Source organism: Akebia trifoliata, chromosome 1 (genome assembly GCF_017979445.1).
Source record: "Akebia trifoliata isolate Shusen 1 chromosome 1, ASM1797944v1, whole genome shotgun sequence".
Classification (NCBI taxonomy): Eukaryota; Viridiplantae; Streptophyta; class Magnoliopsida; order Ranunculales; family Lardizabalaceae; genus Akebia; species Akebia trifoliata.
Window position 1 is genome coordinate 23,343,524 of NC_141375.1, and position 108,226 is coordinate 23,451,749.

The 108,226-nt window shown below is 34.7% G+C and overlaps 4 protein-coding genes across 10 annotated transcripts; 3 read left to right on the forward strand and 1 right to left on the reverse strand.

Moving 5' to 3' along the window:
• Positions 1-10,041: 10,041 nt before the first annotated feature.
• Positions 10,042-11,046, forward strand: LOC147411059 (chlorophyll a-b binding protein 2, chloroplastic-like). The gene has a single exon (XM_086444118.1). It carries the CDS (start codon positions 10,146-10,148, stop codon positions 10,944-10,946), a length of 801 nt encoding a protein of 266 aa, XP_086300244.1. The 5' UTR covers positions 10,042-10,145; the 3' UTR covers positions 10,947-11,046.
• Positions 11,047-22,934: 11,888 nt separating this feature from the next.
• On the forward strand, positions 22,935-61,241 carry LOC147411060 (callose synthase 7-like). The gene is made up of 42 exons (XM_086444126.1): positions 22,935-23,568; positions 27,352-27,452; positions 29,748-29,860; positions 30,056-30,143; positions 30,260-30,370; positions 30,476-30,631; positions 30,939-31,028; positions 31,129-31,220; positions 31,358-31,484; positions 38,689-38,823; positions 38,911-38,987; positions 39,077-39,164; positions 41,264-41,386; positions 41,476-41,593; positions 41,772-42,103; positions 42,860-42,912; positions 42,995-43,055; positions 46,253-46,334; positions 46,415-46,464; positions 46,560-46,646; positions 46,742-46,846; positions 47,397-47,491; positions 47,586-47,667; positions 47,759-47,922; positions 48,135-48,258; positions 48,366-48,469; positions 48,560-48,671; positions 48,760-48,911; positions 54,375-54,484; positions 54,574-54,687; positions 54,785-54,853; positions 54,991-55,180; positions 55,276-55,387; positions 56,060-56,182; positions 56,255-56,373; positions 56,537-56,620; positions 57,799-57,911; positions 57,985-58,214; positions 59,164-59,961; positions 60,061-60,111; positions 60,349-60,534; positions 60,859-61,241. The coding sequence occupies exons 1-42, from the start codon at positions 23,361-23,363 to the stop codon at positions 61,099-61,101; spliced, it is 5,772 nt and encodes a 1,923-aa protein (XP_086300252.1). The 5' UTR covers positions 22,935-23,360; the 3' UTR covers positions 61,102-61,241.
• A 10,701-nt stretch (positions 61,242-71,942) lies between these two features.
• LOC147411061 (transcription factor bHLH144-like) lies at positions 71,943-77,118 on the forward strand. Of its 6 annotated transcripts, none has more exons than XR_015178905.1 (6): positions 71,943-72,102; positions 72,654-72,806; positions 73,301-73,483; positions 75,642-76,705; positions 76,789-76,877; positions 76,967-77,118. XR_015178905.1 is itself a non-coding variant. In XM_086444162.1 (5 exons), the coding sequence occupies exon 4, from the start codon at positions 75,947-75,949 to the stop codon at positions 76,679-76,681; it is 735 nt and encodes a 244-aa protein (XP_086300288.1). In that variant the 5' UTR covers positions 71,943-72,102; positions 72,654-72,806; positions 73,301-73,483; positions 75,642-75,946; the 3' UTR covers positions 76,682-76,705; positions 76,789-77,118. The 6 variants fall into 6 exon arrangements, 3 of the variants coding, with proteins under 3 accessions (XP_086300288.1, XP_086300296.1, XP_086300278.1); XR_015178906.1 differs by having other exon boundaries at positions 75,642-76,684; XR_015178903.1 differs by having other exon boundaries at positions 75,642-76,877.
• Positions 77,119-78,770: 1,652 nt separating this feature from the next.
• Positions 78,771-105,703, reverse strand: CAND3 (tobamovirus multiplication protein). 2 transcript variants are annotated; one of them, XM_086444138.1, is made up of 13 exons: positions 105,376-105,701; positions 104,698-104,748; positions 102,751-102,784; positions 100,298-100,384; positions 100,124-100,175; positions 98,757-98,937; positions 98,496-98,591; positions 98,159-98,219; positions 88,971-89,035; positions 88,718-88,792; positions 88,547-88,622; positions 82,238-82,404; positions 78,771-79,115 (listed from the first exon to the last, which is right to left on the reverse strand). In XM_086444138.1, the coding sequence occupies exons 1-13, from the start codon at positions 105,481-105,483 to the stop codon at positions 79,092-79,094; spliced, it is 1,077 nt and encodes a 358-aa protein (XP_086300264.1). In that variant the 5' UTR covers positions 105,484-105,701; the 3' UTR covers positions 78,771-79,091. The 2 variants fall into 2 exon arrangements, 1 of the variants encoding a protein (XP_086300264.1); XR_015178899.1 differs by lacking the exon at positions 78,771-79,115 and adding an exon at positions 87,760-88,152 and having other exon boundaries at positions 82,268-82,404; positions 105,376-105,703.
• Between the last annotated feature and the right edge of the window lie 2,523 nt (positions 105,704-108,226).

Genomic DNA, 108,226 nt, shown 5'->3' on the forward strand with positions numbered 1-108,226 from the left:
ATTAGAAGATGCTTAATCATATTTAGATAAAAAAAAATTAAATTATTAAAAAATAATTGTTTTTTATAAAAACTATAAAACCCGATTGACTCAAAAGAGTTTCTTTAAATCGGCTGATATTTTTAAAATCTAACTTGTCCATGAAATACACTGAGATGACGCACTACGACAGATAGGGGCGGAGCCAGGATTAAACTAGTTAATTGGAGGGGGAGGGGGCAAAAATTGGAGGAAGATGAGAGAGTAGGGGCAACAAGATCAAACGGGTATGTCAGTAATTCAAAATGTAAGGATATCTCAAATTCAAGCATAAATTCAAGGGTATCCAAAATGTCCTAAAAAGTTAAGTGGGGGCAATTGCCCCCAATGTCTCCTTACTAACTCCGCCCCCGACGACAAAGGTGGGACCAACGAGGTATCACAAGTGGACTTAGATTGTTTTCATCCAACGGTGGAGATTTTTCTTAATTTAAAAAAAAAATCAATTGTTTTTTAAGTAATTTATTTGAAAGAAGAGTTGAGGTTGCCCAATGCCAAGAATGAAAAATTTTCAGAATATTTTGTTGGTTTCTTTGTGTCCGTTTAATACTGTACTGAGATGCTCCTTTCTTGGATGCTTGCAGGGAGAGAATTCTTTCACTTTAACATATTTTATTAATTATTTAAATGTACCCCCACAACCAGCCCACTATCTAACCTTATGCTTCATAATTTAATAGTAACTATAATTATATTTTATTACTAAGTTAAATAATCTGAACTTTGAAGCCCTTTCACACTATTAAAAATGTTATGAAAGTCAAATTGGCCATTAAACCCACTGGTGGGTTGGACTGGATCAACCATAGGGTTGCAATTTGGGTGGGCTGACCCGAGTTCAACCCGGCTCAGTCCGATTGATGGGAGAGCTTGGACTATGGGTTAGAATAACTCAACCCGACCTTAATTCAGGTTGAAAGTTCGGACAACCCAACTCAATATGAACTCGAGACTATATATATTTGTATTAATTATATATATTTATATAGTATTTTTCAATTATTTCTTGTTTAGGATATAATTTTTTTATTGACATTAATTGTATTTTTTAAGATATATATATATATATATATTATTAATCATAGCTAATAATTTCGCAGTTATGATAGTTGAGAAAATAATGACGTTTTGAAACTAAATAGCTAGAAGGGCGATTTGCAACAGTAATCCACAATTTTTAACTAAAATGCCATTTTCTTATAATTTACCACTCTCTTTTAACATTCTTTTAAAAAACGAGTTGAGCTTGTCTCCTCTCCTCTCCCATATTTTAAAACCACGGATTACATATTTAGTGCTATCATGATTACAAACTTGTTTTTTTCATCTCATTCACGGAGTGAGATAATTTGATGAGACATCTCAATTATCTGAGACTAGACAAAAAAATTTTAATGATTTTTGAATTTATGAGTGCTACTATAGTTTTGCAGAAACATTGGTTCACAATGCTTAATGCATACTTTGAATGCTTATAAAATTATGATGTTCAAATCCATTATTGATAGACTTTAATGCATCTTTTGGGTCCGCTCAAACAGATGTGATTCACTAAGTACAAAATATGAACTTTGAAGTAAGAAAGGGCCAATGCTCTCATACCAAGGTATTGAGAAGGGACTCATTAAGCAATTACAAACCGAGGTAAGAGATTGAAGATATACAAATCAACACCTTGATATAGCCAAGGTGTAACAAGGAAGGAATTAAACCTAAAAATCACGTAAGTAGACTATAAGTTTAGTACAAACTGAGATCACCCAAAATAGAATATGGTAGGACCATAGGTTGATATGTGTAGGAAGACAAGTTATGAGCAGCTCAAAGGGAATCAGTAGCCTGTCAAAACCAACCTAGAGGAGATAAAATCTCTTTTAAACGTCGAGTCCCCTCAGTCATAGCAAGAGAAACATAACTTATCAAAATAAGAAAGTGTGACATCTTGACACATCCGCCCCAAAAACACAAAACTAACTTCATAAAAGTGCAGAACCTGAGTTCTTAGATTCATTTAAAACATTTGTTAAAGTAATTCACGTCTAAATGATAGTGCATATTTTACCCCAAACCTGAGTTTTTATTCGATCCTTAACCCATTCCTGATCTAAATCTGAAAATGGTGTTTTAACTTAGTCTGTTCTTAATCAAGCGTTTAACTCGTATCCAACCATACTCATAATTCACAAATGGCCCCAAACAAGTATCTAAGCCTTAACACATCCTCTCACATGGATAAAAATAAGTAAGATCTTATCACACTAATGGGACACCACACATTAAAGATCTTTTTACTTTGCATTGATGACTTGCAACACTTACACATTGTAGACACCTCAATTTGATTGAACATGTCTGAGTGGTCGTTTGAATCCATGCAACGAGGATCAAATTGAGAGAATTTTGATTTAAAAAATGAGATCCACTTGGACCAATTAAAGATGATCAATTTTGTTCATTAAAAATTAAATTTTAGTTGGCCATATGGCCTGCACCGCTAAACATAGCTTTGTCTGGCCAAACATAGCTTTAGTCAAGCCATTTCTTGTATTAATCTTACCTTTATGATGAGTGCGCAAGCTTAAAATGACACTGGCCTTACCTTAAGTATGGTCAGGCATAATTCTTTCTGACCGTACCTGAGGTACATCCAATTCAGTTAGGTAGTTAAAGAGCCCATGTGGGCATGAGATTTTCTACATGAAATGACCCTCTAAATCCATCTCTTAGGGACTTATTCTCCAAGAAAATCCTCCATAATTCTCTTTCTACCCATGTTTTAAATTTTCAAATCTCTCCCACCAAGGACCTTTTGGTAATCTTCTTATTCTCCTAAACTTGACCTCTTGCTTAGTCTCTATTCAAGCACAATTAGCTCTTCTAACCTTTGTTTCTTGAGATACATTAGGCTCAAAACCCTCTTCTACCCTTCTGATATTTTTCAAATATAAAAAAGATTCCATGGCATTCAAGGTAAATTGATCACTTTCAAAGTTTTATGACCATCTTATCCAACCTCAAGAAGTCTCTAGAATTTGTGTCCAAAGACCTTTATATCCTTAGTTCATTAGAAAGCTAATGTAAGGAAGTTATCAAAATGGACAAAATCTTTATCAACTTACATGTCATTTGGCTTAGATCTCTTACAATTGACCAAAATCATAAGGTCTAAGACCATTCTACTCCCACTAAGAATTCTTTAAAACTTTAGGTGCAAAGACTATCTGATCTCTTGATCATCAAGATTGACGTGACTTTACAAGAGGTTAAAGATCATTAAGGTCAAGGTTAGAATGTGAAATTGACGTTTTTCATGAAGATTTTTCTTAAAATATTTGGAAAATCAAGGTTTTAGGACAAGTTTACCCCTAAGAGTCTCCCAAAGTCCTATAAATAGGAGACCCTTTCAAGGTAAAAAGAGATGAAGAATTAGAGTTCCAAAATTCTATCAAAATCATTTCTCAAAGTTCTTAAGCCTTTCGAAAATTCTATCCAAATTATCTTAAAAAGAATAATCCAAAAAAGAGAAAAATGAAGAAGAAGGTGGGAGAAGTGCTACTACAACTCCCTTCTTTAATCTCTCATCCCTACATCTCCATTTTTTTACTTTAATTGTTTAATTTCAAGCTTTCATTTATGTTTATTTAATAATGTAGATCTATAGGCTTTAGTCTAAGGGCTTGCGGGTAGAGAGTAATCTCTCCTAAATGTGATATCTTTCAATAAGTCCTTAATAAACTCCTTAAGAGTATTATAATAGGTTGTCTTTAATTTCTTTACTTATGCAATTTAAATCCATAGTATAAATGTTTTAGTTTCTTTATTTTTCTTGCATTCTAAGTTTCCTAGAATAATGATTTATTTATTTGATGGCAATAGAGTTAGAGTAAATCTTCTTAGGAGGTAATCTTTTCTTATTAAGTCCATCACATGCATACACATTCCTGTACACACCACATTCTACTTTACAAAAGGGTTAAGAATCAAAGGTGATGATCTTTTTAGATCCTCACTTAACTTTCTAAACCAACAAAAAATAGTCTTAAAAAGAATACAAATCTTGCATGAATGTCTATAGTCTTTCCAATGGTGGTGTCCAACCCATGGATACATCCTAAAAATTAAATCAATAAAAAGTAGTTCTCAAGTGAGTACATAATCTTCATTTGAAGCCTAAAGACTCAAAATGGAGGAATTCAAGTGGATTCACACCAAAGTCTTTGGTTCACAAAAAAATCCAGCAAACACCTATTTCTAGTAGGGACTTTCTCATCATCTTAATTTATCAGTTTTCTAGAAATAAACTATAGTCAATTTTCCTTAATTCTCTCTCTAACTCCTTTTACTTTCAAAACTTAAAAAAAATAGTTTTAAAGCTTCATTTATGATCAACCATCTTAAGATGGGAGGGACAAGGTGCCTAATACCTTCCTTGTCCCTTAACTGAATTCTCTTACCTTGAACTCTAGGTAGACCTTTACCTATCCTATTGGATATGAGAATCACTACAAACTAAGAAAAATTAATTTTGAAAATAATTTTATGGTGTCCATTTACACCGTAATTGAATGATGGTGACTCCAAAACCCATGTAGATGAACTCAAACCTCCCCCAAAGGTTTCGAAGCCCACATCTCTACACTCATCAGACTGAAGTCCCACTAACAAGTGATGGATCCATCTCCAAAGCACTCAAGTGCATTCCAACTGAACAACTAAACTAAACACTTGGATCAGTCGTGTAATGACACCTATATTTCGATTCGTCTGTAGATGTGTAGATTTCACCATTACGACGGCCACATCTACTAAGGATTGGAGTTGCTACCATTCATGTTGTAAGTGGGTGTGAATGGTCACCCGATGTACATTTTTTGAAAAAATGACATTTTGACATTTTAGTAACTGCGATGGATAAAGTACTAATCAAACCTTGAGATTCAGGATAAGCAGTTCGGTTGGAGAAAATGGAAGGTGTTAGGCACCCTTTTCTCCCCGCCAAGTGATGGTTACCTCAACTCAACTCGGTCATTTCGATTAAAAAAATATAAAAACAAAGTGTCACGTGTTGATAATATGTACCCTAAGTAGGGATTTGCTATCGGCTCGATCATAGGATCATCTCATTGAAGGAGATGATCCTAATAGACATGCCTTGATCATAATTCACATTTAAAAAATGTAGGCTAAGATTATGGACCCATTCTCATGAGTTGAGAATGATCAATTTTCCAAATGCCTAAAAATGATTTAGGGATTAAAATCGATTTTGTTTTTAAAAGGGGTTACAATCATTATACTTTCAATCGGACCGAAGTCCAATCTACAGGCGATAAGAGAGGGGAGCATTACATCTTAAAGGAATTCTAAACAAAATAAAATAAAAGAGGAAGGGGGTATTAGAAGAGGAAGATGTAGAGGGTAGAGGAGAAGAAGGGGGGTGTACTTTGAACCCACCTTGAAGCTTCAATCTTTATTTTCTTCTTCTTCTTCAATGTCTTCTAAGGTCCTTCATGATTCATGAGAATGAAATTCTTTTTTTTTGTGTGAGAAAATAATGAATAGATGAGTAGAGAGTAGAGTGATGTTTGTGAGACTTAGTAAGAGATTTTTTGTGAGAGTTGGGAACCATTTTCGGGAAGAGAAAAGGGGTTTTTATATATGTTGGAAGGGTATTTTAGGGGTATAATGGGGTGAAATGTGGGAGAGTAGAGAATGGCATATGTTTTAAAGGTAGGGGGTATGAAATTAGGAATTGAGAGAGGGGTAATTATGTAATGGAAGTAAATGGGTTATGTTTTGATCCAAATGGTTTGGATCTTACCAAAATCATTTGGGTGGAATGTTTGGTGAGATGAAATGATGGGTGTTTAAGATGGTGATTAATTGATTGAGTGATGTTTGATTTAAGAGAATGGATGGTGTAAGAGGGTGGTTGGGAGAGTGAGGGAGATGGTGACATGTGACAAGATGTGTGGAGGTTAGGAATTTAGATTTAATTGATGGGAGAGAATGAGTATTTGATTTGAGAGGATGGGTGTAGGTTTAGGTTGTAGAGATGTGTTTATAGGAAATGATGATAGTAGATTACGGGGAGGTATAATGATGATAGGTTAGGGGGAGGTGTGGGTTGATGTGTTTGATTTGAAAGAATAGGGGTTAGGAAATTATGAGGGTAGGTTAGAGGAGGGTGTGGGTTGATGTGTTTGATTTGAGAGAATGAAGGTTTATAGGGAGTAATGAGGATGGGTTAGGAGAGGGTGGGGGTTGATGTGATTTTTTAGAGAAAAGGTGATGGGTAGATAAGGTTTAATGAAAATTAATGGGGGTAGGTAGTTGGATGAAAGAAGTGAGATGGGGTGATGACATGTGTCATATTTGATTATGAAGATGGTGATTGGTTGATGTGGATAGTGATTTGTGGGTTAAGATTATGGGTTAGATGTGAATTGGATATAGATAAGGGTTAGTGGGCTTTTTAGTGTATTGAACTTGGGTTATAGAATGATTTTGGGTTATTGGATTGGGTAGGGTTTGTTTTGGATTGAATTTTTGAGGGTGGGTATGTTTTAGGTTTTATGAGGTGAAGGATTGGATTTAGGTTAGGGGATGAGGTGAGGGATTGGATTTAGGTGAGAAATGTATTTTGTGAGTGTTGAGGGTTTATGGGTCTTAGGAAGTCTTAGAATTTCTTCGGATTCGGAATGGAGCGGTGAGGGGTAAGGAAGGTGGAGATGGTCCCAAGTCTCATTTTACATTTTTTATCTTTTTAGGAAATTTTGAAATTATTGGATTGATCGAAACGCCATGTGTTGACTTTTTAGGCCCGTCGGAGAATTTTGTTAAAAATCGGGTATTTCTGGGATACAAGGACGGAGCGGTAAAGTTGGAAAATTATAGGTAGGTCAAATTCCTTTGATGGGCCCACTAAACCATTAGGAGGTCTCAGGAGCCTCGATTCGATCAAAATACCATATTTCAATTGATTTGGGCCTTTGAGGCCCGTTGACAATTTTTATTGAAAAATCTGTATTTTTAGGCCCTTTCGACTAGGGGCCCGTTTAAATTGAGGTGTATACATCGTCTATAAAAACGAGCCTGTCAAACAGAGAAAATGGTTGGTTGGTCGATTGGACTAGAACCTTACAAAAAAATCATTTTGCAAGTTTATTATTCATCTTCTTCTTCATTTATTCTCTATTTTATTTGAGTATTAATAAAATCATCGGAGGGTCATTGGCAGACATCACCGGGCCTCCATCCTTCCCACCTTCTTGCCTTTTACCATTCTAGAAGTAACAATCGAATAAGGGAGTCACATCACCATCTTGAAGAGGAAGAGGCCGAAAGATCAAGGTCAAGCTCAACCTCATAAGAAGTCAACCAGATCAACACCAACAATGAAGCTCTTCAAAGCAACTTAAAGACAATTTTCATCTCGAGGAGTGGAAGGCCTAAAAAACATTCCATAGTTACAACACAAATCTTCAATTAATATTCTTGATAAATCCTGAGGAATATCCAGGACATTCTCAGTTACAAAGAAATTTTCTACATGAGTAGCCAACTTTGTTAAAAAATATATGATGCCATATTCATTTCACGCCGTTGAAGTTCAAATCTACAATATAAAAAATTTGCTTCAAAAATCTGAATTTCTTTCAAGAATATCAATAATTTTTTTTAAATCGATGGAATCCATTTTCTGATTGTATTCATATTTCCTTGAAATCAAAGTCCTTGCAATCATACAAATCCTTGATACTACCATCCATTTATCCTACTTGGTAAGACCTCAAATCAATATAAAACAAAAATTTGCATGCAAGTGAAGGGTTGTTGGTTTCCCCTTTGCAATCTTTACAAAATTTTGTGGGGTGCTTGTCTGTCCTCCATTGATCACAAATTGCCATAAAGTTTGTATGCCCCCACAATTTTTTTAAGAAATAATGCAAGAGAGTTTTATGTCTGTAAAACTTTGCTACTTAAAATTTTGCATCTCTAGACGTAAAGTACAAAATTTTGTAAATTTATGACATGCCAAGCATGGCCAATGTCACCTGGACCACCCTAATCCAAATGCCAAATGGGATCACCAAGGGTCTGTTTGGTTGCAAGGAATTCATTTCCAAGGGAATATGAATGCTTGTATTAATTCCAATTCCAATTGTTTTATAATTTCACATACATTTTACGCGGTGAATTTCAATTGATTTACATAGAGGAAATGCATGTGATTTCCCAACAAATATAAGAAAAAGGCTACGTGGAAGCCAAACAAAGGCCCTAGAGTGGAAACCGCCATTGAATCCTAGGGAAGAACTATCCAGAGATCCAAAAGAAAGATATTAGAGCGAAGTCCATCAGAGTGGACCATCGCAAATGTTGCTTGGACAGCATGTTTGTATGTTGCAATCCCATAGATTTGATAGCTTTATGCATAGTTAAACCTAGATGTTTGTGGTGTATTAGTTAGGTTAGTATCACTTGGCATCAAAGTTTGTACAACATCTCATGTTCAAACATTTGAACGTCGAATGAGATGACTTGAGGTGTGGAAAAGTGTATTCTAGAATGAAAGCTACCACAATGCCCAAAGAAAAAGGCTCTAGTGCCTCAAAAAAGGAAGATTATGTTCGGACCCGAAAACATAATGTCTCAACTTCCTTCTGCACTAACAACACCTCGGTGTTTTTGACGTAATGGTTTGGTTCATGTAAGACCCAAATTCTCTTATTTGCATTGCATTCTTAAAAACGTAGTAATTTCTCGAGCAGTTGGAGACTTGGGAGCAACATTTTATTGTATAAAAAACATGAATTGAAGTAGAAACCCAAGATAATCTACTACATGAATGTTTGGCTTTAAGAATGTTAAACTTTGGAGCCCATGGGACCTAAGGGTTCTTCCAGCAATATAATTGTTCTGTCCATTGCCCACCACTTAACAAGCTCACATTTTTAGGATTTCAAAATGAATTGTGATAATCTGACTACCCCACGCAGCACACTCAATCGACTCTCCTGACGTGACAATTTCGAGACTGTAGATCTGTATGCCTCGAGATACAGAACTGCACTTCCTCATAAAATGTGTATCCCAATGTGTACAGATCTACAGTTCTCGAAATTGTCATGTCAGGAGAGTCGATTGAGTGCGACTCTTTCAAAATACCATCACTCAATAGGTCTATTGAGGACAGTTGGGAGGATATTTTAGATACCCAAGTTTTCAAATTGATGATTTGCCCCTCTTGACCACCATTGTTTTGGGAGATTAACATAAAACGGTTAAAATTCTCATAACCTCTAGCCAAAACCCTTTAACATTCTCTAAATCCCATTATCTTCAACCTCTAGAGTGAATTCTATTTCTTTGCTCGACCTCGTTTTCAATTCATCGTCGCCAATGTAACTGATGTCTCTCGGAGAAGACTGCGGTCAAGATGAGTCATCAGTTTGAAAAAGAAGGGTTTAAAAGTCCAAAACCCTGTGAGGTAGGTCTAAATCACCCTATTTCAATGTAATAAAATCTATTAAAACTATACTTAATCAAAATCTTTAAAGGGAAAAAAAGAATTTATTTTACCAAAAAGTGTATGAGGTTTCATTAAAATCACATTTCTGTCCATTGCAGCCTATACCCCATTTGATTAAAAGATCTTATCTATGAAAATTGATATATACCCATTTTCATAATTATTTTGAAAACGTGCCCAGATTTGTAATTTCCAAAATTTACGACTCCTTTTCCGTAATTTATCTTTAAAAAAAAAAAAGAAGGAGAAATTGATAGGTGTAATCTGAAAGACACATGTGGAACACCCACATTGGTTAGAGCCCAAACTGTGAAATCTAAGCTTTGGATTTTATAGGTAAAGCTCATAAAAAAATATCTATAGAATTGGTGGATAAGAGAGTGCCAATTGGTCACAAAGCTTCAATCCAATTCTCTAATGAGAAGAGAGATATAGATATTCAAAGATAAGGATCATTTTACTCTCAACCCCTATTAATACAACCCAAAAACAATAGCCACAAACACACCTCTTTAGCATACCAAATACTGTTTGATTCATTTTCTCTACTTCTCACAATCCTTCCACAACCATGGCTGCTTCTACAATGTCTCTTTCTTCTTCTTCTCTACTAGGAAAGGCAGTGAACCTTTCCCCATCATCAGATCTTCTAGGTGAAGGCAGGATCACTATGAGAAAGTCTGTAGGCAGGCCCAAGCCCATCTCATCTGGTAGCCCGTGGTACGGTGCGGACCGTGTCAAGTACTTGGGCCCCTTCTCTGGTGAGCCACCATCCTACCTAACAGGTGAATTCCCGGGCGACTATGGGTGGGACACGGCCGGGTTATCTGCCGACCCGGAGACATTTGCCAAGAACCGCGAGCTCGAGGTCATCCATTGCAGATGGGCCATGCTAGGGGCACTTGGATGCGTCTTTCCCGAGCTGCTTTCGCGCAATGGGGTGAAGTTTGGTGAGGCAGTGTGGTTCAAGGCTGGTGCACAAATTTTTAGTGAGGGTGGGTTGGACTATTTGGGTAACCCAAGCTTGGTTCATGCTCAAAGCATTCTAGCCATTTGGGCTACACAAGTTATATTGATGGGGGCCGTTGAGGGCTACCGTATTGCTGGTGGGCCGCTTGGTGAGGTGATCGACCCGTTGTACCCCGGAGGCAGTTTTGATCCACTTGGGTTGGCTGATGACCCCGAGGCATTCGCCGAGTTGAAGGTGAAGGAGATCAAGAATGGGAGATTAGCTATGTTTTCAATGTTTGGTTTCTTTGTTCAAGCAATTGTGACAGGTAAGGGACCATTGGAGAATCTCGCCGACCACCTTGCGGACCCAGTTAACAACAATGCCTGGGCCTATGCCACCAATTTCGTTCCCGGAAAGTGAAGAGCCTTCATATAGTTTTAATCTTCAAGTCATGCTTGACATTGTTGTTGGTTATGTAAATTATGAAAATCAATGGAAAGGTGTGAATTTTCTTTACTAATTGGTGATCTGTTCTGGAGTTTATTTTGATCTCAAATCCCCAGAACATATACTTCCAGAAAAACTAAAACAATGAAAATTCGTCTAGAAAAATGATTCTCTGCTCCAAGTATTACTTAGCTTGTTTTAGAAAATAAGTGCATTTATATTTCTATCATTGTTAAAGTGGACATTATTGTCCAAGCTATCTTGCTAGTAAACATAATAGGTTTCCTTTTGGTTTAATTGTGCTTGATATCCATGCAACGAATCCAATCAACAATCCTTCCTCTTGTGATTCATTTGAGCCCATACCTAGTAATCAGGAATTTCAATAAGGTTTGTCTAAATTAGATTCATATTGTAAATCCTGATTTTAGATCTGTTCTGGTGTGTATTTTGATCTCAAAAAGCAAGGTTTTAGAAAAATTGAAACAATGAAAATGGCCAAATCCCTAAGGTTGGTGTGAGATGGCCGAAGCCATGCCTCATGAAGCGGTCTTGAGTTTGGATGCTCTCTCACGGGTAGGACTTGAAACAGACCGGGTTTGCACTGGATATCAGTATATCTACATCCATATCCAATTTTTTTATTCAGATCCTACTAGCTAAAAATCATATTTGAACCATTTTGTTTTCACTAAACATGTATCCGGATCTGATCCGACCGAATTAATTGATTCGGGTTGGTAAATTTTGAATCGTTTAAGGTTATCTCAATAAACACAACAAAAATCTTTAAAAGGTAAGGTGACTTGAACTCAAATCCGTTTTAAGAGGGAGGCCTTGGCCACTGCACCCAGTACTTGTTACATGAATAAATATATCTTAAAAAATATAAAAATATAACTTACAGAACAATTTATCATTCGGATCTAAGTGGATATAGGGATGGATCCAAATCTGACTCGGGTTAAGGACATCAACTCATATCCAAACCATTTTTTAATTCGGATATATTTGAAGAAAACAAATCCGCTAAAATCGGATTTGGATCACTCATTTAGATAAAATCCAACCCATTTTAAGTCCTACTTAGGGGTCACCCTCGAGGATTTATTCCAAAAATTACCGGGGGTGGGGGTGGGGACTACAAGTGTCCCAAGGATAAATAGGAGAGTCTAAGAGGCCCGGATACCTCAGTTCCAAAAAAATATTCTTATGTGAAAATGATTTTCCACTTGAGCCATTACACGAAGAAGCAAAATAAATTAGTTGAAATGGGATATATTGCAGTTGTTTTGGAATGCATCGGAAGAGCACTTTTAATGGTCGAAAGCACTTCTCATAATCAATTATCACTTGAAAAAGAATTGAGAAATGCTTTCTACTTCTGTGGTACGTCCACTCAAAACACACCAGAAGTAGAGAACAAATTAGAACCGCTTCTAACATTTGTCGGGAATGGAAATCTAACAACTTAGAAGTAACATTAATTTCAAATGATAATGCCAATATGAATTTATTTAATGACTAAAATAACTCTTAAAATGCTTCTAAGTTATTAAATTAATTTCCAATTACAAGATAAACTGAGAAGAAAAATTCCCCCCAACTCAATGGTGGGGTTTCTCAACCAAGCTGGGACTTAATTGAAATCAATTTTTCATGGAAACATGTTTTTGTACTTTCTCCGGAATAAATCCAAGGAAATACTTACATGTCCTAGATTGAATGATTTGTGAAAGAGATTCTCATGCAATACCATAGTTCAACCCATAAGCCTTGATTTTCACCACCAAGACCAACATCAAAAAAAAAAAAAAAAACCCATCTTCAACTTATGATGTCACCTTTGAAGGACTTAATTTGCTTTTAGGAGTTTTTTTTTTTTTTTTTTTCTTTTGCTTTGGCAGGCCGCACTTACCAACCACCTTGCACGTGTGCAACAATTAAATATAGTCACTTATTGTGGATAGTCATATAGAGATTCAAAGGTGTGACCTGAGGAGCAAACCTAGTCGCCCTTACCATCTTAACTAACCCTTGGTGGGTACTTCTAAGAGGCGTTTGTTTTACTACAAACACTCATATTTTTATTCCATTAATTTTCTGCTACAAATGGCAATGCATCAAGAATTAAATGCCTTATCCCAAAAAAATTGCATTGGACTGAAAACAGACTTTTAAGTGCATAGTGCTTTTGATGTAATGGTTAGTTTCATGTCAAATTATATTTGAGTCAACATCATGTCTTGGGTTCAAGTGCTAGGGGGTGTTGTTAACATGTGCCCTAAGGGCACATGTTAAGATGCATTAAATACACTTTCAAATTTTATTTTCCTACCTAAACTGCCCTCAGAAAAAAAAATCTATAAAAAATATTGTCAAGTGCTTATTTCCAAGGTTGTATTTAATACATCTTAATATGTGCCCTTAGGGCACATGTTAAGTGTTAGAAGGGATGATAAGTGATATGTGCTACATGAAAGCCCTGGAAAAGCACTAGAATCAAAATTGCTACATAATCCTAGGGATTAGTGAAGGGCTATTTAGGGTATTATTAAATATAAAAAAAACTTATTTTAAGAATGGGTGTAAATCCATTTTAGTAATTAATTTTGTGGAGGGATAAAATCGTCTCCCATCCGAATCGTTCATCTGCACTATCAACACGCACCCCGAGGTAGGCACGTGACATCATTTGAAGATGACTTTATCTTATTAAGGAAAAATCTCAATTTAAGTGGGTTATTTTTTTTAATATATAATTATTAATTTGGATATGGGATAATATGGTCTATTGTAACTTAACTAGGGTTAGGGCTCTTTTTAGGGTTTTTATATTTAAAGGCCTTGAGGTCATGGTAGGAAAAAAATGGAGGGGAAGTGAGGAGGTCATGTAACCGTGAGATTTATTGTGAAACGGCTCCCTGAACCCATGGATATAGACACATTTGTCGAACCACATAAAAAATCCTTGTCTCCTCTATCTTTTCATGTTTTTTCTATTATTTTGTAGATTTAATGGTGAAATTGTGATCAAGGTTGATTTATCACAAAATCAACCTCTACAATTGGCACCGTCCGTGAGAATCAAACAAAGGACACGACGTACACATGAAGATTGGGGGCGAATGGGAGTTCAGTAACTCATGGATTGGAGGCGAGTTTGAAATTCAATGATTCGTAGATCGGGAGTTGTGTGAGAAGTAGTGGCAGCCAACGTTTGAGCACACAAAGATTTACAAAAAAAAAAAACTCCAATACACCATATAAAAAAATAGAGAAATCTAAGAGAGAGTTCACATAAGGACTAGGGACTCTCACCCAATAAAAACTATCAACAACTTCAAATAAAGGGGGCAAGGCTTTATTTTCAAAGAAAAAATATATGAAAAAAAGAAGAATGTGAGCACGTGCGTTGCGTGTGTGTTGTGTTCAATAAGAATGGAAAGAGAGAGAGAGGAAGTGGCGAATTTGTAGGGTTGCAAAGAAGAAGAAAAACGAACCTTCCAATTGTAAAGGAAACTTTCATCTCTCTCCAAACTTTGATCTCGAGCGGATTCAAGGATTTACAAGGCAAAAACTAGGGTTAGGATTTCGAAAAGATGACCACGGAGAGTTTGATCGGTCTAGTTAAAAGAATTTAGAGAGCTTGTACTGTCATTGGTGACTACGGTGGTTTGTCAATACTTGGATCTATGTTGAGAGCCAGCTTTGTGTAGAAAGATGGTATTAGTGGCAGTAGTATGGCAACACAGAAGATTGGGTTAAAAATGTGCTCGTGTTGTGAGTTAGTATAGGTAAGCATACATACTGTAGACACGTGATTTCGTCATTACGACGGCCACATCTACTATGATTTGGAGTCGCCATCATTCATATTGTAAGTGGGTGTGAATGGTCACCCGATGTGGGCATTTTTGAAAAAGTGACATTTTGGCATTTTAGTGACTCACGTGGATAAGGTACGGATCAAACCTTAAGATCCGGGGTAAGCGGCTCGGTTGGGAAAGGGAAGGTGTTAGGCACCCTTTTCTCCCCACTAAATAGTGGTAACCTCAACTCAACTCGGTCATTTGATTAAAAAATACGAAAAAACTGATGTGCCAACGTGTTGTCATTGTACCTAGATAAGGGTTCATTTTCGGCTTGATCATAGGGTCAGTCCATTGATGGAAAGACCCTTATAGACCTTTAGCCTTGGGGTCCATTCATCCTAAAAAATAAAAGGAAGGGGAGAGGGGTGATAGAAGAGGGAGGATGAGAGGATGTAGAAGAGAGATGGGGGGTTGCCTGCGTACATGACCCACCTTGTATCTTGTTTCTTCTTTTCTTCTTGCTTGCTTGCTCGGGCACACATTGAGTCCTAGTATTTTAAACAAAACAAATATAACTCTTTTTTTTTATTAAAGAGTGAGAGCTACCGAGATGATATGGAGTGAGTGTTAGTGGTGTATTTTTTTTATGTCACCTAGGGTGAGGGTTAGTGTGAGGGAATTGATGAGATTTTTCTTAGTGAGAGGGGTGATAGTTGTGTAGTATAGAGAGAGTGTGGAGAGAATTTTGTAGTGAAGGTTGGGGGCCATTTTTGGGAAGAGGAGGAGGGTATTTATAGATGTTGAGGAGTTTTTTAGGGATATAATGGGGTGAAGTGAAGAAAAAGGGTAGAATGGGTATGAGTTGAGAGAAAAGTGAGTGTAATTTAGAGGAGATTGGAGGGTATTTAGGGAAGGGGGTTAAATGGGTGAGTTTTGACCCCAAATGGTTTGGATCCTACCCAACCCATTTGGAGTGTTTGGTGAGGTTTTGAGTGGGGTGGTTTAAGATGGTGGTTGTGATTAATGGTATTTGATTTAAGAGAATGGAGGATTTAAAAAGAGGTGGTTGATGATATTTTGGGAGGGTGAAGGAGATGATGCCATGTGTTAAAGTGGGTGGAAATGAAGGGTTGGGATAGGTTGATGGGAGAGGTTGAGTGTTTGACTTGAGAGGATGGTGTAGGTTTAGGTTGTAGATATAGGTTTTGTAGGGATGATGAGGGTAGATTAGGGGAGGTATGGTTAGGGGTGTGGGTAGATTGTTGATTTGAGAGAAAATGTGATGGGTTGATGTGTGGGTAGATGGGATTAAAGCAAATAATGGGTAGGTAGTTTGGATGAGGGAGGTGAGATGGGGTGATGACATGTGTCATCTTTTGATGATAAAAGAGTGATTGGTTGATTGGGGGTTGTGTTTATGGGTTAGGGTTGTGGGTTGGATAATGAATTGGATATGGTTAATGATTTGTGGGCTTCGTAGTGTTGGGCTTGGGTTTTAGAAATGGTTTTGGGTTTTAGGGTTTGGTTGAGGGTTATTTTGGAATGGGTTTTGAGGGTATATGTTTGGTTTTAAATTTTAGGTGATGTGGGATTGATTTTAGGCTAAGGGTAAGATGAGAAATCGATTTAGGAAAGTGTTGAGGGCTCATGGGCCTATGGTTTTTTGCGGATTCGGAGGCGGAGCAGTGGTAGTAGAGGCAGGGTAGGCATCCCAAGTCTCACATTTTTAATTTTTTAATTTTTTAATTTTTTAATTTTTTAGATTTTTGCAATCATTAGTTTGATCAAAAATGCCACGTGTTGACAAATCGGGCTTTTTAGGCCCGTTGGTGAAATTTATCGAAAATTTGACGTTTTTTATTTTGGAAGCGGAGCGGTGAATGTTGGGAAAGCGTAAGGTTGGCCGAGTCCTTTTGGTGGCCTCCTAAACCATTGAGAGGTCTTAGGGGCCTCGGTTTGGTCAAAATGTCCCTTTTCAATGACTTGGGCCTTTAAGGCCCGTTGGCCCATTTATTTGGAAAATCTGTATTTTTGGGCCTTTTCGAGTAGTGGCCCGTTCAAATTGGGGTGTCTACACATACATAGGGTATGTGTTGTGGGGGCTGGTGCTAGTGTGTAAAAGAAAGGCACTGATAATGCCAGAAGCTATTATCCAAAATCAAGCCAAACACAACAGAAGTCTTGGAGTTTTGTTGTAGTACAAACCATACCACATAAAGCGGAGTACATCCAAGGGTGTGTCACAATTGGCTTAAATGGACCAGTTTTGTCTCATGATGTGGATCAATTACTACAATAAGAAACGTGTAAAGCTTAAAAAGGATCATTCGGTGGAAGGTGATACTCAACCAATGGTGGGGAATGATATTGCTGGGTCTAATTTTCTATAACAAAATTCACATGGAGGTATAAAAGGCTCGTGTGAAAATTGCAGGGTACTGCTATGAAAAGCCCGTGTCAACAAGATGCTGTGGGAAATGAAGGTGATCCACCGTATTTAATTAAAAAGGTTCACGTTGAGACAAGAACATTACGGTCTTCCAAACAAAGAGATGTATCACAAATATGGTGATGCAATCAGATATTTATGTTAAATTTAAAATTCTTAAATCTTATTAATTGTCGAAACAAACAGTAGTGCCAAGCAATTATATTACTCGGGAGCTTAAGTCATTGCATAGTAAAGTGTCACGTGACACAATTTATTACCTGAGTCAACTCAGCATAAAAATAAGGTGGGCACTAATGGTTGGGGGCTCCATTAGCACCTGTAAGATAAATCCCATGCGATCCAATTTGTTTTGTTTGATTGTGTATGCCTAACTCAGTCGAGTCTACATATTCCGCTGAGTTAAGTAGTTCAATTTATAATTCAATTTATAATCCATTATTGTATATTTGGGGGTGTAGTTCAAGCTCATAATAAGGGTCTTATATGACCCAATTTGTTATTTGAGGTAGCTCGATTTAAAAGTTGTATGGGGGACTGATCTCGTACCTAACTTGATTGAGTTTAGAGACTATTGAGGTGAGATGTTCAACCCCATAATTTTAACCCATCGAAATAAAAAGGTATACACAGGGGTTCAATGCAAGCCCAATCAATAAAATAAAATGGTTAATTCGTACTTGGGGGCTCGGTCCAAGTATAAGTAAGGACTTGGACTCGGGATTACATAAAATATATATTTTTAAGGATGGTATTATAAATTATTTTTCTTGAAATTTTCAATAAGGTAGAAAAATGTACTTAATTTCCTTTCAATTTTATAAGGAAAAAAAAGATTATTCTATGAATATGTGTTATTAAAAGGATTACAATCTATGAACATTGTGATCTTTGTATGTTCAAGTTTTTCAAGTCGATTCAACAAATTTTTATAAGACAAAAATGTTAGTTTCTCTTGGAATCAAATATTACTCTATGAGGTGAGTGATGTAAAACCCAAGAAGGAGAGAAGGTCGGTTCTTCTTGGAACCGAGCATCATTCTATGAGGTGAGTGTGGAAAACCTAAGAAGCTGAGAATGTCGGTTCCTCTTAGAATCGAGCATCATTCTATGAGGTAAGTGATGCAAAACCTAAGAAGACAAGAAAGTCAATTCCCCTTGGAACTGAGCATCACTCTATGAGGTGGGTGATGCAAAACTCAATAAAGCAAATATATCAATTCCTCTTGAAATCGAACATCACTTTATGAGGTGAATGATGCAAAATCCAATAAGGTAATACGATCGGTTATATGTGAATCGAGCTTCACTCTAAAGGGAATGAAACAAATTGTTCTTAGGTAAGGTCGGTTCTACGTGAACCAAACTTCACTCTAAGGGGAGTGAAGCAAGTTTTTATAAGGCAAGATAATCGATTTTACGTAAACCAAGCCTCAATCCACAAGGTGAACTGAGCCTTACTCATATGAGGTTGAATAGGTTTAAGAATGTTAAGTCTCGAAAATCTAACTTACAGGAAATATCAAATTTGTAAAAAATAAACTCGGGGGATCAAGAATCATACTAGTTCGAAAATCAAAGATGATGTTCATTTAAGTCAGAAGTATTTCTCGAAGGCGAATTTCAATACATATATCTCCACCTTCAAGAGGGGGCTATGTAGAGGGATAAAATCGTCTCCCATCCAGATGGTTCATCTGCACTACCAACACGCATCTCAAGACATGTACGTGTCATCATTTAAAAAAGATTCTATCTTATTAAGAAAGAATCTCAATTTAAGAATGTTCTTTTTTGTTTTATATAATTATTAATTTGGATAAGGAGTAATATGGTCAATGGTAACTTAATTAAGGTTATGAGTCTTTTTAATGTTTTTCTATTTAAAGGCCTTGAGGCCATGATAAAAAAATAAAAAATGAAAAATAAAGAAAAATATAGGGGAGGTGAGAAGGTCATGTAACAATGAAATGGCTCCCTAAGCCCATAGACATAAGCAGGTTTATCGAATCACGTAAAATTTTTTTGTCTTCTCTATTTTTCCATGCTTTTTTTTATTATTTTGTAGATTTAATGGTGAAATCGTGATCGAGGTCAATTTATCACAAAATCGATTTCTACAATTTTGAAAACATTTAGATCTACACTTGCAAAAATTATAGTTCCATTTTTTGTAATTATATCGTAAAAGGTGAAAGAGATAGGTGTTATCCGAAAGAAACATGTGGAACCCACATTGGTCAGACCCTAGGCTGTGAAATCTAAGGTTGGGATTCTACAAGTGAATCTCATAAAAAACTCTGGAGAAGAGAGTGCCAATTGGTCAGATACTCCAACACAAGTTTCAATTCTCCAATGAGGAGAGAGATATAGTTATTCAAAGATAATGATAATTTTGCTCTAAACCCTATTTATTTTATATATACTACAACCCAAAACACAAGAAACACAAACACATCCCTTTGGTATACTAAATACTGTTTCTCACAATCCTTCCACAACCATGGCTTCTTCTACAACCATGGATGGGAAAGTCTGTAGGCCAGCCCAAGCCCATCTCATCTGGTAGCCCATGGTACGGTCTGGACCGTGTCAAGTACTTGCCTATTAGGTGAACTCCCAGGTGACCGCGGGTGGGACACAGCCGAGTTATCCGCCGACCCAGAGACCTTTTCCAAGAAACGTGAGCTCGAGGTCATCCATTGTAGATGGGCAATGCTAGGGGCACTCGCGTGCATTTTCCCCGAACTACTTTCTCGCAATGGGGTGAAGTTCAGTGTACAGTGTGGTTCAAGGCTGGTGCAAATTTTTAGTGAGGGTGGGCTGGACTACTTGGGTAATTTAAAGATCAAAATTACAAATCTAGGCACGTTTTCAAAATAATTACTAAAATGGGTGTATACCTATTTTGTAAATAAATTACTTAATGAAAAATGGGTATGGGCGGTACGGACAGCAATGTAAAATTACCTTTAAAGTCCAATTGGGTATATAAATAAAATATTACCTTTGAGGATTTTGCTATAAAGGTATAGTTAAACACAGTAAATTACAAAGAAAATTATAAGATGATTTAGTCCCACCGGATTTTGAACTTTTGGTGAATATGTGAGAAACCAGTGTTTTCAAGCTGAAATAATGACTCACCTCAATTGTAATCTTCACTGTAGAGACGTTGAAAATGATTTAAAATTCAATCTAAAGATTGATGACAAAGGGGTTTTTCAAATGATATTATAAGGTTTTGACTAAAGGTTGATGATGAGAGCATTTAGGTTATCAATTTGAAAACGAAAGAGATATATAAGATGTTCTCTAAAATCTGGAGATATATATCTAAATCACCCAAAATTAAACAATGAACATTGATACCCATTCTCATTAATAGACCGTATTGAGAAATAAGACTTCGAAATCTTAAGAATGTGAGCTTGTTGAGTGGTGAGCAATCAAGATAACGATAAAGGAAGAACCCTTGGACGCCAAGGATCCAAACCTCTAGGTAGTAGAATATCATGGGGCACTACTCACTACTTCAATCCATCTTTTTTATGCAATGAAATGATGGCTCCAACTGTTGAAGAAATTCAAATAAAGGAAAGTGTAAAGACCCCAATTTGTCTGGACTGAACTCGAGAGCTACTAAAATCTTACAGGATAAAGCCTATTCATAAAACCCTCCAAAATCCAGTGATAGCTTGGCCCAAAGCCCAAGTTCAATAAAAGCCTGGAGTAGACTGGGTTCATACCCAGAACATGGACCAGGCCTTCCTATGCTTGATCCGTTCTAAAGGCATGGATAAGGCCTTCTTTTGCCTAGTCCATCCTATGAGTAAGGATTAGTGAATTTTTGCACAAGTCCTTGCCCATAGGACCAGAAGTTTTTTTGTTATTTTGAGGATCCCACCTCATGTGTTACAAATTTTCTTAAGGGATTTTTACAACTTAACCCTCCCTTGATGAATTTGTTTACCACCCTTGTCTTGAGATGAATGGGTGAATTCTCTCTTTTGCCCATCCTCTAATTACTCTCGTGCATGATTTCAATAAGGGGAAGTCTTTTGTTGTTCTCGTTCTATATTTCAGAATGACAATGTGTCAACAATTTTAGTTTGTTTGGCTACCAAACCATCAAACTTGACATCATTGATTGTTTTCTTCATTCGTACTTTTTTTCCTTAGTCTTATTACCACGTCGTTGTTTTAATTTCTATCTTGAAGATTGGTGTTCCAAGTCTAAATCAGAGTCAAGAGATACTAAAGTACTTGGAGTATAGAGAGATGAAGGGGATGAAGTTTGGACAATAGGTTTCTTGAAACATGTTTTGATTTCATCTCATTTACAACTTAATCGCAATATTTTTCAACATATATCAAATGTGAAGTTTTTTTTTATTTGGATAACATGATACACGCGTTTAGTATTTACCAATCTGAAAAATAGAACTCAAGAAAAAAAATCAACATCTAAATTTACAAGTTTGTCATATTTTTTTAGTTTGAAATAAATATCTTATCTGCATTTCTCATTCCACTTTGTGTCTCATTTGCACTAGATAAAAAAGACTAAAAAACTTATTCGCCGCCTTTTAAATCAAAGACCAATAAAGAAGTTTTAGTTGGGAAGAGAAATAAACATGAACGTAGTCTTAGAACGTCGCAATAGTTTGAGTATTACCTACAACTGAGTCTTGGGAGATGACTAACAAAGCTTTACAAGGTGCTTTATCTTCCACCGTACTAAATGATTTATCAAGAACATGACTAAGACTTAAAATATGACGGATTTTATCTAAGAGTCAAGTGATCCAAATCTAAATTTAGTAGGTTTGGTTCTTTCAAGTATATCCAAATTAAAATATGGTTCTGATATGGGTTGATGTCCCTTAACCCAAGTAGGTTATGGACTTATCCCTATATTCACCAATAACCGAATGATATATTACTTTGCAAATTTGATTTTTATATTTTTTAAACTATTTTTCATCGTGTAATGGTCAAGGCTTCTCATCAACATAGAGAAGTACTCTTGAATTCAAGTCACTATATAGTCACATTTTAATTATTTTTGAAATAACTTTAAACGATTTGACATTATCTGACCCAACCGACCTGAATTAATTTTATCGAATCGGATCCAAATATGGATTTAATGAAAGTAACATGGTTCGGATGTGATTTTAGATTGTAGCATCCAAGTCAGATTCAGATATGAATCTAGATAAAAAAAAAATCAAACATGGATATAAACATACTCATATCCAGTCCAAACCTGACCCATTTTAAGTCCTAAACACGATCATATTGAGAAATTACTTCTACTCTATAACGTTAAAGTGATGATATCATAAACGTGGAGTCTATTCTCATCATCACTAAGATATTGATCTAACTAAAATTAGGTCTGTCAATATAAAATCAGACACATAATCTTGACCTCTGAAATACGAAATCCTATAGCCAAGATTGATATTAGGGATACATATTTATCCTAACCACTTGATTTTATTAATATATTTGTTTGAATTATTTTTCAAGGAAACCTAGGATCACTTTATATACTACATTAAAGTAGAATCAAGTGAACCGATTTGAAATGAGTTAACTCATTCAACTCGTATATCGATCCGATACAAAATCTGGTTCTACCTCCTTCCTAGAAAGCAGAAAACGTAAAATCAAAGAAACAAAAAACAAAAAGAAAAGCGGCAACACACAACATATATAAAGAAAAAGTATCCGTTACCTTTGGTTCGTTGTTCGAAAAACTCTCTCTCTCTCTCTCTCTCTGTTTGATCTACGAGAGTGAGTTGCAGTAAAAGCAAAAGCAAATCATCTGCTCAAATCGAACTATTAAAAAGTTAAGAGTCTAATTCCTTGCTTGTTCTCAGAGAAATTCGAAAGTTTTCGAATTGCCCCACCAGAAAGAAAGAATCTCTCTCTCAATCTCTTTTTCCCTATAAAAATATAAAAAATGTCCATTCTTTCTCACTCCATCTCCAATCCCACCTGTACTGTGCACATTTCTCTTCCAAACCCTAATCACAAGAACAACAAGAACGAAAAAACCCAAAAAATTTATCATTTTGAGCTTCGATTACTACTACGGTCTCTCTGCCAGAGATGGCGAGTTCCAGCGGTACGAAGAACGGTGGTCCTCCAAAATCGCTTTCGCGGAGGATGACAAGGATGGCAACAATGCTGGATGTTCCAGACGACGATGGTACTGTCGTGGATAGTGAACTTGTTCCGTCCTCGCTAGCCTCTATTGCTCCAATTCTCCGAGTTGCCAATGAGATCGAGCCGCAGAACCCTAGGGTTGCCTACCTCTGTAAGGATCACTTTCCAGAACTCTCTTTTAGAAATAGTTGTAGTTCTTAATTAAATGTTGATATGTCACTTGAGTTGTATAAATTCGCAATGTTATTTGATAAAGTTTTGATTTTGGGAATTTTTATCTTGAAAAAATGCTATAATTGGATAGGAAATAGTGATCCCTTTTGAACTTTGTTATTAGAAAAGACTGCAATTTTCATTGAAGAAATTGTAGAAACTTCGTACTAAGCTTAATTTAGAAAAAGTGGTTTATAAGTTTTTCAGGAAAAAAAAAACTATATTCTATGGCGAGCATTTGAATGTTGTTTTAATAAAAGTACGAAATGTATGGGAATTATTGAATTGCCTTGCATAACTAAGACATATATAGAATGCGAACTATTGATCCTTCTTAAGAGTCACAATATGAAATTATGTGAAAGAATTGAAAGCTAGACTAAGAAAAAGAACAAAGATATTAGAGAATCGATTTGATTTTATGCTAGGTAGATCAACCATCAAGATAATATTTCTACTTAGACAAATGTTGAAGTAGTTCAGAGAAAACATAAGGGTCTCCACATGGTTCTCATTGATTTAGAGAAAGCAACTGGTAAAGTTCCTGGGCAGTTTAATATAACGGGTATTGGGAATGATGGGAATCCCAAGTGAACATATCAACTTAATTAAAGACATGTACAAGAGAGCTCTGACTAATATGAGGACAAACGAATTTTTGGTTATAATTGTTTTTCATCAGGGATCAACTCTGAGTCCTATCTGTTGGCTCTTTTTACAGATAAAGTAACTGCTCATATTCAAGCGTTACATATTTCAAGAAGGTAACATAGTGCTAGTTGATGAGATTAAAGGAGTTAATGCAAAGATAGAACTATGAGGAGTTGCTTTGGAATCCCAAGGCCTATGGAATAAGTAGGATCAAGAAAGAGTATTTGGAGTGAAACTTTATTATTGATGCACATAGAGGAAGGGCCAATAAAAATTGATGTTCGGGAAATAACTCCAAAACGACAATTTTTTGTTACTTGGTTTTATTGCGTATTATGATGGAGAGATTGAGGAGGATGTTCACAAAATTACAGCTGGATGGTTGTTATGCTTTTTTTGGTAGACTAATTGTTGGATGGTTGTTACTCTAGAGTGCTATGTGTCAGATACATCCCAATAAAATTAAAAAGGAAAGTTATAAGGCGACATTAAGAGAAAATGTGATTAATGGAGCTAATGTGGGGGTAATCAAGAAATGTAACAATGATAAGGATGCTGAGATAGATGAGTTTAAAAGACTAATAAAGATAAAATTAGAAATGAACGCCTTTGTTTAAATGTAGGAGTAGCATCAATAGGTGATGAACTGTGGAAGTTGATTGAGGTGGTTTGGTCCCACGCAACAAAGACCTAGAGCAGGCTTGCTTTACTCTCTAATGTCCAAAGCGGTACTAAATGCCTACAATTCCATCTGATTCCTCCCAAAACTAAGTCGTATGGCTTCTATTGCGTGCACTATAAACACATGTTACATTTCTTGATTACCTAAAGGGTAATCAAGAAATGTAACAATGATAAGGATGCTGAGATAGATGAGTTTAAAAGACTAATAAAGATAAAGTTAGAAATGAACACCTTCGTTTAAATGTAGGAGTAGCATCAATAGGTGATGAACTAAGCGGAAGTTGGCTGAGGTGGTTTGGTCCCACGCAACAAAGACCGAGAGCAGGCTTGCTTTACTCTCCAATGTTCCAAGGGGTACCTAAATGCCTACAATTCCATCTGATTCCTCCCAAAACTAAGTCGTATGGCTTCTATTGCATGCACTATAAACACATGTGAACACCCAAGTAAATTGATCGTCCATACGATTACAGTGAGTCGACAACTACTGACACTATCAATTCATGGAACCTTTTCATCTCAAATAATCACAATACCATTAACTAAACTCATCAACAAAAGATTACATTACCTAAAGGGTTTGTATAATTGCAGGGAATTTGTTTTCAAGGGAATACGTATTCCTTGAGAAAATGGTCATGGAAAAATGAATTCTGAGGGAAAATAAATTCCAGTGCTTGATTGCACCTAAGATAATGTAAAAAAAGAGAGTATTTTTTAACATAATTTTAAAACACGTTGAGTCAACTAGAAACTTGGTTGAGTACAATCAATTTGATTGGATTTTGAGGTGGCTTGACCCCAAAACTCGATGGAAACTTGTATTTATCTACAAAAACCATTACAAGTGCTACAACAACCTTCATTGGATGTCCAGGGAAGATAGTCTTAGGAAAGTATCCTAGCTTTGACTTTAAACAAAATTGGGATTACACAACTAGGCATGTGCCTTCCATGTCACAATAATGTCCATTTAGCACATAAAAAATGACATATCAAGACAACAAGAAAAAGAAAATTCTTCATAGATTTAACATTTTTTTCCTAACATAGGGAACCTATTTCTTCATGGTAAATGTGCAATTGGAAACCCAAATTATCAACATCAACACAACTTACATGCTACATTGGTGGAACACATTTTTAGGGATCCCGTATTTTAGGCCCATTAACCTTATGGAATTTTGGGCCACCCCTTGGTAGACCCACATTTCTAAAATATAGTGATTGATGATTTCTAGACACAAACTTTTGGTTTGTAGGTCCGCCTGGAGGTCATTGGATTCAATTTAACGCACAACATTTCATTTGGTGGTATTTTTTTCATTTATGAGGAAAATATTTATGAATCCTAATTGCTTAACATACAAGCCCCATCTAGATGACTGTTCAAAAAAAAAAAAAAAAAAAAAAATTCATTCATATCAAATGATCATAAATGAGAAAGCAATTGTATTCATGTTAGATGGCCATAACTAGGGCAAAAATAGTTTCAAAGGAAAGTGGACTTGTAAGATCTTTAGGATCACCATAACAAGCTAAGTTTTGGTCAATGTGTTTTACATGGGGTCCATTGATCCAGTTTCCACATCAACACAAGTATGCATAATAAAGACTATGCCAGCAAAAATATGATAGAATCCATTTTCCCTTATTTTTTGTCAAATGATATTAACATTAAGAGGGTGGGTCCTGTTTTCTAGTGATTAGGGTAGCTATCTAATTCCAAGTTTTCTTGTTGTCACAAGTAGTTAGAGTACCACCTAGAAAATCTGTATTACCACAAGTTAATATTTGTACAGTCATGCCTCCATTTTTGGAATTTCTAAAGGTTGCTATAACACTGTGCATAAGCAACAATAACAGTAAAAAAAAATTAATTTAATATTTGTTAATATTTTTGACATGATAATGGAGGCAATTTTGCTAGGGAAAATCCATTTCCATTGAGGAATAACTATTGTGTTATCATTTGTAATTAAAATTTTACAGATATGAGAGGGACCTTGCTTTTTAAGAAACAATGCAGTCAGTGGAGTAAAAAAATATGAATGCAAAACATTTGACCTAAAGGACTGGGTGGCTGCACAGATCTTATACTATGAAAAAGAACATTCATTATTATTCATGAGACTCCCTTCTACTAGTATAATTCAAGTTCTTATCGTAGTTTATCAAAATGATCTTTATGTTTTGTATGTTATCTATTGATCTTGGTACTATCGTACTGTCTTACTCTAATAGATTAAACCATTCAATGATTTTTTGAATAATTTATTTGACATTTTTTACTCTGAAAATTGCAAATGTATGCTTTCTATTCTCTGTTTGGCTTTGTCTCTTCCATCTACTTGTATATTGACACTTTCTATGTGTGTTTTATTAGGTCGCTTTCATGCATTTGAGAAGATTCATAAATTGGATCCTACATCAAGTGGACGTGGTGTCCGTCAATTCAAAACCTATCTTTTAAATAGGCTGCAAAAGGTTGAACTACCAGTTGTTGGCCTTCTACTATTTCCATATCTGAACTCTTTTTCGTATTTGAAAACTTCTTCAAGCATTTATCATTGAGTGAGAGAGATTTCATTTTTTTCATTTTTCATTCATTCATGTTCATGTGTGAAAGTTTGTTTCTTTACATATGTTTCAGTTGGGGTAACGTTACCATTTTCCAAGTGCGATCCAATTTGCATTCTTGTTTTCAAAATTATTTAGGTGCTTGGGAGTTATAGTTTTATATAGCATGATAGATTGGAGTTCCTCAAATTTGCTTTGTTAGTGATGTAACCATCTTGGGTAAATTGAAAAACCTCAACTGAATTTTCTGATTTCTTGGCGTTTTGGCTTAAAAAAACTTTTCAATTGGCACCTCTAATGCCTTATCCTAAATATTGGGGTTGACTACATGGATCCTTTTTTTTCCATTCAACTCTATCTAGAACTACTTCTTTCAAGGAATGTCTTTAACCTCCAGAGAAAATAGTAATCATGCATCTACTGAAAACTCATGGAAATGATTCTCCTCACAGACCCTGCTAAGCCCAAAAGGGAAGAACTTCACTCTGGTTTCTCTACTCCATATTCAAGTCCGTCATTCGAATCCACATCTCCAAGGGCAGCTACAAAGCAAATGCTCCAATTATCTCAACTGATCAAAGCCAGGCCTAGTTTTCTCAGTACTTCATCCCAATATTTTTTCAGCATTCCTCTCGCCTTTCTAGAGCCTTTAACTTGATTAAAAGTGCTCCATGCTGCTTTCTTTCATTGTCTTAGTTGTAAACTCCCAAATTATCTCAAGATTCCCATTGGGGCCTTAGGGTCACTCTAGATTCCCTGGAATGTTTTCATATCTGATAGTCTTTCCTAGTTTTTTTATTTGTTTTGAGATTGTATTTTTTCCTAGTTTTGCTACTCATCCATCTCAACATCCTCAACTCTGCTGATTGCTATACTCATTCAATGAACTTACTGTTTCTCAATTGTCCTATATTTAACTCCATAAAGCATAGCTGGTCCCAATGTACATAAATAAAACGAAGATTTTCTTAATGACATTGTCAAGAAAGAGTTGTCAAATACCCTTCTTTACATAGATTTTCTGCCACATGGCCTCTAGGGGTCAGGTGCAATGTCAGTCGAGGATGAAGAAAAAGCTTCAATCTTCCCTGGAAGGAAATTTCAATGGACCGAGTGGGCTTTTATACCAAATGGATATAGGGTTTGCTTTTGTGGTGAAAGGTGAAGAAGTGGACAAAAATTATTGAAGAGGAAATTAGTGGAAGTTCTCTGGTGTGTCATAGTAGGCAAAGTTTCTTAAAGATTTGATCATAGAATCTACTTTTCATGAACTCATGAGCTGTCAATTCCAATTCATATGGACAAACACTATCAAACCAACTAGCTAGTGTAATATTGAATCATAGTTGTTACATACAACTTTATATGACACCTCAAGAGCACATGTTATTTACTTTTATTATATAAACTTAAACTTGTTTAGATATGACCTATTTTATGTTTATGACCTGGAGTTTCCAAATAAATGTGTTAAGAGGATTCTAAAGGTCAAAGCATGCTTCCCACTAATGGCCATATATATGACACCTCAAGAGCACATGTTATTTACTTTTATTGACCGGACAATGAATTACACCCGTGCTCCCAAAGTCTAGACATCAAATATGCTTGTATATACTACCTATGACAAGTGAGGCAAACCGTGTTTGATTACAGGTATGACTTGCTAATGATAGTCCCAAGTGGTTGTACTGCGTTTATAGTCAATGCTGGACAATCTTAGTTGTCTATCCTCATGTTCCATGCATGAGTTGTCCATCCTCATGTTCCATATGTATGGGGAAAGGCAAAAGCAATGTCATACTAGAATTAGAGAGGTACATGAACTGCCTTTTTAACCCATAAATTTTATAATTTCCGGTGTAGTTCGTGTGGGGTAATTCCTTCCATTTTGCTAGCTTAACTGAACAAATAAACATAGGCGAGTGAATAAATCCTAAAAAATATATTGAAACTAAAGATAGTGCTACCTTATTACAGAAACCTAAATGTCAACCTAAGTACAAGAAACATGCAAGATTGCCAAAGTTGATTTTATCTCCCTTTTTTTCTAAAAAATGTTCTATAATTTGATTTGGTCATTGTTTTGTATATCACATATTCTCAGTAAATTATTTACACCAACAATTACTGCTACCCTGTAACAAGTATCTATAGTAAATATCACCCAAATTTAAAATGGTAATGTTTTCTTGGTGGCAGGAGGAAGAGGAAACAAAACCTATTCTCACGAGAACTGATCCGAGGGAAATCCAAAAGTTCTATCAGATTTTCTATGAAGAAAATATCAAAGAAGGCGCACAAAAAAGAAAACCGTGAGTCTTGACTTTGAACCATTGTTTTGCTCAAATTTTGATTAGAACTTCACTCTACTTTCTTCTAAAAGTAATGAGAGCAGTCTATATGTATTATACCATCTCTTTTTTACCCTCATTTTCATTATTTTCATTTTCTCTCTCTCTATTTTTTTATTTTTATTTTTCCATTTTTATTTTTGTAACTTCTTTTAGTGAAGAGATGGCCAAGATTTATCAGATCGCATCAGTACTATATGATGTACTAAGTACAGTGGTACAACCCGGGCATGTTGAGGATGAGGTTTGTTTTGTAGATTTTTTTTCTAATAGCCATGAACTGGTTTTTGGTATATTTATTTGTATTTTGAAGGTAGTATATATAGAGATGGAAGATAAACTGGACACTCTAATATGCAGGTAAATAGATATGCACATGACGTTAAGACGAAAAAAGAGCATTTTGTACCCTATAATATTCTTCCGTTGGATGCATTAGGCACTCCTCCAGCAATTATGGAACTTCCTGAGGTTAGATACGTGTTGCATATACTTGTAGTCAATTTTTCTATGCCGACAACCCAAGTTTTCTCATTTGAAAACATTTTCCTTTGTTCATTCCTCTGAAAATTTTAGATCAAAGCAGCGCTAAGTGCTCTACGCAAGGTGGATAACCTTCCAAAGCCCATAGTTCAGTCAACTATTAGTGATCATCATAATACAATGCCTAAGGAGGGGGATAGATCTATCCACGATTTGCTTGACTGGCTTTGGTTTGTTTTTGGCTTTCAGGTAATGGGCAATCTGATTCACTATCCCTAGAATGTTTGAATGTTGCATTTTATGTACAAATTGATGTCTTCCTTGAAATACTTAACTGGAATGTTACATGTACAAAGAAATAGTTTAACTATGAAATTCAATTCCAATGGTTGGTCCCTTTTCTTTGCGCATGACAAACATGCGTATCTATAAGGACAAGAGACCATTCTTTGGCTCTAACTTATGGGGAACCCTATCCTTCATTTTGAATATTATATCAGTTGCTCACCTGTGAAAACTTTGATAATCTGTTGTCTCATCAATGTCCCGGGTAAAGAAAGGAAATGTAGCTAATCAGAGGGAGCACTTAATTTTGCTACTTGCGAATGTTAATATAAGGAATAAGCACCATGAAGAGAATTCGCAGGTATTTTTTCTTCTCCTTCCAGTTGCAAAGCTTTTATTTTGGTTTATTTGCATCTTTTTTGCGTTCAAAGATGGAAGATTGACACAAATGCTTGCCGTAGCTGGATAGTCACACTGTAAAGCATTTGGAGGATAAAATTTTCAAAAATTATCGTTCGTGGTGTGCGTATTTGCATTGTGGATCAAATCTCAAGTAAGTCAGTTTGTTTTAAACAGGATTTGTTAATCAAGGTCCTTCACAATTGTGGTGAAAGTGACTTTATATCTAATTCATGTGATGTTAGGATTTCTTCATATAATGTGCATCCCATTTTTTGTTTTGCTTTGCAGGTTCCCCCCGAGTAATGTTGACAAGCAGCAGTTGCAGCTTCTCTATATTGGACTTTATCTTCTTATCTGGGGTGAAGCTTCAAATATTCGATTCATGCCTGAATGTATTTGCTATATCTTCCACAATGTATGGTTCCTTCTTTCCTTCTTGTGAAGCAACATGAAAATTCTTATAGATTTTCTTACATTAAGATGAACCATCTGACAAAAATGAGCAATTGATATGCAAAATTTCAGTCAGTTAATTGTTTCTCTTTCTGATTTCCTATGCCATTTTTCCTTGCAATAGAGAGATTGTCTTTCAGTTGAATAACAAATTTTTTTGAAGCTTATAGTTTTATGGAGATCCTTGGATGATATATGATTCTGCTTATTTATAAATTATAATAAATTTTTTTATTTCATGCTAACTAGTTTTCGAACCAGACATAAAATCATCAAAAATTGTACTTCACCTTCAATTACGATTGTAAGAATCAAATAAAAAATAATTCTATGCTCTTAAAGTTTTTTCAATACAATGTACTCTTCCCTCTTTCTAGTAGTTGTAGAACAAAACTCTGAATAATAGAGGAAGGAAAAAAGAAATCGAGGAAAAAGAGAGAAAAATATTTGAATAGGGTTTAATCAACCCCTCTCACTATTTATATATAATCTTCCCATAATTATAATCTCCTCCCCCATACAACTAAATATTATTTTAGACCTCTAAATAACATGTTACAAGTCTTAACTATTTCTACACTCCCCCTCAAGTGGGGCATATATATCAATCATGCCCAACTTGCCAAGAGCTTCATCCAGTTTCTTCTTTGGAACCCCTTTAGTCAACACATCTACTAGTTGATCCTCTAATTTCACATATGAGACACATAACTTTAGACTCCACTTGCTCTCTAATAAAATGTCTATCAATCTCAATATGCTTTGTACAGTCATGTTGGATTGGATTAAAGACTATATTGATAGTTGCTTTGTTATCACAATAAAGTCTCACAGGTTTTGCAGCCTTCACACCAAGTTCCCCTAACAAAATTCGAAGCCAAATAATCTTTATAGTACTCCGAGCCATGGTTTGATATTTTGTCTCAACATTGGACAAAGGACCACAGTTTGTGTTTTTTCTTCTCCAAGTAACTAAGTTACCTCCAACAAATGTGCAATACCTGAAGGTAGATTGACGATCATCTCTAGCCCTAACCCAATATGCATCTGTGAATGCTTCTATTATGAAATGACCATGATTAATATACAAAATCCCCTTTTCAGGGTCAGTCTTTAGGTACCTAAGAACTCTTTCTGCTACTTCAAGGTGAGAAGTTCTTGGGGCATGCATGTATTGATTAATAGCATTAACCACATATGCCATATTTGATATGGTCAATTGCAAATGCAAGAGATGGCCTACTTGTCTCTAAAACTTCCCAACATCTGTTAATAGTCCACCCTCTATGTTATCAAGCTTCTGATTGGGATCCATTGGAGTATCTACAGGTCTAGTACCAAGTTTCTCAGTATCACGAAGTAAGTCTAAACATACTTGCATTGGGAAATAAATGTTTTTCTTGGTTCGAGCTACCTCAATTCCAAGGAAATATTTAAGATCCCCTAGATCCTTAACTTCAAATTCAGAAGTTAAGAATTTCTTCAACCTCTGTATCTCTTGAGGGTAGTTTCCTGTCACCACAATATCATCAACATATACAATAAGGACTGTGATGAAATCTTTCTCTCTTTTCACAAAGAGAATGTGATCTGCATAACTTTGAGTGTAACTTACCTGTTTCACTACTTTATTGAACCTGCTAAACCATGCTCGAGGAGACTGTTTCAACCCATAAATTGATTTTTTTTAATCTATATACCCTTCTTTTACTTTTTGGAGTCTGAAACCTTGGAGGATAATGCATGTACACTTCTTCTTTTAGTTCTCCATTTAAGAAAGTTTTTTTCACATCTAATTGATGTAAAGGCCAAGATAAATTTGTAACTAGGGATAATAACACCATAATAGTGTTCATCTTGGCTACTGGGGCAAATGTTTCGGTATAATCAATCCCTTAGATTTGGGTATACCCTTTAGCAACAAGTCTCTCTTTGTACCTTTCCACTATGCCATCAACTCTGTACTTTACAGTAAATACCCACTTGCAGCCCACTTGTACTTTTCCTTCTGGCAAAATTACCATCTCCCATGTATTATTCTTCAATAGAGCATCCATTTCTTCTTGGATTGCCTTCTTCCATTCAGGATTTTTATAAGCTTCTGCAATATTGTTAGGAATGGGAACAGAAGAAATAGATGAAAAAAGTGCACGATATGTAGGAGATAGGGATAAATAAAAACGTGGTTAAAAATGGGGTGCACAGTGCAAGATGATGTTCCCTTACGCAATGCAATGGATATATCAAGATTAGAAAGATTAATAAGAGTGACAGAAGAATTATTACCTGGCGCCGGAGAGTCCAATTGGTTGGTGTGATTAGTGAGAATCTCTTTTTGAGTTGTCTTATGACGACGATAATAAACTTGCAACTCTTTCCCTTCATCTAATGACTCACCTGATATAGTCACAGACGACGGATTACATATATCAGTCGGTAGAAGAGCCACAACTGGCAAAGACGGAAATGGATTTTGATTTTGATGATGCCACTCTTCAATACTCATTTCCCACTGAAGAGTGCAGTCGAATGAAAGTACGGAGTAGACTCAAAGAATGAGACATCGTTGGTGACATATTGTTTCTAGTGGATGGATCCAAGCACCTATACCCCTTTTGAGTCGATGAGTATCCCAAGAAAACACCTCAAATAACTTTAGCATCTAACTTTGTATGGTTAGGATCAAGGGTATGAATGAAACATGAACAACTAAAGACACATAGAAGCAAATGTAATGGAGAATGACTAGGAACTAACAACTGGAGAGGATACTGAAAATTGATGACTCATGATGGCATACGTTTGATGAGATATGAAGTCGTAATCAATGCATCACCCCCAAAAAAATTTGGAACAGACATTAGACATTTATAATCCTCGAACAACTTCTAGAAGATGACGATTCTTTCTTTCAGCTACACCATTTTGTTGTGTGGTATAGGTATACACACAAGAACTCTGGTGAACAATCCCATGCTCTTCAAGGTACTGCTCCAATTCTCCTTCAAAGTATTCATGAGCATTCTTTGGTCTGAATATTTTTATAGATTTTTCAAACTGAGTTTGAATCATCTTGTGAAATAATTTTATTTGCCTTGGAACTTTTTCTCTGGTTCGGATCAGGTAAGTCTAAGTGTATCTACTATAGTCATCAACAAAGAAAATGAAGTATCTATACCCCCTATCAGCAGTAGTAGGAGTTGGTCCCCAAATATCAGTATGCACAATTGTAAAAGTGGAAATAGATTTTTTATTGTACTTAAAAAGAAGTTCTAAAATGCTTGACCAACTGACAAACTTCACATTAAAGACTAGAAACAGCCATAAGCTTGAACAATGAAGGAAATAAAACTTTAAAGACTGAAAAGACAAATGACTCAGGCGAGTATGCCACAAGAAAATTTAATTGATAAGACAGACTCAAAACAATTACTCTGATGAATTGACTGAAGAGCTACTGAAGGTGTTGAATCCAAAACGTAGAGACCATTCGCTTCTCGAGCCCTACCAATCGTCCTTCCTGAAGTCAAGTCCTGAAATACACAAAGGATCATGTAAGAATGTAACAGAACAATGTAAGGATTTTGTGAGATTACTCACAGACATAGGATTAATGGACATATTAGGAACATGAAGCACAAATGATAAAGACAAGGAGTTATCAATTTTGATGTCCCCTTTACCAAAAACGGTAGAAAGAGAACCATCTACTATTTTTACCTTGTCTTTACTTGATAATAATTGATAAGAAGAAAAAAGGGAATGCATACCAGTCATGTGATCAGAGGTTCCCGAATCAATGATCTACGAGGGACGGGAGGAAAGGAAACCAATAGTATTTGCAGAGGCATGCATACCTAACTAGGTAAAGGAGGATGAACTAGTTGAACCTTTTAGCTTTGTAAGAAGTTTTCTCAAATGCTCTATTTCTTCTTGGACTATAGATAACTTAGTAGAAGAATTAGAAGCAATGGAACTAGGTTGTGGTTGTTCTTGGGCAACAACATGAGCATTAGGCTTCTAAAGTTGTGGTTTTCCCTTGTTAAATTTTGTCGGCCTACCAATCAAATCCAAACATGTCTCCCTGATGTGTCGGGTTCTACTACAATGATCATAATGGAGACTATCATTATCATCACCTCCTTTTCCACTCCGTTTAGTCCCTCCCTTATTATCTTTCCCAGATATAGAGGAGAGAAAAGCTTTGGGAGGTGGTTCAGATAGAGGTTGCATCACAGACCTACGACTTATCTCACTTTGCACAAGAGAATATACATCCTCAATGGGTGTAATGGAGTCATGACCCAATATCTGAACCTGAACAAACTCATAGGTTGGATGCAAGCCAGTCAAAAATTGGAAAACTCGGTTCTAGTTGATTGGTTTATGAAACTCCTCAGCATCCTCATCATTCCTCCATTTGATCACTTGATAATGATCCAATTCTTCCCATAAGCTTGAAGGGTGGAGTAATATGTGGCGAGGCTTTTCTCCCCCTGACGAAAATTGGTCACCTCTCAATGAAGTTGATAGACATGAGCAACATTTTTCTTCTGAGAATATGTTCTACAAACCTTTTCCCAAACTTGATTTGTCGTATCTTGAAACAAATAATTTCTGCTGAGTTGGGGTTGCATGGAATTCAACAACCACGACATCACCGTCAGATTGTCTTGTTCCCAACAATCATACATCGAATAGGCCTCCCCGGGCTTCGCAATCTGATTGGTAAGATATCCTAATTTCCCCCGTCCTCCGATATACATCTTAACGGATTGAAACCATTCTAGGAAATTAGTACCATCAAGTTTGACCGTCGTAATTTGAGCTCTAGGGTTATCTTCATAACCCGTCGATGGAGGAATAAGTGTTGGAGCCCCAAAATTGGATCCACTCACATTAATTACACTTGTAGATGACATATTACCGCAAGTAGCAACCACACAAGTGCTTATTCGACATTAAGGCAACAAAGTATGGCAAAAAAAATCAGAAAAATAGTGCTGGTCAGCAAAAATAGGGTGGTATTTTCTTCACCAACGCTTCAAAAATGCTTTGAATTGAATGAAATCACTTCCATCGTGTAGAGAATTTTGACAATGATTAGATCCATCCAACAAAACAATCGAAAAGCCCTCAGCACATTAGATAAACTCGAAACATCAAATCTGATTTTATTTTTTTTGAAAATCTGCTAAAACATCTTCAAAGACTCATCCAAAAATTGCACAAAAATTACTAAAAACCTCCATAAATCAGTGTGATTCAAACCATGTAACCTTCGACCCTAATCTACTGACGTTAGCAGCTCGCGGATGATGTCAGCCCTTGAGGTCCGTGATAGATGGAAGCGAGCAAAAATTGAAAAATCTTGCCAAGATTGATGCTTTGATACCAAGTTGTAGAACAGAACTCTGAATAATAGAGGAAGGAAAAGAGCAATCGAGGAAAAATTAGGGAGAAAAAATATCTGATTAGGGTTTAGTTAACCCCTCTCACTATTTATATATAATCTTCACATAATTATAATATCCTCCCCCATACAACTAAATATTATTTTAGACCTCCTCTAAATAACATATTACAAGTCTTTTTTTAAGAGCAAATTATTTACTTATAAAAAAAAAACATATTACAAGTCATAACTATTTCTACAATAGTGAACCAATTCCCAAGTATTACTTTTCCCCCCAAGTGTGCCTTTCCTATCAACCATGTTTTTCTTCTACTCTAGATGATCTAATTCCTCAAAAGGGACTTCTAGCTTTCTTGGATGAAGAATTGGCTCAAACAAAACTATTGCGTAACTTTGAGGGGCATGATAAATTATGCGAGTTGAAGATTAGATTAGGAGTATATGCTCTTTTTTCCCTTGCTCAAAGCATACAAAGGTAAATATCATCTCCAGGATTGAGAGAATACAATTAACATTTTTGGAAGGTAGTATTAAGTATTTTAAGGTTAATAGAGAATATGTCACATTAAGTTTTTACCTATTTTAGAAATTTTTTATTTCAGGAAAGTTCCTATTTTAAGAAGTCTCTATTTCAGGAAAGTTACCTTGGAGTACAAGGTAGAGTCACATTCAAAGTCCTTTAAGTTTTAGGAATTGGTCTTTTCCATTTAAACATTGTAATAGATTGTTTTAGGAAGTCTCTGATTGATAAAAAAAATTATCAAAGTTTCTATTTTTCTTGCTTGAATGTCAGGGCATTCAACTTGGTAATGCCATGGAAATCATTGGGGTGATTGCAAGGTAAATATATTATCTTTTCTTTTTTAATCTTCTTTTTTATTTTTATTTTTTGTTTTGAACCCATCAACAATCCATCCAAAAATCATCAAGAATTCTTCAACTCCATCAAGAAACCCAGCATAGAGGGGAAGGCTAAGGTCAATCAATCGATCTGTGTACGTAGGACATAGGGATCCAAATAGGTGAGGTTACATGAGGTTAGGCAATGACTTGTACCCCCATGTGGAGTACTCCAACCCTCCCTACATTTTTACCTTGTTGCAAAATTTTGTAATTACCCTTTAAAATATAACCAATGGACTTTGTGAAACCTTTCACAATGGCCAATAAAACCTTCTGGGCTTAAAATCCTTTATATAATTTTACTTTCCTCTTTGTTATCACTAATTTACCTGTCCACCACCCTTCCCAAAGTAGAAAAGCCGTAGAATTGAACAAATCTAGGTTGCCCGACATCAATTTCCGTATTAGAGCTTCTGTTGTCTACCTTGAGGGTTCTATTGTCTTGCATCCATTTTGATATCAAAGCTTAGGTCTATCTTAGGGTTCTATCGTCCTACATCTATGTTTGATAATGTTTTTTGGTGTAAGTTCTTCAAAGAATTTAAGAATTTGTTTTGAGGATTTCATTCATTGGTGCAACCTGTGATTGTGGAGGAAAATTAAGTTGGTTGCTTTTTTCTTTTCTTCTGTTTGATTTCCTAGCTCTTTTAGTTAAGTTTTCTCAACCTCCAACTTGCTCATTTCTTTCTTTTAATAAATCTTACCCTTATCAAGTAAAAGATACATAGTTGCTTTACAGAAGGCTCATCTCTACACTATGTTCTTCTCATAATTGACCTTGGATTTTATTTCCTGCAATCTGCCTATCAGAAATAATACCTCTTTTTTCTGTTTTCCAATTGCTAAGATGGCAAATGAGCTTCATGGGATTTTGCATGGCAACGTGCATTCAGTTAGTGGAGAACCATTCCAGCCAGCACACCAGGGAGAGGAATCATTTCTGCGAGAAGTTATAACACCTATTTATCAGGTCATGCGTAAGGTATAACTGCTTTTATGCTACTGTCCATGTTTCATTTATTCCATAAGGTAATGTCTGGAAAATTGACCTTTGTTTGGTGGAAAAAAGGAAGCCCGGAGAAACCAAGGAGGCACTGCAAGCCATTCAAAGTGGAGAAACTATGATGATCTTAATGAATATTTCTGGTGAGTATATTCTTGAATGTATGTTATGCTCTTTTTCCCCCTAAAAAGTCTATGAGATAACTAATGTACACATCTGGTCCCTTTTGCAGGTCAGATAAATGTTTCAAGTTAGGATGGCCAATGAAACGTGAAGCAGATTTTTTTGTGCATTCGGAGGAAAAGCATCCTAAAGATGAGGTTTTTCTCCAGGGTCATTATGATGATTTACTGCAATTTTTTTTTTTCATCGTAATTCTTGTTTCTGACTTTTTTATGTCTATCTTAACAAATTGTAATTTTATGGAAGAAATATCACACTAAGCTGGATATCTTTCTTCAGATTATGTTAATTATATATGAAATTTTTTATAATAAAAAGAGAAAATTTGCATAACATTTAAATGCAATTGGCCAATAAGTGAGAGGATAGCCTCTGTAGTCTCTAGAGATGCATGACAGATGATATTCATTCATATAGACATCAATTACTAGATAATATATATACGATGAAGTTGGAAATCAGAAAGCTCCGATATTGATAGAAAAAACCTTCGAAATTCCGATGAATTTATTATTTCAAATAGATGGGAAGAATCGGATGATCAATGGATTTATAGGATTTTGTTTCTCTTTTGTTTGACAAATATAGATATACTATGAAGGGTGTTCTTTATTGTATCTATATGCTAGGATATATAAGTGATACTTCTGCAGTGGATCTTCGATTATGTTCTCAGGTCTCATTTGATGAGAAATAACATCGGAGAATAGAACATACAATCAGCCTTTTAGGCCCAAGACTAGGCTATTTAAGTTCCATAAACAATTATGATATTCCAGGAAAAAAAAATGTGAATTATCCTCCTTTATTTGTAGAACATTAGGGTAAGCACTACTAAACCTAAGTTTTCATCAAATTAATCTTATACTTCATTTGGAACTTTAATAGTATCTTTTTTCCTTTCCTCTCGATAACTGTAAGAACTTTATTGAGAAGAGGCAAAAAAAGAAACCATGTAATATGAGAACAGATGCGCAAGAGGTCGAGGTAACTTCCCTAAGTGAAAGCAGGATACAAAGGCTGACGCCTTCCTCTAATGATGAGATCTCCCTCTGAATTCTAGATCCTTGAAAAAAGATCCCTGGATTCGTTGAAAAGAAGTGACATTTCTTGAAGATTCAGTCTCCAACCTCAAAGTTGTACACCACTCGGGTTTGTCATTAATGTTTCGCCTCCATATGTTTTGGGAGCTAAATTCATGTTTTGAGATTTATGATTCCAAAGCTTCACTTATCTTTGGGAAGAGTGATGGTGTCCATGTTAACCAAATAATACTTGAAACCATTCTTTGGTTATGCATAAGAAGTCTATGATGGTATTTTCCTGGATTCTCACCTCATTTTAGGCATCAAAGACGTGAACGTAGTAAATATATAAGCTGGTGAGTGATGCTATTAATCGGGACCAGCTTATCCCCTGTAGACAAATATCTTAACTGCTAAGATGTATCTTCCTTCAAATTTCTCAATCACCATCCCACAAGGCTTTCTATCTCCCTTGAGGGATTTTTGAGATTATTTGGAGAAGGAACTTGATCTTCATTTTAAAGAAAAGGAATCTCACGAAGCCATAATCTTCTCCTCAAATTTTGGATCCTCAAGCTACATGTTTTAAACAAAAAGGAGTATGACAACTAGATTGATCCTTGTAGTCCAATATCAGAGGACCACAGTCCGAGGTTGGTTTAAGAATGATAAATTGAGGCAAACTAGCACAAAACTCATCCTAAACGCATTGATTAGAAATATATCTGTCCTGGATAGGAATGAATCATCCTGGTTGTTAGAACAAGACCCTGTGGAAAAGTTTATTTGGGTCTTCAGCATGTGTGCCATGCCAAGGAAAGTGAGTGTTCTTTTCAATAAGTCATGCACATTTCATGGTGGTTGTTGATAAGTCCAAGTTGGCATTGATACAATGGGCGGCGATTGTAGAAGTTTCTAGTGGTGTTTAAGTTCTAAAGAGTTATTTACACATGCTTCCCATTTCCCTTTATTGGTTTACTTCTATAGATACAATACATCTGCTGACCCGTCAACAGATAGTTCCATACAAATAAAATATGTGATTGCTTGGAGAGCCTATCATTTCTCAATTTTCTGCCTTTTGCTCTCCTTGGTTGAATTGAAGTTGGTCTTTTAACACAACAATTTTGGGTCTAATTGTCCCTCTTATTCTTGCTATATGAAAAATTCTCTTAAAAGAGAAAATTAAGCTCATGCATAATATTTTTTAGGGTCCTAATCAACCCCCTACTGGAAAGAGGAAGCCCAAGACAAATTTTGTTGAAGTCCGTACATTTTGGCACCTTTTCAGAAGTTTTGATCGGATGTGGATATTCTTTATATTGGCTTTCCAGGTACAGTCAATTTTGTACAGTGAGATGAAGTTGGTATCAGGCTTTTCATTTGCAAGGTAACTGTTGCCATGGTTTTGGTTGTGTTTCAGGCTATGGTTATCATTGCATGGAGTCCTTCTGGATCTATTGCCGCTATCTTTGATGAAGATGTATTTAGAAGCGTTTTAAGTATTTTTATAACTTGGGCTCTACTCAATTTTTTGCAAGGTACCATGGCTGAATCCCTTTTAATTTTCTTTGCACTTTGTATCTGATCTCTCTGTTTTATACTCTTATTAGTGGTGGCAATTAACTTCGAATCTATTAAACATACAATGTAGTTGTGAACCCATGATTGTAGTCCTGTGTAGAAATTTTCTTCTTTAAAACTATCTATATTATGCAGCCACTCTGGATATTATCCTCAGTTGCAAAGCTTGGGGAAGCTTGAGATATACCCAAATTCTTCGATACATCCTGAAATTTGCAGTCGCAGCTGTATGGGTTGTAGTCCTTCCGATAGGGTATTCCAGTTCTGTGCAGAATCCTGCAGGACTAGTCAAATTTTTCAGCGATTGGGGTGGGAACTGGCGGAACCAATCATTTTATAATTATGCAGTCGCTATTTATATGATGCCCAATATATTGGCTGCAATACTATTTGTTGTTCCACCTCTGCGGAGACACATGGAGCGTTCTAATTGGCGCATTATCAGTCTACTTTTGTGGTGGGCCCAGGTAAGAATCTTGCATTGGTTTAATTTTATGTACAAGGGCCTATGTCCCTTTTTCTTTGTAGGGTTTTTTTTTTTCCTGAAATGTTTTAAGTGTTTTGTTTCAGTTTTGGGTATCTATCCGAAATCCTCATAAACAAAGAAAGGAAAAAAAAAATTGAGTAGAATTGTTTTGAAAAAAATCCTACATGGTGAGATCCTATGAATCACATCGTGCTGTTCAGATGGACAATCTAGAAATCAATTTCTTTGACTTCACTTTTAAGTTCCCTCTCCAAACATCCCCCCCACCAGACCCATCTTTAAGCTCTCTCTCTCTGTTTTCTTTTCTGTTCTTTTCGGTGTTCAGAGAAGATTAGGAAGGAGAAGAACATGTTCCCAATTTTATTGAGTAAAATTGTTTTGAAAATATCCTACATGGTGAGATCCAATGAATCGCATCGTGCTTTTCAGATGGACAATCTAGAAATAAGTTTCTTTGATTGCATTTTTAAGTTCCCTCTCCAAACATTCCCCTCCAGACCCATCTTTAAGCTCTCTCTCTCTCTGTTTTCTTTTCTGTTCTTTTCTGTGGTCAGAGAAGATTAGGATGGAGAAGAACATGTTCCCAATTTTATTTACTATAAAAAGGAGTGTTGGATTTCCACCCACCAAAGTTTTGGCCTATATTTTACTGAAGTTCTGGTTTCGTCTTAGGTTAAAACCCAGTAATAATGTGAAATTCAAAACCTTATTTTACCTATGTTTGACTGTATTACAGCCGAAACTATTTGTGGGAAGAGGAATGCATGAGGATATGTTCTCACTTCTCAAGTAAGAAAGCATAGATTTCTGGTTTCTCAATTGTAAAGCGCTATTTTGTTCTCATTAAGAGCATCATATTTCATATGCACAGATATACTCTGTTTTGGATCCTGCTTCTAATCAGCAAGTTGGCATTCAGCTACTATGTAGAGGTGATTTTATTCCCCTTAAAAGTCTATTACTTGTAACTTCTCTTATCATAAATCTGTTATGAAAAGTCTAGTTATATCACTTATCAGAAAGAGGGAAAAAAGAGAAGAAAAATCTATCATATAAATTGACAACCTTGGGAAAGTGTTTCCTTTTCATTGTCGGTCTCAAGCCGGACAAAGGAGGAGGGTTGTGTCAGGTTAGCAGTCGATATAGAAAAAAAAAGGCTCCACTTCATAACATGAGGAAAGTAATCATTCTTCATCATTACCATCATCCCTGCCTTATCCCAAATGTTGGGGCTGGATTTGGAACATGAATCAAATTTTGGCATCGAAATCTATCTTGAGCCAGATAATTAGTCATGAAAATTTGAATAATTGTAGAGAACATGCAATAGAATATTTATGGACAAGTGTGAGGTGCTTTAGTCAGTGGTTTATAACTCTATTTTTTTTTAATGTTCCATTAGTTAGCCATTCTCACAGAATTCCATGGAATTTTGGCCAATGATTTCTCTTACTCGTGGGACTCGACTATTCTTGAACGTCTGGTATCAATTTGAATTTGGGTCATTAGAGACAAAATGGAACTGTTACAAATCTTTGCAAAATTAGTAAAAACAAAGAAAGTTGTAAGTGATGCCAAACATAAGGCATATGGTAATCTATATAATAATTTAGGTATATATTACTGTTGAGAAATAAGTTTAGAAGTTGGCACAAATCAGAAAAATGAAAACTAGGGGGAATTTCATAACATTAATTGTAAAGATGAGATTCTTAAGCCTACTTTAAAGAATTATGGCTTGGAGGAGACACAATGGGAGACCTAAGATGACACATGCTTTCTTAGAATTAGTGTTTAGAAGTGAAAAAAAAAGGTAGCAAAAGATGAAGATAGGCAAGGCTTAGGACTAGATGGTTTTCCGATTGAAATATGGAAATGCATGGGAAGTATGGGACAATCCTAACAAACTAAATTATCCAATAATATTTTGAAGATTGAAAAGATACCAGATGAATGGAGAAAAAGTATTATAGTATTCAAAGTTCCATTACCTTTCAATGTCGGATCCTACCGGAACGAAACGTTGACCTCAAAACATTAATGCTTCAGTCAAGACTAGGGCTGCAACTCAGGCAGGTTGGGCTGGGTTGGGGATCAACCCGCGCCCAACCCAAGCTTTACAAAGACCAACCCACACCTCCGCTTGACCCGACCTTGGGCATGCAATACTCAACCCGAGACTAACGCATGTCGGTTTTGTCGGGTTCATCGAGTTCGCCGGGTTGAAAAGCTTAAATTAAAACAAATAGATTAAAAGCCACCCCAACATGTAGACCTTAATCTTACCTATTCAACAACAATAAAATTCCACATTGTGGAGGGGCATTTCTAAATCATCCATGTGTTAAGTTAATTTGAACATTTTGAATCTCATCTTGAATCCATGTTTCAATCTCACCTTAATCAAGAATATTCTTGTTAATTTTATCCAAAATTCCATCTTCTTGACAATTCAATTGGTTCAACATTAATGATAAATAATGTATTTAAAACATTAATTAATGCTACATTCTTAACGCCTCACTTTACATAATAGAAAAAATAAAATAAAAGAAGAGCTCCGAGAAAATCTGAAATATGAAAAAAATCAGATGTTAAGAAGAACTCTTCATACTTCAAGGGTATATTTGAGGTTTTCTATCTTAGATTATAAGAGGTCTTTATTCAGGTTAAGAATAAATTTAAATATGAAAAAAACAAAAAAAAAAGATTATAAGAGATCTTTATCTACCTATGAAAGGTCATATTTCTTCTTTAAAAGAGGTTTTAAAAAAAGAAGAAAGAGGGGGAGAAGAATAAGAACATGAAGCTTAAAGTTTTTTTAGAGAGAGAGAGGAATACTCCAATCGTCAGAATCACTATGGTCGAATCGCTGTAGATTAAGATGAAACTCACCGTTGAAACTTGAAATAGGGTTTTTTGTTTTTGTTTACTTGTGCAATAAGAAGAGAAGAAAAGAGGGATAACAGAAGAGGCAAAGGTAAAGAACGTGGTAAACATTACCACCAAAGTCCAAAGTCATCTCTATATTTTTTGAAAATATAAAAGAGTCGTGCTGGGGTGATATTTTTTGTTGGCAAAAATGACAATTTTTTTGTGGTGGCGTGCACATAACCATAGATGCTTTTTTTTCACTTGTGTCTCGAGAAAAACATCTACGGTATGTGCGCTCCACCATGTCAAAATGTCATTTTTGTCACCCCCCAAATGTCACTAGCATTAGTGAATGTAAAAAAAAAAAACCAACCATGTCTGTGCACATACCATACCATACCCATGGTTACTTAAAAAAAAACCTTTTACCCATACCCCGTCTGAAACCTAAAAAAAAACGATAATGGCTTGGGGAGCAAAGGTAGACACTAAAGCCTACAAGGAATAAAGACCAAGTTCGGGCAACCCGATGCTTATGCCCGAACCCAACCCAATTTTTTCGGTCAATTTTTATGTGTGCTCGAACCCAAGACCGAACCCGACCTATATGTGCCCTAATCTGACCCAATGTTGGGTTGAACCCATCGGGTTTGGGTTTTTCCCGCCCAAGTTGCAGCCCTAGTCAAGACCATCTCAATATTTCTCTTATCCAAAACATTGGCTTGAAACAAGATTTTAAACCTTGGTATTACCGGTATAAAAGAATAAAAGATACATGCATAGTTGCAATATCATGGCATTAAACTTATGAGCCACGCTATGAAAATTATGGGAAAGGGTGATTGAACAAGGATTATGCAAAAGAAAAAAAAATTAATTAAACAAAGATATCAGAGAACCAATTCAGTTTTATGTGCGGTAAATCAACCGTCGAACAGTCTACTTAGACAAATGATGTAGAAGTTCAGAGAAAAGAAGAATCTTTATATTGTTTTTTTAGCTTTGTAAAATGCATGAAATGTAGGGAGTTAATTTGCTAGGCAATGAGCAATAACAAAGTCCCAAATGTATATATCAACATAATTAACAACATTTAGGAGAAAGCCGTGACTGGTATGAGAATAAACATTTTGATATAAAATTTTGTAGCATTCCAACTTTTACTTGACCATTTTGAAATTACCATGACAGATCTGTGCAACCCATGAAGTAATTTTTTTTTTTCAAGATCTAATGTTATTCTTCTTGCAATTAGATATTGCCTCTAATTGAACCAACAAAGCTGATAATGGACATGAGAGTTGGTAACTATGAGTGGCATGAGTTTTTTCCCAATGGTAAGACTTCATCTATTTTGTAACTTATTACTTTTTCTTGTCTGGCATTGGGCTGCACTAAGTGATATGTATTGATGCAGTGAAACATAATATTGGTGTTATTATTACCATATGGGGACCCATTGCCCTGGTAAGACAATCTTAAACTAGTTTCCGTAAATGAAATGTTGAACACTTAAAAACACTTAAAAAACTGCGCTTGAATCTTTTGTTGTTGGAATATAGGTGTATTTCATGGACACACAGATTTGGTATGCCATTTTCTCTACTGTATGTGGTGGTATTCATGGAGCCTTCAGCCACTTGGGAGAGGTCAGTGGGTGTTCATTTACTGTTAGTCTAGTTGCTAACATTCCTAATTAATTAATTTTTTTGTACTTACCTTCTATATGCTTGACTTTCCTTAGATACGAACACTTGGGATGTTGCGATCCAGATTTGAGTCTGTGCCCAATGCTTTCAGCAAACGTCTTGTACCATCCTCAAGAGAGGATGCCAAAAGTAGCCACTCGGTAATACTGTTTTTGGTTGATTTTACCATATTTAATTATTAATCTTACTATGATCCCTTCCCAATGTGTGCATTACATGTAAATTTCCAGGCATACAAACTTAACTACACAAACTGATATTTGTTTGTCTGTGGACAATGTTACTTTAGTAGTTATGATTGTTAACCAACCAGCTTCTTCAAAAGACTGATCTATTGGAGAGGGGGAGAACTATGAATATAAGAGGGTCACAGACTTAATTAGGGTATGACACACCCGAGAGTGGAGGAAAATGTACACTTAACACTCCTCCTCACCCATAAGGGTGAAAAGATTCTAACTCATGACCTATACAAACCTAGTGCTCTGATACCATGTTAACCAACAACCTACTCCAAAAGACCGATCTATTGAAGGGGGAGAACTATGAATATAGGAAGGTCACGGGGCCTAACTGGGGTATGAGTATGACACACCCGAGACTGGAGGAAAACATACACTCAACAATGATATAGGGACATATTAAACAATAATGCTCTTTTCACTAAAATTGTGCACTCTGCAATAACAGGATGAGGAATGGGAGCGGAGGAACATTGCAAAATTCTCCCAGGTGTGGAATGAATTCATCAACAGTATGCGGTTGGAGGACTTGATAAGCAATAAGTTGAGACCAAGTCTTGCTTAAAGAATTTTTAATACTGTATGTACGACTTTATTGATACTTTCAACATCTTATTAATTTACTTTTATCATGCAGGGAGAGAGATCTTCTGCTTGTTCCTTATGCTTCAGGTGATGTGTCTGTTGTCCAATGGCCTCCTTTCTTGCTAGCCAGTAAGGTAGATGTTTAACTTTCTTGTTTTATTTGAATGCTAAATATGTTTTCTCTAGGATTAACCCTCTTCCACCCTACTCTGTCTTCACTCGTAGATACCCATAGCATTGGACATGGCGAAAGATGTCAAGGGTAAACCGGATGCATACTTATTTAAAAAGATAAAGTATGATGCATACATGCATTCAGCCGTGATCGAATGCTATGAGACGTTAAGAGATATATTGTTTGGGCTTTTGGATGATGAAGGAGATAAACAGTAAGTAAAATATATCCTTAACATCTTTTTTTAATCAACAATCAAAGAAATAAAAATACATAAGAAAGAAAAATCATAAAAGAGGGAAAAATATTGGTTAAGAAGAAAAAGGCAAAAAAAAACAAAAATATTATGACCAAGGTTGTCTTGGTATATTATCTCCATTTGATGGGATCCTCGTTAAACATCTGCTTTTGTATCTTATGGTCCAGGGTTATTAGGCAAATATGTTATGAAATTGATGAGAGTATAAGGCGGGATAAATTCTTGAGCGTCTTCAGGATGAGTGAGCTGCCTCAGCTCAGCACTAAGTTGGAGAAACTTTTAACCCTTTTGGTAACATTCTTGTTTCAATTTTCCTTATTTCTTTTAACTCTGACATTGAGGGACAGGTCTAGACCTAAGGGTTATTAGTTATTGTACTTAAGAGCTAATGTCAACAGAAAGGTGATCGTGAAGATGTTAACGAGTTCAAGGTGCCAATTATCAATGTCCTTCAGGATATTATGGAGATTATTACGCAGGATGTTATGATTAATGGACGCTCGTAAGATCCTTCTTCAATTTTTTATTTTTTAAAAAGTACACAACAAAATGAGCTTTCATGACCATCTTATGCACTTAAATTTGTTCATAGAATTTTGGAAATATCTCACCAGCAGAAGCAACATAGTCAAGATCCCAAAAAAGGCGAGAAATTTCAAAAACTAAGGCTTGACCTTATGGAAAATAGATCTTGGATGGAAAAGGTACTACCATGCTCATTTTCTTTTTTACCTTGAACCATTTGTCTTGTAGTCTATTTGATCAACTTTTTTGTTTATATTTTTCACACAGGTTGTTAGGCTTCATTTGCTTTTGACCGTCAAAGAATCTGCAATAAATGTGCCTATGAATTTGGAAGCTAGGCGTCGCATCACTTTTTTCACGAACTCTTTGTTTATGAATATGCCAAGTGCTCCAAAAGTTCGTAACATGCTATCTTTCAGGTTAGACCTTCTGCAAAAAAAATCCTACAATTCTAGATCAATCAAATTAACTTGCCAGTGTATTGACAAATCCACCAAAATAAAAAATAAAAGGAAGAAGGAGAACATTATTTTGCTTTAGATTATTTCTATACTGTACAGATTTGGGTACAAATGCTGGAATCTATATAGTGAGAGTTTTATGTTTGATGAACACTGAATTCTTGGATTTTGGGTTTAGTAAAATTTTCTGAATCTAGAAAAAAAAAACATTTTTATAATGTAATGTGGTTACCGTGTGACATATGACATCCATATCGCATACTCTCTTTTATTTTTTTACTAGGAGTGATTGCACATACTTATGACGAGAATGATACATGTTTGTGTTATTTTATTTATTTATTTTTTTATAGGTAAGCTGGACTTGAACCCACGACCTCAAAGTTGTTTTGCATTGTGTCACACCAACTGAGGGGTTTGTGTTATTTTTTTATTTAAAGTGTCTCCAATTGAGAGTGTAGTTCTATACGGTTTTAGTACAAGTTAGAGAAGAAGGGCTGTGCTTTGATGCTTACAATCCTCTGATGTCCTTTTATATTAAAGACTTCATCAATTTTTCAATATTGCCAATTAGAAAATAAAAACCAAAAATACTTATTCTACCTTATTTCACATGACTAATGTCTTAACCCCCCAATCACCCAATTGTACGTAACTTGTTTAGGCCCCGTTTGATTCAGCTGCCTGAATCTGCTGTCAGCTTCTGCTGTCAGAATCTGCTGTCAGAAGCTGAAACACTGAAAAGCTTGTTTGTTACAGCTTCGTAAAAGTGTTGTGCTGTTGACCAGAATCTGGTAATTATTGTTTGATATAGCTTCTAGAATCTGTTGTTTAGGGTAAAATGACTAGAATACCTCTGAGGTTGATAGAACACTCAAAATGCATAAAAAATTACCAGAATACCCTTATAAATTTATAATTACACTAAATATATATAAATATAATAAAATTATATAAAAAAATTTAAAAATAATTGTATTAATTTTAAAATATTTATAGTTCAAAAAAAAAATTATAGAAAAATTTATAATTCTACAGAAATTTCGACAGCATCTCCTCTTAAAAATGGACATATGAAATTTTCCTAATAAACAAAATACCTGCATAATACGCAATTCAACATTCACATTACATCATATATACATAACATATCCACATCACATCATATATACATAACACATCCACATAACTTCTAATTTACATTCCGACATCATTTAAACATAATAATCATAGTTAATATAATTAGTAAAATTGAAATAAATAAAAACATGAAAAATATACATCCAACATCTTGAAGAGGATCATAAACATCTTAAGTTTCACCAAAATCAAAGGGCTTGAGAAAGTACAAGGCGTTTTCCATTCTTGATATCAAAACCAATCAGTGAGCTCGTTTGTCGATTAAAATATATGTTTTCTTGATTAAACTCTAACAATTATAACCATTGTCATGGTTGAGGTGATTCACCAAGAACAACTTGGCAACTCATAGTTTAATCTATAATTAAGTAAATAAATACGATAATATATATTTCCAATCGTTTAGTACTTATATCGGTCTTGGAGACCACGTACATTTTGATTCCAAATACATTTTGAAGGTTACAGCCAAACAATAGTTTGGAAAATATACATTGAAAATCTCCTAAATACTTCAGCCAAACAATAATAGACATACAAAAAAGTGAAGAAACTAAAGAGAAACAAATGATCTAAACAAGATAAGATATAATAGAAATTAATACAGGAGAAGGTGCCATGGCCTGAAGAAAAATAAGAAGGAATGGTGTATTAAAGTACATAAAAAGAAGCAACAAGAAAGCCTAGTGAAAATCTGTTCTTTACTTGAGTAGAAAAATTATGTCTTGACTTTGCCATGAATTAAGACCTTTAAATTATCTGCAAATTAGGCTTTTAAGGTTAAGAGTGATAAATTACAGAATTTTAAACATCCAAAGTATAATTAATTTTCCACATTTCCTAATTTCAACTCTTCTAGACATAACAAAAAAGACAAAAATCTATAAATCAGAAACTATTATAGAATCTCAATCAATTATTTGCTTCTCATTTTCTTGGATTGATAGGATTAGTTCAATTTTTATTCAAAACAAAACGAAAACAGGTTGAAAATCACTAGATTTGAAGAATTTCTAAGTGCATTTTGACATCAATTTGTAGAGAAACAAGATTAAGGAATCCAAATTGAGTTATAGATGAAGAAAAACGAACATTATAAGTAAGAGTTTTAGTCTTCTATTATCAGGAGTGCTGCTTGATCGACATTAAAGCTTGAAAACCAATAGATCGAAAGCTCCAACTTCATATCTAAGAATCTGAAAATAACATCAAATAGAAGAAAATCCTTAATCCTCAACAAATCTAAACTAAAATATACTAGAAACAAAAAATCAAAATTCAGAATTCACAAATCACGAGCTCTAAAATGATCTCAAAGTCGTCAAATCGGCAAATCCAGTAATCACAGTCTCCAAAACAGAAATCCACACTTCTCAATTTCAAAATCAGATAAATATCTGAAAAAAAAACTAACCTCCGGTGTCGTCTTTTGCTCCACCGGCGGAGCTTCCAAGTGAACCAAAGGTGCTCCGGTGAAGACCAGATGCCGAAGCAGGCTTGGATTTAAAAGCTCGAAGACTTGAGATTCGAACTCACAGAGAAAGGTCCCTCGACCTTCACAGATCCCTTTTGAACACCGTTTCGGTAACCACCAGAAGCCATTATTTGATCCTTCAAGAGCTTTTAGCCATTAAAGGGCAGAGAAACACAGATGACTGTGAAGGTCTGCGAGAGACAGGTTTGTTCGAGGTTCTGTCGACAGTAAAAAGAAGAAGAGAAGAAGAGAGAGTGAGATCTGTGCGAGAGAGAGAGAGAGAGAGAAAGAGTTGTGTGGGCTCTGTCGACGGAGAAGAGGAGAAGATCTGTGCGAGAGAGAGAGAGAGAGAGAGAGAGAGAGTTGTGTGGGCTCTGTCGACGGAGAAGAAGAGAAGAAAACGAGATCGAGGGCATTTGCGTCTTTTCATCTGAGCCGTTTTTCGGTAAAAACTTCTCCCGCAAACGCAGTTTGGTAAAGCGGCTAATATCCGCTTTTAATATTTGCGTTTAAAAACGCAAAAGCGTGACGCAGTTTTTTGCAATTTCTTGTATCAAACGGTAATTACGGTAAGAAATGCAGCTTCTCATTGCAAACGCGCGAAACGCTGCGTTTCGAAGCTCAATCAAACACCACCTTAATGACACTAATATGAATACATCAACACTTCCCATCAAGTTAAGAGGCTGGAGCCTAGATATTGTGAAATGTGAACAATGTTTAAAATCTCATCTTGAGGAAATTTTTTTTATTATTATTATTATTGGTAACCTGTTTTTAATGAGTTTAGTAACTCGGTGCTGGCGGGATTTGAACCCCAAGTCTCCGGTATCATCATAGTAACAAAAACCGGCGATTTTTTGAGAAAAAGAAAACTCATTTAAAACGTGACTTGCATCCCTAACAATTAAAATGACAAAAGTCTCCGTTCTTTATATATTTTTTCCGTTGTTTTCCCATTTTTTTCACATGAACACAAATTTAAACATTTTCGGTTTTTTTTTTTTAAATGTGGGATTTGGTACAGAATAGAATTTGGTAATTCATAAATGTAAAAGTATGAGATTTGATGATAAGAACTTGATTTTATGAATTTTCATTATATATATATATATATTTTTTTTTTTTTTTTTTTTTCATAACTTTTAATATATTTTTTGTCTTCTATTTTCATCATTTTTTTTTCCTGTTTTTAATGTTTTTTTCCGAAGTTTTCCCTTACTGTTTTAAACCCTTACACCAACTTTGTGACTATGGGTATCATCACCCAAAGACTTTACCATCTAAGCTAGCTGGCACTTGCAATGTTTTAGTCGGGAGAAAAACTGAGACAGTCTCGACCAAAACATTCTTGAAACAGTGAATGTTTCATTCAGTCTCAACCGAAATCAAAATGTCTTGGCTGAAGCACTCCTAAATGGTACGAAACTTGAAACAATGACTGAATTGAAGAATTATTAACTAACAACTAATGCTAGAAAGAAGCTTAAAGAATGGTAAGTGAAGCAAAACATAAGGCATATAATGATCTATATAACAAGTTAGGAAATAAAGAGGGTGAGAAAAATGTCCAAAAGCTGGCACAAATTAGAGAAAAAGAAAATTAAAGACTTTGATCATGTTAGATGTGTTAAAAATGACGATAAGAGAGTTTTGGTAAAAGATGAAAAGATTAAAGTAAGGTGGTGGAGTTATTTCCAAAGATATTAAATGAAGATCACATATGAGGCTTAAGATAGGAGACACATGAGAGACCAAAGACCAGACATACTTCTATGGATTTACGGTATTGTAAGTGAAAATAGCTCTAACAAAGATGAAGACGGGTAGCGATTTAGGGCCATAGGATATTTCGATAGAAGCATGGAAATACATGGGGAGCATTAGATTGTCCTGGCCAACTAAGTTTAATATTTTGAAGTCAAAAATGATGTTGGATGAATGGAGAAAAAGTATTGTAGTACCTTTATAATAAAAATAAGACAGAGAGTTGCATTACCATCAAACATCAAAATTATGAGTCGTAATGGAATTATGGGATAGAGTGTTGGAGCAAAGATTAAGATAAAAAAATATAAATATCAATAACCAATTTGGTTTTATGCCGGGGAGATCAACCATCGTGACTATCTTTCTACTTCGGTTAATGATGGAAAAGTTCAGGGAGAATATGAAGAATCTCTTATGATTTTTGTTAGACTTAGATGAAGCATATTTCAAAGTACCAGGTGAGTTTATTTAAAGGGTATTGGAAAAGAAAGGTGTCCCATGTAGATTATCAAATTTGTTAACTACATATGTTAAAGATTGAGACTAGTGTGAGAACAAACGATGAGGATTAAAATTACAATGATTTACATCAAGGGTCGACTTGAGTATGTATATACATTTCTTAGTTATAGATGAAGTAATTGTTTCTATTGTAGTTCAAGTCCCGTAGTGTATGTTATTTGCAGACAATCATGTTAATTGATGAGACTAGGGAGGAGTCATGCAAAACTAGAACTTTGGATAGCTTCTTTGGAGTCCAAGGACTTTGAACAAGTAAAACCAAGAAAGAGTTGGTTCATTCAGCTGACATCAAATTTTGGGATAAGGCGTTGATGATGGTGGTATTGCACTCTTTAATGCCATCAATAAACATCCTATTGCTTGACATATTGAGCATGATGTCACCTTGCACCTGCACCAATTAGCACTTTTTTGATTTGTTGACCATGCTTTGACACTTGTGCTATTTGAGTAATCTTTGGTAATGGATATCTTATTATTCTAACGTCACACCCTCATCCCGTTTATGCTTTTAGTGTTTTGACTCCTTATTACAAAGAAGACGTTCTCTATTCGGAGGATGAGCTCAACAAGGAAAATGAGGATGGAATATCAGTTTTATTTTACCTACAGAAGATATATCCTGGTAATTGTTGAGACTCTTGGTTGCAGTGTCCTTGTTTTTTCTGTGGCTATTATAAACTGTGCCAATTTTTCTCTGTTACTGCAAACTAGATGAGTGGAGCAATTTTACCGAGCGTATAAATTATTCAAAAAGAGATGAGAAAGAAAAGATGGATTTTGTTCGTCAATGGGTATCTTACAGAGGGCAGACACTTTTTAGAACAGGTTTGGATGATATAGAATGTATGCAGCTTAGCTTGCCTTAACAATATTCGTATGGACTTTTCTAACACCATCATTTTATGTTTCTACTTTGTACCAGTGAGAGGGATGATGTATTATAGGCAAGCTCTAGAACTTCAATGCTTCCTGGATATGGCTGGAGATCGTGGTATGTTTCTTTGCTATGGATTTATGTTTTGTGTCTCTTTCGATCAATCTCTTAAAATTAGAGTACACTTTATTTTGGATATCCTTATTAACTGAGAAATCAATTGACCATGAGCTATTTTTATGTTTGTTTTGCAGCAATTTTCGGTGGTTACAGATCATTGGATATAGATCATCAGGAAAAGATGGCTTTCACTGCCCGTTCGGAAGCGGTGGCTGATACCAAGTTTACCTATGTTGTTTCTTGTCAGGTGTATGGTACCATGAAGAAATCCACCGAACCTCGAGAACGAAGTTGTTATCAGAACATTCTTGCTCTCATGTTACTGTAAGCCATATAAATTTTAAATTTCTAGTAATTGTAGATCTATTTGCAACCATGTTGATTAATTTACCTCATTCTAAATCCAAAATAATGTACAGGTATCCATCCCTACGTGTTGCTTACATAGATGAGGTAGAGGACTCGGTGAATGGAAAAACTGAAAAAGCTTATTATTCTGTTCTTGTCAAAGGAGTTGAAAAGTTTGATGAGGTATTGCACTTAAGAGAATTTCTTGTAAAGTTTTAGTTTTTTGATGGGTAATTTCCTGTAAAGATTGGTTTAACAAGTAGGAAATTGCACCAGAGAACTATTATCCTGGATTCCTTATATCATGATTAGTCAATCTAGAGTAGGACTAATACAAAGCAGCGGTGGGATGACACTTAAAAGGTCTGCATCAGATTCAACTTCTATTGACTAACAGTAGATAGTAGTAGTAATTTACTTCTCTCTGCAAGTAGTAGAAGTGATGCTCAGCAGCAAAGAAAAGCCATTAAAAGGTCTGTAAATCAGGTTCAAAACAGATCGATTAAATAGGATACAATTTGTCATACTAAACTAGTAACTGACTTCTGCCTGCATGGGAGCTTGGTCACTTCCAATGACTCGTGATTTTGCATGATCTGTATCTGAATTCCACTTTCATCTTGTCATTGTAATACATGGTTTGAATCCAACAAAAATATCTTGCAAGATCACCATAAGGTATAACTAAATTGTGTTTTGCAACTTGTAACAAAATCATGAGGATTCCTTCTTTCTATCTCTCTGACATGATCATGCCATGCCTTTTGTTGTCATTCCCTTACATATGGATTCGTGCTTAACTATAAATAATAGCTTTTATCTCACTCTAATATATGGATTATTTTTTATTTTTAGGAAATTTACCGCATCAAACTCCCAGGCCCTCCTACCGAAATTGGTGAAGGGAAACCAGAAAATCAAAATCATGCTATAATTTTCACTCGTGGGGAAGCACTTCAGACCATAGACATGAATCAGGTACTATCCATTCATTTATAAGATAGATTGTTTGAGTTACTCATTGTTCGTTTTCTTATAATGTGATTTCAGGATAATTACCTTGAAGAGGCTTTCAAAATGAGGAATGTTTTGGAGGAGCTTCTGAAACGTCGTCGCGCAGACCGGAAACCTTCAATTTTGGGACTTCGAGAGCATATTTTCACTGGAAGGCTAGTTTAACATATATCTTGCTATTATGCATTTTGATCTTGATGATTATATCATTTTTGTTCACACATTTTACAAAGCAAATCCATTTTCCACAGCATTGTCAATGATAAGAGTGTAGACCTTATGGGCTCATATGTTTCTTTTCTGTATTTTTTCATACAGTGTGTCATCACTCGCTTGGTTCATGTCCAATCAGGAGACCAGTTTTGTAACTATTGGACAGCGAATTTTGGCAAGCCCTCTTAGGTAATGATATTATTCTTAGTCATTTGTTCCTATGTTTTGAGTTGGTAAGTATATGTTAATTAGCTGAAGTATATCCTTTTCCTTTTTATTAATAATGTTTTGTATTTTTATCTATAGTATTAAATTTCTTCTTACTTCCACAAAAAATACCAAAATATTTCCATTTGTTGTCCTTTTGGCCTTGAGGCCTTTGCTTGAGTGAGTCCATTTGTGACTAGTTACACCCAATGTGACCTTATGGGCCCAATGGTCATCTCTGTTATTTTTTACAAACATATATTGATCAATTAGGATAAAACTTAAAATATGCTTGCCTCTTGTACTTCCAGAGGTTTGGTTTGCTTGAACTCAACACCTCAATTTTATTCAACTTCGAGAAAATTATATTAGAATTTTTAGCAATCAATTAAGACCTGATTAAAACCAGCTCTGAATTACTTGCTAGGTATGCTGGTAACCTTTTGTTTAGCAGGTTACTGGCATCCTATCCTTCGACTAGTCTCTACTCAGATGCATTTGGAAGGTTTCTTTTTTTTTTTTTGTGGCTTTTTGGCATTTGATGGGTGGAGAATGCTTCCTTTTGCTTTATGTTGGAGCATATGGTTTCAAGAATAAATTTGTGATCGTTGGCAATGGTCATCAATCTTATTAAAGAGGTCTGTTTCCTAGAGTTTATTAATAGTTGTATTGAAAGGTAGATTTCATAGAGTCATCTTTCACCCTTTCGGGAGATGGCGAAATGCTATTTAGGAGTTCATTTCATTAGCATTACTTCATTTAATGTATCTTTTGTATGTTGGGATTTCCACCCACTTCATTAATAAATCTCTCATATTACCTATCAAAAACCAAAAAAAAATGGGAAATTTAAAAATAAAAAAGTAAAAGAAAAAGAATAAAAAGAGACTAATGAACTAAAAGCAAATCTAACATCATTTTTAACACAGTCAAGTAAATTTTGGAAACTATAGTGATTAAATTTATAATCACCTTCCTCAACTGCATTTGTGTTATTTATTTAATATGATTTCATAGTTGGCGTCAATTCCTCTCATTTTCGTATCAAAATCAAAACCTAAAAATTCACAGGATTTATCAGAAGCCTGAGTTTAGCTTTGCTATATTTCCTTAGCATTTTGATATGCACTTTCTGATCTTTGGTCTTTCTATATTCACAGAGTCCGCTTCCACTATGGCCATCCTGATATCTTTGACCGAATATTTCACATAACAAGAGGAGGAGTTAGCAAAGCCTCAAGAGGAATTAATCTAAGTGAAGATATTTTTTCAGGTAAAGCAAGATATTATTAAACTAGTACAGATTACATGAATCATCAGATGCTTAATCATGTAAACTTCTGCAGGGTTTAATTCGACTCTACGTGCTGGATATATAACTCATCACGAATACTTGCAAGTTGGAAAGGGTCGTGATGTGGGGATGAATCAAATATCGCAATTTGAGGCGAAGGTAGCAAATGGAAATGGAGAGCAGACACTGAGTCGGGACGTTTATCGGCTTGGACGTCGCTTTGACTTCTATAGAATGTTATCATTCTACTTCACCACAGTTGGTTTCTACTTTAGCAGCATGGTATGCAAGCACATGCAATCTTCTAACAATTATTTATTTCTTTGTTCTTTGTTCTATAATTACTAGGTTTCAATCTGCTTATGGCCCAAATTACTGGATATTTGGCCCATGCATGATGCTTGTTAAGTTCACTTTGCTCCCCACATTGGCATAGTTACAGAACTTATCTTTGCACAAACCCTCGCCTTTGAAATTCTTACATTTCAAATTGTTTGAATTTGCATGCGATCCAAGGTATTAAATTTCAATTTTGGTTAGTCTGGAAAATGGAAATATTTCGATCAGTGTGGAAATTAACACAATTTTGAGAAATTATGGAAATGATAGAAATATTGAAGAAATTTTCATTGACCCTGTAAGAAACGATAAAATAAACATCAAAACACTTTAAATCGCCAAAATGCAATAAACTCCCATATGGTGTAAAATTGAAGATCAACAACATTTTGCTACACATGCGCAAATATTGATAGTCCGACAGTAGAAGTAAGAATAATAATGTTGCGTTAATGACATATAACTTAATATGTAAAGCACCAAAATGAAGAAACTATTAAGTATTGCATTCATGTGTTATTATATTTCTTTTATTTTTTGAATAAGTATGAATAAATTACTAATATTTCCAACTAATTAAAACATGGCTTCTTGTGTGCACACTTACAGAAATGCACTAATATGCTTAGAATACATTAATAAGCTGAAATAGATCACTAACTAATAATAATTCATTTATACTAACAGATGAATGTTGTATGCAATTTTTTATTGATAAATACAATGTGTAATTTATAAGCTCTTTCTGAAAAGAATGAAATAAAGATTACTAAGCGAAGTTGTTTGATTTCCAAGGTCATTAACTATGCTCTCATTTTGGAGATCATTACTTGCTATAAGGATTTGCAAACGATTTGTTTAGGGCTTTGTCTCAACATCTTCTTTATTTCAGATTACCGTGCTTACTGTATATGTTTTCCTATATGGACGGCTGTATTTGGTACTGAGTGGTTTGGAGAAGGCAATTCTTGAGGATCCAAGTATCCGGCAAAGCAAGTCCCTTGAATCGGCTTTGGCTACTCAGTCGGTCTTTCAGCTTGGCTTGTTATTGGTGCTCCCTATGGTGATGGAAATTGGCCTAGAAAGAGGTTTTCGCACTGCTTTGGGTGATTTTATAATTATGCAGCTTCAGCTGGCTTCTGTGTTCTTTACTTTCCAACTTGGCACAAAAGCACATTATTTTGGGAGGACAATATTGCATGGAGGTTCAAAATACAGAGCTACGGGTCGTGGGTTTGTTGTGTTCCATGCAAAATTTGCTGATAACTATAGGTTTTACTCACGAAGTCATTTTGTTAAGGGGATGGAGCTGATGATACTGTTGGTTGTGTACGAAGTCTATGGGAAGTCGTACCGCAGTTCAAATCTCTATTTATTTGTCACATTCTCCATTTGGTTCTTGGTTGCTTCGTGGTTATTTGCCCCTTTTATTTTCAACCCTTCTGGCTTTGAATGGCAGAAGACAGTCGATGATTGGACCGATTGGAAAAGATGGATGGGTAACCGTGGTGGTATTGGTATTCAACCAGATAGAAGTTGGGAGTCGTGGTGGGATTTGGAACAGGAACACTTGAAACACACAGACATAAGGGGTCGAGTGCTCGAAATAATCCTGGCATGTCGCTTCTTGATCTACCAATATGGAATTGTTTACCACCTCAATATAGCCCACCATAGCAAGAGTGTGCTGGTATAAATTCCTTCTATCAACAATGGTGGTTCTTTGCTAATCTTATTTATGGTCTTATCATGCCCTACCTTACAACATTTTTCTGTCTTTCTTTCATAGGTTTATGGACTTTCTTGGCTTGTTATGGCAACCGTTTTGGTGGTTTTAAAGGTACATGCATTAAACACACAGATATGAAGTAATTCTTGAAAATATCCTCAGTTTTATAATTCATCCCTATGTTACTTTACAAATCTCTTGTTACAGGGCAGAGTTTTATTTAGTGCAATTGTTAATAAACATTATAATATTCTATTTTGTAATTTTAAACCAAGTTTCTACGTAAAATATTTTACGAAACGCTTCTGCTTAAGTCTGATGTTGCCTGCCTTTTGACTTGTTTTACAGATGGTATCGATGGGTAGACGACGATTTGGTACTGACTTCCAACTCATGTTTAGAATCCTCAAAGGACTTCTATTCCTAGGCTTCATATCTGTCATGACCGTCTTATTTGTAGTTTGTGGCCTCACGATATCAGACTTGTTTGCTGGCATACTTGGCTTCATGCCCACTGGATGGGCCTTTCTTCTTGTAAGTGACATTATCTCAAGTTCTTTTTGTTGTCTGAGGACACGTAATAGCTCACGAGATACCATATCAAATGGTCTTTTTTGTTCCAACATGGTGGATCCTGCAATCTCCTGCTTTGAACTAGATTATGACTACTGTTTGGTCACACAGTTCAGACAACCAGATAGCCGAATCCATGTGTCAGAACCTAGAAAACCACTTTTTATAATATTCATAAGCCACCATATTATATTCAAAATTTTAGCTAGAGTCAATATATTCTTTTTCCACCAGTTATAGATAACATAGCTACTAATGCAAAATTTATCTATTTCTCCTTCGAAGATTGGGCAAGCATGCAGACCGTTACTGAAGCATATAGGACTCTGGGACTCCTCTATAAAGGGGTTAGCAAGGGCATACGAGTACGTGATGGGGCTCCTAATCTTCATGCCCGTGGTCATACTATCATGGTTCCCCTTCGTCTCAGAATTCCAAACGCGCTTACTCTTCAACCAAGCATTCAGTAGAGGTCTGCAAATCTCAATGATTCTAGCTGGGAAAAGAGAGAGGACTTTACTCAGTTGAGGTTCCAAATCTTTTGTCTCCCTGGTCTTTCTTTCATAGACTCATGTCGTATATTCTTTGACCATGCAATTATTGTAACTTTTTTCTACCATTGTTAAATCATTCTAGTATAGTCGACATTATATTGTCTTCTTTGATAATTTCTTCTTCTTTTGTGTGGGTGTTATGATGATTCTTGTGGTTCACAAAAATGAACATATATTAGCAAGTGTGAACACCAGAAAAAGGATGGAGACCCATAATTAGCAAAATTTTGTATCATTAGCATATAATCTGTAATATTTAGGAATAATATTTAACCCAAACTTCTCCCAAAGCCATGCTTTGCTGCTCTAAAACTGAAAAAAAAAAAATTCGCATTTTTACAAACATTTAAAGAAAATAAGGGTTTGTTACCCTTTGGGTCATGGAGCGCTAAAAATGAACTTCAACACACGACCCATACCATCTCAGATTTTGGGTCTTCTGGTCCTCATGGCCATAAATCCGTCGTTTGTCTCACGCTCCCCATTTTTTGGAGGGAACCAAAATCAGACGCTTGGGCTAGGGTTTAGGGTAGGTTTCCGACTGTTGGAGCTCGTTGCTTCTGTTTCTAAACCTTAGAATCAAAAGCTTCAACAACACCAGTTGGATCTCCGCGAACCTCCATTAATAGCATCAACTCTCTCGCTTTTGGCATCGAACCCATGGTTTTAAAACTCGTCCAAGACTGAGACGTATCTCCCGAGTTAACTCGGTATTTGAGCTGAACGAGATCAACTCCCAAGTCACTTTTTTTAGTCAAGATTTAATACTTCACATTCAATTTTTTTATTTTTTGAACGAGATGTCCCAAACGTATCGGAAAACTCGTCCGAGACAACTTGGTATCGGGCCTGGACGAGACGAGATGTGAAACCAAGTTTTAAAACCATGATCGAACCAGACTGTTGGAGACGAAGATGGGGTTGGCTTTTGGCAACCCAATGTTTACTTATTTGCACTCCAATTAAAAATAAAGAAAGTTAATGAATGGTGAGATCAGTAATAGTTGGGGTGCCGATAGAAAATTAATTTGAATTGTTACAATTTCATTGAAAAATAATTCGAATTAAAAATATAAAAATATTTATGGATAACAAATTTGGGTAGCACAGTTGGAGTGCATACCCCATGCATATCGATAATCACTTGACGACCCATAAACAAGTATCGGTGTCAGCGTTGGAGCTGCTCTTAAATGCCAAAGATTTGAAATCATCCTTCTCAAATGTAACTTGGCATATCATTTTGGGTCCACTGATCACATTGTTGTTGCTTTTATTCCTATCTGATCGATTTAAAAAATATTGAAGTTGTTTTTTGTTTTTTTGTTGGATCCTATTGTGCCTATCATTAAATGTGAATTTTGATGTCACTCCCATGTACAAACCTCTACAATTTATCCACAGGAATTAAGAGTTGGTAATGATTGACTTATGTTTTCATATGGCCCATAGGCCTCTTCTATCTTTTGCATATTTTAGTAATATGTATTCCATTAATTGAAGAAAATCAATAAAAACATAATTAAAAATGTAAAGGTGTACAATTCTCTATCATGAAGTCGATAAATTTGTCAAAAAAAATTCAATAACTTGATCATCGAAACTGGTGAAAGCAAATGTTTTAGTATTAAAGATGAGGTAGGCTCTTTCATAATTTATCATTTGTGTCTTGTGAAGATGAGCTAGTCTCTTTCATGGGAGAGAATCGCTTAGGTACGTAATTATAGAATATGATGAGGGAGATTCTCGAACCTTCTTAAATTTGGAAAAATGCTAGCTTCAACCCACATGTTGAGGCTCTCCATCAACACGACAGTTGGAATGCTAAGGATTCTCGAGAAAATGTATTCCTCAGAGAAAGTATATTAATCCTTAGAAGATTGAAACTAATCTCGAGGATATGTGTTTTTTCTCAAATTGTAAGGGTCATGTTGATGGAGAGCCTCAACCATGGGTTCATCCTAGAAAAGAAAAGTCTTTTTAATCTTATAATGATTGACCATCACTTAAATATTGTGAAAATCTAATTTTATTAAGAATTTTTGGATGATTAATTACATAAATCCCAGTAAGATATTTATAGAGATTACATCAACCAAGATGAGGAGACTAGCCTATAAGAGCACCTCTAACAATGCTCTTTACAATAAATAAAATATTTTGTCAAAATCTTACAAATGTTATTTTAGTTAGTCCAAAATTTGTTGGTTGTTCTAACCGACTCAACAAATCTTTCATTTGTTGAAAATTAACTCAAATCTTAATAAGAGTCATGACCTCACATTTTGGAATCCAAAACACATGATCCAATGTCACAGGCTTCTAGAGAACGAAATTCTAAGAACTTTGAAAAAAAATATATTATTTTTCACCGTTGATTTATAATTTTAAGTTTTGGGAGTTCAATAGCCGTCCATTTCAATGTGATAATCCATAAAATCTAGAAGGATATTGTGGTTGATTGTCAATGTGATAATCCATGTGGGCCCAACGACCCTTATATTTTTAATAATAATTAGCCAAAGCGCCTTGCTTCATGTTCGTTACTTTTACATTTAACAATAAAAAGTTTGTTGGACCTAATTTTTGTGGTTTGACTCTTTATAATAAAAAGGATGTCAAGTTTAATATTCTATTAGAGTTGGCCTAATATAATTATTCTAAATTATTGATACTTCTTAATGTAGAATATCCTAATTGATATTTCTACATGTATATTCTCCATTGCTATTTTTCTTTTCTGATGAGATACATTGAAAATGATACAATGTATATCATGCATTATAACATGATTGCATTCATTTCTCTAATATACTCCTGCAATTGTATGATCGTTTGAAGGAGTGTACAAATGATTTCTTTAAATGATTGCTCTTAATCTCATCAAGTTATATGCTATTAGATTGCCTAAAATCCATTTGTATTGTTTGATGCTCACTATTTGTTTGTGAAGTCCCTCACTATCGCATCCTACTCCTTTTTGAGTTTGTTGGAGCATGTGGCTTACAAATCTAGATCTGTCATGATCTCTTCCAAGAGCATACAAGTAGAATTGTGTTATTTAAATGAAAGAACGCTTGTTGGAGAGATTTAGTTTAAAAAATAAGATCGTAAGAGATGAATGTATAAACGTAAGAGATTTGTAAAGATATAGAAAGATGTGTGGTTTTATTGAAGAAAACTAGATTAATGAGTGTAGAGGCTCAGGAGAACAAGGAGAGAGACAAGGCAATGAGTATCTCATTTGGGACTAAACTGAACACGTCCCCGCATGTGACGGCTGGACTGGATCAAAGCACGTGGAGATATGAATTAGATGACGTAAAGGAAAGAAAGACCTACTCTGATACCATGATAAATTTGGGGGTCCAACTCAAAACCAATTAGAAATGAGTGAAGAGGCCCTATAATTTATAAGGAGAAAAACAAGACAATGAGTGTTTGATGTGGGACTAAACTCAACAACTTCAAACTCATTTGAGAATCCTAGGCTTGGAATGGACTTACCAACTGGGTTGAACCCCATGCATGATAAATCAAAGCTATCCAAGACTATTTGGCTTAGTTCAAATCATTGACTTGAGTTTCAAAGTGTCTTTGCAAATATCCAATTAGTCAGAAGGCAAGAAGTTGGTACATTTCAGTTTGCTTTATAATTGAGATTGGGGAGCTCCCCAGAGACTGGACAAGAACCCTATCTATATAGCTCATGTGTAATAAATTTTATCAAAGTTCGAGTTGTTGGAATTGGAATAAGTTTGGCAGCAGACCATAAAATCTCAACGTTCTTCTCTATTCAATGAAAGGTGAATAATCATTTTGGACTCGTCCCAAGTTAGATGGAGAGAATCATATTTCGTAATACTTGACAGTTTTTAATGTGTTTGGGAAGGGTATCACGGCCAAAGGGAAGAAAATCTACATCAAGAGAGCAACCTTGATGCAAATCGCGATATACATAATATGAATAACCAGGCCAAGTCTTCTTCTTCGATCTTCTTTGAATATGACAATGTGTATGTGATTCTACTCTGACGTCCAAGTCCGTCAATGACTCAACATAGTTTCAGATTAAATTCAATACAATTGCATTAGTCTTCAATCGTCGTCCTTTTGTAACCACATGGATGGGGCGTGTGGTATGCCTCGTTTGTTGTCTCTTAATTGGGTCTCCTTTGTTTTCTCTCCTAACAATAAAAACATTGCCCAAGCATGTGATGCCCTTTGTGTTACTATGTATTTCATCTCGACTTGAAGAATAGAGAGCCAGTTTTCGACTCTAAAAATGGACCCTAATCTCTGGACTTAATATTTCTACATCGTCGAGGCTAGCTTGTATCTCAAGTAACTCATTTTCCGTTGGATGAGGACTCTTCTATTATAGAAATTTGTTTAATTGTAAAGTCGTGATAATCTGACTTAGCCATGTGACATACTCAATCAAGATCCTGACGTGACAGGCTCGTGAACTGTAGATCTGCTCTCTTTGAGATACAAAATTGCAATTTTTTATGGAGAACCGTAGTTCTATATCCCAGGGAGAGCATATCTACAGTTCCTGAGACTACCACATCAGGGGTGTCGATTGAGTATGTCACGTGATATGATTTATAATTACATTTGTATGCACTTTTTATCAAATCAAATGGTATTATATTTGGGATATAGATTTAAACGTTGAGATCCGATAAATATCGGATCTTCAAATTTGGATCTAGATCTGATTTCAATGGGTTCCATATATCAATCCCACCCGAATCCGATCCATTGAAATCCCTACCCATAGGTCCCTTGTAGCTTCTTTGTAAAAGTCTGTGTACGTGGCAAGCAATATGACCCTACACCAGCCTCTACTCTACTCTACGTATGTGGGCCCACTTGAGATGTTGCTTACATAACTACCTTTTCGCACGCGTACCACCCATCCACTCTTTTGCAAAAGCAGCGTTGAAAAAGAAGGCAAAAAACAGATTATTTTCTTCATAATTATTTAAATATAATTAATTAATTAATTAAATTAAAGGGTTATTCTGTATGACGCGAATTACCATATTAAGTGATTCCGGAGGTTTTACCACCGCTCAATCACCATACAAAACTTTAATATGATGATGTAAGCATCTTCCGCTACTAGAAACTTCTAAAGCGATTATTTTCTAAAGTGATTATTTTTTATTTTATTATTATTTTTTTTTTTGCTAATCGAGTGTTCGGACCAACTTGCACGCACCATGACTAATCTCGGGGAGGAGTACCACAGCAATCCACGAACCCATGACGTGCGCCTAACCCACACTTCACGTACTCGCCCTTACCACTTAGACAACCCATGAGTGGGTCTTCTAAAGCGGTTATTAATAAGAGTGTTGATTTTCTAATTAGAATGTCTTCACTCGATTAATACTCGACTGATGTGGCATAGATATTTTTCCACACCATAAACAACTGAGCATCTATTATGAGATGCGCAGTTGTGTATCCCAAAGAAAAAGATGTATGGTTCCATTTCCATGACATGGCAATCGAGTGAAGACTTTCTATTAGAAAATCATTATTTGATTAATTAAGTGTTTTAGTGCCCATAAAAAGTTAATATGTCCATTGAGTTTGTTTATCCACAACAGAGTGATGGCAGGCCATTTGATCAAACTGATAAAGTTTTAGTTTTCATTTACGACCAATTCCTTGATTGGCCCAACAGATATGAATGAATGGTCTAGATTGGATCTTCATGTGTACATAACAAAGGTTTGAAGTCATCCTTAAATGCCAGAGATTTGAAATCATTCTTCTCAAATGCCACTTGGCACATCATTTTGGGCCCACTGATCACATTGATGTTGCTTTTATTCCCATCCGTTGGATCAAAAAATATTGAAGTTATTTTTGTTTGTTCAATCAGTCATATTAAGCCCTATCATTAGATGTAAATTTTGATGTCACATTCATGCACAAACCTCAAGAATTATTTAGAAAAACAAAATTAAGAGTCAGTAAAATTAGACCAATATTTTGGTGCATGAATCCCATCGATTAAGCACAAATTAATTAAAAAGGTAAAGATATACAATTTTTTATCATGAATCCTATTAATCTACTATTTTTTTTCCTAACCTAATCATCAAAAATGGTGGAAACCAATGTTTTAGTCTTAAAGATGAGCTAGGCTCTTTCATAGATTTTCTATTTATGCCTTGCCATGAGAATGATATATGTAGAAAGCAAAGATGATTACGATTTACGAACATAAAGGTATTAGAGATTTCCATTTGTTATAACTTTCAATATGCTCAAGTGGTATTTTGATTCAATGATTACGATTAAGTATGTTGAGAAGCTTAGAAATCTCACATATACTCGTGGATCTTTCAAGAAATTGAAGTTTATCGATCTAACTTTCGCTCTATTTTCCTTCTCGCGTGCTTGGAGGGAGTCAAATCTATGATCCGACTTTTTGGCTAAATGTGATTGATGGTAATCCATATGTATGCATATTTGTAAACTTGTTGACCTCCCCCGCCCCCCTCAAAATAATAATAATAAATAAATAAATAAATGAACAAAATCATCTTGTTTTGTTCCTTCCAAAGACTTCGACACTTCAACACATCCTTAACAATGTATTTTATTTTTACAAATCGAGGGTGAATAATTCATGAAAACATAAAATACAATTTGAGAAGAATCCAATTAGTATTTAAGAGGGAGAAAAAGGAAAATAGACAAGTCTAATAAAATTACAATGAATACAAAGATTATGGATAGACTCCCACTGGCTTTGCAAATGAAACGTAACCTTGTCTATAATAAGGATATTATGTATGAGGTGATCAATGGCTGATAATTTTTCCAAAATGATCATTTAAAAGAAATATGCAAGTGTGTGCGTGCACACATACATATGCTTTATAGGACATTGTAACCCCATATATGCATTTACTATCTTCTTCATCGTCCCTAATTTCATCTTTATAAATATAAGTATAACCTTAATATCTTAAAAACCCTTTTTATAATTAAATTTGTAGATATGTGGGTTTCAAAACCTTTGAAAAGGTTTGAGCTCATTTACGTGAGTTTAGGAGTCGTCATCATTCAATTAAAGTGTGAATGGGCATCATAAAAAAATTTTGAAATTCTTTTTTTCCTTGACTTGTAATAATTCACATGTTCAAAAGGATAATGAAAAAGATCTTCCTAAAAAAGTAAGGTAAGGAGGTTTGGTTGAGGGACAAGGAAGGTTTTAGACACATAATCCTTCCCATCCTAAGATGGTTACCAATAGATTGATCTTAGGTGAAGTTACAAACTCATTTTTTAAGTTTTAAAAGTAAAAGAGGTTATATAGAAGAATTAAGAAAAATTGATTATAATTTTATTTTGGAAAATGAGCAAAATTAAGACAACGTGGAAGCCACTACTAAAAATAGGTATTTGCTGAATTTTTTTTTTTTGTGAGCTTGAGACTTTATGGAAATCCATATGGATTTTATCAGTTGGGGTCCCAAAGTTTCAAAATTAACTTATGTTTCTCATTGGAAAGTTTTGTTTATTGGTTTGATCATTTAGTAAGGTTTATGATTTGAACCGCACCATGTAAGAATCAAGACTACATGCATGAGATTTTGTTCATTTCTAGGTTGTTTTGTTGGCTATAAAGGTTAAGTATAAACCTACGAAGACCTATATCTTAACCTTTAGTCATTTTGAAAGTGAGTGTGTACAAAGTGTATGCATGGGATGGATTTAGCGAGAGGAAATTACCTCCTAAGAGAGTTTACTCTCTAGAAAAAATAGAATAAAAAATTATTATTCTAGAATACTTAAAGTGCAGTAAAAATAAAGTATCTACATTATGAAATTTAAATTGCATTGAAATAAAGAATGTAAAGCAATCTAATCTAATACTCTCAATGAATTTGTTGATGACTTATTAGGAAAAATTGTCTCAAAGAAAGATTACTCTCTTTCTCCAAGCTTTTAACTAAGGAAATGTAAATCTAAATAACTAAATTAGAAATTATGTAAATAAAATAAAATTACTTGAAATTAATGAATGGGTAGTAGTAAGAATGGGGAGATTAAATAGGGGAATGAAATGTTTAACTCCACATTGGCTTTCTTCTTCTTCTTACTTATTTTTCTTTTTCTTAGATTTTTATTCTAAGGGTTTTGAGATAATGAGAGGCTAGAGAGGTTAGAGAGATTTTTGGACAGAATTTTGGATTACCAAATAAATCCTCCTATTTTCCTTGGAAGGATCTCCTATTTATGGGACTTTGAAAAATCATTGGGATAAATTTATTTTAAAACCTTGACTACTTAAATATTCTAAGAAAAATCTTCATGAAAAACATTAATTTCACCTTATAACATATGCCTTGATGGTATTTAACCTCTTATAGAATTACACAAATCTTGATCATCAAAGATTATGATAGTCTTTGCACTCAAAACTTTAAAAAATTCTTTGTGAATGGTAGAATGGTCTTAGACCTTAGGTTTTGAGTCAATTGTGAAAGAACTAAGTTATATGATATGTAAATAAATGTAGGCTTTTTGGCCTCTTTGATCATTTTCCTTGATAGAATTTCCAACAAACTAAGGGTGCAAGAGGTTAATTGACTCAAATTCTAGAGAATTTTTTAAGAAGGACAAAGTAGTCATAAGTTTTGGAAGATAGTCAATTTACATTGATGTCATGGGGACCATGTGAATTTTGAAGAAGATTAGAAGGGTAGAAAGTGAGAATCCACTCTAATGAATCCTAACAAACTTGGATTAAGTAGGTAATTATCCTTGAGTGATGACCAAACAATACTAAAAATCTTTTTTTAGAGGATTTGAAAAATTACAATAAGATAAAAGTGATGACATTATTGGAGAGTTGAAGAGATAAAAGAGTAAAAAGATTCCAAAAAGAAAAAAAAAAAGTTGTTCTATACTAACTTTGTTTCGCACAACACTCAACATTGTATTAACATGGCAGTATGGAAAGATCCATAGTTTTTTCCTTGAGATATAAGGAAAAAAAAATCAATCGTTCTCCCCCACATGCCATGTCAACACTAGGTTGAACGCAATGTGCAACAAAGTTAGTTCAATATTTTTCAAAAATAAATAAATAAAGAATGTCAACGATCTCTACATCCTCAAGAGATATACTATTTAGAGTTCTTATAACTCAATTGAGCATTTATATGTCAAAAAAGTATAATAAAATGCCACAATGACGTAAAACTCAAAATTTTAAATACATTAAAAAAAATATTTTCATTATTGGATTTTTATTTTGATCTCAAAGTTCAGCAATGGTCCATTTTCAAAACCTTGGATTGAGTCCAAATTTATGTTTCAATATATATTTTTAATTTAAAATTAAATTTTACCATGAAATCTAAAAGGTTGTGACATTGGATTGTCAATGTAACCTAATGGATCTTAGTCTAATTTCAAATCTTAATAACTTAGGTAGGCTATCATTTTCCCTTTTAGAAAATCATAAAAGACCATAAGGGTTAGGGATGGAAACAGACCAGGTTTAGTTAAACCTGTCCTCGGCTCCCAACCCTTAACTCGCCCCTTTCTAACTTTTTTGACCCATCCTCGCCCCACTCTGCCTCATTCATTTACAAATATTGTATGGATAGGGATTTGAACCTAGAACATGAGAAGTATATATATATATATATATATGAACAGCGTTATTACGACCCCCTTTGCGACCCCCTTTGCGACACACCTTTTTGTCTTATATGGGAAAAAATGTTTGGAATGGGCTGATTTTTTGTGAGGATGATCTCTATGGTGAGGGGATCATCCTGGCAAAAAATCAGCCCATTCCAAAACTTCTAGACCGTCCGATTTTTGTTGAAAAATTATAGACCGTCCAATTTTTGTAAATCAATTTTGATGGGGTTAGAAGTTTTGGAATGGGATGATTTTTTGCCAGGATGATCCCCTCACCATAGAGATCATCCTCACAAAAAATCAGCCCATTCCAAACATTTTTGCCCATATAAGACAAAAAGGTGTGTCGCAAAGGGGGTCGTAATAACGTGACCCTATATATATATATATATATATATATATATATATATATATATATAATGTTTGACAAGCAATTTTAGAGAGACAATGTTTGAGGACAAAATTTGTCCTATATATAACTTAAAAGTTCAAGATCAATTCAATTTAAAACTTCTAACCCCATAAAAATGATTAAGAATTGTGAATCATCAATTTTTATCGTTAATTTATAAATTACTTTTGATAGAATTAGAAGTTTCATATTGAATTGAATTTTTATGTTGATGATCTTCTCATCATAGAGATCACTCTCCCAAAAAAATCAGTCAAATCTAATATCAACTCAATCTTTTATTTTAAAAACAGAATCCGCCTCGGAATCGTTTAAAATAGTGAAAAACTCGACACCGTAGGGCGGATCGGGGCGGGGCAAAATTGTCATTATGTTTTCCGTCACTTCTGTCACTTCCGTGGCACGTGATTTATTATGTTTTCCGTTACGTTAGAACTAACGGAAAAGCAAAAGTCAAGAGTTGAATTAATATTTGTGAAAATTACTATAAAATTTTGAAATATGACGTCATAACCTCGTGAGTCCCCGTCTGTCATCACGCGCGCCTAAATATTGACATTTAATCCGCGATAAGCGGAAATCATTTACGAGGAATCAATCCAACGGTGTATATTCCATCTGACTTAGACTTTGTTTTGTCAGAGCGACACATCTTAACTATAGTTAACTAACCACAGTTAAAAATTAACCCAATCTTCGAGTTAATCTCTCTCTCTCTCAGTCCTTCCTCCATTCCTCCTTCTCTCTTTCTCTCTGTTTCGCGATCTTCCTTCGTTGCAGAGCCTGAAATCTATTCGAAAAAAGTTTCGAACTTTCGGTTGATTTGAGTTTATTTTCGGATTCTCCGGTTGAAGATCTTCTAAGAAACCCTAGGTTTGTCTACGTTACTCGTTCTGTCACTGGTTCTAATTAGTTTCTTTTGATTTCTAGGGTTTACTATAATTCTAGATGAAGTTTTCTCTTGTATTTTGTTTGTTTTTCTTTTAATTTCATGGTAAATTGTTGCATCCATGACCTATGTAATCTTTGTTTTGAGATTTAAGATCCTTCATTTTGATGTCATTTCTTACTGATTTTGTTACTTATCTTTTGTTTTTCTACGTGGTTTCTTCAACTACAATTTCGAATTTCATCTGTTTTACATTTTCGCGTGGTTTCTTTGTAGCTTGCCTAGATTTTTTATTTATTTATTTTTAATTCTATAAATTTCACAATTTTTGCTTTATATGATTATATCTCACGGTTTTTTATTATTATTATTATTTAATAGTGAGGTACACTAATTTTTCCATTCTTTTGGTGTGGATTTGTTTAAGTGTTTGCTGATAATCTTTGATTATATCCTTCACTTACCTTTTAGGTTTTCATTTAGTGAATATTATCTGATTGGATTTCTGCTGGTTCTTTAATTTTTGTATTTGTAGAGCTCATTTTGTTACCACCTTTAATTGGTACAAATCTTGAGTTAAAAGGAATCGATCAGAATGTCTTGGACTTCGTCATTCGTTAACTACAACAGGAATTGTGTTCGCTTGGTGGTGTTCTTCCGAGTGATTCTGTAGATTTGTGTTCTTCTGGTAAGATTTTCCTCCGAATCTTTCTTTGTTTGAACCTTATTTTACATTAATATGTATGGAAAATCATGATTGTGCATCTCTTTTAATGATATTTGGATTAATATCGATTTAGACAATGTATGTATGAGATATTGTAATTTGGTTCTTGGCTGCTCTCTGTGTGCTAGCCTTTTCTTTCTTTATTTTTCTTCTTTCCTCTGTATTTGTGGATCTCCTCAACTTCCTTTCTTTTGATGGATTAATAGAATTTTATCTATTGAAGAAATTAGGTATTAAAGGTTCAATTGGGTACTTTTGCAGGTGAATTATAGTTCGTTGTGAAGGGATCTTTTTTATTTGTAATTTCGTTCTTTGCTGCTTTCTGTGTGCTAGCCTTTTTTTCTTCTTTCCTCTGTATTTGTGGATCTTCTCAACTTTCTTTCTTTTGATGTAGTGATAGAATTTTATCTATTGAAGAAATTAGGTATTAAAGGTTCGATTGGGTACTTTTGCAGGTGAATTATATTTGGTTGTGAAGGATCTTTTTTATTTGTTATCTTATTTATTATACTGATTTTGGAGGAGTGAGAATGTTCATTACGATTAATCTAAAGAGATATCGAGCAGTGAAGGAAGGTGGGAATATTACCATGAACGTAAGGATCGTTGCATATTACCAATTGATGCAAATTTGTCAGGTGAATTTTTTTCCCTTAATTGATTCAGTAGCTTATTATTACTTTCCTACTTTTCTCATATTATGTGAACGTTTTGTTGATTTTATTTGTATATGTATATATATATCCTCTTTATCTTGTGGTTTTTATTAAGTTCTGTGTGAAACTGCAATATGAATCAAATTTTAACATCTGTACAAAGGGTCAGGTTCAAACCCTAAAAGATAACTTAATGGATTTTGAGTAATGTTAAAGAAAGTATTTGGATATAATAAGTGAACTACATTAGTTTAGAAAGTTTTGGATAGTCAAACGTTGCACTTCTATATCAGTTTACCAAAGTCAAAAGCAACCTATGGTGTACACTTGTTCGTGCATACAAGGAAGAAGAAGATCTCATGTTCGTAGTTGTACTTAAGTGAATGTTATCACTGATAAAATGATTAAGAATGGTGATTGCCCTTATTGTATTTCCCCTTCGAAAATTAATTTTGGCAGTTCAAATGATACTATGTCCTCTTTGTAAAGAAGAGAGTAGGTTAGAGAGTAGAGGATAGGGATGTAATTTTTTTTGGATATGTAATGAGGACTTATACATGTGTTCGATATCCTACATTCCTACAAGGGCATAGAAACCTAGTACGGATTTGGTTATTATGCAGCAGGGGTCAAGTCAGTTTAATTTGGGAAAGATCCATAAAACATTTGAAAAAAATTAGGGGATTATAAAAATGATGATTTTAAGCAACAAAATAGGTTCATTACGGAGTTAGGTTTAAAGAGATGGAGAGAAGTGGAGGTTAGGGTTGATTCAATCAATCAGAAGAAAAAAAAATCATTTTTTTCTGATTAATGATTTGTTGATTATTTTGGTGAATTAATCGGGGCAACCCATTAATTGCTGATTTTTTTCCTAATTTTCAAAAAAAATGGTGAATTTTTTGACAGTGGATACCAATGTGAGGGGTTTGACATGGGAGCTTTGAGAAGCTTAAAGCTATGATACAGCCACATGAATTATAATATAATATTTAAATTATATTTAAATCAGAATCTTTTTTCCTTAATGAAATAGGGATATACACACATAAGTGAAAGAAAACATTCGTATGCACCACTACTTAATAAAAGTAGCCTTCTAATATCAAACTTAATAAATTTTTACATGGAGGATGGAGTACAACAATCCTCTTTCAAAAGTTCTTTATTTTATAGAAAATGATTAAAAGAAAAGGTGACACTACCTTATGTGTTTGGATGTGTGTCGCCGTGTGACCGACATGGCAAAAACCCTAAGACTCCATGTTATTATTGCTTATCTCTTTCTTTGCTTTCTCTGGGAAAAGAGGAACATGAATGCAATATGTAGTTGTTAAGAAAGCTAAAAACTTTAGATGGTGCCACTTGATCCATATTCAGCCGTTGATGGTTTTGTGTCCCAACCAGGAGAAACGAAGCTTAGAAGTGGACTGGGGAAAGATTTTATCATGCTTGATTATGTAACGAACCTATGAGTTGTATTTGTGCCTACAGAAGCATTTATGAATGTTTGTTTTTATCCTTCCACAATTACAAAAGGTAGGTTCATAATCTATAATAAAATGTCAACATATATCAAGCAATTGAGGAAGGAAAGCAGAGATGTGATCTAGCGGTGTTGCACCTGAATTTGGTGGTAATTAGAGATCCAACACATGCTAGAAGACTCCATGTGACACAGAATAGAAACATTATCTAAGTAATTACACAATTTGTACAAGCCTATAAAGGAAATTATTGGAAACCTCCTTTTACTATTTTCTTCTGTATTTAATTGGGGGGGGGGGGGGGGAGTTGGTAGTCAACATGTCATATGATACAGAGTCCTATATATGGATGAAGTAATTTTTTATTTTTATGTGAATTTGCAAAATTGTTAGATGATGTGGGGGGGGGGGGAGGGAGGGAGAACCCATCTAAGATTTTATTTTGGGTTGGTAGTGTACATGTCATGTGATACAGAGTCCTATATATGGATGAAGTAATTTTTTATTTTTATGTTGATTCGCAAAATTGTTAGATGATGTGTAGATTTTCAGAGTTTTTCTCCAAAAAGTTGCTATTTTTTAATATTATATTTAAATCTCCTCCATCATTATCATTTTGCTACCATTTATATGTTCCTTTTCTTACATGGCAGGCTGAGTACTTCCGCCAGCTGCTTAAGCCTGTTACGTAGTATAAAAACAACAAAGCTCCAAAACCCAGAAATTGATTGTTCTTGCTTTGTTATTAGTGTGAAGTAACAGAAAAAAAATGGTGTATGTTAGCTGTTAATTTAGGGTAGACAGCTTTCCCGTTCTAATGGAAGTAACACAACTCTCTACAATTCAGTCTCCTCGATACCTTTGATAACCTAATTGGATTGAAATCCAAGTGATTGCAAAAACTTCACACCTATCCCCATCCATCTGTTGTGTATTGAATCATTTAGTAAGACAACTCATGCAGAGTGACCAACATTTTTTCCCGAGAAAGGCAGTAGTGTCTCCTCAGTCTTACCAAGTGGGTGATGGTTACATATATGGTAATCCTGTTGCACCTGCCTTAGGTATGACTCTACCACAAGGTGTGAATCAATCAACCACCTTTCATGGGGTTGAACTCCAACCCTCCAAAGTCTTTCCGAAGAACTTCATAATATTTGATCAGACTGATAATAGAAGCCGGGTCATGTTCCACCCTTCACTGACCCCCAACTTCAATTTCCCAAGCTCGGATAGCCACACAACATTTGTTCAGGATAATTGCATGAGGAAAGACGTTGAAAATGGAGAATCTTCCTCTTTTTTCAAAGAGAACACAGATGACATTGATGCTTTGTTAAGCTCCGAAGAAGAGAGTGAAGAGGAAGTAGATGACGACGAAGTCAGCACTGCTCGAACTCTCGGCAGCTGTGGAAACAGTTCCCCTGATTCATGCTCAACTTATGGCCCCAAACCTAGCAAGCCGAGGTTTTCTTCTATTGAGAAGTCATACTCTGTTGGCAGCAGCAGTAGGAACAGTTGCAATAGTGAAGGGAAGCGACAGAAGATGAAGAAGATGATGAAGGCACTACGGGGAATTGTACCCGGTGCTGAACAGATGAATAGTGCTGCTGTTCTTGATGAGGCTGTTAGGTATCTCAAGACTTTGAAGATGGAAGCAAAGAAGCTCGGGATAGGGAATTTCAATAACTGAGTAGTAAGAATCATCCATCCCGCGGTAGCAAAGACTGAACTCTTTTTTATCTATTTCGCTGTGATGCTAGTAGTTTTTAATTTGGTTAACTCTTTTCCTCTCTATAGTTTTACTGTGTGCAGGTGGTAGTGGGCTGTGTTCGGTTGGTTCACTATTATGGATGGATGGGAGGGTGAAGTGGGGGAGGAGTTGAAATGTAATGTGTGTGCTTTCTTTCTATATTTTCTGGTTATTATGTTAAAATTCTGTTATCTGACTTCTTTATTACGACTTTTAATGTTATAGGTTCCTCAATCAATGTATATTTATTGAGGTCACTGATTCATCTCTCGCCTTCATTGTATCTGCTTTTGGAGTAATAATCAAGTCATCTACTTAGTACCTTTCTTTTGTTTAATTTTCAACTCAAATGGGATTTTGGGAGAATTTCTACTTTATATTTTTGGGCAAAATCAGCTCATATTTGTACTGGAAATCTTCCACCATGCATGATTTCATCAAATAGGGACCAACTTTCCTTTAATTCTATAGGTTTTGATCAGACAGCCTATAAAATGAATACCTTTGTGTTCTCCTAGGGAAAATTAGTTCGCACACCCTGTGGGATGATGCACCCTGAGTTTTTGTATGGTATCTTGACAACCCAATTAGGTAAAATCTTTCTTAGTGCCCCCTTACCCCGGACAAATCATTGACATCAAGTTTCAAATAGTTGAGATCAACCAGTTAAATCTTTCAACTTTGACATTTTGAATTGTTGGTCTCAATGGATTCATATTGAAAAGGTTAATGATCTTGATAATTTGCATGTTGATCTCAACAATTCATGTTCTAATGTTGAGATAGATTATTTATAATCATAGTTCTCGTCAATTAGAACCATTGTCTATCACAGTGATTTGAATTGTGGATCTTAAACAATTTGTGACAATTTTAATCATCAGGGGGCATTAACAAAGGAAAAGTTTACTTCTAAATGGACCGTTAAGTTAATCCTGAAAAAATCCCTCTAACCAACCTCTGTCGGATCATTTGAAACATGTGTGAATGTTTATTATGTGACAAGGGTTCTCATGATAATTTTCTGGGGGAGTAATATATAGAATAAAAATGTATGTGGGTCCGCCCTAGTACTGATTGTTTTACGTGATATATAAATATCTCCCACTAAAGTCTAAAACCTTTGACCAATCATTATTTTATGCACGCACGCACGCATACTTGGAATAACATTTTGGGTTGGCCATTCATTGAACCAAACATATGGTTTTCATTATCAACCCTAAGATAATAATGTATATTTTGTCAACAGAATAATGCTAGAGTGACCTCAAGATTGCACCTCCTGACGTAAATTTGTCCACAAATGAATTGACACTTTTCATCATCGAGATACAAGTCAAAAAAGCATATATGTTTCCTACACACTTTCTCGTCATGATGTGTACTATATGAGGTACAATCTTTGTGGTCACTACTTTTTGTCAAATTCGAAGGTTTAGTTAACTATGTTTCAATGGACTGAAAGTTGGAGAAGATAGGAATCAAACTCCCTTGACACATATTTGGACTGAGAGTTGGTGAAGATAGGAATCAAACTCCCTTGACACATTGTTCGCATCAATCGCTCGATTTTAAATCAGACCATGAAAACTCAAAAAGGGTTGTTACATAAAAGCTTAAAGTCATTAAGATCAGCATATATTAACAATTTAGCCAATTAAAACTCTTAACTGTCCTACAAATCCAATTTGTTACCATAATTTCCTGTCAAAAGTTTGATTATGTTGCTCACAGACCCTTAAGATTTTCTGTCCTTCATCATCAAGCAGCTTTCTCTTATATGCCTCATCAAATGATATACCACCTGCAAAATTTAAAGACTTTTTGAAGATTTGTTTTTCCTATGTACCACCTTTCCAGGCTCAATAACCATTCGATCCAACAGTTTGGTCAACTAGTTGGATAGTTATTTTGGTTTAGACTGGGCAACATCTAGAAACTTGATAGTACAAGCAGAGAACGAAACAAAGTCATTGCCCTACTTCGGATTGAGTACTAGCTTGAAGAACACAATTGTAGTCGAATGTAACAGAACAAAGTCTAAGCAACACGAGCACATCAGATTAGCATCACAAGATGAAATTTACATAACTTAAGAAGAAAAAAAACACTTCAAAATTTTTCCGAAACTATTGTGCCTATTTACATGCCTAGAATGCCATCAAAATAACTACACCATGTGTGGTTTTGGTCTGAATGCCCATCAAGAGGGAAATCATTGCTTTTGACGTCCGGATCTTATTGTGAAAGTCCAACGACTTACTGATGCAGCAACTTCTGCTCTTTGATCGTCGTCTCCAAGGATATGGGTTAGAAATTTATATAGAAACCATGTATAGAATGATAATTATATAGGACTTGCTCTTGAAACCTGCAATTTTTATAATGTCAAGGTCAGTAATTCTTTCTTCTGTAACCACATTTAGAAGTAATGAGGAAAAAATCTATGATTAACAAGACCAGTATGTATAACTAGGTTCAACTCCGTTAAAGAGACCATTGCTAATTCTTTTATGACAATCATAATTAAGGTCATATTAGGAGCATTTAGCCCAAACATGGACATGCATTATTGAAAAATGCTGTATTCCATAAAATCAAATCTGCTAGGCAATAAAGAAAAAAAAGAGTATTGCTGATCAATATGTTGACGCTTTAATAAACATCCAACCCTGAGGATACATACAACCGTGTGGGTATTCTGCCAAAAATATGGTCAAGCATTTCGGCAAGATGCATTACAACGATTTTAAAGTGTCCAGTTAAAAAAATTGGACGAGGGAATTTTCTAGAGCAACCAATGCCAGGGAAAATGAGTTAATATGGTATATTAAGTAAAATGAATTTCAGAATATTTTCGTGCTGGTGGTTTGTTGTCTAGGCCGGTCATCTTGGCTGGTCTTTTCTTTCTCCAGTAAAATTTTATTTAAAAAAAAAAAAAGGAATTATGTGTTAACATTCCCAAACTTTGCCTACTTGTTTCCTTCTGGCCAGCTTGAGAGATGATCAAAAGTTGGATTTACAGGTGATAAGACATAAAAAAAGAAAAAATTGATAATTGAGACATTGTAGGAAACATCAGAATATTTCTGAGGGAATGGTGGGGAGGTGTTGGTCTTGTAAGTGTTTTAGAGAGAGAGAGACGCAAGGGAGATAATTTGGATAAGACAAAATTCTTTTGGAATAGTTCTCAAGAAGTGGAGGTGGACCTTGAGAGTATGAGTGTGTGTGTGTGAGAGAGAGAGCAGTCTTTTGGGTATCAATGATCAAAAAATAATATGAAAGATTAGTTTCTGACAATACAGAATTTTATCTAAATGCTATTCTGCTTTACATATTGATACATATTAAATATAAATATATATATATATATATATATATATATATATATATATATATATAGAGAGAGAGAGAGAGAGAGAGAGAGAGAGAGAGAGGGAGTCATTGCTCAATGAGTAGTCTTTTGGGTATTGATGTTCAAAAATATAATATGAAAAATAAGTTTTGGACAATACAGAATTTTATCTAAATGCTATTCTGCTCTACGTATTGAATCATATTTTTAGGATAATTTAGTAAAACCCCTGTGAAATTGGCGATATTAGGTTTTCCACCCGCAAAATGCAAGATTAGGTTAATCGCTCTTGACCAAAGGTCAAGGACCCTTTTTGTCGATGAATTAACGGTGAAATCTTGAATTTTTATTTCTTCAAAACTGAAATCATTAAATCCAAATTTGAATAAAATCAAATTTTCACCATTAATACATCCAAAAAAGGGACGTTATCTTTTGGTCAAGCATTTTGCAGGGGGGTAAACCAAATATCATCAATTTTGCAGGAGGGCTTTACTAAATTAATCCATATTTTTATGCCATATTCCCAATATATATATATTGAAAAATGTTTTGTACAATGTTTTGCTCATTGTTAGGCAAAAGTTGGTGTGGCAATATAATCTCTAAAAAAAAAATCACGATAGGTATCATTGTAATAGCTATAAAGTTGCATGGACATACAATGAGCAGTAGTATGCTAAGTTGTATCTATAATGTATGTAAAACGTAAATTATACAATAATATTATAAATGGCATATGAAATTAATAATGGTCATTGTAATGAGCAGCATATTATTATAACAGTATGCTAAGTTAGTATAAGCAATTTATAACAGAAGGGTTTTCCATTAGGCAACTAGATGGATGCTTTCCAGTCCTTTTAAATTACCTTTAACCAAAATGATAATAGAAAAACTAAGCACCAAATGAAATTACAAAATTTTGCTGAATAATAAGTTAATGGTATAAGGGTCTTTTTCAGAAAAAGCAGTGCTCAAAATGACCTTCACAAAAGCCTACATTTTAGTTACACACTAGAGTTTGCCCGTGCCTACGGCATAAACATCCTCTTTGGGGTTAAGAAGGTAAAAGAGGCATACAAAAAAGTTAGGGTGGTATTATTGGAAGAGAGGGAGAAGATGAAATTTTTTTGATCGATGGATGAAGAGGAAATTGGAGGGGTATTATTGAAAAAGGACAGTAGAGAAAAGACAATAAAGTTGGAGGGGTCTTCTTGGAAATGGAGATAGAAGAGGAAAGACAATAAAGTTAAAAGTTTTTCTCAAGATTCGAAAGGACAGCGGTTCTCAGGTGGAATCAATGAATCATCTTTTCATTCATTGCCGGGTAGCTCATCTCGCTTGGTCGCATTTCTTGTCTTTATTCGGTATTGTAGATTGTTTTCCCCGCTCCATCAAGTTGACTTTGGAAGTTTGGTTGTCATAGGGAGATTCTTTCTTGTTATCGAAGTGGATTCTTTGGTCTTTGACTCCTTTTGCAATTTGTTGGAGCATTTGGAAAGAACGGAACCGGCGCATTTTTGAAGGGAAAGTTTCCACATTGGAAGGACTAGTTCTATCTATCTTGGAGTTCTTGTTCTCTTGGTGCAAACTTTATAAGGAATTCGAGGGAATCTTCTTTGAAGACTCTGGCAAGATGGGAGAGGGTGTGCGCCTTGTCGTGTGTGTAACTGTTGGTCGTGTGTGTTTCGTTGTTGTTGCTTTTTTGCCTTGCCTTCTTCATTTCTTTTCTTTTCTTTTCTTTGTATTGGGTGGGTCTTCTCGACCACCTTGTTTTCCTCGCAATAAAATCATCTTTAACGATAAAAATAAAAATAAAAAGATTCGAAAGGACAGAAAATCCCAACCCCTCTTTATGTAGGGTATGAAGGAAATTATAGATATTTCATATAATTTTTTATTTTTTTATTTGATTAGTGGATATTTCATATAATTTAGTCATGAAATAAAACCCCAAGTAAACTTGTCTAAAATTGAATTATCTAAATAATAGTATAATTAATCATTCTATTTCTTTTAAATTCCAGTATGATATATAGGTACTCTGAACTGCAAATAAATAGTTTGGCATAAAATTGCAAAGGAATTGGAACTACTATCTTTTCGAAAAATGGAAAAAGATAGGCATGTAGTACCTGGTTCTGTGAGCTTGTCGCAGTTGCCCAATGCTGCGGATGATTTGTTGGTGTCGGTCTATCACTGATTATAGTCACTATTGTTGATTGTGCTTGACTATTAACTGTAGGTGGGTGTGGCATTTCTCTCATGACCCATAATACAAAAGCAGAGGGCACAGATGAACCTGGAAAAAATCATTAAGTTATTCTAATTCAAACCACACAAAACATCATATTCAAGAATCAGATTATGGTTAAGTATTAAATTCTAAAATTCGAATCAAATGCCATGAAAGTGATTGGTGTTCATTGGATGTGCTAGCATGCTAAGTTGGTTAAAAATTGTGAGGGTTTATACTACAATCTGGATTCAAAATCCGCCTTCACCTATTAATTACTAACCATTATCTTTTCATTCCTACACAAAAGGAAAAAAGATTGGAAAAAAAATAATCATTACATTTGTCTCATGTATTTGACAGAATTGTTTGATTATTCTTGCTTTGCATGGTTTTCATCACATATGGGGAGTGGCTTTTTGGAACTGCACTTCAAAACACATAAAGAAGTTGTAAGGTTCTTCTCTTCACACACGGTACCTGAGGAAGCCATCCCATGGGATCCATGGGTTTCAACCCCTAAGAATCTCCTCACTGATTTTTTTGGCCTTATTTCTATGGTTATGGTTTAAGGGTAAAGTGCAATACACGGTACAGTATAGGCATCACATAAACAGTGAACTACCATGAGGCTAGGCCATTCTTTCTATCAGGGCAGTCTAGATTGGCCACAGCAGCCTCCATCAAGCAAGAAAACTTTTTCATGGAGATGACACACTCCATCTATTCCATACACAGCTTTTGCAAGGGACACTAAGACCCACAATGAGTTTAGATTTTTTGTGAAGATGATCTCCTCGCCATGAAATCATGCTCACCAAAAGCCAGCCCATTCCAACATTCCATAATTATGAAAAATGGTTTAAAGTTAAAAGGAAATATGAACCATCCATTTCACTACTAACTTGAACTCAACATTTGATAGTATTAGAACTTTCAGCAAGGTTGATTTTTCATGAGGACGAAATATCATCCTTATCAGAAAGTTTTTTTAGGTATAATGGATTTTATTAATAATAACAAAGGAGGTCGAGGAGACCTGCCTAGTTACAACTGATGTGAACATTATCTATGATGGATTTAGACACAAGATCCCATTTAAATAGAAAGTCCTCAAAAAATACCTTTTTGAACTCCTAAAAAAACTTGCACCAAAAAAATAAGCGTAGAATGCTTAGGATGATCTCTTGGATTGAATGCTCCTTCCCTTAAAAAATTCTACTATTTGTTTCTTTCCATGTAACCCAATATAGGGTCCATAGAGTTCTCTCTCTACGCAAAAAGACCTTAGACTACCAACTTTGAAACAAAACCTTAATATGATCCAAAAGCAAGGAAGAAAGCAACACCAAATCTCTCTCGCAAAAGAGAAATGAACCATAATATGATCAACTCACCATTGGATTTAGGAAGGAAGTATATACTAGTCATACAAAACCCCTCTTTTATTAAGTGACTGATGCCAAGAATGCTTCGGAAGCCCAAATCCCAAGACAGCTCACCCAATTACGAATCATGAAAACCTCAACCAACAACTCCTTTTGGTTTGAGAGAGAAAGCTAAGCTGAAAACTGAACAGAGATGGGAGGATCACCACATGAGATTCTCCCAAAATCTTACCCAATCCTCTTTGCCTGCCCTAAAAGAAATATTCATGCAGAAGTCTGCAAGACCTTGACAATGCATTTCTAGATACCATATCCATTGGTGAATTTTACATCACCTTACTCTCACCCAAAACATCGCTCTCCATACTTAGCCTTGATGACTCTTCTCTATAGGTACAATCACTCTATCCCAAATCTCCATAGCCATTTTTTTAGTAATGTTGAGTTCGTTATCCGAGAGCCTTCAATGCCTAATCCTCCATTCCTCTTTGCCAAGCAAATCATTTCCTTCTCACTAGATGAAATATGTGTTTTACATCCTTCTGTTCCAAAGTAAATCTTTAATTAGCTTTTTAAGGAGAATGTCAACACTCTTAAGTTATCCCTTGACTCTCCTCCATGTGGGACCCACAAGGCCACAACAGTGCCAATCTTTTCAAATACATTAGAGGCTCGTGCCTTGAAGCTCTCCTTAAGGTGAGGCTCTCAAAATAAATTCTTGAGGATTTAAGGAAAGGTTTTCTCCCTCGAAGGCTTAAGCATTATTCAATGAGGCTTTGAAAAAGTATACGCCATATAAGAATGTGTTATATTTATTTATTTATTTTTATTTTTTGATTGGTAAGCTGGAGTTGAGCCCACAACCTCAAAGTTTGACGTAGCGTACACGTGTGAATCAATAGATTTGATAGGTTATGTTCAATAGAACACTCAAAATCAATTTGAATCAATAGATTCAATTGATAAACAAGCAATAGTTTGAAAAAAAATAAAATAAAGCATAAAGCTAAAAAGTAATTAAAAGAGAAGATAATTGAATTGATGATTTTTTTTTCTTCTGAATTTTCGGACTTGGAACTCCTTATATAAATAACTCCATCATAACAATTTATAATCCTACTACAATACTAAAAATTAACATTCTTAACCTATCTATAACATAATACCAACTTTATAATCTTATTAGAACTCAAATTGGAGACTTCTGAGCACTTTTAATTATAGTTTAAATAATAAAAACAAATTTAAAACAAATTAGAAACTAACAAGAAATTGTACTCCTAACATAACTATGAAATAGAAATTCTACTAAAACTAAAAATAGAAATAAAACCTAGTAAAATTAGAAAACTGCTTAGAGTTGTAGATGTCTTACATCAGGCCCCATTTTTTTGAGAAAAACTCTACCTCAAGTTGTTCTTGAAGGTCCTTATTTTTTTTCTTGTTATCCATTCATCTCTCGCTCTAATCCACTTCTAGTGATATCCGTTCTTCAAAAAAAAAATTAGAGAATTTAATTGACCATAACATATCATCAGGTAGATCCATCACATAAGCATTATTGCTTATCTACTTTAAGATACGTAGGGGTTCAATTTTCTTCAATTTGATCTTGTAAATTCTGGCGAAAAAATGATATTTACTAAGATAAACCATGACCAAGTTTCTTTTTTTGTACCTCTTGAATCTTCTATCAACACCGGTTTTGTACTTGTCAGTAGAAACTTCAAGGTTCTTTTTATGTTGTTCCTTCAATATGTCATGTTCTATCAGACTCATCCCATAATGGGGTAGATTTGGGAGACTTGCATCAGGCACAAAATCGATGTAGTGTTGCATATTCCTCATAGGAGACAATGAATCTAACATTTCTGAAGGAAAAACATGAGAAAATTCATTAAGGAAGGGTTGCACTTCATGAAAAACTGGAGTAGGAGTGTCTCAGTTGGAAGGTTGCACTACCATCAGGAACATTTGGCTTGTTTCATTTAAGTCCTCGTTGATGTTGGTAGAAACAAAACATGTTCCATTCTCCTTGACTGGTTGGGCAGCCTTGGGCTTTGAATGGGAAGGGTGTAAGATCACTTTGACACCATTACACATGAAAGAATAAGTATTGGCCTTGCCTTGGTAGGTGACATCATTATCATGAAGCCAAGGTCTTCCCAAGAAGATATGGCATGCTTTCATTGGGATGATGTCACAAATAACCTCATCCTTATATTGCTCAATGCTAACAAAAAGGGACCATTGTCTTGTCACATTCTTCTTGCATTCATTGTCCACTCAACCCATAGAATAAGGAGGTGTAGGGTGTTGCATAGTAGATAGTTTGAGTGCATCAACTATATAGCTTGAAATTATATTTTCCTAACTTCCACTATCTATAATTAATTGACACAACTTACCTTACACCTTGCATGTAATCCGAAAAAGACTATGTTGAGTTTAAGGATCAATATGTTGTATTGGCAATAAATTGCGGATAATACAACTGAGATGTTCACCTTCTTTAAGCTTATCAAATTTGACTTCTAATTGAGCTTTTAGATAAAATTATGTGATAAAATCACTTTCACCAACCATCTTTTGCCAATCGTAGCAAGAGTTCTAATATCACTTGATGTAGCGGAAGCGTGTGAATCAATAGATTCGATAAGTTGTGGTCAATAGAATACTCAAAATCAATTTGAATCAATAGATTCAATTGATAAACAAACAATAGCTTGAAAGAAAATAAAGCATAAAGCTAAAAAATTATTAAAAGAGAAAAGATAATTGGATTGATGATTGTTTTTTTTTTTCAATTTTTGGATTTGGAGCTCCTTATATAAATAACTCCATCATAATAACTTACAATCCTACTAAAATACTAAAAATTAACATTCATAACCTATTTATAACATAATAATAACTTTCTAATCCTATTAGAACTCAAATTGAAGACTTCTAAGCACTTCTAATTATAGTGTAAATAATAAAAACAAATTTAAAACAAATTATAAACTAACAAGGAATTGTACTCCTAACATAACTATAAAATAAAAATCCTACTAGAAATAGAAATAGAAATAAAACATAATAAAATTAGAAAACTGCTTAGAGTTGTAGATGTCCTACATTAAAGTTGCTTTGCAATGTGTTATATTTATTTTTCTCTCTGCTTTTCCGGTATCATTACTTAATAGACTTTATCTTATAAAGTTGTCCTTGTTATAACATGTAATTATTAAAATGTCCTTTATTTTATAATAAATATTTTCTTTTGATCCCAATCTCTACAAGCTCTAGTTGATTTACGACTCCAACAATCTCTAACTCTTTTTCATTTTTCTTTGACTATTTTATTTCTATTTATCATCAACCTACTACTCAACTTCTTTAGTCATAGAGTGGTGTCATTGTTCTTTAGTTAGAACAACTAATACTCTCTTAAGTTTATCTTTCTGAGTAAAAACTTGGTAAGTTTTAAGCATGAAACAGTGAATGTAGTTCAATTTTAGTTTGGTTTTAATGGGTTTCGAATTTGGCATAGGATTATTAAACATTTTTTTTTTATAGGTAAAGACATTTCAAAGAAAGAAACTAACAACAAAGGAGGTTGAGAAGATGAAACCCAAAGAAGACAAGAAAAAAAAAAAAAAAACAAACCCAATCCTCTAGATCTCATCGGTAGTCAAAATCCCACCTGAAGGAAAAATCCTCAAAGAAAAAACCCTAAACTCCTCAAAAGAATTTGCACCAAAAAAACAAAAGATCCAAAACATTGATGATGACACGTTAACATCAAGTTTCTTCCCTTCAAAGACCCGCATGTTCTTCTCCTATCAAATTCCCAAGCAAATTGCAAATGACATTTGGTTGGATTATTAAACTATTTTTTATAAGTAAAGACATTTCAAAGAAAGAAACTAACAACAAAGGAGGTCGAGAAGATGAACCAACAGAAGACAAGATAAAAAAACACAACCAAATAAACAAGAACCAAAAACAAACCCAATACTATAGATCTCATAGGTAGTCAAAATCCCACCTGAAGAGGAAATCCTTAAAGAAAAAATCCTAAACTCCTTAAACAATTTGCACCAAAAACATAAAAGACCCAAAACATTGATGATGACACGTTAACATCAAGCTTCTTCCCTTCAAAGACCTGCATGTTCGTCTCCTTCCAAATTCCCCAGCAAATAGCAAAGAAAGGGAACTCCACAGAATTTTCTTGTGAGATCTGAAAGCCAAGGGAACTCCAACTTTGGAAAAGCAACAAAAACCGGTTTAGGGAAGACCCAATCCATGTGCATGAGACAGGTAAAATTAAACCAATTGACAATTGCAGAATTGCGACAAATGAGGATATGATCTGCAGATTCATCTTGGCCTACTAATTGACATAAGGCCTGTTATAGGCTGCAATCTGCAATCTGCACTGGCATCATGAACTAAAGGTGTAAGCTCCGGGAATTTATTTTTAGGATGGACTTCAATGACTGAAAGATCAATTCTCTAGCTTGCCTTATCAGTCATATTTCTAAGATTCCAATCAATCCTTTGAAAGAAGTAGGACGAAGAGTTCCTAATGGTTTATTTCATTAAAAATAGTTTATTAATTCTTGTCCTAGAAAAGTTCTTAACAACAAAGCTAGGGAATTACATTTTTCTCTCTGGAGTTGCAAGCTAGTTGTAAGGGGATTAAGGTAGTAAACTTTCTAATCAGGGAGATCAAGATAATGTTTCGTTAATTAGCAATGAACAATACCACCTAAAATTGTTCATTCGTTGTCATGAATTAAAGTGAAGATTTGTGAAGGAAAACAGGGTACCTATAAAATAATATAAAATTACTAAAAATGAACCGTTTCTGTAATCCATGTTCTTCGGATGCCAGTGATACACAACCTGCAATTGTACAATAAAGTTTAGAAAGGATGTTTACATGCATTAAAAGGGTAAGAAAATAAAGGATAGTAGTATTGCAAACAGAAAATACATACAGGAATATTTGTAACAAGAGCCACTACAGCACTTGATGTGAAACATACAACAGAGACGACTGCCGAGCCTGCAACCTGCAAAAAATAGCAAACTTTCAACAATAGAAGCTATCAAATAGCAAAAGAAGTCTACACCAAATAGAGAGTAAAGGAAGAAGAAATACTTCCAATGGTGCATGCAGAGGTGAAAGCAACAAAAAACAACCTAAGAACTTATATGAAAAGGAGTTGACATAATAAATAGAGTAGATACCTTCCACATTTCAGATGAAGCTCTCTCAGATCGTACTTTTCTCATTTTCAAGAACAGTAGTAATCCTGATTGTCACAATGCAATGGTGGTAAATAAATATTTTATGTGAAAGAATAAAATGAACTATACATATTGCACAACAGATAACGACATCAATGATGCCTATATAATATGCTGTCATCTGTAAGGATGGGAAATATGGTTATTTGCATATATACAGAAGCAAAGCTTGATATAGACCTAATATATTATGCATTAACAAGTCATCTGATTCTTTCATATATTCGGTTCACTTTCAAGATGCCTTGATGGTGAAGTGGTAGTCAGGAGACTCAAAATCTCGCGCTAAAGAGCGTGGAGGTTTGAGTCCTCTTCAAGGTGTGATATTGAGAATGCTCATTGAATGAGCAATTCAATAAACTTCAATTTTAAGAGGACAGCGGTGTGGATCTGATTCCCTTAAACTGCAATTTCCAATTATCTTTTCAATTTCACAGAAAAAGCTAAAGCCCATTGTTGATTTAGGAGAAATTTTAAAGATTGGAAAGTTCAGTCCATTGCTAATCTCGCCGATATCTTATCTTCCATTCCCATCTTTCTTGAGGAGGAGGATCATAGGTTTGGGACTTGCTTTCCGAATACAAGAAAAAGTCTTTCTATCATTCTTTGTGTCATCCCTTTCCTCCTTGTTGGGCTTTCCTGAAGGATCTATTTGAGGCGTTAAAGTACGGCTTAAAATGGCTCGTATTCGGTCTGGATCTGAGTATATCCATATTTAGACCGGATTTCTTTGCCTGAACTCGAATCCATATTTAAATCCGGCTTGGATTCTATTAGATAAACCATATCTGAAGCATTTTTATTTCACTTAATTGGGATCCGACCTAACCGAATTGCTTGATTCGGGTCAGGGCGGATAATTCCAGCCCGTTCAACATTTTTTCTTCTATACTTGTTTGTTAATTGCTAATTTGCTATACTATTCTGTTTCACCATTATAATCATTTTATTTTATAAGAATTTATGTTATATTAAAGCAGTCGGAAAAAGTATTTTGAAAAACCTAAAAATGTAATTTTCAAAGCGATACATCATTCAGATCTAGGTGGATGTATGGATGAATCCATATCCGACTTGGATCATGGGACATCAAACCCTATTCAACCCATTTCTTATTCGGATCTACTCCAAGGGCCCAAACCTGCTAAATTTGGATTTTGGATCACTCAGATTTCAAATAAAATTTGACCCATTTTATGCCCTACATTAAAGTCCCTTCAAGAAGGTCTAATTTTTCATTTAAGAAGTGCCACTTAGCTAAGTGGTACGACGTGTGGAGAGTTGTTCCCATGTCCTAAGTTCAAACCCCCTTGAATCCATACTTCTTATGCTAACCACTAACCCATCTTTACCTATCAAAAATAAAAAAAATGGTCTAATTTTTCATTTGGGTTGCCGTGTTGAACAAGATCTTAACTATGGACCACATCGTGGTTAGGAGAATTATCTATTTTAATCATTGTTCCCTTTGCCTTCACCGTCTTGAGTCCACCAATCACCTCATTTTGCATTGTAGGTTATCTAGTGGAGATTTGGGCACATGTTTCCCCATTCCTGCTCTTGAACTCATTCTCGCATTACGCAACTACGATTAGCACTCACAAACTTAAGAAGTAGGCACCTTCACACATTGATCCAGCTAAATCGGAACATGTAAACCACTTTTCATCAGGTTAAAAATATTGGAGGTACATTGAATCTAATCAGAAATGGCAGACCAGAATGTTTTGAAGCTTGTGCTATATTGAGTAGCATAGAAAACAATAGTTGGTTCTAACCCTAATTAGGAAATACTAATTGATACTACTAACCTACAAAATTAGCTTTACTAATCTCTACCACAACCTTCCGAGCATTACAACCAACCATTTTTATGAGATTGTGCATCTTTGGAATCATATATTACATGGCATCATAAGCTCAATCGTACAAAAGTTGAATTAAAAGCTTTCTTAGATATTGTCAACAGAAGATCTATATAGTTTCAAATAGATATCTATTACTTTGTGAGGCACGATCATAGTTTGTAAATTCGCGATTAATTCGCAAATTATACGTGAATATGGCATATATTACTCTTCCCGATCAGAACTGCTGTTGGATTCAAAGATTCGGATTAATTCGCGGATCTTTGAATCCCAATGACAAAATCGCGACTAGTTCATATGTTCCGTAAGTTTTCTATTAAAATGCGTAATATTTCCTATTCTCACTTTAAGAGAAGGCAGAAGCAAAAAAAACCCTAAGTCGAAAATCACCCCCACTGTAGAGTTTACTTTTTGGCCGTCCGGTGAAATTTCAGTCGTCAGATTGTGAGTGACCAAGAAATATCCTTAATCCTCAATGCATCCTCACTACAAGTAATTTCCTCTCTCTCTCTCTCTCTCTCTCTCTCTCTCTCTCTCTCTCTCTCTTTGTAGTTTGTCCGTGTGTTAATGGTGGTCTAGAGTCTGGACTTGTGACTGAGACAAAGTCGTGTGTTAATGGTGGTCTGGCGTCTAGACTTGTGACTAAGACAAAGCCATGTGTTAATGGTGGTCTAAAGTTTGGACTTGCAACTAAGACAAAGTTTTACGATTGCTTTTCTTACAGTTTTTCCCAAATAAAAAACTAATTTACTTGAGAGTTGAGACAGCCTTAACAAAGAAGCTTCAACTTCCACTGTTGCACAAAGACACTGTATCAGGCTTAATGATTTTCTGATTTTACTTGTTTGGGCCATCACATAGTTGTCATGGGACCCATTTTTGTCAGCTTATTGCCATAGCTTTCAAAAAACTAATAATTATAACAATACTTTTTCTATAATTTTCTTTAAATAACTTTGTTTATAAAAATTAGTTAAATTTTTTTTTTTTAAATAATATTTGAGAATGAAAATAAGGAAATGCAATAAAATAATAATGACAAAAAAATGGTAGTGGAGATTACAAATATTTAATTAATAAGAAAAATATTGTTTTGTTCTTTTGATAATTGAAAATTCATATTTTTTATTTGAAACAAAACTTGAAGATGAAGAATATTAAAAGATTATATTCTAGGAGTCTGATTTTTATAAACATTATTTACTCTCCTCAATCCTTATTGTTTGTTTAAAGAAATATTTATTAACAATAATTGATGAAATTATTTAAATGGCTTATATTCATTCATTTCATTCTTTCATGTTTTGATTTGTGAGTTGTTTACCATAATGGAATGTTGGGTTTGATAAAAAAAAATTCTATTCTGTTCTTTTGGGCATTAAAAACTTTTTGTTGTTGAAATAAACAAGGATTGTTTATAAAATTATGTAAGAGCTATTGTTCACTAATTTGATTTATAAGTTGTGAATTTGAATTGAATTATGGATTTGATAAAAAATTGGTTTTGTTCAACCAATCAAGAATTGTTTATAAAATCATGCAATGGAAGCTATGAGATTTTTTACTGTTTTAATTTCTTAGTTGTGAATTTTAATAGTTTTCCAGAAAGGAAGTGTGTTGCTCACTTTTAACATGAAGGTAATTCTTCCATTAATATTATTTGTTACTATTGTAGAAAAAAAAATGATGAAAATAAAAGATAAATTTTGGGAATATGCGGATGATCTAAAGGGATGTTTCATTTGCAAATTTTGTAATAAAGATTATCCTGGGGGAGTAGCAAGAGTGAAGTCCCATTTGTCATAACAATCAGGGCGGGATATTGCATGTTGTCCTCGTGTACTAGACGACATTCAAGTTGCAACTCTTTTAGCTATTAGTGAGAGTGGCGATTTTAACAAGAAAAGAAAGATAGCATCATTTTCATTACAATCTGGGGAACGAATAGTTGAATCATCATTTAGTTTTAAAGTACCATCCAATGATTCAAAGTCGGATTTACATCAAACTACAGTACCAGCAATGTATCACAACAAAGATAAAGAATTTGTAGATAGAGCACTTGCTCAAGCATTCTTTATGAATAATATTTCATTTAATATTATTCAAGATACATCATTTATTGAATTTTACAGAGTTCTTTCAAATTATGATGTTGGTTATTCGGCGCCATCATATTCAACTTTATGTACAAAATTAATGCATAATGCTAAGGCAAAAGTTGATCAATATGTTTCAGAATTAAAGATTATTGGATTCGAATGGGATCAGAGTGCACACTTATTATGTCTGATGGTTGGACTAATTTGGAAGGACGATCTTTTATAAATATAATTGCACTCTCCAAAAGGGACTATCTTTTTAAAATAATTTGAAGAGTCAAGTGAGAGAAAGACAAGTATGTATCTTAGAGACTTATTTTGTAATATCATAGAAGAGATTGGAGCGAAGAACGTTGTGCAAATTATCACAGATAATGCATCTAACTATGAAAGTGCCGATCAAATGGTTATGGAGTTGTATCCGCATATTTATAAAACACGATTTACTGCACATGGAATACAATTGCTTCTTAAAGATATATACAAGGAAGTTGATTAGGTACTTTGATGATGCAAAAGAAATAGTGGATTACATGTACAAGTATACTACAGTTTTTGCATTGATAAAAAAAATGACAAATGAAAAAGAGTTGAAAAGGCCTTGTAAGACTAGATTTGCATATCATTTTCTGATGCTTCAATCGATTTTAGAAGTGGAAGGTGGGTTGCACCAAATGATTGCATCACCTGAGTGGAGAAGCATGAAATATTCTACTTCTAAGATGGCAAAGAAAATAACAAATACAATTCAAGGAACTACATTTTGGAGCGATGAAAGTGAAGTGATTTCAGCATTAGAGCTTATAATTAGAGTACGTCGTTTGATTGATGGTGAAGGATCAACTACAGGGTACTTGTATAAAGTGATGGAAAGGGCAAAGGAGTCATTAAAACATTGATGTGATAATAATCAATCAAGGTACATAAAACTGTGAAAATTATTTAATTCAAAAGGAGATACAAATATTCTTCATAATGTTCATGCGGTTGTTGCATTTCTGAATCCGTTGTTAATGTCAAGTGGAAAGATTAGATATGATAGTCCAAAAGTTAGAAAATGGTTATTTTTTGTTGTTGAGAAAATGTTTGACACAAGTGATGAGCATAGGGCATTTGATACACAAATAACAAAATACACTACTCAAAGTTCAGATATTTTTACTACTCTTACAAGAGATTAGATGGAAACAATTCACCCTCGTAAGTATTTTATTATATTATTTTCAAGTTATTTATTAATTACTAATACAAAATAATGTGTTTTTCATTTTTTTTTTTAACTTACATATAAGTATATGGTAGTCACACAAAACGATGGACCGATTCCTATAGTTCAAAAGATTGCAATTCGTATCTTAAGTCAACCATGTAATTCTTCATCATGTGAGCGAAATTGGAGTGCATTTGAAGCTGCACAAACGAAGAGGAGAAATAGATTGACACCTTCTATGCTAGAAGATTTGATTTACGTAAGGATGAATTCAAAGATGAAGACTAATTGTAGTGATCTTGAAAAACGTGATACAAAAATAATTAATCTTGAATAATTTGGGGAACTTCCAGAATACATTGACGATGGTCGTGAAGAATTTGAAAAGGAAGGCAAAATTAAATCAAATCGTGATGATATTTTTTTTGAAGAGCTATTTGGTCCATCTACTTCGCATTAATAACTTTTTAAAAACGACAAGAAATTTCTTTTTGAATTTAATTAAGTCATGGGACAATATGATTTTGGCATTAATTAGTATATCATGTTCTAATACCTTTCATTTACGTTGATTATTAGATGGATTAAAACTAAATCTTTAATTGCGAATATATATTTTATTGTATGAATGTGATTGTGGATTGTTTACTTGTTTACTTAAGATATTTTTAATTTAAGTATTGATAATTTAATTAGTAGATTAGAATTGTTAGGTCATATCATATGTTATATATATCCGAATTTTTGAAAGTTTTAAAAATTGTTGGATTGAAATTATTCTCGAACTATTTTCATATTATATTTTTACCATTCTGCGTTTTTCGCCGAATTTTCGAGCGAACCAATGCATCACTGTTCCGAATGGTACCCGATTTATTTCCGTACTGTTTTTTTCCCATCCACCGAATAGCTAACGGGTATGATCACCTTTCTATCTTCATTAAGGATTGGAGATAGGGGTGTCAATGGATAACCGAAATCCGAATTCGAATTCGAATTCGAAAAATCGGATATTATCCGAAATTTTTGGATATCGAATTCGGATTCGGATGTTATTTTAACATTCGAATGAGTTTCGGATACGAATTCGGATGTTAAGCAATCCAATTCGATAATATCCACTCCAATTTGAATACATCTGTTATATATTCATGTCATACAACCAAACTCATTTATATATATATTCTTATGTATTCGTGTTATACAACGAAGTTTAAGTTTTATATCTTTATCCTTTATCTTCTCCAAACTCAAACGCAAGAACAGAGGTGGGTTTCGTCGTTTCGAACTTTCGATTGGAAGATCTCCATAGCCATTGTTTGCTCCGGCCGGCGAGCAGGTAATATTTCTTCTCTCTCTCTCTCTCTCTCTCTCAGCAAAACCCTTTTTTTCACTATACGAGTTCCATGACTACCATCTTCTTCGGCCGGCGAGCTCCATGACTACCATCTTCTTCGGCCGGCGAGCTCCATGACTACCATCTTCTCCGGTTGGCGAGCATTCATGATTCCAGCAAGGTAGATACTTCATCTCCCTCTCTCTCAAAGTAAAATCCCATTTTTTTCTTTAAAAATCCATCTGTTTCAACCTCAAACTAAAATGGGAAAATCAATTGGATTTTTTTACACATTGAAGAAGACGGTAATGATCGAATCTGATTTTCATAGAATTTTTATCGGATCGGATATTCGATATATGTTTCAAATTCGAAGTCGGATATTGGTTAGTGATATCCGATCGGATTCGAATTCAAATTCGGATATTACTAAATTTTTTCGGATTCGAATTCCGTTATAGCACTATCCGATCGGATACCTATCCGTTGACAGCCCTAATTGGAGATGCTTTAGATATTCTCTTATCGATGTCTTCCAAGGAATCATGTTGTGACAAGCCATTGACATCTGACAAAAATGAGACCCACGGCTAGTTGGTGTACGGATATACACAACCTCATGGATCCATCCTTCCTCTTGACAGACAACATCAGATCACTCCATGGCGATACATTGGGTAGGATTAGACCCTAATCTAACTCCTCTTGTAGCAGCTCCTTAAGCTTTGTAGTCATCACTTTGTGTGGGGTCCTAAAAATTGGGCACTCCTCGGTTGCAACTCCATGGAAAAATACTTTTTTGGATCCGATTTGGTCGTGAACACATTCTAGAAAATACTTTTCATTAAACAGATCCGGTTACATTATTTTTAGGCCCAAAAAAGGTAGTTGCATATGTAAAAATCCTCCAAGTATAGGCATTCATACATGATGTACGGGATTGCCTTTGCACGTACTAATTTTTAGTTTTTTGTAGAAATAAGAAAATGGTATCTCTTGCACATTAGTCCCTAATTAGTCAGATCCACATTCCAATTCGTCCTGATGGATAATATCTACTTCTTAACAAATATGTCACATGCAATGGATACTTTGTATTTGATACCAAATAAAGCATGCAGACAGATCTAGGACAATTTCCTCATAGAGCTAGTCCAAACGTAATTTAACTGATAAAGAATAGAAGAAAATAAAGGATTAATAAAGGAGAAAACAAGGAAAAGAGAAGAATAAAGGGAATAAGACAGTGCATAAAGGAAAAAAGAGAGAGAAAAGAAGAAACAGAATATATAAATAGAAACATAATATTTACCCTTAGTTAATGTAGAACAAGGATGGAAGAAATTCATTTAATCAGGTGTATTAAGAATTATTGCCACATCTATACAATAAAACACAACGGTAAATTCCATTTTGCTACAGTTTTGTGGGGGATAAAAGTCCCCTCTAACTACAGTGAAGTGGGGTCTACACTACCCCCACTTTATTGTCTTTCCTCTTCACCCCCTTCAACTTTATTGTGTTTCTTCTCCTCTTTTTTCAATACTATCCCTCCAATTTTACCATCTTACCTCTTTTACCCCCTTTTTCAATAATACCCTCTTCTAACTTCACTATCTTTCCTATTTTACTCCTTTAATCCAAAAGAGGATCAACCCCTAAGATTTTTAATAATACCCCTTCAACTTTATTATTTTCCACTTTTACCCCACTAACCCCAAAGAGGATGCCCGTGTCATGGCCCGTAGGCACGGGCGAACTCTAGTAGTACAATAAAAGGGAAAGACTGTCAACAAGCAATACTTGGAGCGAGATTGGCATACAACAAATTTGTTGGAAATTTCTTCCTGTAGTATATGAAGCCCCAAATAGTTCCTAAGAGATTAAATAATCTTACCTATCTGACAACTAAAACTTTACTACAGTAAAACAAGTATATTCTTCCAAGTACACAGGCCAAAAAAACAAAAAATGTAAGCTACAATATTTCAGTGGCTGTATTCAGCAACCAAATGAAAGAAAAACTGAAAAATGCAGGCGAGTAACTCAGTAAAATCAGCAACTAAAAAAACAAGAAAAACTGAAAGCAGAAGTCCCCTTTGCAGCCACAATCTCTGCACTTCACCATGCATCTCAGGCTCATGATCATGCACAATAAAAAGTCTAAACCTCTAAGGTATGAAATTGCAAATTGGACATGTCACTAGAGCATGAAATTAACCACAAAATATAGACAAAGTGTGTTTTTTGTCCAACCATTTTTGAAGGAATGAGACAAGCTCAAGATTATCCATTCATAGATATTAGGTTATGGATTGTAATTGTTTCGGTGAGACAAACAGCTAGAATCATGAGAGAAAAAATGCAAATCATAAACCCCACTATTGAATGATAACAATGAACTTTTTTAGTGTAGCCCAAAATAAACACTTAAATTGAGCCTTTTTCATGATAATTGATGTCTATGTTGCATCATTAGTAGGTACAAGCAAAATATAAAATTTCATCCGAATAAAGATTTAAGTTCACAAAATGGGTGGGCCAAAAACAATGAAAATAATGTACTAAAATTGGAAGAAAACAAAACTGTTTTAAGATGATAGTTTGCTTACCATAAAAAGCTAAAGCTCCAGCTAGTAAAAGAATTGCTATTGCAAAAAGATCTATGTATACCTGCAAAATAATTGTAGTTATTGGACCATGGGCACATGATTATTCAATGAGTGATTGCACTAATAGATATTTTATTTTATTTTATTGGACTCAAAAACCAATTATTCTTCCAAAACCAAAAGAGCAAGGCAGTTTTAGCCACTAATAACCAGGTAACGAAGTTCAATATAAAAAAGGATCTGAATAGAAAAAACTCTTACGAGACAATCTGAAGGGAGCAGTAAATGATAAGATAACCATCTGAAGAGTTTCACATAGTTAGGAAAAAGCACATACCCGGGCCACTACTGAAGAATCAATAGGATTTTTTCCCATACCAATCCAGATTAGAACAGCAAATGCCATCATTATGACAAAAACTAGAATAATCACCTAGCAAAAGAAACAACAAATTAATATGGATTTTTACAATAAGGTATCATTTTTTTTTACTTCTAGAGTAGAATATGTAACTGCACCATGATCCATGAAAATTTAATAACTATGAAAGAGAAACATAGAAAACATACTTAATGAGAAACTTTTTCAGTTGCATACCAAAATCACAAACTTTTGTCGGCTTCCAACATGAAAGGCCTGCAACGGGCAACATTTTCTATGAGTGTCCATGTTAGATAATCCTGGTATAGTCTTTATCTTCTCCAATAAAGCTTGCCGAGAACTATTGTCTTCATCCTCTTCTTCTTCTTCATCATTTGCCTGATGGCATAGATCAACCCTATAAAATGGCACAAAGAAGCATACAATTAAGTTTACAAATCATCATCACCCTTTCTGACGCCCCATTCGAGCTATTAGGGGTCAGCAATTAGTTGGGTATAAGTGAAAATGCATTTCTCTTAGGTCTGGTAACTTCATCATCAACGATGTCGTTGTTATTGTCATCATCACTATCATCATCTCAAAAAACATGGGTCAGCCGAACAAATCTTCCTTTCCTCCGTGCCATTTTTCCTAAAGCTATGTATTATACCATACCTCAATCCATGTTCTTCTCAGTCTTCCTTTCATTCTTTTAGCTTGGTCTGTCGGACTTCGTTGCAAATAAACAAGGGTCCTGTTCAGCACCAAACATTTTGGCCAACATTTTAGCCAACCATTTTTGTCCTACATGGGTTAGAAGTTTTGGAATGGGCTGATTTTTGGTGAGGATGATCTCTACGGTGAGGAGATCATCCTCACCAAAAATCAGCCCATTCCAAAACTTCTAGCCCCATGTTTACAAGTTGAAAAATCGTGGAACGTCCATTTTTTGTAAATCATTTTTGATGGGGTTAGTAGTTTTGGAATGGGCTGATTTTTGGTGATGTATTGATCTCCTCACCGTAGAGATCATCCTCACCAAAAATCAGCCCATTCCAAAACTTCTAACCCATGTTTTGAAAAATGTTTTGCCAAAATGTTTGTCAAAATGTTTGGTGCTGAACATTTCCCAATAAACAATCCATCTCGATCGACTTTCCTTTAGTTTACCACCTATTGGGACTGCTCATACATTTTCATGAAAACGTTAATTCTAATTTTGTCTTTGTTAGCTTTTTCCACTCAGCATCCTCATCTCTACTACACTCAAATCTTCCTATCTATGAGTGTAATTACTAAGGTTGCACTCCATTGAGTATTTTGGTTCTACTTATTCTAAGGCTCTTGGACTCCAAATAATTTGAACATTAACACACGGAGTGCATAGAGATCATTTCACTGCATGAACTGTAAAAGATGGTCTACAATCTAATTCAACAAAGGAGTTTGATGGTGTCAAGTTTAATACAACTGCACATGATTAAAGAAATGAATTCACCACCAATAATTGTAGGAGTGGCACAGCTAATACAAGAAACATTAGGAAACATGAAATTTCTTTACTTAAAAAATAGCTTTTACAATTTTACAAGGAAACTTACCAGAATGATAGAAGTAGAAGAAATGCTGCTAGAAACAGAATGGTTGGACATGCTGCAGCAAAAAAATTCATAATTGAAACCTTTGGCAACATATATTTGAAACTAAATATGAATAAGGACCAAAGGCTATAGAAACTACTCTTGAAGCAATGCATTTTGCACAAGAGAACTTACCCATGAGGATGAATCCACAAGCATGTGACCAGCACAACCATCCCTTACAGGAAGCAACAAGCGTCGAAATAAAATAGAAAAAGTAACCTGCCAACGATGAAGCTAAATTACATAAATGCTCTATACAAATAAACCAATGTCAGTTATATGATTAATTGGAGATTAGAACTTACTTCAAGTATCAAAATGAACCACCAAAATTAACAATGGATGTCAAGGAGTATGATATCTAATAACTGAAAAAAAAAATCAGAAACTGGTGTTCAATTAAAAAATATCCATATGAAAGAGTTGCATATAATGAACTATATTACGCCCTATCCAAGGACTGACCCCAGATAGAGTACCAACTCATTGGCAGTGCCTCACTCAGAATTGGCCAAGTGTTGCATTTAGGGATAGAGAATGTGAGACATTGAAGACATAAAATGGTTTATTTTTTATTTTTTTCAAATTATAGTTATTGATTAAATTTTGAAGTATGAAATAATAGAATGGCATACATGTTAAACTTTATAATCACATTATAAATATAAATATTTTAACTTTCTAATAAAATAAAGATGCTTTCCAACCACCCCAATAAACTTTATAATCACACTATAAATATATAGTTATTGATACATGAACCACCACTTCTTGATCACACATCTTGATGTAGGACAACCTAAGTTTTATTGATTTTAGATTTGTTCTACTTTAAGAAGAGTGGGGAAAAGACTCATTAGGTGGAAAAGAAGAAGAAAGAAAAACTATAAAAAGGGGTTTTAAGAAAAGGATTCAGGCCCAAAAAGGTTAATTGGCCATTGTGAAAAGTTTCAATAAGGCATTGTAATTAGGTTTAGGAGATATGGAATAGTGTTAAGTCTGATGGAGGGATGGTCTGAAGGTTGTGGATTGAACTGTGGGTTTCAAATCTAAGTTTTGAAGTAGTCTGAATAAGTTTTATATGCACTATGGCCCCGTTTCTTGATAGGTTATTGATAGTTTTAAAAAGAAATTGTGAAAAGATAGAAAAGATGAAGAAAAAATTAACATAAAAGATAAAAGAGTTACCTTGGCACACACCAAGATGGCCTCATACCATATCCAATCAGTAGAGAAATCTCAAGTTTTATTCAATACATTCAAAGAATTAGCGATATATATGGGAAGCGTTCGGAGACCCTAAAGAGAGCCAAACATTGTGCCAAACATTTTTCAAAATAGGGGTTAAAAGTCTCGAAATGGTCTGCTTTTTTATGAGGATGATCTCTATGCTGAAGAGATCATCCTCACCAAAAATCAGCTCATTCTAAAACTTCTAACCCTAGTTTACAAGTTGAAGAATCATGGACCGTTTGATTTTTGTAAACCATTTTTTATGGGGTTAAAAGTTTCAAAATGGGCTGATTTTTTGTGAGTATGGCCTCCTCATCATAGAGATCATCCTCACAAAAAATAAGCCCATTCCGAAACTTCAAACCCATACATTGAAAAATGTTTGGCACAATGTGTGGCTCTTTCTAGGGCCTCCGAACACCACCGTATATATGTTCTAATCCTAACATGACTTAAATGTTGACCTTTTTGACTTTGAGATTCAAATCTTGTGTAAAATTGATACTATATTAGTATTTTGCCCATAACTTTCTCAAACTTATTAGAATCACAAAATCTTGGACTCGTTGAATAGGTAATTAAATAACTTTTTAAATAACACGAAAATCAACATGATACAGTTTTGACCCTTCAAAATGAGAACTAAAGAAAAATGATGTAAATAATACTTATGCTCAAATCAAACTCCTAAAACAACCCAAAGACAACTCAACACTAAAAATAACTAATCTAAAACTAATCCCAACAAAATAAAAATGATTAAAAATAACTATGGACCCAAACAAGAGGCAATCTAAATAATTACAAATTTTCCATTGGAATCTGTGACTGTTGGCTTGATTGGCATCTCGTATTACATCCGAGCCTTCATGCTCCATGCAATTTAAGGTACCTAAATCTCTAGTATTTTATTAATCAATTTTTTTTTACACCAAAAGTTAAGTGAGATTTGGAATAATGCATGTCATCTCCCAAAAAGGATATGCTCTCCTAATGGAGCCTTCCAATTTCCCCAAAACAAACTTTAAATATAAGAACGAAGTAAGGGGTTGAGTAACAAAATGATCAATTAGCCTTGCATATCAAACAAAAATGACCAATAATGATTAAAAGAGAGTTTTAGTCATTCACACTGAAAAATAAATCGTTCTTAGCAAATTATCTGTCAAAAAAATTCTTAGCAAATTGAAAAAAAAAATACAAAATCAAAGTTATTAGGAAGATCATTATCAACATCAGCTATTAAAATAGTCAATAAGGAAATAAATTTATGCCAACCTTCTCATAAATATATCACAAGTCCTCATTGTACCAAAAGTGTTTCAAAAACAACATACTCAATGTATTCTTACCTATGTTGGAAGAGCCAATCATGAGATGGAATACCTGCAATCAGAAACTTATTTGCATTAAAGATAACACCTCTTAAAATAGAAAAAAGAAGGTACTACAGGAATCAATTTACGTAACATATTAGCATTTTTTGCATAAAAACTGAATTTAGATTTACGTAAAGAAAACACTTCAAACTACTTTTTTATGTCACTTCAAAAGTAGTTTACCCAAAACCATGCACACATAAAATCCAAAACAAAAATCCACGTTAGATAATTAAATAAAAACTCAATCTTAAACATATGAACTTGGCTCACGTGGGAAAATTAGAGCGGGCGCACACATATGAGTTAATCTACTAGTACTCTCAATTCTTACTCCCTATTTCTACACCACATATCTATCGTCAACTAAAAATAATTTAGGGCTAAAAAGAAGCTGAGGTTGCAGGCAAGCCAATCAGTTAGTCACTTTTTATTAGGCTCGAATAATGCATTTAAAGAAAACTCACAGTTTTAGATTTTAGAATAAGAATAACAACCCATATCTCTCTTGAAGGGTTATTGAAAATATCCATCACCAATGAAACTCCATTAGAGCCCAGTATGGAAGGAAGAGAAACTTCTGAAGTTTTCATAAATACAAAATTGTATGGAGCAAGGAAATGGTGCCCAGACACAGCACCACCGCATGACTGGCATTGAAGGTGAAAAAGAAAACTTTAAGCAAGCTAAAGAGCTGGAAGGTAGTATAGAATGCAAGGTGTGTCTTTTGTCGAAGGTGTGAGGAAATAACTAAGCATCTATTCATGCAATGTCTGATAACAGAAGGAATCTTGTCCTCTATTCTCACTCAGCCTTATTAGCAAAAGGATAGGGACCTGGGACAAGGAAGTCAGGTGGATTACCACGCACTTCAAAGGGAAGCATCCTATTGCAAGCAAGTATCTTTATGTGCTTACATCTACCATGCATGGAAGGGGAGCTGTTCACGCCTGTACAAATACGAGTATAACCCCCCCTCGGGCAGTTACTCTCAAAATTGTTGGTGATGTCCTCCTTAAATTCATGGATAGATGGGAATCCATTAAAGATTTTGATCATGGCAGAGATTTGTTCCATTGGGGAACTAAAGTGCCCCTCATTCGTGAGAGGATAACCTTCCATAAATGGAAGAAGCCCAAGGAAGGTCGGTCAGTTCTAAACACTGATGGTGCCTTGTCAAAGTCAAGGGGAGGATATGGTGTAATCATAAACGATAATACAGGGGAGATGCTGAGTTGCATTCTTGGTGGTGTGCAACCAAAGACAATCTTACATCACGGGATCACAAGGTATATTGGAGAGCCTCCAACTAGCAGACAGGAAGGGATGCCTGAAGATCGTCATATCTTCAGATTCCTTTCTTGCAATCCAATATCTCAAGGGTTGTTGGAGGTGCCATGGGCAATTAGTCACATTGTGAGCCAAAAAAAGAGGTTAGCTTCTATGTTTGATGCAGTTGAATTCACCCATATTTTTTACATTTTAGGGAGTCCAACAGAGCAGCTGATCTGTTAGCCTCCTTGGTAAATGCTATTGGTGTTGTTGAGTTGCCTAGTGATGATCTCAACCATGAAGTGTACGATCCTTCTTGAGTACAGAGTTGATAGATTGAATCAAAGGTTTTAATCTGGTTTGGGTCTTTCCTTAACCTCAATAATCAATTTTTTTCACCACAAACCCCAGGAAGAAGAATTCTTAAAAGGGAAACAATTAATCTAGACAGCGCATCTATTACAGTTAGCTTCTAAGGGCCTTGTCTCCAGAATCACAGGAAAAATGTAGAATAGAATATTACTGACAAATACGTGAAGAGATGATAATAAAAAAATTTGTTCTGCAAAAAAAGGGGTCAAGAAGTTTTCTTATCAGTAAAAGGGATTAAAAGTTAGACAAGGCATAAGACAATAAAATATGTCTTACCTTTTGGCGAGTCCATCCAAGTTGTGGATTCCGCATATGCATCCTTATCAACTAGCATGATGAAATAACACATATTAGAATACGTCACTTCAAATATAGAAATGGGCACAATGTTCCATGATTTTAGTGCCTCAAAACGATAATTTGATAAAGCTTAACACATAGCATTGATGATCTACATATCCCAACACGAGTATTATGTATAGTAGGAGGTGGTGAGTGTATGATTGGTGTAATGTAATACACAAAGAAAATAGTAACAAAAACTTATTATGAAATTCATGATTGCAAGTGACCCATTTGAATTCCATGGCCAAACAATGAGGAATTGAATTGAAACCAAAGTCCGTAAACGCGGATACCAAAACCTGTGTTCAAAACCGTCTTCACCTACAAATTATTGACCACTAATTTCGCCTACCTCGCAAAAAATAGTGTAACATTAAATGGAAAATTTGACTATAAACTTCCAAATGCATGCTTGAAAGAAGATTAAAATGTCCATCCATTAAATAGCAATTTCAAACCATCAGAATCAATTGATATATCCAATAAAATGTAAGATTTAAAATATAAATAAATAAACCTAATTTGGTTTCCCATTGATAATCTATATAAACCAATTGAATCAAGGAAACAAACAAACAACAACAGAAGAAGATTAAAATAAGTACGTACCTGAGAAAAGGTAACGGCGGCAATAACGCCGTCAGCACAAGCAAGAGCGACATAAACGGCAACTAAGACTGGAGGGAAGCAACTACCGTTCTCCAATGTGAAAACCATCTCTCCTCTCAACACAAGAGAAAAAAAAAAACCAACAAAAGCTGTCTCTCTGTATCTCTGTCTCTGTGTGTGTGTGTGTGTGTGTTTCCGCGTTGGTTTGTAGAGTTGTACGGACTGAAAAGAAACGTTTGGAAAGTTTCTTATCCGAGGTTCGGAGCAGATCTGCGGATTTTGGGTGAGAGAGACGGTGAGCGAGGGTGATGGATTTTAATTTAAGAATTTGTACTTTAGTTAATTTGAAGGGGTGTTCATAATTAAATAAAAATATGAGGGCGTTGAAGTCTTTTTTTATTATTTTACAAGTCATGTCAGAGATTGAATATTCATCCAAGTGGCAACATTGGGCGTTGAGGATTCCTGACTCTTTGACTCTTCATACCTAAACCTAATCACAAACTCTACTAAAGGAAAACGACTCGACACATCTGCCTCTATATCATGGTTTGAATTTCTATCCTCACTATAACACAACCCGCCCACCAAATTAGATTAAACGAATGTAACCCTGAGAGTTGGCTCAATGGCAATTTCCTAATGCCCGTAGGTCTTGAGTTTGATACCCAATATGAGTATTAATTCCTCAGGGACCACTTGAGAAGGCACACCCTCACTTACCTGATGTGTATGATGTGGACTGACCAAAGTCTAAATACAAGCTCGTCCATTGTCTATGTGGATATTTGATTATTTAAAAAAGAAATAAATGAATACATTACTTTTTTTTTTGGGTAAGAATAGTAGTTTACAATTAGTTGGTGAAGGTAGTTTTAAGATCCATAATTTTGATTATCAAATGATATGAGAGGGATGTACCACTATTGTAGAAAATTATATTCTTCAGACATATTCAAATCTTATAGTTTTAAGGTCAATTCATTCCATATTTCTCTTTCTAGAAGATAAATTGGCATATTTATATAATGTACGAGACATACTAATACCTCATCTCATATCATGCATCTTGAAATCATGATTTTAAAACCCTTGGTTGTAGGAGACAAGATACCCATCTTTTGTATTTATTGTGAGTCTTTTTCTGTGAGTATCGTAGTTGGAATAATCTTATTAGCGAAAAATTATGTATGCTCGCAAGTTTTAACTAACTTAGCAAGCTAGCACATTCAATAGATACCAATCTATTTCATGGTATTTAATTCGGATTTAAAAATCTGTTTCTTAATCACAAATCGTTTATAGATATAGAAATAAATAGGGAAATAAAGACAACCCAAAAATCAAAATCAAAAGAAAATGAACAAATTGAATCAATAATAGAAAAATCAGATGGATCAATTCAAATAAATTTTACTAGGCAAGACATTGATTCTTATCAAGTGTCTAGATCTTCAACATCTAGGCCCTATACATCGTCTAATCCAAATGCTAAATCATTAGATAATAGAACATATAGAACTGTTCCTTCTCATATTTCTTATCCAGTATATTTTACTGATGAAAATAGAAAAACTAAATATAATCCAACAGAATTAGATTTTGGAAGTCGACAAAAACAAATCATTGTATTAACACTTATAGAACATGAATCAGAATAATTCAAAATAGATAAATCTCTTTTAAAAAACGACTTAATTTTACCTCCATTAAGAAATTGGTTTTTCTCAAACTTCACTAAAAAGGAACAATAAACTATTAAAGAAAATTGGTTCAAAGAAATAAAAAAAAATCACAACACATATTTCTCTTTGACTAGTTAAAAACTCAAATAGACATAAACCATGTAGATTTTGTTTACATGTTGAAAAATAATATACAAATTTGGGAAATCACAAAAAATGAAAAGTTACCTTCAAAACTACCCCATAAAGATCTCTCAAACATTTAGACGTTGTAACAACACCAATAAAAGTAGAAAAATTATTTAAAAAAGAATAACTAAGTATACAAAAGGATCTTTCACATATCATTGAACAAAATAATTATACCAATATTTATTTACATACTCGAGGACAGCAATTACAAAATTGCAACCTAAATCAAACATCTCAAAACCCTCCCAAGCTAATAGCTTCTCAAAAAATTGATTCAGCTAGAAATAATAATCAAATTAGTAGGAACCCTTTTTATAATTCAACTATACACCAAACCTTAACATCTTCTCTGTTTTGATATCAAAACCAAAGTCCTGTTCAAAGTTTGACACAAACGGTCTCTTTTAAGTATTGATTTTTTAAGGCATAAAATGGGTTGGACTTGACCCAGAATCCAAGTGTTACAGAGCCCGTTTAGTAGGTTTGGAACCTTAGAGCAGATCCAAATATAAAAAAAAGAGTTGAAAATGGTTTAATTTCCATTGACTTATTTAGGTATGGGTTAGATAAGAATCCATCCCTAGATTTGCCTGAATTCTAAAATATATGGTTTTGAAACTATATTTTTAAAGTTTTTTTCAAAATACCTTTTTTTTATTACGTGAATTCTAATAAAATGAATAGTCTCCCAAGCCAAGCTATACTAAGTTAGATTTCACCCTTACGTTGTGTTTGGCTTGAGAAAAGTGGAGAGAAATAAAATAAATGAGTTTCTCTCCATTTCTCTTGTTTGGATTGTTAAGCGGGGAGAGAAGAGAAAAGAATTGGAGAGAAGTGGAGAAAAAAAAAAGTGAATTTTCTTTCTCTCCAAATGTGGATAGAAGATGAGAGAAATTCTTTTAAAATATTTTATAATTTCAACTCTGCCCCTAGATCTCTTTTAAGATATTTTAAAATTTCAAAGTTGTCCTAAG

Excerpts from the sequence above, each read along its gene's own strand:
- CAND3 (XM_086444138.1), bottom strand. The coding sequence starts at position 105,483 with ATGGTTTTCACATTGGAGAACGGTAGTTGCTTCCCTCCAGTCTTAGTT. Across the intron at positions 104,749-105,375 it reads CCGCCGTTACCTTTTCTCAG|TTGATAAGGATGCATATGCG; the intron begins GTACGTACTTAT and ends TCATCATGCTAG. Across the intron at positions 88,623-88,717 it reads CTCTTGTTACAAATATTCCT|GTTGTGTATCACTGGCATCC; the intron begins GTATGTATTTTC and ends GTACAATTGCAG.
- LOC147411061 (XM_086444152.1), top strand. The coding sequence starts at position 75,947 with ATGCAGAGTGACCAACATTTTTTCCCGAGAAAGGCAGTAGTGTCTCCT.
- LOC147411060 (XM_086444126.1), top strand. The coding sequence starts at position 23,361 with ATGGCGAGTTCCAGCGGTACGAAGAACGGTGGTCCTCCAAAATCGCTT. Across the intron at positions 29,861-30,055 it reads GGCGCACAAAAAAGAAAACC|TGAAGAGATGGCCAAGATTT; the intron begins GTGAGTCTTGAC and ends AACTTCTTTTAG. Across the intron at positions 56,374-56,536 it reads GAGCATATTTTCACTGGAAG|TGTGTCATCACTCGCTTGGT; the intron begins GCTAGTTTAACA and ends TTTTTCATACAG.
- LOC147411059 (XM_086444118.1), top strand. The coding sequence starts at position 10,146 with ATGGCTGCTTCTACAATGTCTCTTTCTTCTTCTTCTCTACTAGGAAAG.